Source organism: Falco biarmicus, chromosome 2 (genome assembly GCF_023638135.1).
Source record: "Falco biarmicus isolate bFalBia1 chromosome 2, bFalBia1.pri, whole genome shotgun sequence".
Classification (NCBI taxonomy): domain Eukaryota; kingdom Metazoa; phylum Chordata; class Aves; order Falconiformes; family Falconidae; genus Falco; species Falco biarmicus.
The window spans coordinates 29,643,188-29,765,324 of record NC_079289.1 but is presented as its reverse complement, the minus strand read 5'-3'; the positions used below and the strand labels follow the sequence as shown (position 1 = coordinate 29,765,324).

Sequence of the window (122,137 nt, the reverse complement as noted above, 5' to 3'; positions counted from 1 at the left end):
TTGCATAAGTCCTGGAGGGTCATTTGGAGTTTTTAAGTTTTGTTGCCAGTAAATCACTCATAATGGTAGAATCGGTCATAAAGCAGCATGAATTCTGAACCAACTTGGAAAACTGCAAGCTGAAGGCATGCAGGCATTTTCTTACCAACCTTAGAGGAAGGTGGGACCGAAGTAGCTTGGCACACTCTACCCCTATTCTTCTCAGCCTTTGTGATTATCACTGATAGAAGAATGCCACAGACAAAACTTATACACAGTTCCAGAGGGATTTATACAAGCAAAACCACTTTACTGTACTTTTCTGTATGTACTTGCTTTTTGCTGTTATCTTTGAAGCCATTCGGAACATTCAGTTCTTCCCGCTCCTGTGCATCTTCTATTAGATCCCCTATAGGGCAGAATCAAGGCTGGATGTGTGTTGTCTGTGGTAGGCATTAGTACTTTTCTCCTGGGAGTGGGCCAATTTTATTAATATTGAGAAAGATTCTTTCAAAGATAGATAATCAACCTAAGCCTTAAGTGTGTATCAGCCTCTTGATGTAAGAGTTCTAATGGCTAGTACTGCCATCAGAGTCACATTTATAAATCTGGATAGGAGCTTTGCTAAGAAGGAACAAAACCCAGTGATACTAGTGCTTATGCTCATTACTGGTAGAGCTGACACAGAGGAGCAGGGAGAGAGCTTGAGGCTGTCACTTTGATGCATCTTTGGTTTCAGCTTTTTTACATGGTGGGCAAAGTTATACCCCATGTGAGGTCTAAATGAGCTAGTTCTACCTTTTCTCCTAAATGTAGATGAATTATTTCAGCATGGTTCTGTCTGGAGGAATGCTCTTGCTGTTCTGATGATGCAAAAGATTCCAGCTACTTTCATACGTTTTTTTGTTTGTTATCTGCTGTGCATCCATGAGGAAGCATGGATGTATGTGTATGCCTAAAGGTACTGATTTTCTGGTCTTTAGAATGAGTGTTGTTCAGTTGGGGACAAATAAGATGATATTAAAAATGCAAGTTCCAATTTAAATTTGTATGCTAAGTCAATAAATCGTAACTCAAATATAAGTATGAAAATATACCTCAAAAAACATCATATCAAAAAAATTGAAGAGCATTTTTGGCATCATTTGCTTTTACTGTGTTTTTTTTCCCTGAACAGCTTCTTTTCCCTGTCAATTTTGTGATATTTTTGTTGTGTTATCACACAGTGTTAGCCTTATTTTGTCCTAAACTGCAAGCTTGAATGAAAGATGTTATGCTAAAGACCTTCAAGCAGGTCTGAGATCTAAAATTGACAGTATAACTTTTTTTTTTTTAATTGGCTTTCTCCTCAATAAAGAATTGTTTCACAAAGAATATGTCAAGATCTCGGTCAGCCCGGGTTTTAATGACAAAGGTAAAATTTTCAGAGCTTCCTTTAGAATACCATTCTGTAGCCTTGTAGATTGTGACCGTTAAACTTTTTTCCCCTGTTTAAGTCTTATATTTTCCATTGGCTAATTTTATGTTACTGCTTATCGTTAAATATATATCTTTGTACACCATTGAGTTTCAATTTATTACCTTTTCATACTCATGTCCTATTCGTTTTAGTCTTCCTTTAGCCAAGACCTGTGCATTCAACTTACTTGCTTTTTTTATAAATAAAATTTTATTTTTCACTTGTCTTGCATACACGGCTGCTTTTATTGTTGATTTTTTTGGTTGTTTTTACTTGTTTCAATTCAGTAGGCCTTGACCCTACTTTTTTTCTCTTCCTGAAATTATTACCAAAGATAAATTGATAAAATCTTATAATTCAGATAGCTTAGGTAAACATATAAAACTCATCCTAGACTGAGTAATTACTGAGAATGCTGGGGTCAAATAAGATGTAACCCCAAATTCTTTTCAGAAAAGTCACATTAAGGTAACTGCATCTCAGTTTTTAATGTATATTCTAGGACTTGGACTGAGGGTGCCTATTTTTCTAAAATTTGTACAGGCAGCTGCCTGCCTTTGAAACTGTCTAGCACCTTTTAGAAGTCTGTACTTTGGCTTCCCCAGCACCAGAACACAGTGAAACTACATGCCTTTGCAGAACGATGACCTCTTAAAGAAGTTGCATTCTGGCTTCTTTTGGCCCATCTTCAAAGACGGCCTCCTCTTCATTGTCCGTCTATCGGGAAGCCCAGAGGATAGCCTTTGAAGCTTCCTAGGGGTTTTTGTATTCCCCACCACCCTTCCAGTCCTCCAAATCCCTTGCTGTTTCCTGGCTCAGGAGTTGGAACTGCAGCGAGCAGCAGTGTATCATCCAGGGGAAGAATAGTTGATGTGGAAATGCAAGGAAATAGGTATTATAGTAGTTTGATACAGTTTGTTTTCTAACTGTACAGACTGTGGGTACTGGGAGACTAAGTTCATGAATATTTGTGAGGTACTTGGGTTCTTCCAAAGAAAGTTATGATAGAAGTGCACAATAAAATTATTTGCAGAGGAAAAACTAATCTCTTCAAGGACCATCTGTGCTGTGACAGCAGAAGTCAGTCAGTTAATGATGGAGAGGCTGCAAGGCACCTGGGTAGAGGATAAGGAGGCTTTTGTCATTATACATGCTTTTCCTTTGATATTACTGGCCTTAGGTTGAAAGGTCTTCTAGGCTTTGATTTGTCTTCGTATGTATTTAACCATGTTTAACGGAGCAGGACCTATTTGGTACTGGTGGGAATATTAAATCTAACATGGAGAAAGCTGCTTAAAACAAACATTTCAAAATTACAATTGTAATAAGGTAGCATATAAGATAAATAGATATACAGTTCTTACATATCCTTCCTGATGTGTTACATTGCTCCTTTCACTTAAGGTTGGATTCTGGTCAAGAACAAAAACCTGTCTCAGCTCTGGGCCTTTAAATTTATTCTGTCTCTTGGGTATCTCAGCTGGCACGTCAAGACCCAAAGAGAATAGAAAACACCCTCTAGCATACAAAAGCTAAGATACTTTACCTGTCTCTTTTTATTATTTATTTCTTCTTGAACTTGTTTTCCATCCTTGAGGTAGCAGCAGGCAGCAGCAGTCCACTTGATTCCTGATAACGCCAGAGGGCCCAGGGAAATACTGGTACAGACTTCTCAGCTCCCCTCCAGTGCCCCAGGGCATGAAGGCGGGAGAAGTCTTCTGCATTTGCTAAAACAACAGGTATGAGGAGACCTTAGCTTATTATGCCAGGAGGAAAAAGAAAGAAGGCCAGAGATAATAGTTGTATCTATCAGATAGTTAGAGATCATTTGTAGCAGCCCACCCTGGTTTTGTTTAGCTTTCTCTTCTTGTAGCCCTGATTAGAAGGTCCTGCATGTGTGATAAGGGGTTAATGCAGTCCTCCACACAAATACCTGTAACACACAATGTTGCCATGCAGGCTCTCCTCAGGATGATAGGACCAGAACCAAGATATTCTTTCACCACAACACCACTTTTAAGCCATCTTTCATATGGTTCTTACATCCCTCCCAGGGAAGCTTTCCTGGGACATCAGTACCCTGCCTGTACCCACCGACCTGAGTGATCTCCTGTCACCATTCCAGCAACTGCTTTTGTTCGTTCCTCCAAGCATTCCTTCTTGTCTACACTACCAAGACTCAGTAGCCCTGGAAATCATCCCCTCGTTGAAGTGCTGAACCCTTCCGCCCATTTCATAGCATAGCAACGTAACTCCATTACCATGGATCCCAGACGCAGGCGTGCAGAATTTATCTAACTAATCGAGTGGCTAAGGGACACCAATTCCAGCCACAGTCAACTTAAGAGTATAAAGCGGTTACAGCTAAAAGATAGTCTACGAGCGCTTCCCAGGGAGGCAAAAAAATGAGGTGGATTTGTCTTGTTTTCTTCCCCCCCCATTTTTTAATGGCCAATGTAATGGGTATAGTCTTGGTAAACAAGAGGACAGAATTATTCATTCATCCCTAAATTGCTTCCCACTGAGATACCACACCTGCATGTGGTATTTGAGAGCTGAGAGCTCTTCCTTTAAAATATTGCCACACTGTAGAAGTTTATTATCCAGCTTTTACTCTAAGTGTGATTATTATGCATTGCCATCTTATGCCCAAAATCAAAACACACTCTAAAAGATGCACTTGGTTGCTCTCTGGAAAGCAGCAGGCGTGACTGGTGTCAAATGGAACATAGACCAACCACTTGATCTGTCTTTTGCCACTTGGCAGTTAATGAAAACTTAGCAAATCTCAGCTAGTAGCTAATTGGAAATTCCCACAAAAGCCATCTATAAAGCAAAGATATAGGTCTTCTAGACTAAAACAAACCTGATAAAGCCTCTTTCATCCAGGGAAGAAATCTGTTCATCTTTATTCCCTGACTTGAAGCACCTTTGGCAAAGTGTTTGGGATTGTTTGCTGAGCATGTTATTCAAAAGATACAGTTAAAATTAAGTCAGAGGGATTTTTTTCTACTTTTATGCACACATTGAAGCCCTGATGTAAGGCGTATTTGTTACAGAAAATTTGAATGGATGCTACGGTGGGCAAATCTGTCTTGCACCAACTTGCAGAAAAATATGTCTTGTTTTAGAAATATTTCAAATGGGAAGGAAGGATGCTTAAGACATGGCTTTGAAAAGCACAAAAGGATAATTCTTACCAAGCTGAGAATACAAAAGCATTTCTTATTAGGAAAATTTTAGAACTGACTTGAGTCCAGCTTATAACAAACATTGAATTACAAGTGTAACCTTTTTTCATAACAACAGTCTTCACCAAGCAGTGCTGTTTTCATCAAAAATGAGTTCTATTTTTGTTGGGGATGGCTTTCAATTTCATGATGTTGCAATCAGAAAGCCTTGAACGTTTCGGGATCAGTTCTAATATTTTCCTGTTGGAAAACCATTTTTAAGGCAATATATGGTTTATCGTTGTTTTCTAAACATGGGTCCAAGAAAAAAGTCCAAGAAAGCCCATCCCATAATTCAGGCTGACACTAAGTGTATGCTTCCCCAGGTTTGGCAGAGTGTGTTGTGTACACTGGTTGTGTGATATATGTAACATAGTCTCTGAGATTCTCCTGCTCCTCCCCTCCTTTGAGGCATTTCTATTTTCTGTTGTTTCCGTTTTCCTAGGGCCTCGACACTGTTATATGCATTCATGGCTGGTTTATGTGAGTTGTGAATACACAGCTGATTTATATAACTGGGGACTTGAAGGAAGATGAAACTTAATAATGCAAAGGAAACAAAAATATCAGACTTTTAACTATTACATCCATTCCATTTACTTCCAAGTTATTGCAGGGGTTTTTTATTATTTTATTTGCTTTGATCAATTCTTATTTTTCTTCATGTCTCCCATTTCACGTCCTCTTTATCTTGTCTTTTCCTTCAGAAAAAGTTACAATATGTTTTCCTTGACATTTCTACTTAGGTATTCAGTGTGGCTCTCAGCTGGCTGAGGGAAAAAAGCCAAAACTACTCATTTGCCTTGACAAGTGTTTTCAGTGTCTGTGTTTTCGATGATTGGTTGTTCTGTGTGCTTGACTTCTGCAGCAGCTAATAAGTAACTCCTGAATCCAGAGTAACTCCTGATTCCAAAGGTTGACAGATATCACTTGAGCTCTCATTTCAGAGGTGACAGCCTTTTAACCCAATTATAGTCCAGTGCAGCATGGTGGGACTCACTTGTGATCCCCTACCAGCCAGCTACTACAGCTAACTTATGGGGAATGGCACAGTATTCCTTTTTCAAGGGGAATTAGGGTCTGTTATGTTTTAATTTATACATTCTTTGGAGTGGTGGAGTGCCCTCCACCATATCGCCAATTTTTCCATTGCTGCCTCTGCTCATTGTTTCCTAACTCCCTTTTCCTAACTCCCTTTTTTGTACTGAAATCTATTACTCATGTGTTAACATGGTTTACAGTAGTTTTCACTGAGACATTTGGAGCTTTTACTTTTGTCTAGTTAGCTGGACACTTTTGTCACAGTGTCCCTCTAATTAAATATGGCCAATTTTGCTATAATGTGGGTTACTTTGTGGAGTATGTAACTGTAATTGTGACCATCATTTAAATCTGTTCCTTATGGCACTGGTAACAATCCAGCAGACCACTGCCACTAGCACCAAACTTTCCTGTAATTCTGACATCGTAGTGAATTCCTCCCCAACTGGCAGTAAGAAGGTCTTACACGGCTTTTTCTCTGCTTGAATTCTCTGTTTTCTGGATTGTGAAATTATCCTCTGCATAATTCAAGAACTGTTTCATGATCTATGTTTAGCAGAATTTGTTACCCAACAGATGTCTGGACAGTTAATGACCTCTGTAAGTACAGCCCTGTGATTTCTTGCTAATGATGGTCCAAGAATTTTTAATCTCTTCTGCTACGAGTCAGCACTAGGGCAGCATGTCACCTCTTATTAAAAAACAAAAGCATAAAATGTGTATAAGTCTTCCCTTCACAATTGTTATGTCTAGTCAGAAGTGGTATTTATCCCTCATTCTCTTTTGCATCTTTATGTTCATGAATGTGTGCACACAGAAATGCGAATAGTTCCATATTTTTCTGGCCAAAAACAAAGGAAATGAATAAAACCCCCTGAAAGTAATCAGAATCTAATTTCAAAGAAAAAGTACTTCCAGAAAAACAAGTCAGAACTGACACTTGCCAGCCTTAAACTTGAGGCAAGGGTAGATGCCTAGAAAAGTCCACGGTAGCAAAGCCTCTTCAGCTGTCACTTTTACACATATGGCAAATGTAGTCTTACAAGAGGATTTGGAGGCACTGGAGCCAGATCATTACCCCTGGCCAGTGATGTGTTCACAGTATGAAATCATGCTGCAGCTGCACAACTATTCCTTCTTTCCTCCTCACCATTCAGATCAGGCTCGAGCCCATCCCTGCATAGGAAAGTTGTCCTATTTTTCCGGGTTTTTTTTCTCTCTTTTCGGTTATTGGCACTTGGGAGAGCAGAACTATTGGGAAGAGTTGTATCAAAGAGGAGGTAACAGAATCACTAACGTCTGGCACTCCTCTTGCAGGGAAGGGAGTCAAGGAATCGAATGCTGATACAGGTCTGGTCAGACATCCCTATGGAGGAATTCTGCAAGGCAGATGCTGAAGTCCCTAGAACATAAATCTGCACAGTGAAGTGCTTGAGAGGATGGCTCATACTCCTCTGTGTGCCACTGTGAAGGAGAGAAACTGTCTGCACACAAGTGCTCCTCGGTAGCAGCTGGGCTCCTGGCAACTACCTGGGACTCGCACTGTGTAGCTCCTGAATGCCAGGAAGTTTGCTAGGTGTCTTGTTGGTACCTGCTTGTACAGCAGAAGGGTCATTGTGGACAATTCTGGATTGGAAGGTACCAAAACCCTGGAGAAAGATTAATCAGCTGGATCTACACTGGTAAGGTTCAGAGGCCAGTTCTCTGGCACTGCTACGCAGAGCTCTTACAATTGAATTGTAAGCACATTAGCTGGCAGTTTTTGCACATGACTCTTGGCAGCCTCTCAGATGGTACCTGAACGTGGCTTGGAGGACAGCATGGAACAGGGACCATTTCCCAATGCCAGTTTTACATCATCACTCCTTCTTGGGGGGAAAAAGAAAATGTAGTTCTGTGATGCAAGCTGGGACACTGGCCTCAGAACCCAAAGAACAATCTCTGGCCTTTTTTATAAGCTAATATTGCTGGACACATCCTGGAGCAGGTACCAGAGTCTTCATACGCTTTTGGGCTTTGGCTCTCCTGCTTTAGGAAAAGGTTTCTTTTTTCGTTTTGTTTTGTAGGGTTTCGGGTTTTTTTTTTTTAATGAGTTTAAGTATATGCGTATATGCATACCTACCCATGTGGCTTTTCAGATGGAGAAACATATTTCCAACACTCATTCATTACAATTTGAGGGTCTTACATGTTCTTAATTACTAACTGTTCCTTTTCCAGTGTCTTCTCACTTGAATACTTTGGGAGCACTAACACGGCCAATTCTTACAGTGTTTCTTGTGGTTCAGTGAAAAATAACTGTTACCCTAATCCCCTGCTATTACTGGGAGATGATTTACCACATTATACAAGCTCTTTTGACTTCAGGAACATCACTTGGCCTCATACGGAGGCTTTTGAGCACCTTTATTTTTGACACTGATACCTGATTTAGAGCCTCTGTGTGAAAATTGTCCTGTGTTCATTTTAAGTGCACAATACAGAGGCTATTCTGGGGCCAGTTAGCCTGAACAACAGGAGTAGATCAAAACTACCGAGAATGTCAGACTTTTTTTTTTTTTTAAAGTCAACCCATATGGGTTTTCTTTGTTTTCCCAGTTGGAGTTTCCTCATCTACTTTCAGAGGTACAAGGTGTACATTCACCAGTTCCTCAGTCTTCACAGAGGTATTTCTACTACCTTGTCAGATGATATTTTTACACAAGGAGGTCACCATGTTACATGAGAACATACTGAATAATTGGGTTTCACCCTCAAACCCATGTGGCCTCTTGTCTCTAGAGCACTTACTGTTTTACAAATAAAGAGTATTTCTCCCACTTTCATGAATTTTCTCATTTGGTAGCTGTCCTGGAATGGGCCAGCGCTTCCACACCCACTCTTGTCCTAAAGGATGTCTCCCCAAAGCAGCTAAACCTGACTCAGATATGGTTCTCTCTTCAAACTCCAAGGGCACGCTGTAGATTCTGACTATAGACATATGGGCCTACTACTGTGCAAGATGTTCCAAGCAATCAGACATTCTGGCTATAATCTAGAATAAAAATTATGCTTATCAGGAATAGCCATGAGGTAATCAGGGAACCAAACGCTCCACACTATCCACGAAAGTGCCCATCTAAGCGTGGCATCACTGGGATGTATATATGTGCTCAAAGGCTGAGGAACGCCTTCCTGCAGTGATGGCCAGAAATGCTGACTTACCTGCTACAGTGAAGGTGACTCATAACATTTGCATAGAATAAGACATAAAAAAATTTGATCAAGACAGTCTAGGATTCGTTTTTAAACTCCTTGAACACCCCTATTGTACTGAGTCATAAGTCCATGTATACACTGAAATTTCTGCTATTTTGCTCTCAAGCTGCTTCTCAGGACTTCTTTGCAGGAATCACTTTCCACAGAAAGGATGAGCTCAGTCACCCTGCTTCAGGAACCACAAGCTTTTAAAGCAATCTTTTGTTATAGGTCTGCATTGAGAAAAATTGGCAGCTTTAGTGAGGGCCTACCTATTTTCTTAAAGATCCAGATACTTGTTTTGTACAATGTGGAGATTTCCATGTAATTGCAAGTAAGGGCTAATCTACAAAATGGCTTGACTAAGAAAACTGCCCAGCTCCAGAAACTTTCTATTGAAAAATGCATATTATGATGATGCTAGAACTTTGTTAGCAGTAGCGCTGGTAGGATCTTTTTGGCCATAAGTTGTATCAGACTTTTTTTATTATTATTTAAATAGTCTTTTGTTCCTGTTTCTAAGGTACTTTCAGTATTAGTAAGCAAAACGCAGTGTTTAATCATGGAGTCACAGAATGGTTTGGATTGGAAGGAACCTTAAAGATCAACTAGTTCCAACCCCCTGCCATGGGCAGGGACACCTTCCACCAGACCAGGCTGCTCAAAGCCCCATCCAGCCTGGCCTTGAGCACTGCCAGGGATGGGGCATCTACAGCTTCTCTGGGCAACCTGTGCCAGTGCCTCACCACCCTCCTCATAAAAAAATTTCCTTCTTATGTCCAGTCTCAACCTACAGTCTTTCAGTTTCAAACCATTTCCACTTGTCCTGTCACTACAGGCCTTGGTAAGAAGTCTGTCTCTTTCTTATAAGTCCCCTTTACATATTGAAAGGCTGCTATAAGGTCTCCCTTATAGCTTTATCTTCTCCAAGCTAAACAACCCCAGCTCTCTCAGGCTTTCTTCACACGAAAGATGTTCCAGCCCTCTGACTGGTTTTGTGGCCCTTCTCTGGACCCACTGCAACAGGTCCATGTCTTTACTGTGCTAGGCACCCAGGAGCTGGACTCAGTACTTCAGGTGAGGTCTCACCAAAACAGAGGGGGAGAATCACCTCCCTTGACCTGCTGGCCACACTTCTTTTGATGCAGCCCAGGATTCAGTTGGCTTTCTGGGCTGCAAGCACACATTATCAGCTCATGTCCAATTTTTTGCCTACCAGTACCCCCAAGTCCTTCTCTGCAGGGCTGCTCTCCATCCACTCATTCCCCAGCCTGTATTGATATGGAGGACTGCCCTGACCCAGGTGCAGGACCTTGCACCTACCCTTGTTGAACTTCACGAGGTTTCAGATGGTTGAAAGCAATTTGTCAGCCTAACAGCATCTATTGTAGGCCCATGTGTAGTAAAGGTGAGAAAATAATAATAATAAAAAAAGCTGAAAGACAAAAGTTGTTGCAAGAAAATGTTCCTTGATATTCCCTGGACATGTTCTTAACTGCACACTTTAGATGAAAGAAGAGGAAATACTTCAAAGCTTTCATATAGTTCGTGCACTATGTAAGAGAAATTTATTTATCTTTCAAGCAGGTTATATAGGTGATTTTAATGCATTTTCCAAATAGAAAATGTATTTATTGATGATACTCCGTGATTCTTCAATATCATGGAGGGAAAGAAGATTTAGGAAAAAAGAAAGTTTTGAAGTTCTGAGACCTAGAAAAATAAAAGAATAATGAGCTTAGAAGAATTAGTGGTCAGAAAGTTCCACCCAAAAGACAGTGAATTAAATTACAGAGGTTTTTTACAGCAAGTTGGGAGCCCAAAATGTGAGTAATACTATAGCAGGATCAATGAGGACAAAGGAAACGGCAATAAGACTGCATACAATGCCAGAACTGCTTATGGGGCAAAATCTATGAGCCAGGAGTTCTCATTTGCAGCCCACACACTGACACAGCATCACTTTTTTTGTTCTCACATGTTCACAGTCAGTTACAAAGCCAACAGCACTTGCATGGCAGCTAAAAATGAGTGTATTTCTTCTCGATAAGGTGCTGCATAGTGATAGTGCCATGCATATTTTTTAAAGCTATCTTTTTTCTCCGTAACTTTGACCTAGAGCAGATTCAAGCATGTTTCTGGTAGGTCATAATTTTCTGAATGCCTGCATAAAACAAAACTAATGAAACATAGAAGAAAACTGTCATAATGAGCATGTAGGGCTTATTAATAGAAATGTGATAGGCAGTACTGTTCATTGTGTGACTGATAAATACCTAGAGGAAAATAAGGAGCAATATCTACATTTGAGGGTGCATTTTTATAACAGCTTTTGTATTTTTAAGCAAGATGGACAAGCGGATTTTCCACAGAACATTTTTGCTCTGTGAAGTCTGCCTTTCTATATAAAGAGCTCATCTATATTTTTTTCCCACATGGTTCGAGGAATGATGTAGCATCTCAAATTAAAAATATTTTTTCGGTAACTATCTTATGAAGGCTATCACTGCTGACAAAACAGAAGAAGGAGAGAATTCTAAGTATGCGTTTTTGCATGGCATAGAAGTGCAAGTTTTGAAGAAATTGTAAATCCTGTATACTGTAAAGCTGGAAAACATTTAGTTTGCAAACAGGCAGAGAAGAAAAGCATGGGAGAGAATAAAACACTTGCACATTCAACAGCTATTGAGAGGCTCTACCTGTTGCAAAGTGATTTTAGCTTTTTTATGTGGTTATCTTTTGTGTATATAAGTGCTTTGGTTTTGCACAGGCAATGGAGGAAGAGGCCCCAGAAGCCGTAATCTGGCTTGCTGTCAGTGGAGCAGTTTTAAATTTAAGCATTGAATCAGTCGAAGTGCAGTTTCGCTCCCACACTAGTTCCCCTCTTGCAGACTGACAGCAACTGGAATCAGATTACTTAATGGCTCAGAAAGGCACGTGTTGTATAGTTTGGGCCTAAATTTTAATTGCAATAAAATATTTTTTCTTTATAAAAGGCCTGTTCTTGGGATTGTTAATAGTACTCTTCATGTCGTTGGGCACTTTATAAAAGGCCTGTTTTTCTTAGTATTCACAAGGAGGCTACCCTGTTTATTAAATTGTCCTACACCCACTCAGTGGCCGCAACGCTTACCAGTTTTAGCTGAAAGGTATCCAAGTATGTCACTATGTTGTCAGATCATGTAATTATGATAATATTGCAGAACAGTTTCAATGATGCTAGAACAGAATGTATCGTGCTGTTTGACTAAGGGATTTCCCCTCCTCTTTTAACAGAAGTAACAACTTTGCAGACAGCAGTATCTAAACAAAGGGCTGACAGCAGAGCTGGAGACCCTCCAGCTCCGTCCTCTCTGGATCACGCTGTTCACCTGCAGGTTGGGATTCTCTCCTGCTTGTCTGAACTGTCACAAAAGGCATGATTACCTACGTTTTTAAACAAATTTCGTTTGTAAGACTCAGAAGAATCTCATCCTGATATGCCAAAATAAATATTTTTTTTAGAATCAATGCCCCAAACCAATCAACCAACAAAACAGAAGATGGAGCCAGAGAGCAGCGTTTAAAGCAAATTGCCAGAGAAGATTGGGAATTCTAAGCTTCAAACAAGACTGCAGATGAGGAATTGGAGAAAGTCCTCCAAGGCTCCGGTGCGGTACGAGGGCATGGAAGGTGGCTGCACTGTGTGTAAACACATCGGTTCAAACCAGCACTGCTTCTTCCCAGTGGTCTTCTGTTGTCACCCTGTACATGAATGCATGAGCCACTGTTAATTGCTCATAGGCAGACAGCCTAATTCTGCTCTATCCATATCAAAAGAGTGAAAGTCAACCCGCATCAAGAAAATAAAGACCAAAACTAACAGAGGGAAGGATGTTTGATTTACCATGGTGGCATAGCAAAACGCAGAGCAAGAGAAATGATGCTATGAAACAAGGATGAGGTAATAATAATTTGATATAAAGTAAGCTGTATTTTTCAGCTTGTTTTTCACTCTGATGGATATACTCTTCCAAGAAAGTTCAAATAATCCACACGAGTAACCACACTTTCTACAAATTCAGAATTTATGTTAAGAAGAAAAAGAACCTTTAAATGATGTCATCATATAAATTTCCTTACATGTAATTTTTGTGATTTCCTGCAAAAAGCACATACCAGAGGAGCATCATATAATTCTTAACCCTACAATTTTTTTAAATGTAGAAAAAGAACTGAATTATCTTGCTTTTTTTGGCATCAAATTCAATTACTAAATTGTCTTGCTTTTGGTCCTAGCAATGTTTTTAATCCACACAATTTAACCTAAAAGATATGACAAGAAATGGAAAACAATCTGCTAGGAAGTATTTATAAGATTTATTTTCTTGATATTTTTTTTCAATTATGTGGGGAAACACTTTTCTAAAGTACTCTAATTTTGCTTCTATGGGTACTCATTAAACTTGATGTCTACAGTGATTCTAACTTGAAGTCTTTTTGTCCATTAGTTTTTGTCACTATGGGAAAATTGTTTTTTTAAAAGTTTTTGTTGAACTGTGTGTGACAGTAGATCTGTGAGAACACTCAGGTTTTGTTGTTAATTTCAATGCCTTTTCCTACCATTACGATAATATTCTTTTAGCTTGTCGGGTGGAATGCAGGAGGAAGCTCCAGGTTCCCATCTCACTTTGAAATCTTTCTTTCTTCTCTGTTTCCCTCCCTCCTTTTCTCAGGTTTCCATGCATTACTTTTTCTTCCCTCAGTCATAGCAAAACTGCTTTGGTGTGCAATAATTTCCCACCCATATTTCCCATATAAGAGAGAGTAGAGCATTGACCTCAGGTTTGCATACCTGGTGACTTCAGGATACCTTTCTATTATTCACACACCTTCCTGGTCTTGCAGAGGAAGTCATTACAGACAAGCTTTAGAACATGCCCTTAAGATTTTTATCATGGCAGCTGGAGCCTCTCTTGCATTGTGTTGTCTTTTTTTGTTGTTGTTGGGTGTGGGGTTTTTTTTCTTTTCCCCAGTGGGTAACTTACTTCCAAAGATCAAACCTTTATAAAAAAATCCGTATTTTATTTCAGCATATTATTTGGCTTTGGTTCAAAATGCATGCCCACCTTTCAGCATTTTCCTCCAAACAGTGTCTCAAACCTTGAAGGAGTAGTGTTGGACCTGAAACTGTTTAAGGATATAGGAGAGACAAATAGGGAAATGTAATATGTCTCCATATGCAATTGAAAAAAATCCAGCTAATCTGGGGGATACAAAGGACCTACTTCCAGTCCCGTGAACCATGGCTGTTTATTAAGATACTAATTTTCCCCATTACCTGCTTCCTTAAAGGCCTGTTTGGCAAAAAGTATTCTGGGTCTCTGAAGAGCCTGCAGTCTGTTGTCTCCAGCATACTCTCAGCCCCCATTTATCTGTCAGCAGTGCACAGTGCCCAGTCTTGAATGCAACCAACTGCAAAGAGAGCGGACCTTGCCAGTTCTAAAACCCATTTAGACACATGTCCATTCTGAAAACTATCAAGTATATACACATCTTCAAAGAATATCACGTCTCATCAAGTTGCAAGTTGTGCATTTCTATCTGTAGGTCTAGCCTATGACCACAGGTTCATCCGTAGTGGTACAAGGATTGGTCTTTGCTTCTTTAGTATTAGTTCCTGTCTAAGAACTGCAAGAAAGAGATATTATCTAGTGCAATCACATATCCTCTGGGAAATACTTTGAGACTGCAGATTCATGTCCTATAAGCCATTTTACAGCCACTAGCTGTTTCTGTCTGGACCTTACCCTCCACAGGATGCTCTGACGATTGAGCAGAGTATAGCTTAAATGTTGTGCTGTTCTCCTGCAGATACTGCCTGTTTGTTTAGTGTATCAGAGATGACTAAACATTGTGAAAATTTAGTTTCTGCCCCCAAAAATTTACTATATTTTTCCTCTGTTGCCTATTAGTACATAGGCAACATCACCAACCAACTGGGCAAGGAGGGCCTGTTCTGTTGCTGACGCTGTTGTATGTTACTCCCAGAGGAAAAAAGAAACTCCTGATCTCCAAGTTTTTCATATCTGATTTTTTTCATGAAGAACTGCTACTCATTGGCTTAGTGTGGGTAAATTTAAAGTTACAACTGAAGTAACGCTTCCCAATCGGCTGACTAGTTCTGTGATGCAGGATTACAGTTTCAGACACCGAGCATGATTTTCCAGAATCTTTTTGAGACAGATTATGAAAGTTTGGCGTATACCTCCTGGAGGTGCTTTTCACAGGCGTTAGCACAGAGCTTTGGCCAAGTGATTTGATCTGCTTGGATCTCGATGAATCCATCGGGAAAGGCAGGTGAGCAGTAGCATCTTGCGGAAAACGAGCTGCTGGAAGCCTGCTGCCTTCCCCTCAGGAACAAGCTCTCCAGGCGTGAATCCCTGTGGCCAGTCCCCACCAGCCCAGCTGCCCCCGTGCTTTATTTCACCCATATTCCACACTGAATACTGAAATTCACGTAGAAATCGTTATGTAAACGTTGTGTAATGCAGAAAATACTAGAGAGATGTGAATACAACAAGGTCCTGCTGTCCGATGTAGCAGCAGAAATCTCGTCTTTACCTCACCTGCTGACCTCCAGCCCCAAGGTAAACGCAGAAAGGAAAAAGTAATGTAAACACAGGGAAGCAGCCGCCCCCTTTCATCTCTACTCCCTTTTCTTTCGCAAAAGGGTTCACCGCAGCGTGACGACGGGGCGGCAGCAAAGCAGCCTAACCGTGCCGACCGAGCAGCCCCAGGCGTTTGTCAGGAGAGGGACAGGATTACCTAGCTGCCCCTAAGAAGCACCAGCGCTCGGCCCGGGCAGCCCACGCCCCCGGGACGGCGGCTATTGAAGCAGACGTGCGTTTAAAACGCTGCCTGCCCGGCGGGTTTCCCCTCACGAAGGCGCAGCGCAGCAGCCCCGCACCGCGAGATGGCGGCGGGCGGCCGCCATTTTCCCCGCCTCAGACCACCGCGCCCCGCCCCGCCCGGCCCGGCCCAGCCCGGCTCGGGGGCGGTGCCGCCGCCGCCGCGTTGGTTCCTGCTTCCCAGCGAGCCCGCGGCGGCGCCGGGCTCCGGCAAGTCCCTCCTCCGCCTCGGCAGTGCGGGCCGCCTCCCCCGGCCGCAGCCTCCCCTGGCCGCAGCGGTGGAGCCCGGCGGCCCCACGGCGCCCATGGCGGCGGAGCCGCAGCCCAAGGCGCTGACCCGCAAGCCCCTCCTGCTCAACAAGGTGGAGGGCTCGCAGGAGGTGGTGAACATGGCAGCGATAGTGCCCAAGGAGGATGGAGTCATCAGCGTCTCCGAGGACAGGTACCGGGGAGCGGGCGTCCACGGGACCCGCCGGGGCCGTGGCGGTTGTCCGTCACCTCCCACCATCGCTCCTCCGTGGCGGTCGACCACCGCTGTCACCGACAGGTGATGGTGGGAGGTGACAGGTCCCGCGGTGGTGGTCCACCACGGTCACCGGCGAGTGGCAGTGCTGACAGACCGCCACCGATGTGACTGTGGACGCCCCGGCTGGAGTCTCGGGCGGCGCCAGGGTCGCGGCGGCCCCGCACGGGGACATTGCTATAGGCAGCCGCGTCCGGCCCTGGGTGGGAAGGAGCCTGGGGCAGGGGTTTCCAGCCTGGTGTCCATCTCCTCCTCCGCTGCCGTGTGGGTCAGAGCCGGGAGCTGGCGAGGCGCGGCTGGAGCTGGCGGGACGGGAGTGACTCCCCTCAGCGTGGGTACAACGGGGTCTGAGATGGCCTTCATCGCAGGCGGTGCCGGGGAGGCTGTGGAGATCTTTGACCGTGCCTGAGGACGGTGGTGGCATTGGCTACAACAGCAGTTTTGGTTCCCGTTTCCCCTCTCCAGGCGTTTCTCGGTAATTGTTTAAAAACACCGTGTACCGGCGGTACGATCGGGGAGTGGCGTCCCGTGCTGTAAAGCTGCCGAAGAGCAGGATGCGTCCCGGCCGTCAGCTGGGCTGCGCGGGCTCGGAGGCTGCCCAGAGGCAGCTCAGTCTCTGCTGAAAGAGCTCAAACTTCATTCAGCCCTGTGGCCGGAGCTTCAAAACTCTGTGCTGAAGGTGCCTTCCTTTAAAGTAAGAGCTTCTTTTCCTTGCAGAGCCCATAAATAACTGTTTTAAGCAGAGTTTCTTTGTAACTCAGATGCGTGGTGTAACCCGTGTCCCCAGCTTGAAAGACAAACGTTGACCAGTGTGTGAAGATGTTTTGGTTCTCAAGGGTTTTTGGCAGACTGCTTCTCTGGGGTGCCACTTACCCTGTTGAGTGTCTGCTTTTATGTCTCTGCTAGCTTTCCAGAAAAGTGTCAGTATTTCTGTCATCTTGTCTTTGTCCTGCCTGTGAGTTAGTTTTCAGTCAGTTGTCAAATATGAGCAAGTTTAAGATCATTTTTCATCTAAGCTGTGGTCTCCAAGTGACCTCTCGTGCCTCACAACAAGAGTAACTGAGCTACTTAAAATTACACTGTCAAAGGGACTTCAAGCAGAGTATTATATTGCCATGTGCTTGCAATTTTGTCTTCACATTTTTATGTGTTTGTTGTGGAGCTGAATAAAGCTTGAGTGTGTTTTTGCTCATTGTAGGTTGTTAGGCTCACTCAGCCAATTCTTTTTATCTGTAAGAAAGTATTCCTAAAATTAATTTGCTGTGGTATCGTGCTGTCTCTCTCAATCTCTGCCTCTCCCCCCACCTCAGAAAAAAAATAAGTAGCTTCTGCTGGTTTAGCACGTATGAGTTGTCAAGAATATTGATGCTCCAAGTTGATATTTCTATGTAGAAAAAGGGAATTATCAGATAACTTTGTTTCGCTAATAACTGATATGTCGGGTTCAAGAAACAAGTGGTGAAGCAGAAACCAGGGGTTTCACATCAGGAAACTCACTAGTTAGCGAGCGCCACCCTCTCCCTTCCCATCCCAGGGCAAACACCTGGTGTAGCTCAGTTAGGTCCTGCTTGCTGATTAAACTGGGTAAAGAAATCTGCTGATAGATGTCCAGAATTTTGCTGGTGATGCAGAATAGCTCTATGGACAGTAAGTCTGGAGGTTCCCAGGCTATTTTCTGTTTAAAGGCACTAACCAGGTAGTTTGCCTGCTTGTGGGGCTGCTTTGCAGTGTCTTTGAAAAGCTATAAGCTATGATTGTGCCTCTTATTTTTTTTACACATGAAAATGTTGATTGATAGGTCTTTCTTTCATTTTCCACCTGCATGAGCATTTTTATTGTAATTAAAAAGTTCAGAGTCTAAAACTCATTTGGCAGGAACAGCAGGGTGGGAGTTGAACTTGGAGGTCTCCGGGATACCTGGGGTGGAAGCATAGTTTAACAGACATTCAATACGTGCGGCTTATGATTAGGCTTGTGCAGCTCCTTATGGTACCTTTGCCTGTTTGGTCCTGCCTTCTAGTGTTAGTGTTGCGGTGGTTGTTTAACGGCCTTAATGGAATGTGGAGGGCTTGTAGTGATTCCTGGAAACTCTAAAGTTATGGTTATGGAGATGTTATCTGTCTCTCTACTTGTTTGACAAATAAATGAGTTTTGGCCAAGTTTCTCAGCCTGTGATACGTACTGCTCATATGAGAGACATGTTCTGAAACTTTTGCAGAGGACTTCAGCTGAACCAACTTGCCATCTCCAGCACTCTCTTCATGCTGGGGAGGATGAGTCTTCTGGAGATGAAAGGGAGGGAGTTCTCGGCTGGACTGCTGGCTCATGGCTGAATATACCATTGTTGAAGTTGTTAGTAGTTTTAACACGCACAAGAACTAGGTACAGCTTTAAAGGTTTTCTTTAGTGCATGGTGTGGCTCTAAATCCGTCAACCCTTCAAAGCAGGAGCTCGGTGTCTAGTCTTTATTTTGTATGGTACCAGTGGTTTTATCTGGCTTGAAAAGCCACGGAAGTGGTTTCAGCTATAGCTTGCAGACATAGTCATGCATTATATAGCTCTGAATTGTTATATTTGTAGCATATACATGCATATGTTTTTAAGAAATAAAATGAAAACTAAGTAATGATAGAGAGTGTGGTAATTCCTCATAAAGAATGGCATAGAGGGGGAAAGAAGGAGTCTCAGGGGGGCTTTGTATATAAACTAGATTAACCTTGCAGATTATGTAAAGTTTAGATAGAATTTCTTTTCACTGTGCATCACCTGTATGATCTACATATTTTTCTCTTCTGAATCCTAGTCAGTCATGTTAGTTGAACAATGTGCATTTTGTCAAATCTTAGTTGTTTTGTCTGATTCCTTATTAGGGCAAAATAGACTGAGCCTGTTACCTCTTTACAAGTACAGCTGGCGTGCATTGGGAGGGATAAAATGTAATTTTATTTTGTGTTTTTCTTCTAAGGAAAAGGGATGCACCTGTCTAGGCAGGTGAGAGTTAAAGGAGTGGCAACATTTTTTATCCAAGAAGGTATAAATCTGATACAGGAGGGCTACAAGAAAGAAATTATTAGCTTTCATCCATGCTCTTTCACCTGCCAGCAAATGAGTGGAATTAACAGACACATATATCCAAACGTGTGGAGTCTTGAGTGATCTATAGCGTTGAATGCCCTAGGTGCTACACATGAAGCTAAAGTGGGATTTTCCTAATGTGCACAGCTGGCTCTAAGCTGTCATCAGCTTCCTGTGTGCTAAAAGCATGTGCTACCATTTCAAAATTGCTGAGCATCCTTGTCTTCTGTTGCCTTTAGAGGGAGATGTGGGTGTTGGGCATGTCTGAAAAGTAGGTCAGTGGCATGTCAAGTTCAGACATATCTAACTTCATGCTCCAGAGAAGGTTTAGTGTCGTTAATCTTACCTGAGCACAGGGATACGGTGGGAGAAGTGCCCTGACTCACTCAGCTTTTAGCGCAAGCAGTTCTGCTTGGTGTTGGCACACTTCTGTGTTTCCCAGGAGTCTGCCAGTGATGTGAGTGCTAATGCAGCTGGGTGTCTGATGTGCTGATCATGTATCGCTGTGCAAGACTGGCAGGAGGGGGCTAGGTGTCATCATGGTAAACCTGCACTTCACCACTAGCCATCTTTTTTTTCACTAGCTATGTTGTAGGTGAGGAAATCTTGGACATGTGCTGGTGTAGGCAGCTGTCCTGGTAATTATGAATTCCAGTCTGTGCCCTCTTTTGGGTGAGAGTTCTGTGCTCACTTCCATGCTACAGACCTTGGAAATGTAGGTGTTGGTGTTGCAGTCAAGAACTCTGTTGTCCTTAAAGTACTCACAGGAAAGAGGTAAAAGCTTTCATAATCAACTGAAAATTGTCAAGATCCATTCTTTTTTAAAACAGGCATTCTAGTCCTCTAGGCAGTGACAAAACCTAGAAGAAAAATATTTATGCCATAGGGTGGGGTTTTGTATTGTTGTGTTTTTTTAAATAGGGGAACAGAGGCCTTTGGCTTCTCCACTACCTTGTATCACCTTACTTCATCTTGAACTGAAACGTCTCAGTTTCTTTGTATGGATCACTATATAAACAGTGAGCCCAGACTGTCATGTACATTCATATTAGTGTCTTCATCTCACATAGGGAAAACTGCAGAGCTTGTATTGCTAGGTTTGGTTTACAGTTTGAGGTTTTTAAATGTAGATGTGCACTTAAGCTGTGGTCCAAGGCTTGTCTTCTGGGTATGCTAAGTAGTAGGTTCTTTAGGGCGTACGAAAAAATGTACGACTGTCTTGTGTAGATGAGATCTTGACTTTGGTAAACTAATGGTGAGCTAGGAGTGGGAATCCACATATGTGACAAGAAATGTCAGAGTTGTCTTTGGCGTCCTGCTGACATGCCTTCTAGCATGGAGAAGTATGATCTTTCCACCCCTAAACATCAAAAGCAATCTTTTTGCTCCTTATGGTTTTCTTGTCCAGATCCAGAACATAAAACATACATCATTATAGTTCATCCCTGTGCAATAGCTATAGTGGAAAGGTAGGATTCTTCACTCAGTGTTGCAACCAGGCAGCGTGCGAGGAACCGCAGACCCTTGGTAAACTCTCTGTGTTTCCTTTCTCCTGTGGTGGGGTGGTAGAAAGTGATTGATTTGCCCAGCAGTATGGTTGCAATCCAGGTCTGCAGTTCTCATCTAAGCACAGGGATATGTTGCTGACGGCCACTCTGCCTTGTGTGTGGCTGTTGGTTTGCAGCAGAAATGCAGGTGGTTTGAGAACAGATTTTGATGCTATCCATTTATATATATAATTCTAAACCTGTAGGTTTCACACCCAGGTTATTGCAGCGTGAGCAGTAGTTTAAGCAGTCAGGTGTGGATGCGCTTCACAGGTGTACAAAGACTTATTCCTGCCTGGAAGTTCTTTAAATTCTGGTAAAAACATCAGTCACTGATAAGAGTTTCTTCATTTCCTTTCAACAATTTTAACAGCGCAAAGGTTCGTAAGAGACATAGTGCTGTAGATACAACTTGTTTGCTCTGAATTTTTTTAAACTAATTGGATGTGTTGCAACTGGATGACTATGTTTGGAATAAAGCTCAGGGCGGAGGTTAGTGCTGGCTGTTCAAGTGAAAGAAGTGGATGCTGGCAAGAGGTTTAAGGACAGACAGGAGGTCCAAAGCTCTTGGAATAAGAAACTGTTGCAAATGTTGAAAAGTAACTGTTCCTGATTTGACTAACATGTATCCTGTTGAGATGCCAAAATTCTGGGACTAGCACTTAAAAACATTTTGCTGAGTGTTTGTTGGGGTTGATTAACTTGTGGGAGACCTTGCAATGTATTATTTTTTTTTAGCCTTCTGTGGTGCTTTGCCACCAGCAGGTGACTTGAAGTTTGCCAGAGCTTGTATATCCCTTCCCTTAAGATGCTCTCCCCTGAGTACTTAATGTCAGGTAAAGGTTTAAAGCACAAGCATTTAGTCTTGTCTTTCTGATTCGAGCTATCCTGCAACTGCTAGCTCATGTAGGTCAGTGCACAGATTGATGCAACTCCTGCAGTTGTATTAAGTTCATGTCTTAACTGCAATGTGGCAGCTGCAATAATGTGGTATGACGTGGCTTGGACCGTGACTTGTGCAGACCCAGTTTCAGCAGTGCAGTTACTGCTGCAGGCATCAAAATAGAGTGGAACATGAGGCACTTAAGCATTTAGTCAGAAATGCAGTGGTTTTTACTCACCTCTCTGTTTTAGAGATCATTCTTTATATAAAAGGTGTAGATGCATGTATCTTATCTTACAAGCTTTATTTGGAATAAGAAGAGCTATGTAATACACCTTCCATTTGCCTTATGGTAGCCTCTCTGCCAGCTGCTGAACAATGCTCTTGAGTTGCAGCAAGTTTTGGGGTGGTGCATCTGTCTCCCATATTAACCAGTTCTTGTTTTTCTTCTTGTCTTCCCTGACCCTGTCTTAATTTCACTGGCATCTGTTTACACAGAGACTGGATCTCTCATCAGCGTGTCTCATGTCTGTCAGGCTTGGTGACCTTCCTCTGCAGTCTCTCCAGTTCTGGAGCTGAACAAGCTCCTTGCTGAGAGGGGACTGCACAATGACACCTCTGTGTGTGCCCTGCAGCCCCTGGAAGAAAAGCAAATGCCTATTATGGAGTATGTGCAGTGCAAAGCAGGCATATAACTGAAAACGTGCTGTTGTGGGAAACTTGCTGGTTTTTCTCCTCAAGTTGAAGATGGCTAGAAGCGGCAGTAATGCTGCAGCATTAAAAAGCTGCAATACAACTTAATGTAACTAAATTATTTTATTTATTTAATGTATATGTCAAAACCGATTCAGTTTCATTTAAAAGAAAGGGGTTGCAACAATTTTGAAGCTACCAGGCAGGCTCAGTAAGGCTGGCCTTTCACTGAAGGTCCCTTAGCGGACTGAAGGTCTCTAACAGCGTAGAATCATAGAATCATTTAGATTTGAAAAGACTTTTGAGATCATCAGGTCCAAACGTTAACCCAGGACTGCCAGATCCATCATGAAACCATGTCTCTAAGCACTGCATCTATATGTTTTTTTTAACACCTCCAGAAATGGTGATTCCACCTACCTTATAGGATTTTGATTGCTGAGGCAAACTTTTTTTCTTTCCCTCTCTTCAGCTGCACTGGTTCCTGCATGGCATCTGCTGACGGTGATCTGTGCACAGGTTTCCCAGTAAGATCTTTCAGCTGTGTGATAACACAGGAAAGAGCACTGCTCAAAAGTAGCACAAGTTTTGTAGAATGTTGTTTGTAACAGTCTTAAGAGGTCAGAATACAGTTGGCAGTTCAAAGAACAAGGGAGAAGGAGACAATAGCAGGCTGTAATGCAGACACGTGTGTGCTCCTGTGCTCAGCTCTAAAAGCTTTGTAAATGATGCACAATGCCCTAAGGAGAACAACTGGCTTTTGCACAAGTATCTTCTGTGCATCACTTGTGTTCTGTGTCCCATAACCTCTCAGATGTTGGAAGACCATTTGAATAAAAGCAACTCAGAAGCCATGTTTAATTGCCTTGAATATGGTGCTTTTGTCATTCACCTGTCAAATACAAGTGGTTTTATGTTGAACTCTGCCAGTATCTGCCCGTATTTGCCCAGGGATTTGATGGGCATTACAGTAGTCCTTAGCATAGTCTGTTGCAAAGACAAGAGCAAGAAAAACCATAGTGGTTTTCCTTCTGCATATGGTGTGAGGAAGTGATGGATGCAGCCGTGGCTCTGCAGGATGTGGCAGGCTGCGATAGGGCACCATGGGAGGGGATGGGAGCCATGGCCATGGGGTGCTGAGAATAGCCACACACAGCAGGACACATCCTGTTCAGCAGAGCCTTGTCCTGCATGGGTCATGTTAGGAAAGAGAAAATAAAAACTTCCTTCTTTATGCTTTCATGAGGTGAAGTATGAAATGAAGTAAATGGGAAAACTTTAAAACAAACATCCGCACAGGAACAGCAAGTACCCCAGCAAGCAGGTTGGGTGAGTGGCTGGAGCAAGCCCGGAGAAGGAAAAGGACAATTTCATAAAAGGAGAAGCAGGAGAGGACAAGTTTACCAGGCAGCCCTCCAGGGAAGGAGCTCTACATAATCACAAACCCATATGCATCTCTCGGGGTTCTTTATATGTCACAGTCTGTGTGCCTGATGGCTTGAAACTGCACATAAATAATGGTCAAAATGATATTTGGCTATCAGAAAGCAGGTCATATATTTTGCAAATTAGACTGTGCTGAAATTTTAGATGGACAAAATGCAGCCTTCATCCTCATGAGTGGGAGAACAGTTGTGAAGGCTGGGTTAAAAAAAAAGTGGTGTTTTAATTTTTCTCTTATCCAGGCTGCAGGAAAAAGCATTGTGTAACTAACCTTGGCCAGACTTTGAGCATATGGGCTTTGCTTATCGTACCATGTGCATTCACCACTTAATTTAAGATTTTTCAGGGAACTCTTAAGGTTTTGAGCACTGAATCAAAGGCGATGCCAAAGCACAGTTCTGGGTAGAAAAGCACTGCTGTTCTGCTGCCAAGTTTACCAAGAAGTTTGATCTAATGTTGTCTTTTATTCTTCACATCCTGTACCATTCCCTCTTAGTGTGAGGTAAAAGATCGATGTTCTTAGCAGGTTTTTGAAATAATGGTAGCGATTGATCAGCCCCAGAAGGCAATGCTTTTGACCTTTACAAGTCTGTAATCACGGTTTCCTTAGGAGTTGAGTCCCATGGAGACAAATCTGGGAAAAGGCTGTCCTAATGTGAATTGGCTTATTTTGCCACCAGATTGAATTATCTTGATTAGAATTATCTGGATTCAGGTGATAGAGCAAATATAGTGCCCTGTTTTGAACAGATATGGAGAGAAGATCCTTGACTATGTTTACAACATGACAGATAATGAGATTTTGCACCTCCAGCAGTGAATGCAAATTTGATAAATTTACCCTCAGATTCAAATTCACTTATAATAGCAAATAAAGGCTTAATTGTATTCTTAAGCAAGTGCTGCATCTACCTTGTGGAGTAATTTAGGGTCTTAAAGTAAACAGGTTTGCTTTTTTTAGAAGTTGCTGTAAGTCTAATAATGAGTTGGTACTAAAGCTTTTACTTTAGTTTAAAAGGTAATACGGTACAGCAAAAAATTGCGTTTATGCAAGCTAAGGTATGGTAGAAGAAGGGACATGAGAGAGAGTTATAGTGTTGATTTAGAGCAGTGGTACTTCTCCTCCTGGTACAATCGTTTCAAGATTTAGATAGAGCCTGTTGGTACCTATATGACTTCCACACTATTTAGCTTATCTGTGGCTTGGAATAAAAAACAGACAGTGACTGAAAGAGGAAATTCAGTAGGTTTACTGTGATGCAAGATAAGATGAAGCAGGAGAGCACTGAAAATTAGTCTGTTCTGATGCTTTCCTTCTTGTTGCTGTTTAGCCTTTCTGAAGCAGTACAGCAAAGCTTATCTTATAGATGTCTCCTCAGATTTGGATGCTTCTCTGAGAACATCTACACTGGGGTTTCTTTCCTTGCAGATGTCAGCTGACAACTGCAAGGTCAAGTGTTGAACCCTATTCTCCAAGGTATTTGTTTATATGCATGTTTCTAGGCCAGTTTATTACACAAAGATCCAGAAGGGTTTGCCTTTTCATTTAATACAATTGTCCCTTATCTCAGAAAACCATGTAATGTAATCACTTTTAAGAGACAGGTCCTCATTATTTTGCTTCCTTTATGTTTGTTGGACACTTCAGGTGTCTGTGCTGTGGAACTGGAAACAATGGCTTGCATTTTATTTGTAACTAGCTTGCACTCATTTGGCTTATGTGCCGATTTATCCTTTACATATTTTCTTCTTGATCCTCAGTGTTATTAAGCTGTATCTTCTCGTTCCCCTACTCTACTCCTGTTCAATCCTGAGAAATTCTGTTCCCCCTCTGAGCTCTGTGTTTTGCCAGAGCAGCTGTGGGCTATGGAGTCATCCAAGGAGTGGTTCAAATTGGCATTGTGAAGGCCTCCTGTTTTGCAGCACCATGTGCATGGGATAGAATGAATGTAGATTTCCAAGGAGATGCTTTCTGCTTTGATGGTAAGGACATAGCCTGTGGTCCAGCCTAGGTCCCACTGCATGCAGGGATGACCTAAGGCAGCTGCAGTGTTCTGGTGCCAGGGCAGATCCTCTACATGGTGTCTTGGCTGGACTTATGAATCATGCCTTTGTCACTGGCCATTTCGGCAACTCCACCAGCAATAAGCTGTTGTCAAAGGCTGATTGCACTTGGGTAGTTACTGGAAGTCCAATAGCAAAGCTCATGCCTGTGCTGTTCTCCAATGTCAGGCACACAGCTCTTGTGCCTGCTCTTGTCCTGTTGGTCCCATTGCCTCAAACTCGTGAGGCAGCAGCCTTCGTGTAGCCTGCTTTCTGCCAGCCAGAAGCTTGAGAGCAGATGAAAGGGCTTTCGCTGAAAAGCCCTGCATTTGCCTTCTAGACATGAATGATCTCTATGCTTTTAATATGCCATGGTAACAGTTTACACACACAGACAGGAGCAGACACTGATAAAAAACAGAGATTAAAGTAGGGCAGTGCAGTAGTACTAACATGGGGAAGAGAAGATGCAAGCTGGCTCAACATTTATTGTGATGAGGGAGGAAAGTGAGAAGGTAACGTACCTGCCAAGTCAAAATCAACACCTTTGGTCTTTTTGTACCCTAGGCCTGGACTAAAGTTATTCAATTACTGCAATTAAGAAGTTGATACTTCTTGCTGCAGTGAAATGATGCATTTTATTGTCTTCTGCTGAGCCCTTTTTTATGTCCCATTCAGTCAGAATAACTGTAATTAAGTTCCAAAAGTGCCTGTCAGGTCTACCAGAGCCTTACCTCGACTGTTTTGTGTGCTGCTTTGGCAGCAGAGGCTTTTAGTGCTGTTTGACAAGCAAAAGCCTGTCTAATATTACCTCATGTTTTCTACGTTGTATTGCATCTGATGTCAAGAGTAATAGAAGTTCCTGAGACTACAATAGCTGCCATTGCTGGCTAAGAGTGGATGTATGCTGGATTTCTTCAGGCAGGGGAAGCAGCTAGCTTAAGTGTATCGGCTGCAATGGGTGGTAGACCACTGTGCTTGACACTGCGTAATGTAGCTGGGGCTGGTCATACAACATATAGGCACTACTCCATTTCTGAAGAGGAGTGCAGTCTCCTCCCTTCAGGAAATGAATCAGACTTCGTAATCAAAACTCTTCTTGCTAACCTCTGCAACTGCCAGTAAATGAATGGGAATAGAGGAATCCATCATTGTGCTTTCAAAATATGAACTGGTAAATGATCTTGCTGGACGTCCAGCAGGGACATCAGCTCAGAGCCATACAAACACTGAATTTCCAGGTTCACATTCTGATACCTGTTGTTGCTAGGGTTTTTTTTGTAGCCTAAAAGCAAAAGCACATAAAATTCTGGAAAGCTTGCTGCGGTGCTTGGAGTCCCATGGCAGCCTGGGCTGCAAAGCACTGGCAGATGAGGAGCCCTATTGAGTGTGACAGGCTGTTGTAGAGACATGCTCTCAGCCTTGCTGCAGGCAGGGTTTCTGTGGGCTGCACAGCTGTGGACTTTGCTCTGGAGGACGTTTGGGACCTCTGTTGTTTGAAATCTCACCTTCCCTTTTGTGTGCTCTTTATGGCTGCTAGTATGGTTTGGAGCACATGACCAGCGGGAAGGTAGGAAATCCTACAGTAGCTTGTACCACTAATTCAGTTCCAAAGTGGTGGTTTTGGAGCAGAAGACTAAAAGCAAAGGTAGGGATTTTTGTTAAACAAGAAATGCTATAAATGCTGGTGGTCATGGTCATTAAGTTTCTAGCAGTTAACTTTTCCTCAGGTACTGTGGCTAACCCATGTTAGATACTAGAGGAAGGTAGCAGGGAAAGGGAGTTATGAATGTACTGATTGTGTTAAAAAAATTTGCATGCTGTAGTACCTGAATATGCATGAACTTTATCTCAATTCTAAAAGCTTCTCTGTGATTTAGGGTCCCTTTACTCCTTCTTTCTCTCCTCCCCAGTAAGTTCTTTGGTAGGTAAGAGATAAGGTTGGTGAGGATTTCCTTAATAAATTTTCATTGACAAGAAACCAAGTGAAGAAGTCTCCATCCCCAACTAGTGTCATCCATAGCATCTGTTTGGTCACAGCTTATATTTATCCTCCTAAAAACATGCTAACTTAAAAACTTTTTTGAGGAATCAGGAATTAACATTGTTGTCTGCTTTTTGCAAGGTGTCAACAGGTCCGAATAAATGGCCCAAGGACTGAAAATGTTGAGGTCACCACCAGGAAGCCTGGGTAAACCTAACAAACAGCTTGGTCTGCTTCGGTCGGTGTCTCCTGTACTTTTTTCCTTTGCTCTAAAACTGAGCTTGTGTGCATGTGCACTTTTTGACATGAACAGACATTTTTACATGGATTGGAGCCAGATTCTTCTAGAAACAGGTGTAATTGGTATTCAGCTCTTCATCACAAAACCTGGACTGTTCACTATGTAGGCAAGTGTTTTGTATACAAAGTGGTATGGGAGAAGTTGATAACCATTTTGAAAAATTTTGGATGCGGAAAAAGCAAATGACATGGGTAATTGCTTAGTGATCTGTGTTTGAGCGTTTTGCATGTGGATTAAAAAGTGCAGATGGTGGTTTCAAAAAGTGGTGTGTGTGCATGTATTGACACACCAGGCCCAATGGTATTTTTCCAGAAATAAAGGATACTGCCTGTGTTTTGCAGGCAGGCTCCTAATTTGCAAGCCAGCCATTGTGATAGTCTGAAGCATTATCCTGGCGAATGGTCATCTTTTTGTTTTGAGCTTGATTTCCCTTTATTGCTGTGTGTGATGACTCTAAGCCAGAAATTGCTGTTTAGTCAGTTATTGGCCAATGCCTTTACACTGGCCTCAGACTAATAAAGATGAAGGAGAGAAAGTGGGAAAATATTGACCACCTTGAGATATTACGGCAGTTTACAATGTAGCAAGAAAGGGGAGCTCTTGTGAGCAGACAGCAAACCCATTGCTGTTCTGATTTTCCATTTCTTCTAAAGAAGCTCAGTATTGCAGAGGGTGGTGTATGTAAGGCAGACTTCACTGGGATCAATATTGTTTCCTCTTTTCTATGACTGCATGAACCAGCTGAGAGAAACTGGCAGCTGAGCCCAGGGCCAGTTGCTATAATGACTGTATTTCTAACAAATTAAATAGCATGAGGGTATGTTTTCAAGCACAGAGACCTGGCTGGCTGTACTGTATGTGTGTTTGTACCAGGCATTGTTCTTGCCATGAGCCAATTCACACAGCATCAAACAGTCCCCAGACACAGTTTGGGAGTCACTTGGACCAGGGACCGTTCCCAGTACACAGCCTGGATGCAGCTGCTGGTTCCTATGACACGTGGCCTTGCTGCCAGATACTGGCCCCAGGCTCATGTCATTTACTAATCTTGGTGTGTTTCACATCTCCTGGGCACCCAGATCATATGGCTGTCCCTGCTGGTGGGGTGGCAGATTGCCTACGGGAAAATTGGTTCTGTGATTTTTGAAAAGCCTCACCAAATAGGCAACAAACTAAGCTGCTGGTTTAAACAAGACACATCCCTTAAAACTGGTCTGCCTGTAAACATTTCTACTGGTTTAAGATCTGTAACAACGGGTTTTAAAAGCCTGAATTTGAGACCAAAAATAGTTTGAGATTCTTAAGACTAACTTCAACCAGATGTCTGGGGGAGGACAGGTCTCCTGGGGCTGCAACACTGAGCAGAAGTGTGCATGCTGCCAAATTCCTGTGTGCGACATTGGCTAGCAACCCAGGCTGCAGCCAGGGCTGGAACCCAGCTGGAGCACTGAGGTGGCACTTATGGCCTCTGTGGCCAAGTCCTCCAGTCAGACCCCTGTGTTCACTTGCTGCACCACCAGAGGCCCAAACACTGGACCTGTAACCTGTGTGAGTACATCTCACATGCCTCAACAGTCGTCAAGACCGTTTGTCTCCATGAGCCTTTGCTTCTGACACCCAGGGAAGTATCTTTGACTGATTTGAGCAGAGTATTGCTTCATTATGTCCTGTAGGTTTGGGAGACAGGACTTGAATGCTTCTTTACATGCCTCCATCCTGGGGTGGCATCCCCTTACAGCGGACTTGGTGTCATTGCAGCCACACTGGTACAGCTCTGTGGGCTGCCAGTAGAAGAGCCCAGGCTTCGGTTCTGAGAAGCATGACAGTACCTCCACTTTTCAGGTCAAGTCAAAGCTTTGGTCCTGTATTTTTGAAGTCATAGAACAGTGCTAAGCTGTAGTAATGATCAGTTTTGAAATATAAGCTACTAAACACTACCCCTTTGAAGCATGTATACAATTGGGTGTTATGTGCTGAAGAGGGAATTCTTCATCGGGATGATCCAAATGTAGAGCAAAGCTTGGAGAAGATCAGGAAGTCCAGAGACCCTATACAGAGAGGCTTTAAGCTTTTAATCTTTGAAAAGACCTTTGGTTGTAAAAATGACATTTCTGCTCCTTTCAGGCCCTAAAATACTTGAAATAAGTTAGGCACACAGTTACCACAGACCTTACTGCAAGCATTGTTTTCCACCCATACATCTTTTCTTGTAACCAAGGCTTCCATAAGATCTTTGGTGTTGCTGTCAAATAACTACAGAAAACTCTAACATAATATGTAGGTTGTATGAAAACTTCAAGGTGGACAGAAGATAAGAAACTTTCATTTCCTAGTAAAGTTGGTGATGCCACAAAGGAACCAAGAAGAGGAAGCGTGCTACTTCAGTAGCTTGTGAACTTCTCTACCTGAGAAAAGCACAGGAAACTTCAGGTACAAAAATTAATCTTCAAAGCACATTTGCAATAGAAAGCACTGTACAATTAGAGATGTTTGTTCTGTAACTATTGCGTAGATCTTTCTGCCTTGTCCAGTTTGCCTGCCACTGATAATGTAATAGAAGTTACACATGTCATTGGGGCAAAGGCTTGTGGAGAGAAAGTCTCTCTTCTGTAGTCTTACATAGCTTATTTTTGTACAAACTGTTCCCATTTGGGTATATGGATGAGGATTCACACTATTTATTTCAGTCTTCTCCCCCCACCCCCCCTTCTCCCGTCCTCTTTACTAGCTGATGTGCCTCCTGTTGGGAAGAAGTAGGAATTCACTTTCGCTTTAATATATGAACAAACACTAAAATTATCATGGTTGGTTTCATCTTGCTCTAGTGTCTTTTCAAAGTTTTGCTGATGACCTCATTGTGAGCAGCATCAGAGGAGTGCTTCAGAACTGCAGCTGATACTTGCATTACTGGAGGAGTGCATCTACAGCTGCAGTGGTAGGCAGGAGGATGACGGGTGTCCCTTAGCTGTCACTGCCACAGGAATTGCGATGGGGCAGCAGTAGAGTCAGAAAATAACATGCTGGATGTAGCATCATTCTTTGGACACTCTTTGACATGGTGCTGCCCCGTGGCAGTTGCATTCTCCTGTTGCTCCTGAGCCTGGCCCAAGCTGCGAAGCTGGGTTTCGTGTCTTGGAGCCAGGCTTTCCTGTGGCAAGTAGTGTTGGGCTTTCCTCATCTTTCATGGCACATTATTGTTCCCTCCTGGATTGTGAGGGAATTTAGATATATTCGAGTTTGGGTTTCTTGTGTGGAGTATCTTGTTGTAGGAGCCTTTTTTTTGTTTATTCCCTTTACTATGGAAGCTTCTTGTTTAGTTTTGAATACCACTTTAACTGTTCTCAGGTTGGTTGGTCTGAAATTGTTCTCTGGTACAGTTCCAATACTGAGGAAATTGTGTCAGATTATTTTAGCTCAGCTTTTAGCCCAGATGTTTATAAGATTATGATTGCCTTTTTAAAGTCCAAGATCAGAGGATCAAGAAAGCAACAAAATTTCCTTAGAATTGTATGACCCTTGAATACCCAGAACATAAGGGTTTTAAAGCAGTCTTTAGTATTTTTCTATAAAATCTGCTGCTTTTGCTGTACCACGAGATTGCATTTTCTTACTCTGGAAACCAACAGAAATTTTTCTTGGCCTCCATTGCATAAAAACTTGTGGAAAAAAACAATTTTAACCAGATACTAAGAAAGAAGCAGATTTGGAATCAAATAAAATTAAATTATGAATAGCTATCAATTATGCAGAAGTAACATTAAAAACAAACAGAACAAGATGTCTAACTTGGCTCTCCTTCCTCCTACGTAACTGAATTGATATTGTTTCTGGAAATCACAGATTGGAGTGACACTGGTGTTGCCAGTGTCACATTTGGCAATGTGTTATGGTTATGTATTATCTGAAAAAATTAGGCAATTGGGGGGAAATATGTCAGCTGCTGAAGCTGAAAGTTGAAATGGACAGCTCATTTGTAGAGGGAAAGACTGGGAAGAATGTGTGATTATCATCCTGCCTTGCAGAGAAGTTTAATTCTTGTTCAATTGGTGTGTATCCAGGCTTGATGCTCTGTAAAAACTTAACTGTTACATCTTTGGTAAGTTTGTATAGTGGTGAGTTGCTGTTGTAAGAACTTAGCAGGTACAGGTGGCTTCTGAATCTCATGGGGAGAAAATGGCCAGGCTAATGTCCATCCTACCAGGGGACTTAATTAAACAAACAGTTGATGCTATCTTCTTCCCACCAGACTAATGTTTCAGATGAGTTTCTGGGGAGGGTGGGGTCTGTCCCCACATGCTGAGGAGTTCATGTAGCTTGCCTTGTCCTCCTAGTTGAGTCCTTTTGCAGCTAAGCTGTTATGGGGTAAAAACGGGTGTCATGAAACAAGAGTTTGGGATGCAGGCGCTTCCATAGTCCATGATAGGATTGCAGGAGACTGTCAGGGACTGAGGCAGGTACAGGATTTCACACATCTTTTGGGCATTTTGTGTTGATTGGCTTGAATTGCCATGTTTAATGAGAGTCCCATTTTTCAGCACCTGCCTTGTTAATGGGAGCAGTACTTCCAGACCTGTGCGCTTACCTTAGATCTACTGGCATTTGGTGTCACTGTCCTTAAGTTCTCCTTTGGAGCTGGGTCGTGGTGCTGCTTTGTCTACCTGTCCAGGATTGATTTAGAAGCATCTCAAACACATAGCTTTTATTTTTGACTAATATTCATATTTTGTAAATATTTCCTGAACAGGACCAAGTTTGATTCTGTGTGTTTAGTCAAAAGCTAAGCTGCTTTGAACAGAAAAGATGTTTTATTCTTGAGACCCGGTAGTAACTTGACTCAAGTAGGGGGAAAAAAAATGAGAGTAGGAATTTAGGATTATGTAGTTGGGAAAAGACCACTTGAAATTGAATTCAGATAGTCTGTGTTGGTCATGACTTCCTTTTTCAAACTATTGTTTTCCTCTATGCTTAGTTTGCAATGATAGATAATGAACATCTGTTTGTCTTAAATGCCAAAAAAACAAACAAAACAAAAAAAATCTGGTGTCTCTTAAGAGAGAAAACTGATACAGCCTAGTGGATTTAGTGTCCTAAGTGGCAGAGCAAGAACTTTGTATCTGTGAGGTACTGAGACAAATGCAAATGCACTGTCTGGAGAAGCCTTAATGTGGGAAATACTTTCCGCGTTACATATTTGGAGGCTGCATGCAGGGAAATGCTTAGCTGTTGAGTGCAGCTGGAAGAGTTTGCATTACCGTGTCTGTCACCAGCAGGCTGCTTCATAAATGCAAAATGTGGAGCTGGACTTCTCCCTTCCTTTTGGTAACCTCATGCACAAAGCTGCTTTGATACAAGAGGAACTGGGGTGCAGGAAGGGTCTTGAGGTTTGAAAGGCTTGTCTTCAGCCTGTTGCCTCCGGTTGGATAGATCTGTTATTACCAAAACACAACGCTGTTTCAGTTTTCTTGTCTGGCTGTTACTGAACCAGATGCTTGCTGCCATCCTTACTGCAGGCTTGGTGTTGGTTGTACATTATAACCTGTTCCCTGCTGCTTATTCTTCCCATTCATGTTTTATCTCTCACAGCTCCTCTCAACTGACTCTCTCCTTTCCTCACCTTCCTGTTTATTAATTATTTCAGTGACCTCCTCTTATCAATTTGGAATTCAAAAAAGGCAGGCTGTCTCCTTCGTGCTTGAACTCAGAGCAGCTGCACATCCTTGCTAATGCTGAATGCAGTTAAATACCAATATCCAGCAGTCATCTGAGTTGAAAGTGAAATGGGGCAGCTTGGATTGGGAAAAACACTGGCACCGGAGATCTGGTTAAAAGCACCTTGTGTGTTGGTGAGGTGAAAGGTGTTTGGTGTGTTTAGCTGTTTTTGTCTGCCAGATGTTGCCTTCTGAAAACGTTAAGTAGCTGCTGTATCCTTCTGTGTTCCAGTAGCAGTCCATAGTAATTCCCAGTTTATTACTGGATTTTTTTTTTTTAACCTGTTTAAGTATTATTTAAATGCATTCACTTGTTTTGAATAATAGAGAAATGGTGAATGTGTGATACCTCTCAGGCAATGGGGAGTGGGCTGGGATGCTACGTGCAGTAGAGAAATGGGAAGAGATTCTTTCCTTTGCAGTGAGGTGGATGGAATGGCAATATTTGCCTTTGCCTTATTGCTCCAAAGCCACAAGTGACTTGGTGAGGAAGGGGACAACAGCTGCTTGAGCAGGTATGTGGACTACCTCTGCAGTTGCTTCGGGGTGCACAAATGCTGAAGGCTTGCTACTGTCAAGGAGAAGTGACCTTGGTAGTCTGGTACCTACTGGTTAATGGATGTCTCCACATACAAGAGGACTGGGATGCGGAGGGAATACCTTTACCTTTCTTACAGATACATACACATCTGAAGCTTATGTTCTTGATGGTATTTTTAAAAGGCCAAGTCTAGCAGGACTTGTAAATCACTGTCAGCTCTTGCTGGAGCCAAAACTCTGGGGAGAGAAATAGCATGGTTGAAATGTGCATAAAAATGAAGGGTGCCAGCAGAGCAGACAGTGTGGGATGACTGGGAGAACTGATGAGAGTACAGAAAAGTGTATTTAAGATTTTAAGTGCATGATTTGGAACTGTTGTCTTTGGTTCCTGTGTCTTAAGTAGGGGTTACTTGATCACTGGGAAAGCTAGGATGTAGATCCTGGGCATTCCGTGGCTTCTAATTAGCATGTAGCTGCCACACCATGAACTTTTGTTTCCTTCTACAGAAATACTTTCCTTTCAAAAACTGATTAAACAAAACCATTCGGTCCTCTGGCCAAAAAAAAAAAAAAAAAAAAAAGCGAGTGGGAAAAGCAAAGATAAACCTTGATCTTTCAGACTTGTGTGAGTGAAGCAAGAATTTTAAAGGTGCAGTGTCAGCAGGAAAAAGATGCATTTGTGAAATTATCTGATTGTTGCATTTCTAAGAACACTTGCTAGTTTGCATTTATTTCTACGGTACAGTGCAGATGATAAAAATTCGTGTGTGTTTTCAAAGCAACCCATTTGTTCACTGCTGTATTCAAGGTTGTAACTGTGTCAGGTCTTCCTTGTGAATTTGCTGTTCCTGTTTATTATTTAGGGCAATCTGTCCAGCTGATCTGTTTTAGGGGCCAGATCCTGTTCACAGGATAGGGCAGCTCTGTCTAATCTCTTCTCCATCCTCCCCTCCAACTGAAATAAAAATCTATTATAAAAATTGTTACCTGCCACTGGCCTCTGAGTAAATTATTAAAATACTGCCCTCCATGTGCACTGCCTTCCTCAGGATGCTCAGTACTTGGGACATGTTTGCTTAAGTAAACTGCTTAACTTGCTGCAGATTGTTAATGATTTACATTTCTTTACAAATTGCACATATCCCTCCAAAGCTTACTCTGTGTGTTTGATAAGAAGACACAATTCACTTGTATTAGATAATCTGACATGTGGAAGAGACTTACTGGACTGCCAGGTCATGCCACCTGGATGTTTTCAGCATGTCTCAAGATACCAGAACAGGAGAGTGGGAGGAGGAACCGCTTGACACAGCAGCACATGCATGGATTTTGAAACCAAAAAAGTGGGGTTTAGTTTGTGGGAAGCATATCTCATGGCTTGAGGTAACTGGATGTATCGTCTCAGCATATACTTTTTGCATAGTAGCTTAACTGTCTGCAAGGAAAGCTGTTCCTCCACTCCCTGCCCTCTGTGTAAGAAGCAATCCTGTCTGACCTGTGAATAGCTGAGCCAGAATTACAAACCTGATTTAACTTTTCAGACAGTGCTGAGCCTGCAAGGCAGCAGGATTAAAGAGGACCCTTCCCTTATTTACTACTTTTACCCCATCTTAACTCATCTTTTTCCCTGGCAGATGCTGTGAGCTGATTTTACGCTTTAACTAATAGCACAAGGATTTACTTGCCCAATGGGTGGTCTCTAGCTGTATTCTACCTTGTATAACCATTTAAAATCTGGTGTCCTCTGCCAAGGTCAGTGATAGATCTAGTCTGCTTCAATCTGCTGTCATCCGCTGCTTCCATTGGTCCTCAAACAGCCCAAAGTCATTATTTCAGACACCTTTGTTTGCACTGTCCATTCTTATGCTAATTAATAGTACCCTGTTGGAAGGCAACATCATGAAAGTACACAAAGTATGTGGAAGTACACCACATGAAGTGGTGTATAAGCTGTGTTCATGTGCGTGCAACTCCTCTGCAGGTAACTTCAGGCCACTGTGAAAATATTACTTGACTCAAAGCTTGGTGATAAGTAGTTGTCTGGGTTCACACCAAGTTACCCTTTCCTAAAAAGAAATCATCCTCTTGTTATTAGCTTAGTCTCTCTATGTCTTTACTCTCCAGATCTTTACTGTTCTTTAAAGAGGATTGCCTGATTTATTTATAGTGCTAACAGGCATAGCACGATCCTGACCGTGATAGGGATGGGGTGGTACAGCACCTGCAGCATACGCTGATGGTGTAGCATAGTGGGCAATGTGTTCTTCATACCTGCACATGTTCTGGGCTGCTGTTGTAGGCTGGCTCTGTGGTAAGTGTTATAAATACTTCACATCTGTTGTAATCTCCATACCTGTCAGCTGTCAGTGTTCTTTTATATGAATTCAAGAATCCTCACCTGTCTGAATTTGGGCAGGCTGGTGTGGGAGCTTACTGAAAGGAGGGTCCCTAGTAAGGAGCCTTGTCTTTATTCAGGATGGGGCAAGGTGATCAGCTTTTTCCAGTGATCGTGTACAACTGATCAGTAGTTAAATCAGCAATGACATTGAAAGTCCTTGCTTTGAAAGAACTCTGTCTCGAATCCCTGACTTTTGTGAATATAAATACTGACACCTCTATATATAAATACTGTGATCACCATGTCCAATAGCATGACCTAGTAAGAACTTAATATTTTTGAACTTCAGGATGTTGCCTTTTGTATTAGCTTGGAATAAGATTTAAATGTGAGGGGCTGCAAAGCAGAGGAGCAGATCTTTAGAGCTGATTTTATTTCACAACCTGAATTCTGTTTCTTTCAAAATAATACTGGTAATTCCCCTATGAATGGCAGCAGTAAAGATCGGGAGAATGCAAGCTGAGACAGCATCTGGACAGGAATTGCAAAGGACTCTTCTTGTAAGCCTCTAGAGAAAAATAAGGCACCAAAGTAAGCTAGTAACAAGGTGCCAGCAGAGAGGTTTTAATAATGTTTGATGCTTTTGCCATGAACTGGAAGCTTTCCCTTATTGCGAAGTAGAAATTACCTATAAGGCAATGACTAGGTAAATGAACTGAAGCTGCTGCAAGCTTTATTTGTTTGATGGATGGGTAGCAGTCGTCTTTACAAAGCTGCATTGTAATATACTGCATGGTTTCACATATTTGAATGTTGTATTTTTCCATACCTGAGGAAAGAGTTGTCTTGTGTCCTCCTACACTTATATAATAGATGTAGCTTTCCTGTCCTATCTTCACAAGGAGAAAGCGTGATGTATACTGTCAAGGTTTTTCCCTGGCATGTGACTGCTTCTGCCCATTACTCTCTATCATTTTCTTTCCACCTCTCTTGCCAGGTAGACATGGTTCTGGGACTGCCCCTAGGAGCTGAGCCTGAATCCTCTGTTCCCTCCCCTACCAGTGCAGTCTGAGCCAGTTGTCTACCTCAAATTAGCAGATAAGCTGATTGGGTCTAGAAAGATGTGAACAACTGCAGAACATAATAAATGGATAGCAGTGTATTGCAGAGAGACTCTAATATTGATAAATATACATTTTCCTGCCATCCATCGTTTGTAAGTTTCTAAATCATGCCAGTGTGAATAAAAATTGTGTACAACTGCTGCCAAATAAGCAAATGCTGCTAGGATACATACAGGGAGAAGAAGAGTGATAATGCTCTTATAATTCAGCAGGTTTGTCTGTGTCTGGATTGCTGCGTTTAGTACAGAAGACGCCAGTTCAACCAGGATATTGCCTCACTAGAGGGATTGAAAGTCAGGTAAGGAGAACAGGGCACAAGAACAGCTTTCCCAAGAGATTGGAAAGATTGATTATCTTAAAGAGGAAGAAGGAAGAAATGCTAGGAGTATACATAGCAACTAATCAGTGGGAAAAGTACAGACAACAGAAAATTCTAATCTCGTACCACAGGAGCAAGACAATGTTAATTGAAATTCACAGTTAGCTACCTTAAAGATGATAAAATAAAATCAGCACAGTATGAAGTTGAATGCTGAAGAATGGGAAAGCTGTAACAAGGTGATGTGAAGAGGCACTGTATGTTTGAGGTGGATTTTTTTTAATAATAAAATTTAAAGTTTAGGATATGATGTTCAGTCTTGCAATACAGGTTTGAAGACAGTTTCTATTCACTTGTGTTGATTTCCATCTCCTTAGGCAATTCCCCACTGGAATGCAGAGGTGACAAACTGTCTTGTAAGCCCTTGAAATGCCAGATCACCTCTAAATTACAGAGTCAGAGGTTTGGGCTTTGCTGGCACCTCACTAGGCACTCCTCAGTATGTGTGATAAGAAGAAATCTGAGAAACCCTGGCAAGGCCCTTCAGGGCTGCAGTCCTTTGCAGCTGAAGAACAAACCTTTCAGGATGGTGTTAGGTTTGCATTGCTTTGCCCTGCTTTCTCCATCCCATTTTGCGGGCACTAAAGCTGCTGGGCTTGCTGCTTTCCTTCCCAGAGAGAGTACTGTGACACCCCAGCCAAAGTTGCCCTTCTGGGTCAGAGCAACAGAGCCCCTTGCCTCCTCTAGCAGAGCAAAACGGGTAGGAGTTGGGTTTGTGCAAGAACAGTGAAAATATCTCTGAGTCAGGCTGCCCTGAGAGGAAAACAACAATGAGCAGAAAAGCTGAGGGGAACGTTTTATCACCCGTGAATCACTGTTCAAGTTCACTGGTAAACTGGAGTAACTGGAAATGGGACTTCTCTGCAGAAGGCGCTTGATGCCTCAAGGAGATCATTTCCAGAGGCATCTTGGTGTGGTGCAGAGCATGCTAATATATTCCAAGTAGATGTGTTTGCCATCTCTGGAAAAACAGTGTTCATCAGTATTTGAAAAACAAAAGCCTATCTGTTCTTAGAGTGGGTGTTCCAGTAAGCCTTCAGCATCTGCAGCTGCATGTGGCCAGCTGATTGTCGTATTTATTGGCTAAGGAACTTAACTATACCATACAGGTATGAGGGCTGGGGTTTGGCTTGAGTTTGGGTTTTTTGGTTTTGTGGGTTTTTTTCTCAAAGAATAAAACCAGACAGAGAAACAATTAATAAAGTGAAATCTCATATAGTGACACAAATGTGCAATTTGTTATGTCTCAGCTTTATGGGAACTGTATGGATGTTAGGACATAACAGCTGTTTGCTTGGAAAGGCATTCATTTGCATCAGGACATGATTGATGCTCTTCTCAAAATCCAAGAAACACAAGTTTTCCCATACATCTTTGTGTAGTATGAATTAAACGTTAAGTGCTTTCTGACTGAATGTGATAAAATACACTGTCAGGGGAAAATAACACTTTTACAGGTTGTGTGTGCTCTTGTCTTTTCACAGCTAGGACCCTATTTTCCTTACAGTAGGATTCTCAAGTATCTGCAATAAATACTCTAATACATCAAATCGCCTCCAAGAAGCAGTGAAGTAGTTAATGATTTAATTTAGTCTTTTGTGATGGATAATGCAGATGACTTGCATCCAGAAATTAAAATGCTGAGAGAGAGCATCATCCTATGGATGTGGAAATGTAGGTTCCTTCCCCCACAGTAAAGGCATAATTTACTAGATACTGCACTGTATAGTTAACCAAGGAAAACATTTATATGAAAAATAGAGGCCTAAGGGTATTACTGTTTGAGACAGGATCTCTCGTCTTCCTCCATATTCCTTTATTGCTTGCAAACCTTTTCCTTCTGCATTCATTCCTCTGCCCAAGTGCTGTGCTGTTTTCTTACTGATGCTGTGGTATCATTTTGGAGCAGAATGAGAAAGAAGAGTAAAAGTGAGGAAGTTCTTTCTACTCCAGCATACTAAAACTTGTATTTGTTGTAAATTCCAGCTAGGGGCTTAATTTAGTGCTTGGGATCAAGTATCAATCTTTTCCTGTAAATTAACCTATATATCAATATAATTTCTTAGAAATGTCATGCTGGTGGTATGTGTATTGAAAATGCATATGTCCAGCATTCACTTCATTGATTCAAAAGCATAAGCTTACTGTTTTTCTGTTGTGTAATCATTTTTATGCAGTGAAGTATGTGTAACTTAACAGTGACCACTAATTTAATTGATAGCTCATAGCAGCTTGGGAAAAAGAAAAAGAAGTGTTCTGCTGGACAGATGTTCCTGCTGGGCAGCTGGAAGTGGGCTGGTGAGAGCTGCTGCTTTCTCGTTCTTTGCCTTTGCTACACGGACAACTTAGAGGGGAGCAGGTTGCTTTCTTGCAAATCATGTATCTGCTAGGTATTTTTAGAGTGGTTCAACTGAGTCACTTATTGCATAGCAGGCCTGTGCTTTAATCTAATGAGGATCTTTCTAATAACTTCTATTCCCGAAACGTTTGAATGTGGGAAGGAGGTGAAAGTAATTGGATTGCAATAATTAAATCATCCAATGTGATTACCTTCAAAAGGTTGAGTGTTTATGCTTCCTGAATGCAAATGGGAATCGATCAGTACAAGAAGCACTGAAACAGCATCTGTTCTGGAAGGGAAGTAGTTTTGTAGGGTGCAGATGGGGGAAGGGCTGTGGGTAAGAGGGAGAGATAAAGATCTTTTTGTTACCCCAAAGCTCTGTAAGGAAGATCGATGCACAGATTTTAATGAGGAAGTTAGTTTTGAAACTTTGCTTGAAGAAAATTCTGGTGTGATATAACACTTGTTGTTTAATAATTTCTAAAGCTGTAGGCTGGTGCTCACTGAGAACTCCAGCTCTGCATTTGCCTCCATTTGTAGATATTAGCTTCCTGACAGCACTTATGTTGGAATATGGTGTAGTCGCTGCACTACTTCATATGACACATGGTGCTTTTGTGGAGCTGCTGAAGACCTGAGGCAACTCAGCTCTCTGAACCTTGTACTAGTAGCCTCAAGGTAACAATATTTTTCTGTGGCTGTGACTTCTCGTTCAGGTTTTTTTGGATCTTTCTTTACTTGCCTGAAGTTTCTGCAGTGGAAACTGGTCAGAAACTGATTTTGTTTCAGTGCATCAACAGCAGAGCGTACACTGCTTCCAGGCATATGTGCTTGGGTAACTGGAAAAATCACTGAACTGCATTGCTCATTGTCCAGAAGACTGAAAAATGGGTGGAAACTGTTTCACAGCTGAGTAGTAAAACTGTCGTGTTGCTATCAATGTTTTTTGAGTCATAAAAATCGGTTTCTCCCAAGATTGTCTCCTGTGAATCTTTGTTTTCTAGTCACTTCCCCTGAAATACCCCAAAAGCCTCCTATGTAAACCAAAACTGTGTTAAATGAAGTGGTGTCCCTTTCTCTTAGGTCTAAGTGCTATTGATGGTTATAACAGTTTTTCAATGACAAACCCATGCAATTCTATAGCTGCATATAACCTACTAAACTTTGACATTTTCCTTGTTATGCAATATGCATTTGCATTTAGTTTACAATGGGATGAGTTAAATGTGGAAATATAAAGCATGGTTTGAGTTAGGCTGTTGTCTAAGCTTTGTGTGAAAAAATTCCTGCCTTTCAGTCTGCCTGCCTGCTTGGCATACGGTTTTGTGCAATGTTTTTTATGAAGATAGGTGGCAAGTGTACTGTACTTCAAGTCTTCAGTTTCTTCCGCATGGACCTTCGCACTAGCTTCATTCCAAGACTTTTCCACCACCTTCCTCCTAAGCAGAAAGTAACTAGTAAAGTGCTCTGTGAGACCATTAACCTCTGAGCTTGGTTTGCACAGCACTTCAGTAGCTCATTCCCTCTTTCTCCGGAGATGTTGGGTCAAAATATAAGATTATTCATGATCAAAATATATTATATATATACTTTAATTTTTGTAGGATCCAGGGTCTTGCTGGGGTCCATGGCAAGTGACTATAGTAGTGACCCTTGAGAGTGGATGGGGCAAGAGACATTCACAGGGGAGGATTATTAAAGAGAGCAAATAAGACTTTAGATTTCATAAGGAAGAACATTAAAGATAGCAGAAGGCAGATTCATTGCCACCAGCTAATGGTCAAAAAAGTCCATGTGTGAAGCCCCTTGTGCATTTCTCCCCTACTCTCCTCTTTACACCAGACTGCAGAGTTGCTCCTGAGGTCCTTGTTCAGCATCAGGTGCGTGCCTGCATTGTAAATTCTGCATCTGGCATCACTGTTGTGTGGCAGAAGTAGAAATGAGATGTCCTGGACTTCTGTCAGTCATGGGTTGATAAAAGCGCTGTGTAGATCATTATCATGGAGATTGCTGTAGTGGTGAACTTCACCTAAAGCATTCTCTGCTAGCCCGGACATGTATAAAATCAAAGCAGTGGTGGTTTATATCACTTGGATTGACAAGTGCATATAAATGCCACTAGGGTGGGACTGACAGTGCACTTGAGCGTTCAAGGACTCATCAGACTCCTTTCCCCTACACGGTTGGTGCCCGAGGTACTGCTGCCAGATCCAGCTGCCTCCACATAGATTTCGGTGCACTCCCTGTGCTGTACACGTCTAGGGCTGCATGCAGCCGTTACTTGGTTCATCTCCCTTGCAATGATCATGTTTCCCTGGTGCTTCTGAGCTTTGTGCATGAAGGTTGCCGGACTGACAGCAATGGTAGCAGTGTTTCGGGTACAGCAGTAGAATATCAAAGGTGTTGGCTGTTGGGAGGTTGCCCAGCTTCCTCTTGAAGTCAGACCTTACTGCTTCTATGGCTTTGTCACAGGGCTTGAGGCACACAGAATGAAGTGCAATTATTGATTAAAAGGCTTTTATTTTATAGGAAGCCCAATGCTTGAGTTGCAGACCGAAGTTACAATGAATATACTGTATCATCTACAAATGTAACCAATACTAGGAGAGAATCTCTGTAAAACTGCTCTGAAGAAAAGCCTGTTCTTCAAAACCCCTTAATCTGTTCCCCACGCATTGTCCCCCTTTCCTGAACTAGCAGCTTTTGCGCTTCATTTCAGAAATAGAACCTGCCCTTTTGTAATATAAAAGAACTTAGAAGAGATCTACAGCGATATATAGCTGTACACTGTCTCATAGTCTTGGAAAGGCTCCAGTGAGTGAGCCTTTGAATAGTTTGGTTTAAAAAGTACATTCGTTCATCAAAACCAGTGAAAATGAGGTAGAACCTGGCATGTGCCCCAAAATCGTAGGGTTTATGCAGAACCCTCTTGTCAGAATTTGTGACGAATCTTGTGGGGACTAGTGTGGGTGAGCCTGAGAGACACAATCATGCACTTCCCTGGGTCTTTGGGGTTGGGTTTGGGGGGAGGTGGTGTAGAAGTGTCGGGGGTTTGGGTTGGGTTGGTTTTTGGTTTGTTTTGTTTTTCAGGAGGATATAGGATGAGAACCTGTTAGATGAAGTCTTCTTGGTGCCTGAGCTTTTGCCACTCTGCGATTCAACTTCTTTTTGTTTTCCCTGAAACACAGTCTGGCTCAGAAATCACTTTTGGTTTTGACTTTTGCTTTCATATATTTTCTTTCCAAATTTATCAAAGAAATGAAACTCCTCATCGCTGATTCCAGTACACTGGCAGTGGTTCATGAGCTGACACTAAACATGAAAGATCTTTTATTCTTTCAGAAAATCCCAGTAGCAGCTCATGTCATTAATTGGTGGGAGCTGGAATCTCTTCACATCTCTTGCCCACAGAAGTCCCTGGAGAAGTTGGAGGGTTTATAGTACTGTAATATCTTTAATGCAGCTGTTAAATAGTTTTCCTTATCCTACTTCTAATGACAATGTCTCTCTGTTAGAGACAGTGGAACCCTCAGTGCTGTACTTGGACTTAAAATACTGCTATTGTCATGTTTATTAATGACAGAAAATAAAGCTTTTGCTGTTTTCAATGCAGATATTTAGTTTCCAGAGATACATGGCTTTTGAATACTTCTAAGTTGTCTATTATTGGGTATTTAGGAAGTCGTGGAGTTTTAAATTTTTTTTGTTTCAACACTAAAGGGGACTTCAGTATATTCATGGTGAGAATATGTGCTAATTCTCCATTAGGTATGCTTGAAACCTCACAAGTTGCACTGACCCTGGATGTAGTAGTATCCTAATCTCTCTTCCTTTCTTCTGTCAATTAAATAGCTAGATGAGCATTTTAAAGACTTTTCCAGAATAGTTTAGTTTCTTCCTTTTGGGATTTGCAAACTGTTCTGTAACTGTGTTAAATCAGTTCTGTGGTTAGAACAGCTGCCAGTACATGGTTAAATGGTTAAAAAGAAAAACATCCCCTAATGTCATTTGCATTGATAACCTGTCTCCCTTTTGCAAGGAGCATTAATGTGCACAGGGCAGGTGTTGATGTCTGGATGAGCCTTATATGACTTTAGAAAGTGACAGATGGAAATTTATGTATTGGATGCTCACTACAAATAGGAAAAAAAAAACTTCGCACCTTGTACTGGGTTTGGTGCTTACCCCTCATGGTCCCTCAGCAAGGCAGGAGTTCAAAAACACCCACAATATATGGTCCAAGGTATAAAAAATAATTAAAAGTATGTTAAAATTCCATTTAACAATCTTCTGAAGCTCAAGAATACTGACAAAATATTGTAGTCGACTGTGTGTGTTGAGGGTTACCTCTGCTCTGTTACACAGCTTGCATGATATGTATGCCTGGGGCATGAAGGCGATAGTGTGTTACACAAGTGCGTCTCAGCAAAGAGAAATGTTAAAGGCAGGAGTGAGGAAGGAAAACATTCACAAACAGGAGAGGAGGGATCTGTTATGGGAAACTGATATAGCTGATTTCTTCACTCAAACTGTACAACCAGAACTGATGGTTTTATGGATATTCTGGAGAAGTGGAGTGGAATAGGGATAACTTGTTTCTCAGGGTAATGATGGTGTTGGATCTCCCTACAACAGAGTTCATGGTATTGCAACATGCAAGCATCTTGGGACAGTGCTTAGATATGTCTAATATGCCTGTCCTGTATGCAACACCAGTATTTACCTTTTACCTTAATTTCATGCAAGGCACCAAGGAGAAAAGTCAAGAGCCCCTGCCTATGAGTCAGTCACAGAGACTCAACTCCACAACTCCAAGTGATGCTGAGTTTTCCTGCAGTGAGATGGCTACTCAGGCCAGACTAGGGATTTGAGTAGAGAAGCTTGCATCCAGCCCCGCAGCATGGTGCAGACTTTCATGGAGCACACTGCAACCTAAATGCATAAGCTAGGATTTGTATGAGCAAAACAGCTTTATCAGAAAGAAAATACCATGGCATGTACCACTGATTGAATACGTTTCTATAGAGGATGAAGTGCAGAGCTGCCATCCTGGGGTGGATGTGCTACCGTTTACAGCTCCGTGAGCAGTAATGCTCAGATCCTGCATACATGCACAGCACAGCAGTACGTTTGAGACCTGCTGGTACAACCAGAGCTGTCATATACTCTTGAGCATAACAGAGAGAACCAATTTTTATTTTAAAATATGGGGTTTATATGAATATATTTTATTATATATGAAGATACAGCCTGCCTGTTGTATGGCAGAACTATTTCTCTATAGCCTGTCTCATTTAAAAATAAATCATCTCTGTTATGAAAAGACTAGAAGAGTATCCATTGATTTGACAGATTCTAAAAATCTTTCCAAGGCGATTCACTGGTAACGAAATGAAGGGACAACTCATTTCCATGGTGATGCCAACTGAATCACTCTAGAGCAGTTGAAGAATGGATCCTGCCCTGGGTGGGTGCTGTGTTTAAGTCCAGTAACCATGCAACCAGCAAATACTCATTGTGCTATATATCCTTAAAAAGCTTATTTTCATTCATGCTTGGTTTTTTTCTTTGCATTCTTTAAAAGCTTCAGAAGCTCTGGGTTTCACGTCTAGTGGGTAGTATTGTGTTAAGAAGTATACAAGAATGTGCAGAACTGCAGCTGGAAAAAAAGACACTTTTCCAAGAACGTTTGGCTTCTCCCAGGTTCAGTTGGTGCAGTTTGTTGTTTAGCCCGAATCTACTTTGAGAAAAAGTTAACCAGAAAAGTGTAATGAACTGAGGTCAGTTTTTCTTCTTTCAATAAAATGCCTTATCTAATCCAGTGATCTTAAAAAAAAGAAAATCACAAGGCATCATTTTCTGATACAAGGAAGAATTTTTACTCTTTTACATCAGCTTATACATAGATACTGGAATTCCATTATAATGCTTAACAAAACTTTTAAATGCTTCTTTTAAAGATATGCATAATAATTGTCCTTAATTTTAAAATAAATTGTCTACAAGATCTTTTGTTTTGCTTTATTTAAAATGATTTACTGGGGAGATAAGTGTTTTTGTAATGAGTTACATGAACTGACTTGCTGGTTATGTTCCCTTTTGCACATCTTAAGAGTTAGATAACATCTTTTCATAGTCTTTTCATTCTTGGAATGCTTTGTTTCTCATTTTGCATGAATTAGTCATTGAATGGGAATATATTTGACTATGTAAAGAAATGAGCATACTATGTATGTACAGAAGGGGCCTATGCTAGTAGAAGTAGTTTCATTCTTAACTAGGAACTTCTACCAGTTTTTTGGTGGATTTTGGTTTTGTGTGTGTGGTTGGTTGTTTGGTTGGGTTTTTTTTATAAGCTTCAGCAGAAAATATTTTTTGCTTCAATATCATTCATCTAACAGTCTTAACATTGACTTAATTATCAAATTCATTAGTAAGCTCACAGTGGTTACAGTTAAAAAAAACAGCAACAGAAAAAACCCAAGGCATCCAAATTATTGCCATTTTTGCAAATAAATTGATTATTATTTCTTCCAGCTTTAGAAAGATCTTTTTTTGTATATAGTCCTTTTTTTAACAAGCTGAACTATCTGTAAGATGTTGTGCTGGAGGTATTATTTAGCAGAGCCTTAAAGTGGAGAAAAGAGACAATCTTGTTGAAGCCTGGGAGTTTTGAAACCAGTAACGCTGAATGTATAGATTGGGGTGGTCAAGAAAGAAGAGTCTCTCACAGGATATTGGTGTATCTCCTCAGAGTTGTTCCATATTATTTCAGCTCCCTGTGATTAATCCCATTATTTTTTTGTGCACATTCATTCATTCCCATGATAACTTCACTTGTTAAGGATAAACAGTTGCCTGTTTGGGAAACAGAGTGGCTGATCTGCTTCCAGAATTACAGTGGCAACCTTCTCAGCAAAGGTGGACCCAAAACCTTTGGACCCTGTTCCAAACCTGGCGTACAGCCCCGTGGCTGTGGACATCTTCCCAGACTTGTGATGTGGTCCACACACAGAGTGCTGCTCTGACAATAGTTATGGTTGGCTGTAATGAGAAATGACAGAAAGGTTTTGCCTTCTTGCTATGAAAAATACAGTAGTGTTATTACCAGCTGATGAATTATCCCTTATAAATTATCAGTGATTTTGCTTCAGATCTGCGAAAGAGCTGCTGATGTTGCAGAAAGGCCATTAGACTTAGGAGGTAATTAATACTGAATTTTGTCACTTGAATAATTTGTGGGAGCTTTCTAACTGTGGGACTTGTTGACCTAGTGAAATGTTAGTTCTCAGAGCAACTTGCTGTGTCAAATTATACACATGAGACATTGCTAAAATGCAGGTTGTGTAGTGCCCAGATATGCAGGTCTCCAAACTATTTGTTGAAAAATGAGTTCGGATGAAGGGCAGGATGAGTAGAAACCTGATTTTAGATATATGCAATTCAGGAACACATAGCGGTGCAGCCCTTAGCTTGAAGTTTGAGGACAGATTTGAGTTGCTTTATTGTATTGCATGGCATCTCTGTTCAGACTCTATTTGTGTATGTAGTATCTTAGATCAATTTATATTCCATTTTATTATCAATTTGTCCTAAACTTTTACTGGCTGAAATCTGCTTTTCCCTGACAATGAGGTAATGGAAGGAATGTCCATGTAGTCTTCTCATCAAGCTATATTTCCACATGTTTCATGAACTGGAATGAGACATTCTCGCTTGGTTTTTTTTTCCTTAATATTCTCATGTACAAAATATAGATTTGCTACAGGAAAATAAGGGTTATGTTTAACAATAGTTTTTTTGGATCCCTCTTGTATCTACTATTGCATACTAACATGGGTGGAAAAGACTAAATCAGGTGGGTGATGGGTTAAAATCTGTTGTGCTACACTAATACAATGCTATTTTGGATAACTAAATTTTCTAGAGAAGGTTAATGCAATTGGTGCAAATCAGTAAAGCATGAGATATGCTATTATATGGAGAGTTTACTAGTTAAAACTGGGGGTGGTAAGGATTTGAGGAACAATAAGGCAGGTACAAATTGGCTGTAAGTGAGAGGATAGTGGGCTATGCAGGAACAAGCAGGAGATTACTGGTTGCCCGCTGCTTTAACTGATGACACTGTTACTAGGCATGCCTTAATGAAATTGCCCGAAGAACTAAAGAGGGAGCTTCAGTTAGAAAGAGGCTTCAGATATTGGATCAAAACAAGCGAATGGCAATGAGGACTGAAATAATAAATATTTAATGACCCAGATGGTACATCAGTCCGGAGCCTCTGCTCAGGAAACATGCAACCAAGCGTCTCAAGTGTGTGAAGAGCATGGACTGAGTGACAGGATGCTGCCAGTATGATGTGGTTGTGAGGAGCACTGTGTGGTTCTACATGCCTTCTATTTGAGGATGAGGAACTCTAAACGGATGGGCAGAGGAGGACTGAAAGGCTGTCTGTTGCCTTGATCATGCCCTTCAGAGAAGGATAAGAATTTGACTTCTTCAGCCTGCTGCTCAATGGGCACTGAGCCCACTATGAAAGCACTGAGGAGTGGGAAGGTCCTGAAGCTGAACAGCTCATTGTTGGCACAAATTGACGTAATCTTAGTAAACAGAAGCTGAACATCTCAGAACTTCATTCCTTTGCTTAGAGCTTTTCCTGAAGCAGAACAATGAAAACAACACGCAGCAGATAGACCAAGGCCTGCCCTGACAGCAGGGGAACTGGGTGGGCTGGTACAGGAGTGCTTTCCTGGGTTACTTAGTGTCCCAAATCCTCATGTGAGGTGTTGAATGAACAGTCATGTTCCAGTCCTTGGGAAAGCAAAGAACAAAAAGCCATAGCAGTTTCCAAATACTGTTGTGATGTGTTCAGCCAAGGTGTTGAGTACTGCATGGAACCAAGGAATGGGCTACCCTCATCGCCTTACAGAGGTTAATCTGAGGTTGATATATAAGGTTGCTGTAGGAGTTTGCATCTCTATTTTCCCTCTCAGCAAAATAATTTAATTTTGAAGGTCTTGTGCATTCATCGTTACCGCTTTGTTTTCATTCATGGGTACTTTTTCATTCTTTCTCACGTGTGTGTTGTATTTTGTCTTTTGTAGAACAGTTCGTGTCTGGCTGAAGAGAGACAGTGGTCAGTACTGGCCCAGCATATACCATGCAATGCCATGTAAGTATAAGGAGATGTTTGCTATCTGCTCTGCATTTGCTGTATGGCTTTTTCTGGTTTTGATGCAAATGGTCATAAACATGAAGCTTCAAGCTTACCATTCCATATTAAATATTCTTGAACAATCCTCTTGGTCTGTGCAAAGCTTTACCAAGTTGCATGCTAGTGCTTCTGAGAGCCATCAGGGATTACGGCAGCAAAAGGATGCAGATATGCTAGTAAGGGATGAGCATTTAATGCAAACATAGATTAAGAAATGTGGGAGCTCAAAATGTAGTCTTGCATTCTGCCAACAATGGAGTCCATAAAGCTTTGTAAGTCTCCAGTATAAATCACTCTGCCCTTCTTACTGCATGTGCTCCGTCCATTAGAGTGCAATGGTAAATGTTTTTATTTGGTGAGAACCTAATATCCTGCGGCAGCTAATATGATAGAAAGGACACTAAACGGGAAAGGCAGCTCCTCCAGTGAAAAAGCAGAATCATTTTACCTGTGCAATTAAATGTGGAAAACCAAATCTCCCTGATGGATCCCTCCAGAATGATCTGCTGTATGTCTCCTCTCCCAAAAAGAGTGATTGTGCTTTAAAAGAAACGGCAGATCAATGTCCATTTTTTCAAGAGGCAATTGAAGAAATCACGGGCCCTAGCTGTTTGTTGTAACTCCTGCGTTGAGCGCAGGAGTATAACTGTGCAGGTCACCAGCAGCAGGGGTACGCTGATGCTCCCCTATCAGTTTCAGATGTGCTGGGTTAGCTTGTCTTTGGAAAACTTATGAAGCTGACCTTGAACCCACAGACTGGGGGGCATTTATCAAGTCCCATCAAGGTATTCATAACTGCCTGGAGAAAAAAATTATTTTAAGCTAAGATAACTAGATTTGGAAGGGACATCTGTCTCCATTATATGTAAAATTTAATAGATATTAGTTTTAGTACCACAACACCACCAGCTTGGGACCCTAGAATGGCCGTGGTGTTTGCCCGCTTTAAGAAAGCGTTCATTTGGTAGAGAGGAGGATCTCTCTTCTTTGTTTGGTGGTGGACTAGCTCATAAGAATATGTCAAGCCTCAAAGGTACTTTCTGCTAAAGATTTTGCACAGAAAGTTATTGGAAACTAGCTGATGATGTGGCAGTCTGTGGAGCTCTGTCATGATCACTAGCAGTAGTCTGAGTTCCCTTGACTTGTCCTAAAAGGTTTGCTTTCCCCAGTTAAACTGTTATGAAATAGCTATTTTAGCAGTTTGGTATTGATGCGTTTCTTTTTCATATGGTGTTTTTGCATAGATTTGCATCTTAAAATCTTGTTAGGTCCTCCTCTGGTCTTAACAAGGCTGCATTAATGCCAGTACTAACAGCTTCACTGGAAATCATGGAGTAGATCCAGATCCACTCAAAGGGGACTATTTTAAAGCTTCTTTATAAATTTGAACACCTGACGCTGCTCCTTCACTTGGAAGGCTGGTAAGCTTTTGAGCCATGAGATATTAAAATTATGCTGTGTTATTCACCAGCTTCAAGGACGATCAGGTATAATGACTGGAGCAATGCCAGTTATCTTGTTATCAGCCGTGGTTTTAAGCTTGGAAATCACAGGAAAGGCTCAGAGTCAGCCTCTGCACGAGTCTGTACCTGACTGGAAATGACTGTTTTGTCTGTTTCTGTGTGGATCACCTTTTGATGGTACTCTGCTTCAGATTCGTATTGGTTTTTGTTGTTTAGAGAACAAGGACTGCCCAGAGGTTCTCTGTGTAAAAATGTAGTAGGCACAGTGGTGCCTTCTTTGTGCTTCTTAGCAACCTGTGAGTGGCAGTCCCACCTACAGATACCCCATTAGCATTACCTGACTTTGGTTACAGTGGTGCGTGACCTACACTGTTTTATGATTTGATATCAGGTAGCCATAATAACTGAGTTTGCATCCTGGGTACTCTGGGAGATGAGGAGGTTGAGGAGTTGGGCTGAGTCAGCTATGTGCTTTGGTCAAGCTTCGCACCTAAGTGGGGCCATCGGTGCGTTCTGAGCACAAAACCTATTAAATACCTGGAAAAAAGATAAAGATTGTAGATCTCTTCCACATAGAGACACTTGTTGCTGTTTAGAGGTGAATTTTCCCCAGTTACAAAGTTTTGTGCCTGCCTATGGTGTTTCTGTGGTTGGAAAATTCTGGACAACATGGTGGCCACATTTTTTACCATTTCCTCTAGCCCATAAGAAAGAAAGAGCTGTGGGTGTTATACACATTGCTATATCATCAGTAAGGCAAATTAGGTAAGCTGGAAGCCTGGCTAATGTGTCTCCTTCACACCAGCATTGTCTCAACTGTGTTAACAATGACCTCTGACAAGCATGTTAACCCTCCTCATGGTTAGATGTGTACCCTTGGTTACACATATGTAACACAGATTATAGATGAGTAACCATGGTTAGATGTGTGACTTTTGGGCAATGTCTGTACAGGAGAAAAAAAACCAACTTAGTAGACTCAAATTTATGAAAAGGTAAGGAATTGTAGCCAAAGAAGTAAGCTTTGCCAACAACAACAAAAAAAAAGCCACCCAGAAAGACCCAAACCCAAGCAAACAAAACCCCCTTGCAGATGTGGGAGTAAAGGATTTATTGTAGTGAGGAACAGTGGAGTATCCAGTCTCTGAGGCAGATAATACGTTGTCTGTCTTATGATGGTTTTCATAGCTAACACTTTGCTTTGAACAGGAGGCTAAAAAAACTGCAAAGCAAAACTTGCTCCTTCGGTCTTAAACTATGCCACTTTTAGGAACTTCAAAGGGGGGTCCCTGAAACTGCAGATAAAAAGTTTGTATTTCTTTTCTACTTCTGTCGGCCTCTAAATAGAGGTGACCCACTGTTAAGAGCATGAAGTATGTAATTGGGCTTTTCCTTCATAATTCATTTTCCGAAGGCTAAAATCAGTGTGTATTTGCCCTGTATTTAAGATGAAGACTACAGCCAGACTTCTGTATCAGAAATACCCTGCCTGTCCTCTGTAGTAGCTCAGATCAATCTTTTTCCCAATTTTGAAATCCAAATCATAGCTAGGTACTGGAGCAGAGGGCTCTCAGAGTGCTGTTATTTTTCCTGGCTATTATTTTAAAAGGATCTTAAACATCTCAGAAGCTTAGGAGTTGGGGGTTTTGTTTTTGTTTCGTTTTTCTTCCCCTCTTCTTAATGAGCTGAAGTGCTTAAATATCTGAATGTCATCTTATTTTCACTACAATGTAAGCTGCTACAGTCTTGTTACAACTGGCATCACTTTAACTACATTAGCGTAGCTAGTGTGGATGTAATTTTAGTGCTGACATAATGGTTTTTCCAAAAGCACATGCTACTGAAGAATTCCATTAGGAAAATGATTACGGCAAAATCAGTGTCTTTACACTGCTATGACTGTGTATACACAGGTCTGGAATTTAGAAGTGACTTTTTATAATCAGCCCATGTCAAGCAGTTTCTTGCACCTTTTGTGTCTGAAGTGTTACATGCTATTTGGGAAAAGCATACCTGAGGCTTCTTTTTTTTTCTCTGCAAGCTGTTTATTGCCTTCAGAGTTACGCGTAGCTCTTTCAACGCATGCACAGTATCTAGCATTTGAAAGCAGATACATAGAATATGCCCATTCTGGCATTAAGTGCCTTTAAAAGGTTTTGGTGTTTATTCTGCTTAGAATTGCTTTTTCCTGTCTGTTTTTCCTGCAACTGTCTCATTCTGCTACAACCCTAGTAGAAGCCTCAATGTAATAGTAACACACCACCACCCGAAGGGATGATTCCAGTTTACCTTTTCTGAGGCAGAGGTATGGGAAAGAACAATTTTGTCACTGTTAATAGTAATGTGTTTCCTTTCTGGCACTCTCCTTGAACCGAAACCTTTTCTTTGATTTAATTCAGTCAGCCCTTCCAGGAAAGAAGTAAGTCAAGGTGCCTGCCTGGATGTGGATCTGGTAGGCTTTCTACTGGCCGTTGGTTGTCCTTTAGGAAGTGTTTCAAGGGGGAGTCCATACTGAAGGTAGAACAAGTTTTGTTAAGCAGTCAGCATAGACTTTCCTCTTCTTCACATAGCCTTGCTGCCAGCTAAACTATTGAGGAAGATTTGCTGAGCTATGGACTGTTTAACCTGAGGTAAGGCATTACACAAATTGAGAATATACCAGATATACAGTACTGCACATGAGAGAACTCCGAGCTTGTTAGTAACAAAACCACTGTGAGTAATCACAGTGGAGAGTAAAAATCAAGAGGGGGAAAAAAGCAGATCTAAAAGCACATCTGACTTTATTCTATACTTATTGCAAGAATATGGTTTAAAAACCATTTATGACTACTGAAGGAGCAAGAATGCCTGTCCCCAGCTGTGGTTGGCAATTGCTGCTGAAAAATAATTCCTGAAGGTTTCTGTTGGGACAGCAGGACTCCCAGCTGCATGCTGCTGTGTTGAGCAGTAAAAACAGTCCCTGCCTTCTGGATGCAACTTCACAATTTCCTAATTAAACCAAGCATAGCTCTTGAATTCTTGCAAGAAGATTCTGGGTTTACCTTTGATACGGACACTGCCAGATCCTCGAAGGAGCATAGTATGACTGACAGTGTGTGCAATTTAAGAGTATGTCCTGGTGTTTATTAGAGTAATATTGATATAATAGAACAGCTGCTAATTTTTGATAAAATATTTTATTCTGGCCATAGTATGTGATACTGTCAGTGTTGTCTGCTGTGAAACTGGAGTAGTGGGCAGTGGAACTTACAGTCCTTAATATTGGCTGATATGTTGATTCCTACAGGTTAACTTTCTTACTGCGGGTGTAGGGTGTGTATGCATATATGCCTCTGACATAATATAGTGTTTTATTGTCAGTAAAGTTCAGGCACATGAAAAAGCTAAATTGTTCAGCTAAGTAATCTCTCAGATCTATACTGAAATGTCAGGTGCCTCTTGTATCAAAGCATCACAACTCTTCTTGTATGACATGTCTGTTTTCAGATAACTAGTAAGAAAAAATGAAGGAGCTGAAGCAAGAAATAGCCGTTGTTCCATGTCCTAATAGGATAAGGTTGAATGAATTGCAAGAGCACTTCTTTCTTTTAATGCTTGCTATTGGAAGGGACAAAATGCTGAATAGCATCATAAAGCATGTTAACTAGTTTTAGGCTTTCCAGAACTTCAAGAAAATGAGAATCGCAGTTTTGTTAACTTCATCAACATGTTCATTTTTTTCAGCTCCATGTTCATGCATGTCTTTTAACCCGGAAACCAGAAGGCTGTCCATAGGTCTAGACAATGGTACAATCTCAGTAAGTACATCCAAAGATTTCTAGTTGAAATGCTTCCCTTTTGAGAAGTATATGTGTGATGTGGTGAAGGTATTTTTCTAGTGTTTGGGAGATAGACTTTTTACTGCTAGTGGAACTGAAACTGTAGCGTAGACAATGGGATGAAATTCATAATAATCTGCCAACTGCCACAAAGGGATGGAATGGGGTTTACAGTATTTATTAGGCATCTCAACAAACTGTCTTAATTTGCGTATCTCTTAAAAATAACAATGCCAAAAAACAGCTGTTGTTTTATTAAATTTGAGTGCCTTGTTAATCGTACCATACTAAAGTTTTCTGAAAGCAGTCACTAAGAGGAAAAAATCATCTTCTGGGTGGCAGAAGGTGGATTTCTGCTCCATATCTAGCTGCTTTTCCAAACTTCAGGGTTCAGATTTTGTTTTCCTCTCACCTCCATCTGAGGAGTTGCTCCTAACTGGCAGTGCTGTTGCTGAAAGATTTGATTCATGAATATCTGAGAGATATGTGTGTGGAAAGAGGAAGCAGGGTATTAAAACAAGAGTCTGTCTTAGATCTGGGACAGAGGGTAGCATTTGACCTTATTCATTGGATTTTTCTTGTGGGACGATGAGTAAAGAGCCATATCACTTTGTGGAAGGGTCATGGGTCAAGAGAGCTATTTTTCATCTATGCTTCATCAATAGACTCCTCTTCCAGTTTAAGATCATATTGCCATCATTTCGGATTTTTACTGCTGTTGTCTCTGCCTTACATGCTTTATAACCGAATGCACGTTTGCAGCTTTACATAAGGGCAGCTGCCTGCACTAAAGCCAAGATAGCAAAGGGTGCGTGACCCTTTTAGTTGTTGCCCATAAGCTGTATCAAAGATGTGAAGGTTTTAACCTATAAAGCTATTAATTGCTAGTAGCAGAGATATTTTTTGTGCCTGTAGGGGATTTCTCCTCTTGTGTCTAGGAGATGGGACAGCTGCCAGAGAATTCTCTGCACCTTTGAAATTCCCTCCTTCCCACTCTCTGAAATAGCTGTAATTTGCCAGTCCTACTAGGCACTTTTGTTTTCACTAGGCCTTTGAGGCATGTGAAGGCGACTGTGAATAAGGTATTTAAATACTCTGGCAGGACGGAAGGGATGTGTCCTTTGTCTTCAGGGAATTTTGCCTTGAAGAGTCAGAGGGTACTTGAGCCTGAATGGAGTCAAGTATTTTCCATTCTGAAGTTAAAGAAGGTAAATGAGATATGCAGGTGGTAAACCGACATGTGACTTTGGGTACTTACAGGTAGATATTGGCATGTCTAAAGTGGATTGTTTGTTGCTAAGCTGGGCTTTGCTTTTCACAGTTTTCTGGATACAAGTACATGGGAGAGGGGAAGGTCTTGTCTCTGTTGCTTAATTTAGTCCCTGTAGCTGCAGACAGTTGTGTGGTAGAGGATGGTGCAGAAAATATGCTCCACAAACTTCCAGAAGTTGGATGAAATGTTTCCTTCTGTGGCAAAACTAAGGCTTGTAAGAGAAGCCATAATTGTCATGTACTACAAGAAGTGGTGGAGGTGGGAACCAGAAGAGCAAGAGTAGCCCCTTATTCAAATCTCAGCAATATTGGGCTATTAAGAGAAAATCCCCTGGTACTTCAAAGTGGGTTACAACTACCCTCTGGAGGAAAGAATAAATTTTCCTTCCTGGGCACAGCTATGATGATTAGTTTAGCAGAGGAATATACAAGCAGGGCACGCTGGCTACAGAATAAGGGAACTTACCGCAGCAAGGTGACCTTAGTGCCCTGATTTTTAATTGTGTGGCCCTCAAAGGGAAAGTACACGCAATTTACTTGAGTAGCTTGAAATATTTGGGAATTAGTCAGCTGTTCCATGTTAGCACTTCTGGTAATGCCCAGCACCCTTGCGTAGACTGAGTGCAGGGCCAAAAAAATGCTGAAAATCATTCTGCCTCTTCACTTTGACTGTGTAGAAGAAAAAGAATCCTGGCAAGAGCTGTAAGGTGATACAATACTTGTGGGAGTGCCACATAATCTCAAACTAATCTTTTTGCAGTACAAGGGAGTACTGCTTTTGCTTGCAGATGTAAATGGGGATAAGAAAGTAGAACTGCCTTTTCTTTTACATGAAATGTTTATAAACTCTATGGATTTTGGTTATAAGCCTGGCACCTTGGAAATCGTGTATGGTGCATTTTGAGGATGGCAGCAATGCTATTGTCACAGATGTTCCTGCAAAACCACCATGAGGTGAGCTTGTATGGCCACCTTTCCTTGTGAAATAGGTTGACAGTTTTTGCTTCTATAGAGAGGAAGAGATTTTCAACCTTTTGTAACTCGTCAACATGAGGGCTGCACAAATATTTGTGCAGCACAGTAGACCATTCTCTTAAGCAAAACACTGTATAGCATTTTGCTTGAAAAGCAGGAAAAAAAAGCTTCTATGATTTTTTTTTTTTCCACTTTGAAACTTTTTTGAGAAGAAATGGCATTTCTGTTACTTCATGTCTAAAAGACTGCCTGAGGTCCCTTTTGGATGCCAAAAGACTTTATCATGGTCACAAATTCCTTGCTGTGAAGTGGTGAAAAGCATGCTTTAATGGGTGCAGGCCTCTCAAGATACCACAAGAAGAAACAGAGGAAAAATCCATTACTTGCAAAAGATAGGAGACTTTCACAGACAAGACTCCTCACCTAATTTCATCCATCTGGATGTTAGCTTCCTAGATAAAGTTAATCATTAGGTTCTGGAGCCAGTAGAGGAGAGATTAATCTCCTTTGGAGACACCAATGTTACTTACCCTAGAAACTCTTTTAGAATTGCAGATGTCTCTCTCCCCTTTTCTGGGGTCATTTAAATGAAGAATTTAATTTTTAGGTAGCTGAAGCTGAATTAAATTGACCTTTTTCGCTGACCGTGCTTGTGTCTAGAAGCTGTTACATGCTTCAGGCAGGGCCAGAAGAACAACAGGGCACCAGAATAATCCCTTCAGAATTCTTCCTCAGGGATGGTACTTATTAAGAGGAATTTATCTTCCACATCATCTGATATTGCAGGTGTCTACAGGTTTGACCATAAACAATACTTTGAATACCTGAGTCTGAGTCAGGCTCTACCTGCTGATGTATGCCTCTACCACTGTGGGAAACTTATTATTTTTTCCTTCAAGAAAATTACATGATGGTGTCGGTCATCTCTCATTTTTTTTACTTTATAAAGTGAAAACACTGTAATAATTTTCTAGAGCTTTCTTTGCAACAGACATGGATGTAGGGTCTAACAGTAGATTTAAAAGTCTTCATTCTCTTGCATTTCTGAAGTGAGTTTGTCCTCTGGAAGGCCTGAGAGTGCTGTTGGTCACTTGTGTTAACAGGATGAAGTCAAGTCTTTAAGGAGACCTGCAGCATGCTGTCAAAGTGGCATCATCTATCAGAGTACAGAGTGTAAATTCCCTGGGTGGGAACTAGGTTGTGAATGGGTAGTATATAAAGATGATTAACTCTCAGAAATTGATTCAGTTGCCAAAGCAGAGGTCTCTCGTGCTATTTTGGAATACATCATTTGGCATCCACCTGCAGCTCTGGAAAGGCATGTGTCTTCCTTAGACCTTGAGCCACCTCAGCTATCCCCATGGCCAAGGGCTCTGAAATGGCACACACTTGAGTATGGGTTTTGTTTGCCCTAACAAGAGCAACTTGAAACAAGATGCTGATAGTATTTCCAGGATGGTTTACAGAGGTCTTGGGCTCAAGAGAAGTTTGTGGGGGTGTGTGTATGTTTCAGAGTGAAGGAGATGTGCTCTGTGAAGGTGCAGCTGAGTCTTTGTGCAATAGTGGGTACTAGATTGGACAGTCTTTTCAGATGCTTAAGATGCTTTGTGAAGGCTTTCATGGTACCAAGCCACTGTTGTAATAATAAGCTTACCTGAAACAGTCAGGACTAATCACTTAACGTTTTCAGTATGGTAGAAAAGGTAGCAAGTAGCTCCAAAAGAACCTCTGAAGAGCAGAGCCAGAAAAAATGGTTTTAATCCCTGCAAGGAGGGATTTTGGTTTTGCCAATCTTAGCACTCTGTTAGATCCCAGCCCCTCCTATGCAAAAGGGCTCATACAGGACTCTGAAATCTTTCTGTGTTCTGTTAATAAGCACCAACTGAGCTGGGTGGGTGACCTCAGACTTCCTAGCTCATTAACAAGAGCCAAAAAGCTGCCTAATGAGAACTGGGCACCAGCAGCTTTGAGAGGAGCAAAACATCTACGTATGGAAGAATAAAAAAAAAAACAAACCAAAAACAAAAAAAAAACCCAAACAACAGTGTCTGCTGGTACAATGTTAAGGAGATGTAGTCGGTGGTTTTGTAGTGCAGATGACACAATGTATGTGCAGCAGGGCATGAATTTCTTGAGCAAGGTGCCCTGTGCTAAAATACCTGTCTATTGACGCAACTAATACATTTGGCCTTGAGAAGATGAGTGCAATGGAAGAACACGTGACAGTGTAAAGGTAAGCAGGGAGTAAAAGACCTAGAGAAAGATCAGAAAATGCGAAACAAGAAAATGCATCACAGATTATATGCTTTCAAAGAAGAAAATGAGAAGCAAGAAGACTTGGGGGGGGGGGGGGGGGGTGGCGAGGGGGAGGTAAGGGAAGAAAAAATTATATCCGGGATTCACATTAATTGGAGCTGTGTTTATTTTGTCCTGTATTTGTTTATCTCCTTGGATGGAGTGGTGTATTTATAGTGCATAGCTGTAGTTCGTACTAAAGCATACAGAGCTAATCAATACTTGGGTAAACCTTATGAACTGCAGTTCTGTTTGATTCACTGTATTATAACGAAGAGACTCAAAAGCCTTTTCAGACTTCCACCGAAACTGTGGGACTGTTCGTATCGTGGAACAGAATGGCCATGTCAAATTTATCAAGGATAAAATGCAAAGAAAAATGAGAATACAAGCCACGCTCTTCGTCCCACCTGAAGTCACCAGCATCTGTGTGCCACCACAGGCAAACTTGGGGACAATCAAACTGGTGGGAAAGGCAGACATATTCTCCCACCATGTGTCACAGCAATTGAGGCCCTTTCTCTTTAACAGCAGAAAGTTAGCATTCATAGCAAAGGGTCTTGCTTCAAGTAGGCTTTGTAGCAAAGCATTGCATGTGGTGGTTTAGTATTCTTCAGGCAGTGGGTAATGAAAACCACTTCCCTGTAAGTAGCTAGGGAGGTATAGCAGCTTTTTAATGTTCTGTGGTTTGTAGAATTAAGGTGACCCTAGCATAGAAATCCAGCTGACTTAATTGATTTGTTACTGCTGTTTAAATAACACTCCCTGCTGTAGTCCTTAGCTGCTGGGGAAAGCTAATGGGAGGTAGAGCAGATTAAGGAAAGGAAGATGAGCAATTCAAGAAAACTTAGTTATAACTAAGTTATGAACAGAAACCTAGAAACAGCAAAATATATAGCTGTGTCAAATCACTCACAGTTGTTTTCTTGGAAGCTGAGATCTCTGGATGTTCCACAGATGGGTCTTGTAGCCTCCCCATTTTGGTGCCAAGCAGTAGCAATGATGTGTTAGGGTAATCCTGGTGCTGGAAAGCCATGCAGATTACCCACAGTGATGACACAGAAAATGCAGAGTGACTTTTTTTAAAATTCCAGGTGGGAAACTGGGGGTAAATACTGGCTTTTCACTGATTAGAATGTCTTCTCATGCTCTTGCATTAAACATTTGGTTTGCCTTAAATGTAGGCTGTAAGGGTGCTCAAGTCCAGTCTTCTCTACTGTTGCCCAATGTGTTTGGCAGTGTTTATACATGAACATTTTGCAACTCTGTGCTTTACAATTTTACTTACCTTGTGTTTGTAGTGTTTCTTTTATTTTTTTTCACTCTATTTCCGATCAAATGAGTTAAGTTTTACTACTTCTATCCCCTAGGTATACTAGCTCAGGGAATTTCTGTGTATTTTGCTATAAATTATTAATGTGATGTGTTTTTACACTCCTCAGTTTTCCTTTGTGTTGCTCTAAGTATGTGGTGTACACATGTAGAAACCTGACAGCAGTTTGAAAGCTAATTCATGCGGTGGTGCCACAGAGCCTACCCTTTGCCTGAGTGTATCCTCGAGAGAGATGTTGGAGGAGTTTTGTTGCGGCCATTCTGTTTCCCCAGCTTTGAGCTATTCTTCTTTTCAAAATGAGTGGCAGGGACATCCAGGTGCTGTCAATTTAATGACAGGGATTTTTTTCCAAGAGCTGAGGCTCCGGTGCAGACTTTTAGCTGCTCTTTTCATCATTTCCTCATGCAAAAGCCATATCGGTGGTTGAACAGTAGCACCAAAGCAGCAGGAGTGCAGCACCAGGCCCCCCCATAAGTGTGCTCTTCCCTTGCAGAAGCAAGCCAGGTTGGTCACACCACACATCTCTCCCCAGGCAGCCACAGCCTATGCTAAGCCACTCTCCATCCCACGCACAACTGCTTGTTAGCCACAACGAAGCAGTAGCAAAGGAAGAACGTCTGCTTCTGAGACACCAAATTAAGTATTAACCAATAGTGGAATAAAATCAAGTGGGGAAAAAGTCAGAGCTCCTGTTTGTCTGAAGCACTGAGAGACTTCTCAACAGAAACCTGAAATGTGTTCCCATCATGGGTTATTGGTACCTAGTTTGGACTAAGCAACTTCAAGGGGCTCCTTTTTATTGAGTTTTCTGAGTGTTCAGGTTGGGGTGTGGTGTATAAACATGCATGGCTACATGTGTATACACACGTGCATGCTTCTGCACACATAGCTGTGTACACATGCAGGTGTCTGCGCAGTCAGTCCCAAGCAATAGGTGTTTGCTATGAGCCAGACCTGAGGTCTCTCATTTTCTGGTACCTCAGCTCATAGCCAGTCATTTCTGTCAGCTTTTTTGACCTCTTTTTTTAATAGTTCCTCTTTTATCTCCACCATTCTGTTCAGAAGCACTAGTGATGTTGTTTCTTAGGAAGCTTTAAAAAATGAAATACTTTAGTTTTTTAGATGAAGGTACTCAAAATTAGCAAAAATTAGACGGGACTGTGGTTGCGAAGAAGAAGGGAGAGTTTACCTTGGTAATGAATTAAAATGAAAACACTCCAAAACACTTTCTACCTCTAAGCACTGTTTCTTTTGTTTTTTCTTTCCTTACCCTCAGGAATTCATTTTATCAGAAGATTACAACAAGATGACATTAGTGAAAAGTTACCAGGGTAAGAACCATGATCAATTTTAATTGGTTTGTGTTGTCATTAATTTTTGTTAATGTTCTCTTAAGGAGTGTGAATGGAGAGAAGTCTCCTTTACAGTGATTGACTTTTTTTTTTTTTTTTAACTAATGTAAATGCTGGTTTTATCAATAGATCAATAATGTGCTTTGTTCTGAGATTACAAGACTTTTAAAAAGCTGGTTCATGTTCTGTTTTCCTTTTAAATGCTCCTTTGGAATATGGTTCTTGAGCAAACTGTCCAAAATCCAGACTGTGTTTGGGGAAAATAAGTATTAATCTTTAGTCATCCAGGGTATTTAACAAAACAACTTAGGAAATTAACCCATCTTTGAGGGTGAAACATTTAGGACTGTAGCTTTTGGGGTTAGTCTGGTTATATTTTGATAACTGTCAGCTTCAGTAATCTCAAGATTATCAGTGGATACCTGTCATGGTAAAAAGGTCAAGAAATGCTAATCCATATCTCTTCTAATACATTCTGGTATTGACTAATGTAATATTTTAAGAAACCTAGCTATTTATACTTCTCAAACCTCTAAAGGACACACTGCTTGGGACAGGTATTCTTACAAAAGTAACAAATACATGCAAATATTTATTCTTCTAGCTCTAAGATAAGATAATTTCTTATCTCTAAGATAATTTATTCTTATATCTCTAAGACGTAGTATGATGTTATATGGTATAATATATGCGAAGCATTATGTTTCTGTATAGAAGCCTCTAATATGTTGGCTTGAGATTTCCCACGTACATTTTAAAATATGTATTCACTCATATATTTTGAATTTTATACCTTGAAATGTTGAGAGGATAATTTAAATCTCTAAATGGAGGCTCTGGGGATCACTTTGTAACATTTAAATGTTAAGGTATGACAAGAATCTTGATTTTTGCAGAGCACAGCTAACATGCATCAGCTTTTGAGCGTTTTACTTCAGCTGTTTCATGAATGCCTGGTGTGTTGTAAAATCAAGCTAGAATGCCTGCATTTTTTCTTAGCTGTAAAAACTGGAGAAAAATATCCAATGATGATAAAATGTGTATGTGAATCTTAAATAAGAGTTCTGCAGTCTGACTGTACCAGTCTTTGTTATCCGAATTTGTGATTGCTCCACAATCCCTAAAGTTTGACGCACCTAGGTTTCATTTTTAAGGGTTGTTGCACTGGTTAAGTCCTACTGACTGTTCTGTAGCCCCTCTCTCTTATTAGCTCATCCATTTGCATGCTTGGATTCAGTCTTGCAGGCTACTTGCAGCCCAGGAAGGGTGAGCTGAAGTCTTTTCTTCTTTGTATGCAGAACAATGTGTGCATGAGACCATCTTTCTTGCTGAGCTCTTCTGGGAAAAGGCTGAAAATTTTGGAAGGAGGGAACATACATCTTGGCAGTATGGCAGAATAGGAAGTTGACTGTGGCAGCCCACCCAAGGCTTGGGGAGCACCCCTCATAAAATTAGAAAAAATGAATGAAAATAAAGGCTGTTTTCACGGCCGTTTGCTGCAGCCTACCAGATGTGCTGCTACTGCAGAGCTTTGGAGGGGGCCCTTGGATAGGAAGATGCCATGGAGAACCTCCACAGGTTGTCTTGTGCATGAATCCCAGGAGTCCAGGTGGCATCCCCCAAACATTGGACAACAGAAGACTCTAATAAGAATCCATTAACACCAGTAGAGAGGTGGTAGAACTGACCAGAGTCCCAGCTGGAGTCACCTTCCTAGACTGCCTGTCTCAGTGTGGGAAGGTTTTTGATCAGTTTGGATCACTTTGTGCCAGGATTCTTAGATGTGTTGGAAGATTTTATCTGAAAGCTGTGGACTTATTTTAGGGCAAGAGAAGCAATACTTGTGCCCAGAATAGGCATAATTTCAGTTCTAGTCCAAACCACAGTGTTCGCTGGTAGCAGACGGTGTCTGCTTTCAGACACTTAAGCCAGTGTGAGCGACACTCGCTGCTGCTGTGTCCCTCACATTTTCCTCTCTTGCTTCTGGGGTTTGATGTTTGGTCTTTTCCTTGTTTAAGCTGATAAAAACTCTATTCCCCTAGCTTAAAAAAATAGTGGCAGTGTGCAAGTGACCTAGTTTGGGGAGCGGAAAAAAAATCATGTAGGTGTGGGTGTCTGTATAGTAATCCCCTCTGTGCAAGGGTTAAAGAAGCATTAGGGCTGGTGTTCTGCACATTGCCAGTCATGGGGGCAAAAGTTTGGTTTTGGAACAATATGCCCTCCGATGTTGTTGGAGATGCTGTTTTATCTTTTTTTTTCTCCCCCTGCTGCTGGCTAGGAAAGCAGATTGCTGTTAGTGCTGCAAATGGAGATGGCAACCAGACAGGGGGAAAGATGGGTTTCAATTCATTGCAACAGGAGGGACAAGATTCAGTAGGAAACTTTCCCCCTGGAACAGTGGTCAACAGCTGCCATAATGCAGCTAGGCAGGACACAGGGATGGAGGAGAGCTGCTGCATGAAGACATGCTCTGCCCAGCTTACCAGCAGTGCTACACATGCTGACTACAGAAACCCCTCTGGGCTGCTCCTCTGTCTGGACCAGAAATGACATGGCACAGAGTAAGTTACAGCAACCCAGGAACAATCTTGGGTTGCCTCAGCTCCACTGGAAAGTGTCACCCAAAGTCCCGAGGGGCAGTTGAGCAGGCAGGTATTTGACCGTGCAAGGGAGGAAAACAAAGCAGAGATTCCCCACTGTTTGCAGTACACTGATAACCTGAGGCTGCCTGCTGCTCTGCAGCACAGTGCCTCCTGTCAGCCCATCCCATCCATAGAGACATGCTCTCTGATTCTCTGCTCTTCATACCACATGTTGGTGGGGGAGCACAGCACAGCTGGACCTGTACTGGAGGTCTGGGGTGCTGGGGAAATGCTGTGAAAGTCAGATCTCTGGGAGCTGTTGTCAGTCATGAGTTCCCGTGGTTCCATCGGATCACGCAGTGGTAGGCACTTCCATGCTACTCTTGCTACAGTTGCCTCCATCCAGGACACTGGATCTGGGCTTACTGGGGCCAGAGTCCAGCAGTGCTGCTGGGACAGGGCAAGGAGGAGAGAGCCCCATGTCCACCGAACTCCCTTGGAGAATATGCTTGGAGGGCCACATAGTCCTTTGGGTAGGCATGTCATGATCAAATGTATGAACCTTCTTCACCTGGTCCAGGAGGACTACTGTGGACAATCCCATCGCCTTTCTCATATAGCTGTATTGAGGTATAGGGATTGGCATAAGCGTCCTGGCAAAGCGCTGGGGCAGGGAAAAACATAATTTAAAAGGAACACGTAGTTTTGTTGGGTATGCTGGCCTTCTAGTGGTTCATTTGTTAAAAACCTCACTTCTAAAACCTGTTGGTTTTGTTTAAAGTTTTCAAGTAAGGCCTCTTTTAAAAAATATTTTAGGGGAGTAAATAATTTTATTTAGCCTACAAGGGGGCTTTAGCTTAGCTGTGCTGGCTGGTTTTGTGTGTGCTAGCTTTGCAAATGTTCAAGAGTGCTGTTAAAAGTAGCATCTTGCCCAGTGACTGGTGGGCTATCGATAATCTCCCACAAGGTATTATAATAAGTAGCTGAAGCTGCTGTAGCTATTAAAGAACATTAATTGTGTCTTGAAAAGCCATGAATATGTCTGTGAAATCTGCTAGTAACAGAGAGTGACAGCAAAGTACAGCCTATGCACATGGTCTTGGCAGGAGTCTGCGGCCAGATCCGGTGTTGTACGGTGGCCCAGTACCACCAGCACATGTGGCTGGACATGCCCCGTGCAGGTTTTGCTGCGACACTGTGTCTGGAGTTCTGAAATCTCCTGTTTCTTGAAAGGGGCCAAAACATCAAGATTGGGGATGTGACACAGTGTTAGTGAGGAGTCAGTGGGTCATGGGGCATTGGCCTCCCTTGCGTGAGGAGGGGTAGTGCAAGCATTTGAACGGTGCTGTTTGGGACGCTCTGGGAGATTAAACTTCATTCTGTGTCAGTCTTGCATAACTGTCATCATCCCCTCTTCTTCAGCTATAGCACCAGCTGCAGGCACGGTCAACCTCCGCTCACAGCAACTTCTTTCCCCGGGCAGCTCCTCTCACATTCCTGCAAGACTACAGGTGCTGAAGAAACCCTCCCCTTCCCTCAGCAGCCTCAGCTTCTAGCCCCTGCCAGCCACCTCAAGCTGCTCACAAGCTGGTCCTGCCGCTTCTAGCCCCTGCCAGCCACCTCAAGCAGCTCATAAGCTGGTCCTGCCGTATGGCTGTTGCCGCTTCCCACTGTGTGCAGCCTTTTCCACCCAGCTCCTTGCAACTGCACCTTCTTGCCAGGGGCCACATTTCCAGTCCATGCCCCCTCTGGATGATGTAACACTTCCTGCTTTTTTAATTTTATTTAAAAAAAAAAAAAACAAACAACTATTTAACATGTGCTTTTTCTACCAAGCAGGATTTGTAGACCGGCTTCTGCCCTATGCTTTCTGCAGGTTGCCCATTTTGAGGGTGTCCCCCTGCCTCCTTGCTTTCAGGTCAGCTCACACAGTACCCTTACTTCTGCTTTCCCTTATGCACAGCCTCTTCTCTTGTGCTTTTCTTGCACATGCTAAGTTTTTCTTTCTTACTGCTAGCTTCTACCTCTCTTAGTGTTTGCTGCTGCTTTTCACTGTTGTAACCCTCCCTTTCACCCATCACAGCTTCTTGCCCTGCACTGTGCATAGCCACGCACTGGCTGTGCTTTCCAGACCTAGCCTCCTTTCCCCTGCGCTCTGGCTGCTGACATCTCAGCATGCACCTCCTGGCTGCAGCTTCTTTTCTCTAGGCACAGCCCTTCTATTCTCTCTCCAGCTTGCTCTTTGCACAGTGCTTGCTGCTGCTTTCTCATAGCAGGAGTGCAGCCCCCCTGCTCCCTCCCACCATCCAGCTGCAGGTGGACCTGCTCACTTCTCCTGTCTGCTGCTTCTCTACCCTCTGTACAGCATAATCTTCCCCTGCACATGGGCTTTCTTCTCATGGTGGCTGGCACAGCTTTGCTTGTTGTGGCTTTTTCTGTACTGTGACCACATTCACCCTTCATCCTCCCTTCTCCATGTCACTGCTGTTGCAGTGAGCAGCTTTGGAAGCACTTGTTCCAGTAGTTTTTTTGCACACAAATGGTGATCAAACCTTCCATGGATGAAGGAGCTGGGTTTTTGTTTGCTGTTTCACAGCCCTGAACCTGTGTCAATCCTAGGGCCCAGACCTCTTCCTTGTTCCCCTATCAACTTCCAGTCTTCTGACATTTTGCTTCTTTAATCCTTACATGGGTCAAATTCCCTCTAAATGACAAGGACTTTTTATTTACATTTGTCTTCTCTTTCTTCCCTTACTTAGATGACCTCCACTGTGCCCTTTCACTTGGTTCAGATATTTCTGCCATCAGCATGTGTGTGGGGGCACCAGCTAATATGCGCAGCACTTGCAGGTGGACAGCAGAGTGCTGAATTGAAAGTTCTTTTTGGGGAGGGAGGATAAGCAAAGCTATCACGTACACCCCTTCCACCTCTTGGCACGTACATATTTCTTCAAAGCCTACTCCTTACCTGCCAGAGAGAGCTGCTTCACCATCCACAGGCAGTACTTCTGGCAAAAGGTACAAGCCCTGCCTTTTGGGAGATTTAGGAGGGTCGGGTGGTGCCGGTTATCCCCAGAGCCAGTTCAAAACACAGGAAGCTGGCACTAGCAGTAGTAGTTGCCACATGCTAAGAAAATGTTCCAGGGCAGGCCCCTTGAACAGCCTGATCTCAGCCAGCTTTGCACATCCTGTGGAAGTGCATGGGTCTCTCTACAGCGCTGCTGGTGCACACAAGCCCCTGGGACATGTATATGAGCCCATCAGGTGCTTGTAGCAGCAGGTGTCCTGTTGTGGCCCTTTCTGCAGTGCACCACTCCTCCAGCTAGTGCAGGTGCTCCTGATGAGACCAAGTGGTAGGTAAAGACAAGCATTAGTCACCCACCGGATCACTGAATTTCTTCCTGGAGAAATCCAAAGGGTGAAGGAGAGAGAGGATCTGATTAAAAGAGCTCAAGTGACTCCTGGGTGGTCCCCATCCTTCTGCCTTGATTACAAATGTGGAGTTAAAAAGTGTGTGGAAAAAAGCACCAAAATCTGAGCTTTTCTATGGGCAAGGGTGAAAGCAACTGGACGCAGTTCACATCTGACACTATAAAATGGTCTAGCTGTGTGTCACAGTTACGGCAACTTGTGTCAAAGCACCTGTTGACTTTTCTCCTTGAGGAATCTGGGTCTAAAAAGCAGTGTGGGTCAGGGGCAGATGTCAGCTCGTGCAAGCCTCCTATTCTTTGCTACAACTAGCTCCCCCATATAGGGTTTGAATACAGCTCTCATCTGGGCTGTGTGCTTGTACAGGGCCGGCAGCAATCTTCCCATGCTGTTCTGAGGAATCTCTGCATTTCAAACAGAGATCTCGGGCTGATTTTTAAGCTTCCAAAGATGTTTAATCTTTCCAGTGTGTCAGCTTTTACACAAACAAATACAAGCAGCCTGCTTTGTGCAACACATGTTGCCATGTCTCACAACAGTAATAAACCAGTAGGCCTGTAGATTGAGGAGTATGGCATTTGCTACTAAGTTACGGCTGGGAATAATTCTGCGTGGCTTTCCAGCCACTTGTTTTATTAAAAAATTGGCTTGATTACAACCAAACCCACCGGTCATTCATACAAAAAACATCTGTACAAGCCTGGGTTCCCTTGTTTTAATGAAAAGCTTTTGATGGCTTTTAGGTAGCAGTAGAAATTTATTCCTTCCGCTGTTTTATTCATCTTGCCCAGCTGTGATATTTTTCAGGTTTATTTTTAGTTTATTTTGGTTTATTCCAGTTTTCTTTTTAGCTGGTTTGCATGCAATGCTAAAATTTCCCTTTGGTGCAGCATTGTGCCTGTGCTGTAACTCGTCGTTCTGCTGGCATGCCACCATCCACAGCCCAGATCCACCAGGCCTCACAGCGGGAGGAGTGGCAGCGTAGGCGTCTGTACTGCTGTCATAAAACCAGCTCAGAAGGGGTTGAAGTAGAGCCCAGAGTCCTTTCCACAATGGCAGCTTTGTTGGTGATGATACAGGGATGGAAGGAAGACTTGTGCTACTGTAGAACATAAATGACTGCAATAGGCACAGAAGGAATCAAGTTTTATTTCTACCCTTTCTTGCACAAATGCTGAACGGGGACCTTACGAGCTTGCTTGGTAGCTTGTGTCGATAGGATTATTAAACACCAGCCTCTTCTGTAAGGACAGGGGAGCAGGTGAATAGGGAGTGGAGGAGTTGGGTGCAGTTGGTACTTGCAGTAGTCTTCTGCCCCCGTGTCCTTCTCTACAATGTGATTATATGTCTGCTTAATTTTCAGCTCATCAAAGCAGAGTCATGATGATTCTGTTTGTCCTGGAGATGGAGTGGGTGTTAAGCACCGGACAAGACAAACACTTCACGTGGCACTGTTCGGAGAGCGGCCAGCGGCTGGGAGGGTACCGCACCAGCGCAGGTGCCTGTGGCCTGCAGTATCCTTTGCTGAGCTCTCTGTTTTATTTCTTATCTCTGGCACTCAAATAGCCCTTTTAGTTTCTTTTTCTAGTTGTCCTCCAAATTTTGTGCCCCGTATAGGTTCAGTGCTTTGTGAGAGAAAATTATTTAAAGCCAATTTAAAAAAATGTCTGTTCTCCTTGCTCTGGCTCCTTAATGCACGGTGACATATTTAGGTCTAAGCATTTCCAGCAAAACAATGGCCGATCTGCAATCTATTGTGGCCTGCTATTGTAATAAATATGGACAGGGCCTTCATTTAAGCACACAGCACATGCTTTCTTCTAAGAATTGATGGTAGCAAAGTAGGTCAGTGATCAGGTCAGTGTGCTTGTGTGCATGCATGGTAAAAATTAAAAAGCTTTAATATAAAATAATGAGCACATGTCCTTCAGTCTGAAACTGCCCACTACGTATTGGGAATTTGGGTTAACTAAAGAGTAAATGATTCAAAAAATGGCACTCAAGTGGCTTATTCACCCAGAGCTGCCCCAGCTGCCTGACAATAAAATAAAAATTAATTCAGCTTTATTGCAAATGAAAAGGGAAGTGTAAAAATATGAGCTCTTAGTTTGAAACCAGGGATTAGCATAAACAGACTTTTTAGTGCCCCGTAAGGTATGTGGTATAGATGTGTGTTTTTCTAGTTCATGGGAAGTAAGATGACTTAAAATGACTGTCTGAATATGGACTTGCTTTATATCATCTGGTCATTCAGCCAATCTAAATGGCATAGAGACTGAACTTAATTTTTAATTAAATAATAAATAGTTTTGAAAGTGTGATCAGGAATTTGTCCTGTATTTCCTAAATCTCTCTAGAGAATGGACTGTTTTGAGTAATTCAGACTTTTGGAGGATGCTTTAATCTGGGTCATCAGATCATGCTGGTGGAGGGCAGGGGGAAGGAGAACCATTGACAAATATTGAAAAAAAACTTGGCAGAACCAGGAACATGGATTTTTATTTCCGCCCCCCCCCCCCCCCCCCCCCAGAGTCCTGTATGCATAAAATCAGTGCCACGCAATTGCTCCTTAAATATCCACTATGGACTCTGAATCTGGAATTAAATTGAAGAGCTCCAGAACCTGTCCAGTCAGGTGGTTCCAGCATGTGGTTGAATGGGTCAAGATTTTATTCAGTTTAGAATATGATGTGTGATGCACCTGATGTAGCTGACACTTCCCCAAATACGACATAAAAACCTTTTTGTATTTGTAAACAAATCTGAGTAGGATAATGAAAAATAAAACCAAATTTTAAAAAAACACCTTCCCCCCACCCCTCTCTTCTTCCCCAGCTTAACTTTACTCCCAATTTTCTCTACCTCCTCCCCTGCAGCAGCACAGAGGGATGGGGAATGGGGGCTGCCATCAGTTCATCATGCTTTGTCTCTGCCGCTCCTTCCCCTCAGGGGCGGCTCCTCACACCCCTCCCCTGCCCCAGCCGGGTCCCCCCACGGGTGCCGTCCCTCAGGCACAGCCGGCTCCAGCCTGGGTCCCCCCGGGGTCCCCAGCCCCACCAGCAAACCTGCCCCAGCCCGGGCTCCTCTCCCCGCGGGGCCACAGGCCCTGCCAGGAGCTGCTCCAGCGTGGGCTGCCCACGGGTCACAGCCTCCCGCGGGCACCCACCTGCTCCGGCGTGGGGCCTCCAGGGGCTGCCGGTGGGGATCTGCTCCTCCGTGGGCCTCCCCGGGCTGAGGGGGACAGCCTGCCTCAGCGTGGGCTTCACCGCGGGCTGGGGGGAACCTCTGCTCCGGGCCTGGAGCCCCCTGCCCCTCCTGCCTGCCATGGCGGCTGCAGGGATGTGCCTCTCGTGTGTTCTCGCTCTTCTCTGGCTGAAGTTGTTGGGGGTTTCCCCCCTTTTCCTAAATACGCTATCCCAGAGGTGCTACCACCATCGCTGATGGGCTCGGCCTTGGCCAGCGGTGGGTCCCTCTGGGAGCCGGCTGGCACTGGCTCTGTGGGACAAGGTAGAAGTTTCTAACAGCTTCTCACAGAAGCCCCCCCTGTAGCCCCCCCCCCCCCCCCCCAAAAAAAAAAAAAAAAACCCCACAAACAAAACCAGCAACCAACTAAACAAAAAAACAACCTTGCCATGCAAATCCAATACAAGCAGAAAACTAGTAATAGTTATTTTATACAATTTTGTGAAGGGGAAGAGAGAGTGGACACCATCCAACTCTAGCACCTAAGTTAGAGAGCCTGTGGGAATGACTCCTCTGTTTATGGCAAAGGGCTACTTTAAAGGTGTTTCATAACAAAAAAGAAATTGTGTTTTCTTCCTCACTCTATGAACTTGGTGCCTAAAAGTACACTCTGAATACTTCCTTGAGACCTGGAGCACTATTCACGAGGTTGCAGTATACTCGTGTTAAATTAACAAGTCATGAAAGGAATGCAGAGCTTGTGTAAGCAATATATTTTCCTCAGCATTTATCCATCAGATTTGACGTGGAAACTCGGCATGTGTTTGTTGGTGATCACTCTGGGCAAGTGACCATACTCAAACTAGAGCAAGAGTCCTGCAGCCTTGTTACAACATTTAAGGGACACACAGGTAAGGCCTCAGGAGGAGACTGAATTTTGTTCTTCATCTGTGCTCCGTGTTGCGGTGGTTTGACTCTGCTGTGAAACCCTAGGGTGGCTTCTGTCAATGCATAGCATGAAAGGGAAATAGACCTTAAACTGTCACTGCAGCTCGGGGAAGCTTATTCTTTATTGGTAAAAACCAGAGTGATAGACTTCTGATCAGAAAACTTCTATGGCAGAAAAACACCACCATCAGTAGCTGCTACTTAAAGCAGCGTGAGACTAGAACAAGTAGTGGTAATTCCGGGGGGAACAGGACGTTCCATAAAGACCCATACTGGTAGGCATTTTTGCCCAAGTGGAGTAGGCACATCTTGGAGGCACTAACTGCTTGTTTCACTGCTGGGACTCGTGCCCCATCACACTTTAAAAACAGCAGTCCTGGGATGTGATCCTGCCATCTACCAGAAGAAATGATGGTCATTTCTCAGCATTTTCTCTTCATATCCCTCCTCTCTGACCACTGACGGCTCAATCACAAGGCAGCACAAGGTAGTTCAGTCCTCTCACTAGGATACTGTAAAGATGCCCATAGTATTCCACACTTGCTTCTCTCTTGTGATGTCCTGGGAATGATGGAGGGGAAAAGCTGTGTAGTCACACAGTGACCAACCTTCTACTATGCTTTACTGCTCAGTGGATTCATCCATGTGAGTGGCAGCGTAGCCTTCTGCTTGCGGAAGAGCAGGGTGGGGCTTCAATAGGCTTTCCAGGCTGTTAGTTTTCAGCTGGCAAGCACAGTGGCTGCATGGCCTTTGCTGGATGGAGTGCTGTCTTTTAATCACTGCATCTCCATATTTTTTGTTGTATCTTATATATATATATAGCTACAATCCTGCCTTCCACTTCCTGTAATGAAATGACTGTTGTGTGCATCTCCTGTTTCAGGTGGTGTCACTGCTCTCTGTTGGGACCCGATACAGCGAGTTTTATTCTCGGGCAGTTCTGATCATTCCATTATAATGTGGGATATTGGAGGAAGAAAAGGAACAGCCATCGAGCTGCAAGGACATAAGTAGGTTCAAAGCCCTTCCCCCTGTTTTTATGGGAGAAAAGCTAAAGGCAGAAGCCACATGTGGAAACAAACAGCCCAAAGGTTACAGTCTTCATAAAGCCTCAAGCTTGTATGTGTGACTCCCTGTGGTCCTTATACAACAGGAATAAGTTGCTGATAGTAAGTTTTTCAGCACTGGGCCCACAGGCTGGTTTGAGAGTCTGCAAAGGGTGGTGGAGGAAAGCACAGTATCTGTGGTCCCGAAGGTGTTATGTCAGAGCCTGCACCTTTGTTGCAAAGAGGAGGGTCCTCAAGTGGGAACAGCTGCAGGGAAATTCTCTCGCTTTTAGGTGTCAAGATCTTTTCTTCCCCTAGAGGGCGCATCAGGCTTGGACAATTGGTCCCTTTTTCCTCCGCGCTAGCTTGTTTCCATGCCACTTTACCTGCAGCCTGAATTCGAGTTAACGTGCTTCACCTATAGGGGCCTTCACCATCCCCTCAATGCAAAGAGACTTCATCTTTGCATGTACAGACCTCAAATTTGCTTACCCTAGTAAATGTCTTTGAAAAAGATTAAGTGCGTGCTAGGCTTTGAGTAGAGATCAGCATGGCTCTAGTTGCAGTGACCTCCCAGCCTTGTGTACCAGGGTTGGGTCTGGAGAGGCAAAATTCCATGGTGTTTTTGGTCTAACAGTTTCTTACATACTCATAAGTTTATTTTGAGTGATGCTGTGCTCTGCAGAGAGATTTGGATGCTGCTTGGATTTCAGAGCACTGCAGAGCTTTTGCTGAAATTCCCGGATCACCCTTGTACCCTACCCAGTGGTGCTTGCCAATGCACCACTGCTAGATTTATTGCTGTGGAAATTAGTTCTCCTAATATGAGGTTAGCCTCTGGATCCTAATCTGTAGCATGGCTGTTGGCTGGCACTGTACAGGAGCTGTGGGAGCAGCTCCTAAGGACAACAGGGACTAAGAAGTGTTTCAGCTGATGGTGCCACTGGTGTTGGCAGGCAGGTGCTGTGAAGGCAGGCTGTGTGGTACCAAACTGTCCCATAAATGTGTTCCCATCTGGAGGAGCAGCCATGTGCATAAGCAAATGCGTTAGTGTGGAAGCCCTTTAGGTAGACAAGACCAGTGATGGCAGCAAAGAAAATCAAATGTTGTGGGTTGTTTCCAGCCTCTATGCTCAGTTACTCTCACTTTGTAACTTCGTTTTTTCCATAATAGCGTTACATGGTCTTTGTTTACCAGGTTGTAAATAGCTTGGGATGTGGCCTGATTTTCTTTCTTTTATGAGGAACTGAGCCCACCTTTGGGGCTTTAAACTGAATAATTTCCCCCATGTTGCTTTTTCCTTAGAAGAAGCAGAAGCACCTAAATCTTCAACATTACCTTGAGAAGGCTTAGCGACAATTTAGTGATTCCTATATAGTTTTTTCAACTCTCTATGCTTGTTAGTACTAACAAAATCTTCAGTGGTTTCTCAGTGCTTCATTCCTAGATGTTGCAGAGATTTATGAAAACAAAGTTGTTACTGGCTTTCTGACAAGAAGGTACCTTACCAGACCTGCGTTTATGCATCCAGATGTGCCTTCAGACAGATCCAGAGCTGCAGGTCTGTTTAGATTTCCTGGTGCAGCTGGGACCTCCCATCTCAGGAACAGCAAAAACAGTTATCAGAACAGGTCTTTGGCTTTGTGGATGCTGCCCAGATGAGCAACACTTTGGTTCTGGTCCAAGTTGGATAGCAAAGCCTGATCTGCATCCAATGGATGCTGTGTACGGTGAGGAGAGGAGGGAAACATATAGCCAAACAAATGGCTTTGTACTGCCTTATTGTATATTCTACGCTTACTTGTGTACTAGCTATAGATGGTTGATTCGTAACTGTTTTGTTTCTTTTTCAGTGATAAAGTCCAGTCTCTCTCCTATGCTCACCACACTCGGCAGCTCATCTCCTGTGGTGCAGATGGGGGAATCGTCGTTTGGAACATGGACGTCGAGAGGCAGGAGGTAGATCCTCGGTTATTGTCAGTTTGATCTGAAACAGTCTTGGGAAGAAGAAGCTTTCCAAAATGTGTAACTTTTAACCTGTACAAGATCATTCCAGGCTTTAAAAATGTTTTTTGGACATGCTCCAGTTGTTATACAGCAATTATGCTGCTCCTTTCATAATATGGTACAGGGGAGATTGGCAGAAAATGTGTATTAAGTAGGCTGCTAAATGGCTCTTACCCCTCACATTGCTGCTCTGAAAGACATCTTCTAAGGAGGTTATTGTGAAATTCTCTGCTTTGTTTTTCTGTACATCATGAGAAATATTATCAGTACAGAGGGTAAATGGACGGGTGGATAATTATTAAGGGTTTTTAAGAAAACAAAACAAGAAAGCTCTTTGTCACCTCTGGAAACCTGCAACCCCTTTTTTTTTTTTCCTGTTCTTGCTAAAAAGACATTTAACTAGGGCTTCAATCTCACCTGCTACTTGGTCTTGCTTCCCTCTGGTGTAACCACATAGAAGTGGTATAAATGATGACTTTGCTGATCCAGACAGCAAGATTTCACCCACATGCTCCTAATGGCTTTTGTGCTGCACAGCCAACAAATGTAAGTGGGTTCAAAAGCACACCCCAGGTCTCTGGCGCTGTGGGAGCAGCCTCCGCTCGGCAATTTCTGAGACCTGACTCAGAGAGGGGGAGCGAGCACTTTGCTGAGTGAGTCAGGCATCAGCCCTGCTCGGCAGCATGGCAAATCCTGGTAACGTGAGTCATGGCAAGCCTCTGCCCTGTTCCTGCAGGAGGTAGGAAAGCATCCCGAGGCCCCACGGTGGGTATGGTCTGAGCAAGGCTTTTGGCAGTGTGGGCTTTCACCAGGTTTTCTGGTTCTTACGGGTTTTGGCCTCCCTGGGTCATGTGTGTCTCCCTTGAGCAAGGGGGAAAGCTAAGTAGAAAAGTGGATTTAAGAGAACTACTGAAATAGGCATAGGCAGGAACTGAGCTGCCTTTTTTATGGGAATTAGCATTCCGGTTGGCTCCCTTTTAATTGCTAATCTAATGGTCAATTATGTCATCAGCTCCAAAAGTGAAAGGAAAGCAGAGCAGCTTCCTCCTTCCCAACTGATGTTTCCTTTTTGCTGCAACTCAAATAACCTGAAATGAAACTCTTTTATTTGCTGCCTTTGAAGGGCTACAGTAAGAGTTAAGACTGGCTTGTTGCAAAATGGGCGGCAATGCTGTGAGAAGGCTGGTTTAAAAAGTGGAAGAGAAATATAATTAGCTAAAGGAGGGCTTAGCAGCAGGTGTGAACGGGTGCGCTGCTTTCTCTGACTATGGCTATGTGGGCTTGTTCATGTTATCAGTAATGCAATAGGGTGTTCGTGGTGCTAAACCATCTTCAAAATGTGAACCTTTTGAGATTTTAATACCAAACTGTGGTTTGGAGTCCTAGAGTATTTTCTTCTGGATTTTGGCTTTAGTATTTTGCCTGTATTGAAGGGTTTTCTCCATGTGATGTGTGCTCAGTACTCACTTTGATGCTGTCAGATTGAGGTTGCATTAGAGTGAATTATGCCATTTTAGCCCTTGATTCTTTATTTTCATCTCTGTTTTTAAAAAGCTGTAAGAAAACAAGATCTGAAAGATGCTAGAAGCTGTGTTTCTATTTGACTACAAAGCGGTTACTTGCCACAAGCAAAATGTCGTCTTCATCTATAGTGTTCAGATGCTTATGAGATAAAAACTTAGACACTCAGATGTAAATCTGTAGGCATTAAACAGAAAGATTGTTGTGGGTAGAAAAGACAAGGATTTTCTCCAGCAGAATTAATTACCTTCAGAATAACTGGCAGGAGAAGCTGAAGCAGGCAGTTGCTTTATTACTGGGGGTCAAAGCTATCCTGGGAGCTGAGAGTTTCCATCAGCCTTACCTTATCTTTGCCATTGTATTTTTGGCTTTTGTATTATTTTGATTTCTTAATCTTAGCTGTGTTTCTTGCCACTTTAAATTGCAGCATGTGAGAAGCCAATGGCTCTGATAAGATAACTGTAGTTTGCTAATAGCACCTCTTCACAAAATATTAAACATTATTTAGTATTTATTTAATCTCATGGTGGGGTTGGGTGGGTGTAGTGGTTTGACCCTGGCTGAATGATGGGTACCCACCAAAACTGCTCTATAACTTCCCTTCTCAAGAAGACAAGGGAGAGAAAATATAGCAAAACGCTCATGGGTCAGGATAAGGACAGGGGGAGATCCCTGTGGTGTCAAGGTAGTGCTGGCAGGGCTGCCATGGTCTGACTGGGGCTGCCCCGCTGTGGGGACAGGATGGACCCGCTTGCCAGCACCGGCTTTGGGCTGAACTCTTGTCCTGGTGGGGTGGATAAAGGAGCAGAAGTCTTCTGCTGGGAAGAAGTGTTGTTCTTGCTAGGCCAGGTTAGACAGACTGACAGCCAGCTGGAGATGGGTCAAGAACCAAGATTCTTCCTCGTATCCACCGGATGGTTTCCTAAACATTGTGGGAAGGTGCACTGGGTGTCCCCCAGCAGCTCAGTGCAAGACAAGTGTTGGGGAGCCAAATGTATGTGAGGAGATCGACTGCCCCCTCCACGTGCCATTCTGCCGTTTCAGGCATCTTCTGAGCTCTTTCAGGATGTGGCAAGACTTGCTTCCCTACAGGACATCTGGTCCATGCTAGTCTGCACAGCAAAACCTGGTCACAGGAGAAAGTTTTGGGTTGTGTTCGTTTTTGTTTTTCTTTAAATCTTCTTGCCCACTTCATCCACAGCATGAGTACAAAGCTACATACCATGTTAGGAAATAGAAGACCTTCCTTCTATCATCTTTGTGTAAAAGCAGGGAAGAGGGCTGCTCTGGGTTTTAGGCTTGTTCAGGTGAATCTCATGTTTCTCCCTGTTATGTATGATTTGTAGCCCAGATAACCTCTGACAGCAGGAATGGTCCTTAAAGTATTAAAGAAAGAAAGAAATAATAAAAAAAAACCCCAACCACATCAGCATTTCTGATATCTTCCCCTTCCCTCCTCATTAGAAGCTTGGCTATTGGAAGTACTAATTGCCCCCCGGTCTCACCAGAGGCAACAGCAGATTGTAAATGCTGTCCAGACAGGACAGAGTATTTTTTATATGCTTAATTCCTGACTTGGAGAGGTGGGGGAGGCTTATTTGTTCCTGGGTTACGTTTATGGTCTTATAATCAAACTGTGCTTCATGATTTGGGTGAGAAGTGGTCCTCCCGTATCCTTCAAGGCTCAGAGCTGAGCCAAAAAAGACATCCCAGGGAACAGTCAAAATAGCATCTTGTGAAAATGAGGGTTTTTTCACTCGCGTTTAGTTGGCCACATTACTGCACCACAATACATCTTTGTTGTCCTGTCTCTAGTCTCCACTGGAAGCTGTTCTGGTTGCTGCTCACTCCCACTTTGTGTTTGTGTGTGTGTGTTGCAGACCCCTGAATGGCTGGATAGTGACTCCTGTCAAAAATGTGACCAGCCGTTCTTCTGGAACTTCAAGCAAATGTGGGACAGTAAGAAAATAGGCCTCAGGCAGGTTTGTATGCATTCTTTGGTGTGTTAACATGATGCAGTTAGGTTTTTCTCTCGTAATAGATCATGGTAACCTTTTTTCCCCTGAAGATGTGAGAACTTGCACTTTGTTCTTCCACTTGAGTGGGACAGTGTGCTCCCCTCTGATAAGGGTTGATTTTGTGATCAGAAGGAGCATGCTTCTATTTTCTTCCTTCCTTCCCTCCTTTTCTTTTTCTCCCCCCCCCCCCCCCCCCTTTTTTTTTTATAGCAAATGCATTTAATAGGTCTTGGGCTGACTAAATTGTTTTTGGGCCTTCCATGGCTTTACCCATGTGTGATTTTGCTCATTGTTAGTTGAATGTGATGTAGACAGAAGTTTTCAGCTGATTTTTGGAGACTGTGCTGGAACCAAAGCTGTTTTCCATGAGGTTGAGTAAACATCTGTAACTGCTCAGGCTGTGTTGGAAAAGGCTTACTGGGCTGCTTGGAACACACTGCTGCATTTTCTTGCCCAGCAGGAGTGGGCTGTGAATTGCATACTTTTGAGAGAAGGGCATAAAAATGCTGAAAGGGATGCTCTCGTGGAGCTTAGAGAAGTCAGGTGTCTGGGGGAGAGCCCAGCAGCATCTTCTCTTTAGGTAATGTTCGTCACCACAGAGCCTGGCTGTCCTGTGGCTAGTGAGGCAGCCTTGTGGTCCTACACAGCCAGTGGATGAGAAAACACAAGGCGGGTCAAAATGCAGAAAGACTCTTGTGTCTGGGGCTGAAAATGACAAAGGAGATGTCCAAGATGATTAGATGGTAGATGTTTATACTTAGAGGCTGGGATGGGGTTCCAGAAGGACACTGTGCTAGTGTAACCCTCTACTAGCTTGACCTGGAGATGTTTTAATGTATCACGTGCTGTTGAGTAGTGGTGTCATCCCCTACACCCCTAAAGTGATATTCCCAGGGACAGGGGTAATTATAGCTCCCAGCCCTGTGGCAAATGCCCAGCTGGCTGGGACAGGTCTCCTGGGTGCGTGGTGGGGCTCTTTGGCCTGTTCTCCCATCTCTAGACGCACTAATGAAAAGCGGACAGCTTAGACTTCCTTCTGCCTTCTACCCTGTTGAAAACCCCTTGTAACACAGGTCACACACAGAAGCCCTGACTCACAGCTGCATCCACAGATGCCAAGTGGTGGAGGCAGTGATCGTTTTCTGGGTGGGGTATGGTGTCATCCTGGAGCTTGGGAGGGAGGTAGAGTCCACCTAGCCTGGGTAGAGCTTTATCTGCCACTTCCCAGTGTCCATGCTAGTAATCAGCTGCTGCTTGCCCCAGGTAGTGAAGGAGGGGGGAGAAAAGTAAGATTTTCCCACCAAACACTCCATTTATTCTGAAGTCCTTGCCTGTTCTCCTTCATCTTCCCTGGAAGTCACTTTCTTGTTTGCTGCGGCCTCAGTTGAGTCTTGCTGGAGTGAGATGGTAGAGCCAGTGGGACCTGAGCGGTGATCTGGGTTTGTGGCTGAAGATGTCTTTCCGCATGTTGTCTCCTACAGCATCACTGCCGGAAGTGTGGGAAAGCTGTGTGCGGCAAATGCAGCTCCAAGCGCTCCTCCATCCCGCTGATGGGGTTCGAGTTCGAAGTGCGGGTCTGTGATAGCTGTCACGACTCCATAACGGATGAAGAGTAAGTGTGGGCACTGAGCCGCCTTGCACTGGAGTGGGGCAAAACTCCTGCATCTCGAAGGGCCTGGGCAGATGCGAGGCTCCGGAGGGGAGCAACACAGTAGGGTGGCCCCCCCCGGCTCTTTCAGTAAGATAAGCCTCTGTAGTGACTACCAAAGTGAGAGGGATGGAGAGCCCTCCACCCCTGCTCCTCTCATGCCAGAAAGGTCTTGAAGTGGAGTTTACAGAGAGGCTGCTGAATTAATGACTTATATCAGCATTCAAATACTTATTTCCTCAATATAGAACATTTTTGGGGAAAATCCTGCAGTCACAGTCTTTGCTGATTTTTGTATTTCTTTCTTCAGGCGGGCGCCCACAGCTACTTTCCATGACAGTAAGCACAACATCGTTCATGTACACTTTGATGCCACCAGGGGATGGCTGTTGACCTCGGGGACAGACAAGGTTATCAAGGTAGGAGCTAGGAGATTGCTCTAGCTCCTCTATCTCATTTCCCCTTCCTCGCGCACGTGTCTGCAGGTATGTCCTACCTGCCTTCTTCTACCCAGAGACCTCTCACTGATGTACTTCTGCCCAATAACGACCAAGGAGGTCTTAATCTATGAAGTTATTGCCTGAAGGGGCTGGGACAGGGGCTCACTGTAGCTTTTCCTCTGGGAAGACACTCTATTTCAACATGGCAAATTTCAGTTTGTGTGGCCAGACAAAAAAATAGCTAAAATAACAATTAAGTTTATAACAAAGCTTGAATATTTTAAAAAAATAATCCCTCACAATGTCTTATGAGTATGCTAATCATTCAAGTTAGCAATATAGTGTGGGGGGTTTTGTTTCTTTTGAGGTTAGCTCTGAACCTGGCTCATAAGGGTAAAGCATAGTGACATACAGAATGTCATCTGGTCAACCTCCACCGGTCTGACATGAGTACTAGAAAACAAGCTCAAACGTCTTCAGCATTGCTGCATCCACCTCTAACCATATAGCCTCTCTTAAGCAAAATATAAGGTGCAAATTATGTAAATCTGACTTTTATACTGTATTTCATTAACTTTTACCCATTATTCACTATGCTGTTGTATTTTATTGTATTAACAGTTGTGGGATATGACACCGGTAGTGTCCTGATGGTACATCAGTGAAACTTGAAAGGTGGTATTTACAGAAGAAACCCATTTCCCAACCCTAATGATACTGCAGAAGATAGGTAACGCTTACGGGCGCATACGGCAGATGAGAAATGAACTAATGCGTTTACAACAATTTTATGTCCTCTGCTTGATCAAGGCTGAACATTTGCACGAAGACTCTTTCCACTTATTCTCAGAATATACAAGAAGGTATTTTTTTAACTAATGGTTTGTACGATCTGACTTCGGTTGTCTTGAGTTTGTTTGGAAAATCCGTGTGCAGTGCAATTTTTAGTTTTTATATTTCACTATGTCGAGATACTTGCTGCTTTGTACAGAAGGTTCTTGGGTTGTGTCTTACCATGTGAAGTTTTGGTATCAACATACTGTATAAGGCAATCGGCTCTCCCCACAGTGAGTATGTATTGATTTGGGATGTCTCTGCTGACCATGCCCTCTCCAGTGGAGGAACTCAAGGCACAGCGTTGCACGTTCTCTGGGTGCATCACCGAGGAGCTGATGGACTATTGCAATTCCTAAAAGGGCTCTATCATCTACTTGTCCTAGCAGGCATCATCCAGAGAGCGTTTTATTGGTTTGTAGTAGCTAAAATCCAGCTTCCTGCCTCTTTCCTTGCTGCACAAGCCACAAAACCAGGGGGCAGGTTGCTTAGCAACTAATTCTTACAAAAACTGAAATAGTTTTCCAGCTCAGAGCATTACAAGGAGCACACCGACCTGTTTGAGGTTGATGAGACTGACAGGCCGATTCAAATTAAATTATTGGCAACAAGAACTTTTGGGAGTGTGTGCGTGGAGGGGGGCAGATCTGAAACTGGTTTAGGTCTGGAAAGTCTGGTTTACCTCTACCTCTACCTTGCGCAGCAACATTTCAGCATTTACAACTGTCTATGTTGTTGAAGATGAATTTGATTCCTGTTTTCCATATGGTTAGTCATATTTATTTTTTGAAATGCTGATGGTTTTTATTAATTTCCTCTAAAGACCGGAAACTGATACTGCTAAATGATGCCCTTTGTCCTGTTGTCATATTTTACATTTTCTTTTAAAAATAAAAAGTATTTAAAAACTGGGATTGACCAAAATTACCTTTTTAGAAGGATATTGGCAAGGTCAACAAACAAAAAAAAACCAAAACCAAAAAAATGCCCCTTTTTCCAAAGGGATCTTCCCTGAAAAGTCAACTCTGTTCCTTTAATCCATTTCTCTTTTTAGCACACTATTGCTGATGTGCTTCGAAGAAACTGGTGCAGAGAATACAGCTGCAGACCAGACCTGGCAGGGGCTTTCCTGTATGTCCTGTTTAAGCAGGCCTTGTGGTCTGTAGCTGCTGTGGCACAGCATGTCAGCTCAGTCTTGCCCCATTTTGGACTTCACTTTTCTCCTCTAAAGTGTGGAGGCCATGATGTTTACCACTACACAGCATACTGCTACCTAAAGAAGCCTTGTGTCGTCCCTTGAGTGGTAACACCAAAAGAAAATAAAGCTTCTCCTTTGTTTGCCTGGCAGTAATCCACTTCTGAGGAAACAAAAAAGGTTAACGCAACCCATGGCATTAATTCTAGACTAGTGAGCTACTGCAGTAAAGGATGACTGGAGTTTCATGTGCATGTTGCAGGACTGCTAACGTATTTTCAGGGAAAATTCTCTTTAAATATCCTGTAAGCTGTGCTTAAGCATTTTGCAGTCGTGTTCTCTGGCATGATGCCACCTTGGCTTTCCTGGTCATACAGCCTGTTGTTGGTTCCCCTCTAGGTAGCATATTTTAAAGCATATTTTCAAACATAATTCACACAGCACTAAAAAGTTTCTTTTTCCAGCTTGAATGTTAATTGATTTTGAAGTCCTCCCACTTTCTCTCCTGGAAGCTAGATGCTTGTTTCCTCTTGGAAGGCTTTTCATTACACCTTGTGCGTATTTTCTGATGACTGCAATGTTCTTGGCTGATGAAGCTGTGCAAGATGAGCAAGTTGTCATATTTCGTTCCAGCTGGAGAAGGTGTATGAAACTTTGTTGGACTATGCTGTTCTATGTTACCTTGAGCTCAGGGCCTTTTGGCCTGACTTGCTTTGCTGTACAGACAGTATCCCTCATGGCGGCAGAAACGTGGGAGCACTGAAGTGAATTTACATTGCCGTTCAGCATTTTGTTCCTGAGGAGACGTAGTGGTTGCAACAAGCCTGGGACACCGGCATAAATTGGGCTTCCACTGGTGGAGTGGTGGAGCCAGCAAGCTGAGGATCTGCCCCTGGGTCAACGCCTAGTCCTTTTGAACATATGACTTTCAAACAAAGGTGAGGAACTGACTCCAAAGGAGACTAAATTTGGGAGCGAGGTGTGTTTGGACTGCTCTGCAGTAAACTCTTGGCCATTCCCCCATTGTCTTCCAAGGAGCTGTCATTTCAGCGTTGCTTATGGGTGGATGTTGGGTATACAAATCCATTTTGCAAAATTTCCCTTGCTGTTCTTTCTGACTAAACTACCTGCAGGGTTATCTGAATTTAAGCTGAACATTCCCTTGTCTTGCAGTCTCAGGACAAACTGGTCTTGGCTTAGAAAATTATATAAGCTGAAAGTGAAGGTAAGGGTGAAAGGGAAGTTTGTCCCTTTGCTATGACCCTAAGACCTATAATGTAGAGATATGAAGGGAAAATAGGTGTCTCTGATTCAAACAATAAGTCCTTTACCTCCCAAAGGAAACAAGAAACATTTGATGTTGGGAGAGTTAAAATGCCTGCCTTCCTGTTCTGCCGTGTTAGGGTAACAATCTCAGTTTCTTCTGTCTTCCAGAGCTGCACAAAAAAGGGATCCCTGTTGCCTGGTCCTTTTTTTCCTTTTTAGTTGCTGAATAATAATAACTTTCAGCTATTTTTATGAATTGCATTATTGGAGGGGGGGAAGGTGCCTTTTGGTACAGATGTAAACCATGCAGCAGCTCCCACATACTCAAACGAAGCCAAGTCCCCTTTCCCCAGGGCTGCTGAAGTGCAGCAGCAGGCTTTGAGTGATAATCTCCTGCTGCGCCAAGGGGCGTACAAACAATGCTGGCCTTCCTCTGCTCTTCACTTCAGAAAAATTGATTTTCGTTTCTCTCTTAGCTGGTGTTTCCTTGGGGGAAGAAGCAGAGTTCAGAGCATGTACCTGCCATTTTTGGCTTTAAAATGAACAATATCTGTAGGTCTTGCACAGGTGATGGGGCAGGCTCTGTCATATATACAATGCCTGAGCAGCTGACTTGAGACACTTGTGTTCCAGGTGGCTGAAGGAAGATCAACCTGGGCCCTAAATGTCAGTCTTTTAAAGCTAAAAATACCTAAGTCAGGGAAGAGTATGTGGGCAACCGATTGCAATGATAGCACTGATGGTCCTGTCTGCAGGAGACTAATGCCATGGTTAGCCATGGTTGAAATTGGGTAGTTGTCCTGGTTTCAGCTGGGACAGAGTGAATTTTCTTGGTGGCTAGTGCAGGGCTGTGTTTTGGATTTGGTGGGGGAACAGTGTGGTTGGGGACTTTATGGTGGGATGGCTGGGGGGGGGTGGGGTGGTGGTGGGGGGCGCGGGGTGGAACAGCCACATCAGCTGACCTGAACCAGCCCCAAAGAGGTATTCCATACCATGGGACATCATGCCCAGTATATAAATGGGGGGGGGGGGTTGGCTGGGGCTGCTGATCACTGCTCCGGGGGCTGGCTGGGCATCGGTCAGCAGGGGGTGAGCAGCTGTGTTGTGTGTCATTTGTTTTCTTTTCTCCCTTCCCTTTGGATTTCATTCCTCTCCCCTCCCCCCTCCTTCCCCCTCCTTTTCATTAGAACTGTTATCATTACTATTGTTCCTTTTTTGAAAATGTTATTTCAATTAGTAAATGTTCTTATCTAACCCTCCAGTTTCACATTCCTTTCCAGTTCTCCTCCCCACCCCTCTGGGTGAGGGGGCAGTGAGTGAGTGGCTGTGTGGCACTGAATTGTTAGCTGGGGTTAAGCCATGACAGCAGTGTGTAGGGCTAAAAGTCAGCCAATGTGACAGAGAATAATCCCAAATGGTGACATTAAAGTGCTCAGCTGTTAGGACTCTTATCTACAGCTGCTCTCTACAGTGAAGCCCAGGTGACCTCCCACCTCATCCTCTTGAGCTTGAGACCACCACCTGAATGCCAGCATATTGACTGCTAATGCACCAAAAGTGGTAACTCTGCTTTGCCTGAGGGTGACATGAGTATCTCCAGTGCTGGGAGAAGGAGGGGTCTGTTCCCTCTGAGTGGGGTTGGTTGCTGATAAGGTGGATGGTTGGATGCACAAAAAGGATTGTATGTGATCCAAAAAAGGTGTAGGGGGGGGGGGGGGAAGTTTGCTTTATACCTGCTGGGGAAGTCACTGTTAGAGAGGAATATGCAACTTTTTTCCCTAACTGTGTCTAAATCTGGGCTCCCTAGTACAAAAGTGAGATGAAGCTACTGGATAGAGCCCAGCAAAGGGCCACTGAGATGATGAAGGTACTGGAGCATCTCTGGGAGACCTCAGACTGTTCAGCTTAGAGAAGGCTCAGGGTGAATCTCATTAATGTGTATAAACACCTGAAGGGAGCGTGCAAAGAGGATGGAGCCAGGCTCTTTTCAGTGGTGTGCATTGTTAGGACCAGAGGCAATGGGCACAAACTGAAACACTGGAAGTTCCCTCTGAACATCAGGAAACACTTTTTCACTGTGAGGGTGATTTAGGCACTGGCACAGGTTGCCAGAGTTTGTGGAGTCTCCATCTTTGGAGATATTCAAAAGCTGTCTGGACGTGGTCCTGGGCAACTGGCTGTAGGTGGCCCTGATGACCTTCGGAGGTCCCTTCCCACCTCAACCATTCTGTGAATCAAAATCCACTTAGAGTCTGTATCTACCACATGGCTTAGGGGGGGGGAGTGTGTGTGGAATATCTTATTTAATATAAAATACTAGGGCTACTAACAAATTAGCAAATGCTACATGTGTCTGTCCTTGCTGTTCCTAACAGGATTTGGGTAACAACAACCAAAATTATTTTGTAGCATGTAGGAAACAGGTCTGCCATGTGTGGTTTTATAGGGGATATTTTCAATTAGGATTCACTAGACTTTGTTTCTATATGTGACAATAGTATGCAACAGTAGCAACAAACTATCCTTTTTTCAAGATGGATTCATGTGCGAAGTCCCTTCAGCATTTACCTTTTGTGTAATACTGAGGAAGAAACAGATTTTTTTTTCTCTTCAAAATTGCATATGAAATTCGGCAGGAAGTCTTTGCTCCTCAGAAGAAAGAAGTGGTCCCTAGTCTGACAGAACCTGAAGTTCTGGAATTTGCTTGAAATTAATTCTCTGTGGTCACACGTGGCTTTCCATTGCATTCATTTTTTCATTGCATTCTCCTAGTTTGGGGGATTTTCCCTTGTGACCAGTTTTTGGTCGTCTCTGAAACTTTGTTTGCTGCAGGACAACATTGTGCTGCTAAGAACAGAAAGAGGTTGAGTTCAGAGCATTGAAACTGGTGCCACGTGGGGACATTGAACTCCAAACAATGAAAACAAGTGTATAGTCTTTGCAAAGAAGAGATGCTGAAAGAGAATGTTACCAGCATACAAAAAAAGCCAGCAGTATAGAAATGAATGTCCATCAGAACTGTACAAAGCCAAACCTTCCCTGTCCCAGCACTGTAAGCTGACAGCAGATCCAGAAGCCATGAGGAATGTCAAGCTGTTCTAGTGATGGGGTGGTAGATGGAGTCTATGAAGGTCTGGCTTCAATGTCTTGTTCTTTGGGTTAATTGTCCGATAGCATTTATCTATCTCAAGTAGTGCTGTGAGAAATGCATTAAATTCTTAAACACTTTGACATTAAAATGGTGGGGAAGAGATACATCGCAATTGAGATGGTGCAGATAAGGTGTCAGGCCTTATGAAGACAGAGGTTTTGCCTCTCTCTGGTTACTTGTTCCCTAGACATTAAATAATCTGAATTTATAAAGGATTTATCACCTTTGTACTTTCCAGGCTTCTTCACACAATTTTTTCATCCCTGTTCACTGAATTCAGCACCTTTGCAGATACTAACCAAATACAAACATTTTATATCGGGTCAGGGTGTCCTTTAGACGTGAAAATTACCCATCATTAACACCTCTGCTTCGTCCTCTCCCAAGAACATTCTGTAGGGCTGCCATCATCAAGTAATCAAGAAAGTTTCAGAAAAAAATGAATACATGAACTTGCTTGATTCATCTTTGTCATTACCACTAGTTTCAGGTGTGGTTTGGTTTTCCGAAGGCTGAACACTGCTTCTGACACTCTGCTTGGCGAGTTAAGTTGACCATACCAACCAATATCTTGCAGGCTTCGTTGTACTTAGAATAGAGGGATTTTACATGGAAAGATCTTACTGGCTTTTGTTCAGGTCTGTGTTTTCTAGGAATAGTACTCAGCAATTTGACCATCTTTTCTGCTAATTATATTGTAATGCTTTCCAGTTCTGTTCCATTATGTAAATAAGTGTCTCCAACTGTAACTGAGTGAATTGTGCTAGTTTAACCCCACTAAATTAATTTCTATCAGCTTCTGGCTATTACTTTTTCCTTCTCGATGTGTGTGTTGATTTGTAAAGAGGAATTTCAGTTATGGGGTTTTGACTGGACCCATTCACCTACCTGTTCTGTGAGTTGTCATAAAACTGACTGTTACATGGGCAAGCAGCATCCTCCTTTTGCCACAATGAATTCCTGCTCTGACCGCCCGGCAGTGGGAGAGCAGCCAAAGGAAGCCGGGTGTTTGGGCAGTCAAGGAATTGCACAATTTCCTGCGTTGCCCCAAGGCTCCCTGTGGATTGCAGAGTCTCAGCTGGAAAATAAAGGGAGCTCAGGGAGATGATTTTTAGCCATCAAGGAAACCACCACTTCCTGGGAGCTCCCCCCCCCCCCCCCCGCCCCTGCCCCGTGAAGTTTGCACCAGTGTAGGTTTTACCATTCTGCCTTGGTTCTGACAATGCCTTTATCCATGAATAACACCGGCACTGCTGGCACGGCAAAGGTTTGAGTTGTTTCTCATGGCAGCAGGCTGAAAACCCGGCCTGCTGAAGACCTTTGGCCAGCCTGACGCTGTGTCTCTTTGTAAGGCTGTGCATTAGCTTTTGTCTTGAGAGAGAACAAGTTTCCGTCACAGGAATACATCTTTTTTTCCTACCGTTTATCTGATGGCTCCCTCTAGAGAGAGGAACATAAATACTGACCTACTTCACAAATTGAAGTTCTTTGATTTGGTTGCTTTACTCCCCAAAGTGTTTTTGTTACACTTGCTGCCCATCAGACTCCCAGCCTCTACAATGCCTTCTTTTCTCTCATTGCCTAGATCAGTGCTGTTAGGATGACTGCAGGAACAGAGTTTTCAAGTCAACTTATTTGCATTTCAAAATTATCTCCTGTCATCAGTCACCGGGTCTGCCCAAATGCACCCAGAATTACCTCTCAGCAAAACAAAAGATGTAAGCCTTAGGGTGGGCAAACAGGGAAATATTCTCCTGGCTCAGCTCAGAGATCTGAAGCTTCCTGCTGCCATCCAAGTGATAACAGCTTCTTTAAAAAGACAGTGGGTGGATGCTGACCAGCACTAATTTTAGATAAGTAGGATCTGGTGTCATGAGAAGGGGTGCTTTATTTTTCCAGGGTGTGTGAGACAGCAATACACACAGGGAGTAGAAGAAGGGCATGGGCAAAAGGGATTGAAAGATTGAACTGGTTTATAGCTACCCTTTTCCACTGGAGTCAATGACTACCGGGTTGTTCTCTGAAATAATAGAATGAATCATAGAACAGTTTGGGTTGGAAGGGACCTTAAAGACCATTAGTTCCAGCCCCCCTGCCGTGGGCAGGGACACCTTCCACCAGACCAGGTTGCTCAAAGCCCCATCCAGCCTGGCCTTGAGCACTGCCAGGGATGGGGCAGCCACAGCTGCTCTGGGCAGCCTGTGCCAGTGCCTCACCACCCTCACAGGAAGAAATTCTTCACTAATATCTAGTCTAAATCTACCCTCTTTTAATTTAAAACCCTTACCCCTTGTCCTATTGCTACAAGCCCTAAAAAGCTTGTCCCCATCTTTCTCATAAGCCCCTTTTAAGTATTGAAAGTACTGAATACATGTTCACTCTGCTCACTTGAGTTAAACATTGGTTAATGAAAACTAGTACTGCTGCTACTGCTGTGGCTTTAAAAAATGCTCTGGCATTCCAAAAATACAATTAGTAATTGAATTGAAAATTGAGATGTCTGGCTGAAGACTGTGTCCCACCAAATAAATTGTTTACATTGCGTTTTTCAGCACTGACTTAAGGCTGTCTACGCTGAAGTCTATAGCAAAACTCCCCTCTTTGAGGCCAGGCAGGGCATGTTCAAACAGCCCACCTGAGTCTTGTTGAACAGGAAGGGGCGTCCCTGCCTGCAACTTGTTCCCAGGGAGTGGAACAGTGTAAGCCGGGGGGGGGGAGTCAGGACAGCACAGAAGCTGGAGAGTGTTGGTATTTACAAGCAATTGGTATTTACAGTTTACTTCAAAATAATGAGGTATATGTGGGAATGCCCTGCTATTCAGAGGCAGGCAACAGACAATTGTATATACCTTTAATCAATCGCAAGTTGTTTTATTTTGGTTTTTTTTACGAAGAGTAAACACAGCCCAGAAATGGAACTTGGGAGAAGAGGAAAGGCAGTTGACAAAATTGCCTGCTTTCTATTACACTGACCTCCTAACATTTTCACCCAAGACTGAGAAACGTTTCAGCAGCCCCTGCATCACTGCAGCCAGTGCCCACTGCACTGTTGCTGGGCCCTGTCTTTCCCTCAGGCCGTGGGGACATGACTTTATATGTGGTCTGTGACGCTACATGCCTCTTTCTTTGTGCAAAATCCCCAAGAGCAAAAACCTTCCAACTAGGTGACTTCAAAAAATGAAGAAAAATGCAAAAGCCTTCAGAATGTGAATAATTAAACAACTGAGGTCAGAGTCATATAAGCCTGAAAGCTGACACAAGTGTTGGGCTGAGTATGGAAAGTGAGGGGCAGCAAGAACAGCTGCTGTGCGTGTTGCTTGGCTCCTAGACACCAGATGTGTACTGAAGTCCTCAGTATGCACTGCTGAGCAAGAACTTGTGCCACCTTCTATTTCTGGTCATCTGTCACTAAACGCCATTGTTCTCTTGCCCCTAAAATTTCATAGGTGGCACTAAAAGAACGTGCTTACATGCAGGTACAAGTCATTCTAAACTGCATTAACACAAAGCACCTCACTGGCTTTACAGCTACATGCTGCGTTTGCTCTTGTGGGAAATAAATTTCTTGCTGAAATAAAGCATCATTGGGACCGCAATACCAAAGTGTGGGAGGTTCTGGGTTTTGTTTCTAGTTGCTGTTCTGTGTTTTAATTATTTTTAAATCACAAGTGCTCTTAAACCATAGTATCTGGCTCTTTTACACTGTGACCAAACTTTGATTAAAGCAGTTTTCATACCTTTGACTCTGTTTTTAAGCTGTGACTAAAAAGATAATAGCCTATTCAAATACATCAATATAGAATGTGGACTAAAATGTTTTATATATATAATGTGTGCACTATTGGTTATTTTTATGAACTATTTAAATACCAGTCATTAAACTTCTCTTCTATACTGCAGAGCTGAGAAGCAACTTGACTTAAATAATAATGCAAATGTTTTTATTAGTCCTTGGGGCTACTGGATTGAGAAGTGTAGTTACTATATATGCTTCCAGCCACATTCTTGTTTTCAGCAACTGTATTTAACAGTTTGAACCATACGAAATGTTAACACCGGACTTCTAGGAAATAAACATCTGTCCAAGCCTTGCTGTTGTTTTCTTTTACTGCAGCGTGAGGAGTTAAGTTTCTAAAATGAAGCAATCATTGGAATGCTGATCCAGCCTCTTCAGGAAGAGCTGTGACAGCCGACTTGTCTCAGCACTGCTTATCATGGGAAAACTTATTTCAGGGCCTCTCTGACAGTAAAGCCGCTATTTCCAAGGAGACTGATAATAGGCTGGAAAAAAAAGTTTTTTTCTAAACTGATGCTTAATAGTATGTCTTTGTATAATGAGTAAATGCTGCCAGCCAGTAGGATAACTTTGGGGAAACTAAAATATGTAAAGCAGACGTAACAGTTCTCTTCTGCCCATCAGCAGGGCCTTTAGCTACCAGTCACTGCAGAGGGCTCAAGAATGCCTGTGTTACGTTTGTGTCTAAGGTCTGCAGCCTTGTGTAAAACAACAGTGCAGCTTGGTGGGTTCTGTATGCAGTTTGCTAGCAAACACACTCAGTTCAGGAGAAAACGTGTTATCACTATTTTTGTTGATAGCCTTGGCTTTGCAGTAAACATGAAATATGTAACACAAAATAAATCCCGCCTGAATGTCTTGGTCTGAGCTGACTGTCTTCACCATCAGTAGAAAGATGCACGAATGTAGGCGTTGTTTCTTAAACTAGATCCAGTAAATTACTGTGAAAAAGCCAGTTTTCTCTCTACTGATTTAGTAAGAATCCCAATGAGTAATTCAAATGTCCACAGGTCAGGTAAGACAAATCCCATCTTCTGTGTCTGGAAAGGAACAGCTCCAGACAAAATACAGCCCTCCTGTCAGGAGGTGGACTCCTCTAGAACCTGTGCCCCACACTGTTCCCTTCTTCCTCTTAATCCATTCAGAATGATAAAGCAATTCCCTTTGGCCTTTCACAGAAGTGGTCAGCACATACAGCTTAGTGTGTTACTTCGTTTCATGCCTGGAATCATGGAGCCATTTCTCCACTGGATCCAGCCATGCCTGGGTGTGGGATATGTTGAAACATCCTACTTCATGGGGTCTTGACATAAATGGGATAATATTCGGCCTGGCTTCATAATGTGGAAAGCATTTGGCAGCGTTCCTAAATTCTTTCTGTTTAAACATGAGGAAGCAGATCACTTCTGCATACCAGCATTGATTTATAAAACTGAAGGCCATGAGGAGTCCTTCCATTTAAATTAAGCAGGCAATACAAGAGTTCCTGCCTTCCCAGTTACAAGTTAGAGCCCAGTCACCCCCACACAGTGAAGGAAGCCACCAACCTGTGAACAGAGTGGTTAAACATTGTTTAAAACATCTACTACTACTTTCGTGAAGTCCTTCACAAGGGCTACTGAAGGTACACTCCTCTATTTCTCTGTGGTGTTTTAAATGATTACGGGTAACTTCAGAAAGCCTTAGAGTTTATTTTAATGCCTTCCAATTTTTCTTCCAAATCAAAGAACACAACCTTACTGTGTCTTGACACAGCATATGCATATTCACAATGGGAGAGAATCTCCACAGCAGAAGAAAAAATGGCACAGACACCGCTCTCCCCCATGATGTGAAAACCTGAACCTAATTTATTTTAGGCCTATGACATCCTGCTTCCCCTCTGCGCTACAGTACTGTTACTGTGTGAGCTTTACTGTATCAGCAGTGACACTAAGTTCCTGAAGAAGTAGATTTAAACTTCTGGGAGAGCTCTTCCAGCACCTCCATTAGCTTCTCCTCATCCTCAGGTGGACTGTGGGTGCTTGCCAGGGGTAAGTGCGTAGCGACTGGTTGCCTGTCTGGAAGACCAAAACAACAACAAAAAATCCTTATGGTGACATTTAACTACCTCTTCTGGAGATTTTTCTGCAAGGCCTTATAGGGCCAAAACATACCTGATGGTCTGCAAGCCATGAAATGTACCTTCTAGGTATCTGTAAACAATGTTAGTTAAGTATATCTTCTAAACCAGAAATGAAACTAATTTCATTTGTCTCCTGGAACTAAAATGATTGTCCTTTAGACAAACATGACTTAGACTGGGGAGCAAGACCTCATTTGCAGCTAAGGGCAGTATAGATGAAGGAAGGACTGGTTGCGGTGTTACACATGCTCTGTCACTAGTCCAACTCCTGTAGACAAAGGCCAAGAAGTTGAGATTGCTGTTGCAGGCAGAGGATGCTTTGGCAGCAAGTTTTTCCTTGCCTCCTAGGTAAAGTTTCTGGTGCTACACAAATTCTCCAGCTGGGACTTTGTAGTCTGGATTATTTTCAATCTTAAAATACTTACTTTCATCCTTAAAAATAACAGCTAAATTCTAAATGCTAAAGAACTTCAGCTAATTGCTCAATTGCCTGAAGTAACATGTATCCAATAGAAAGATGTGTGACCAAATTTGCTCCATTTGATGCTTTGCTTGGTTTTCCAAATCTCATACTCCTCAGTCTGTGTAAATATAGCTGTATCACCATCCATTCAAAGGGATTTTTCTCTGAAAAACCTGGTATCTAGAGCCCGGGAACATTAGAACAGTGCTCTCAGATGTCTATGAAACAACAGTCAGAGCACTCGTGCAGCACTGTTAGTCTATTAAATAAGCCCAACTTCTGCAGTAGCCAGCTGAGACTAAAAGAACAAGCGGTTGCAACATTGGGCAGCAGATTTCTCTGAAAACAGATCGGGCTTCCCAGGGGAGCAAAGCTGTTTGCTCTCTTAAGAGTAAATGTTGTAACTGGCTGCACAAGCCATGAAACCTCTGCTCATGGAAAACTGAGGAGAGGGAAACACTCAGAGGAATGTTCCCTTCTCTGTCACACAGAATATAAACTGCTTCCTACCTGCTTCCAGTAGCTCGTGCTAAAGTTTGGGAGCTATGTGTGAAAGCCAAGTTCAGAATCACAGAGAAGATGCTTCTAGTCTTTGGAAAGCAGAACTCTGTCAAACATTTTTTATTTATTTTGGCAGATGCAGAGAATTCTGGTTGTACGAGTCATGTTCTCACTTCCTTTTTTTCTTCCTCAGGAAAAAAAAATTGCTGGCTTTGGTTTGCACTTAAAGGGAACAGAATAAAAGAATGGAGGAAATGGAGGGAAGGTGTGACTGATTCAGGAAATGGCTGTCAAGGACCAGAAGAGCAGACTCTGTGGTAAAGTGCTCCTGCTCACAAAGTCCTTTACTGAGCCTGAAGGCAGCCCATAGTAAGCTGTGGCTTCCAAAGGGCAGTAGGAGAGAGAAATAACTGACTTCCTCACTCTTTGAGAAGCACAGGACATAGGCACAGGACTTCTCTTGCAGCCTCAAGAGCAGTCATGCCAAGGCCAAAGCTCTCAAGAGTCAATAGCTATAGCTGAAGAGCCAAGGCACGTTCCCTGTTTACTGAAGCTGGGGGTAGACAAAGACCAAAAGCAAGAGCCTGGTGGAATTATGACCTAGAGAGACAGCAACTGAGCAGGAGCATTAGGACCAGAAGAAGGTGATAGGAGTTTGAAAAAGGCAAAGCCTGGTTCTACAAAGAAGACTGACTAGCTGGGATGTGGGTTTTCTGCATGCACCGCATGATGACATGAAAGAGGTCTGGTTAAATATCTGTCAAACAACACTGTGACTACCTGGGAGGGGGCAGATGGGACAAAGTCAAACCAACTCTGGAACCAGGGTCTGAGCTTCCTGCATGCTCCGCCTAGAAATTCAGTGAATCAGGATTTGAGTGCCACATCCAACAAAAGTACTGGGCTTCTGTAAGCAATTAACCCGCGCTTTCTTTTCTCCTTCTGGACTGACCTGCGTGACCATTAAGACATCTATGCCTACAGCTGCTTCTACTAAGATGTCTGTCATCTGCCTGGGAGAAAAGAAAGGCTCTGCCCTATTTTTTCCATTCCCTAAGCTTAGAGTGCCAGAAATGCCACTGTGCTCAAGTCCCTGCCCAGGACCGGAGAAAGGGGGAACTGGCAGTTTTAACTAGCATGAAACAGTAGGAAGAAGAGCCTGTCAAAGCAAAGCCAACCCCCAGTGCTCTGTGAGAAGGATGCTAGTTTCCCAGCATCATAAAAGATGCTGTTTGACTGCTGTGATTCACTTTACCTTGGCACAGACCTGTGTACAGCCATTTTCATTTAAAAAATCCCAACCCTCCCTAAAGAAATGCTTTAAGTCTCTATCAGCTACTTCAGAGGACAAAACCAGGAACATAACACAGCTGTTCTCTGGTTACACAATGCTCACTTAAACCTTTAGTCTTGGAACGATTTGAAGAAATGCTTTATCCTTTGAACAATGGTTGCCTGGTTGACCTTTCATCACCTTCCAACAGGGATCCTACAGTTCAGGCAGCTTAGGGATCTCCGCTGCTTCGCAATGTAAAACAATGCCGACTTACCTTGGAAGAATAAGCCACTCGGTAACTTTGTTGCTTCAGATGCTACTGCCAACCATACAACAGTATCAGCTCCCTGGGCCTCTGTGCGCAGGGTATTCTTCATCTTCTGGTAGAAATCTGGCATTGATGATCTCACAGCTAGAAGAAATAACACCAGAATGGTGGTATGCCATGCAAGACTTGATTTTTTTAATTTTTTTTTTAAAGCAGCTTAAAATTGAAATTGTGAATGTAGGAGAAAGAGAAGGCATCTCAGGAGTTTATGAAAGAAAAAAAGTATTTCCCCATAGCTAGGGCTACAATGACTTGTGGTGGAATAGTGCTAAACTGCCAGATGATCCACCAGTTGTTTGTTTGGGTCAAATTGCAGGGATAAAACTAGCAGGAGCTGAGAATAAGATCAGTGAGAGGTTTCTGAGCCTATTCCATTCTAAACTGCAAAGATGTAAGATGTGGGAGAAACAGAAATACCAAAAAAACGAGTATTCTAACAGGATTTTTAGCCCATATTTCCTCAACAGTTTTAGGAAACCAGTTGCAGCATTATATTTAAAACCTGTATGGTGAACAGTACCTAAACCAACTACATAATTCATGTTTAAACCCTGGTTTCTTTTTATTTTGTCCAACAGGTGATGATTGAAAGCCCATCCCCTGAGCTGTTTATTTTTGGAGGTTGGAGAGTCCTTGAACTTTAAGGTGGAATACCTTTACGGTTCATTAGGTTTGAAATTCACAGAGGATCTGATCTGCAAAAATAAATATATTTCAAAGAAAGATAAATACTAGGTTATTTAGTTGGAAAGGGCAGTTTTCAAGTATAAAGTAGACAGGGAAAATATTTCTGCCATCAGAAGCAAATCTGGGGAACTGCATCCCTAGAAAAGACCTAGAGATCAGACTGCTGGTCTGCATCCAAAGCTAGGGTGTTAGGGGCTGGTAACACATTGCAGAATGCACCCCGCATACTGGATAACTGATGCTGGCCTTCCTGCTGAGACACAGTCACTGAAGAACAGCTGCAGCTCAGACAGAGGACTGTCTGGCCAAACACTGCTTCTTGATGGCAGTAAATGTTCAGAGGAAAAGGAGAGGAACAGGGCTTGCACAGTGGTGCATACTCCATTTTCCTCTATGCCCTTGCAAATTCCCAATGTCTGCACGTTGGTACTTACAAAAGCAGAAGCTCTGTGTGTTTAACAGTCCCACTACAAATGTAACTTAGAGGTTAGCTTAAAGCACTATGGCTCTGCTGTGCATTTGTGCGGGGCTGGAACCATTCGTTACCCATTATTATTCTCTGGATATAGACAGATAGCAGACACTGTACAGAACAGAGCTACCAAGGGGGTACAAAATTACTTCAGACACCAGTCGGGAGCCAAGACATCACTGCACCTCTTGGAGAAATCTACCAGAAAATTTCTTTTCTCTTTGCTTTTAGACTAATCCAGAAACTAAAAAGAATTATAGCGTCAAGCGGATGTTACCTGGAGTGTCTGCCCAGCCAGGATGCATAACAGAGAAATGGATGTTTCTGTGAGCTTTTGCCCATTGTTCTGTCAAGACAACTTGCTGTCTCTAGGACAGAGCAGAAAGAGCCAGACTAGTATCAAGTTCAATAGCCTGCCCACCAAGTTAGTTCCCAGGGAGATAAGCTACAACCAATGTGCTGTAAATACCAGGATGTTTGTATAGAGCAGAAAATATACCCTTGCTCATCCTGATTGAATTTATTGGATAATTTTTTCAGAGACCACCACGGTCATTGCAATCCATATCCTGGCCACAAGCTTACTTTTTAAAGTGGTTACACTGCTTTTACTGACCACGTCTACTTGCTGCAGAGTGTCGGTAAGAACTAAGAAGGCAGGAAGTGTTTGTCAGCACGAGACAGTTTTCCCCCTTGAGACTTATATCAAATCAAATTCAAGTCTAGCCATGTTCTCTGTGCAAGATGGTATGCACTCACAGGTGCATGCCATCATACTCCTGAATATTATTGCTGGTGCATCTCTGCACGAATTGGATGCAATGGGAAAGCAACAGTGAATGTCAGGCTTTTTGCAAAGCAGATGGTATAAGCTGCCTAGCAAACAAGTGCTGGGCTTTGTTTTCAAAACCATGGACCGTACCTTGTTTTGTGCATACACCATAGTTCCATCAAATGTCCCGTTTTCTGACTGCAAGTCAGATACGTTTAATTTTTGAACTAGCATGCCCCCAGAAGAGACAGTTATCTGTAATCAAATGAATGAAAAGCAAATGAATGAAAAGCAAAACCAGGAACTCCCCACAATTTTGCTCATGCATGCAATGTTATCTTCAGGCCATATTTGGAAGTCCCTAGGGAGCAGGATTCTTCTGCACGCTCTTAGCACTATGCTTGTGCTCATGTGTGGAACATACCTGGAAATGAGGTGGAAGAAAAAATATTTTTAGAAAGTGATTTTCATTCAAAGTGGTGTTGACTCCTCCAGGGAACTTTGTGCTCCTTCCTTTTGAAAAGTAATCAGGAGAAAAAATAGCAGGATAGCACTATTTGTAGTTTATATGTTTAGCATTTATCAAATTATTAAAATTATTATATATTTTTATTATCGAATTATATAATTAGGAAACAAGAGATTGTACAAAAACTTCGAAAATTTCATTTAAAAAAGAAGTATCCACTGTCCTACTTTATGCCAAGACCTGTGAGGTTCTTTTAAGCCTGTACTCCTATTACAGGCATTTTGCACTACACTGCAGGAGATGCCTTGCCCCAGGGAAAGTAAAAGGGGAAGTTTCCAAAGGAAGCGTTTTGTACTCTGATTTGCAATGAGGGGTGGAGGGTTGTGGGCAGGAGTTTTACCTTGGAGAAGGAGGTTGTTAGCAAAATCCCAGAGGATTCTCAAGATGCTTACAGCATTATAACTAATCCTGTATTGCTAGCACAGTCAAAGAAATGCTGTCACAAACCAGAAAGTAAGAACAGTAAAACACTGCTTTTCAACAGCATAGCAGACTCACCACTCTGGCATCAGCTTCTTTTTCCAGGAGAGGCAGCAGGGCAGTTGTCAGAATGTATGTTCCTAAAAGACAGAGAAGCACCAACATCAACTTTTCTTTCTAAAAAAGCTTTCTTCTCTCCCAGCCCTTCCCATCACAACCCAAAACCCAAAGTCTACTTCTAAAAATTGACCTGAATTTAATGAAGATACCTTTCTTTTTCCCCCCCGCTGTTTTACCTGCAATATGCCAACTCAACCTGTAGTGGCCCTCGTTGCTGCACACTTACCAAAGGCACATCGGTTATTTTATAGACTTTTATGTTTATTGTACCCATAAAGCAAACTGCTCACTACATTCAGCCGTGACTCTGAAGGCAAAATAGATCAGATAAGAATTTCCTTGGGGGGGGTGGGGTGGGGGGTGGGGGTGATGCCAATGAAGAAACAGGGAATGCATTTCCCCTCCACGTGTGGTAAATATACATGTATCTATGCTGGGTCATGAACAAGAGAAGAAAACTGTGCTTCACGCTTGTGTTTCTTAGAGCCTTGCGTATGCACTTGAGGCTTGCCCATTTTTGCCTTCACACTGTGAAATCACTTAGAGTACACTGACACTTTTGATTTGTGTTGCACACAAAAACTGTCTCTTAAATCCCCAGCATGACTATTACAGAAGATAAGGAATCCTTAGGGGGAAAAATATTAATGTTGCATGCCCAAGGCTGAGCTAAGATTACTTGCAGAAACTTAACTGTGTCCTTCCTCACTTTGATCGTGTTCATTTAGCATAGATTCGCACACACCACACAAATATATTCCATTACAGCTGTTACCATGACCAGCAAAGTTTGTTATTCAAAACATTGTTCAACGCTAGTATATTTGATTCAGACACACCTCGTGAGGTTTCACCCGCCCAAGTGCAACAACAGGGATTTGGGTTTGGTTTTGTCTCTTCAGAAATGTTTAATTTTTTTCCCTTTAAACCGTATTTTAAAAATTGCTTCATTCAAAGTGAATCTAGCCCCATTTAGTCTAGTGTTTCTGCATCAAGTGTAATACTTCTCTCTTATCTCTTCACAAATGGCTCTAGTTCAACAGTTCTATGTCAGCGATAAACTTTTTCCATGAGCTACTGAGGCCATGTTTTTCACTAGACATGAGGACTTCAGCATGTGTCTTTATAACCTTACTTCCACAGAGGCAACAAGATCACCCAGTTAAAATACAGCATGTTTATAAATATGCTACCAAAATGAAACATGTTACATGCTTGGTGAACAAACCATTCAGTTCCCCCATCAGCCACAGCAGTCTTCATTTTCTCTATATAATCAGAGGAACATCCATATGCACACAATATATGTAAAACCCTGGCAAATCAAACAAAGCAAATGCACAGCAGATGAGTAAACACAGCCTGTCTTCAGCAGAAAACGCAAGCAAAGGCAGTTGCCAGTGAATAATAATCTCCCCTGGTAGAGGCGGGAAGACTGAACGATGACATCATTAGGACAAGAACTACTGCTGATTGTCACGGGAGACTGCTGCGATGCAATAAAAAAATATATAAAAAAAAAATCACTTCAGTACAAGCTGAGAGCCTGGATTAAATTTTGATTTGTCATTGACCCTTCAAATGCAAAGTAACATCATGTTTTGGTTAAATAAGCTGCATCTCCTAAAGGCAGAGCTGCAATGCACCAGCTATGGCGATGCTTCATTTTACTGTCCTGCAGATTAATTTACGCTTTTAAAGGGCTTCATGTTGATTTGTTAGTTCTAAAGGGATGCAAAGATGAATGCATTAACATTGCCTCACTAACAACTGACTTTTGTTTTGTTTTCCAGCTGGATGAGAGAAATACTCAGTGCCAAAAATCCTGCTTATAGCAGCTACAGCTTGTCAGAAGTTTATGTGCTTATTTAAAACCACAGAGTAACTGCAAAGCCAGCATCTCCCCTCTTTCTCAAGTTCATTAAGAATTCAGTAAATCCCACAGAGCCAGAGCACTCCATCTTTTTGCCCCACAAAACCACTTGCAAATTTGCTTTGAGGCAGAGCACAAAAAGACCAGTTTTGATCTCAGCTTCCTATGCTAAGCACTAGTATCTCAAAACACACACAGATGTGATGCATCAGGCATTAAAACTGAAACATTTAATTTCTCCAGCTACTAAATACTTCACCAACTATTGTCCCCATTTGAAGTGTTCAAACACAAACTCCTTAGTACTTTAACAAATATACTTAGATATTATATGTCCTTGTTTGCATGGGCTGGTCTGTCAGGCAGAACAGCCTGGACAAGAAATTTAGTATAATAATAGTAGAATAAGTATACCTTATTAATAAGGTATATTTCTAGTTGAAATACATCATCATCAATTGAAAACTCCACATTTTTATTCATGCAAAAGCTGGCACACAGTTTGATAGTTACATTTAAACAAACAGGAAGAATGCTAAGTGCAGCAGTGTAGAGGCCTGGCACAGCCACGTACCTCATGGCATGTATTTTGCCAAGCACAGCTGTATTGCAGCACACAGTAATATAGAAATGAATTTCTAAGTAAAAGAAGAAGCTGCAGATTAATGTGTTGCCTGCCACAGTCCTTATAAAAACATGAACTGCATTACCAGTAAAAAAAAAAAAGCAAAAAAGGAAAATTTTAGTATTTTTAGTTAAAAAAAAGAAAAAAAATTGCAAGGAAAACCAAGGCTGATATGGTAGAAGAAACTATATTTCCCTCTTCCCTGACTCAAGGAAATCAAGACAACATCCAAATTGTATATCCTTTTGCTAATAACTGATAATTAATATCAGTGTACTGGACATCTGCCTTTCCAAAATCAAGACTTCAGCGTTCTAGTATGCTTCCTTGACACAAAAATAATTTTTGCCTGTTAAAGGAGAGACTTCCTCCCACAGAGCTTAGTTAAAAATGGTAAAGCCTATAAAATGTGATTACTTCTTAATTATCACTGTGTTTAAACCATACAGGAATTTTTGAGTTTTCCTTTGGTTTTGGTTTTCTAAATTGTTTAAAAAGACCAAAAGTGAACACAAAGGTGCATGGAGGAAAAGGTGATGATCAACAGCGATGTGCCTTGCAATGAAAGCATTAAGCATTGAGTATCTTGATGATCATGCCCCTCCTCTGAGAGGACCTTCAGGATTCTACCAGAAACAAAGACCTTTTTTCCCCACAAAACAAGAACTGCCACTACTCCAGGGGGATTCTGCAAAAAGTGTGTCCTTGCCTCAAGCAGATACTCTGTAAACAGAGATGCTCAGCCTTGAGGCCACCACGTTTCCTAGTGCCTGTTCCTCAGCAGCTGTATCCACCACGGAGGAGGAACTGAGAGCCCTCTAGGACACACAGCAACTGGGAGCAGGATGTTTCTGTCTGAACAGTTCTCCTGGACTATGGCCCACTTCTTGCACAGGTCTGAGTGCCTGTGGAAAACAGCAGGCTACTTTGAATTACTCACATGACAGAAACTCAAGCCGCAGCCATTCTCTCACACACACCTCAGATCAGATGAGCTACGAGTCTGCAGGGAGCTGTGAGTACACCTACAAGGCAGTGCTGGACATACAGCTGTACTACCTGCGTCTATGACTGTGTGACGGGGGCCAGACTCTTATATATCACTTTTTTTCTACCATCAGAATGTATATTCTCTACACGGCCTGAAATTTTGACTCCCACTGGTGAAATGGTGGGAGGAAAAAAAATAAATTTGCAGTGAAACAGTTTACAACACTTCCCCTTGAAAAGGAGTATTTGCTGTGCCACAAAGGAGACCAGCAAGATGAATTTGGGAGCTTGCTCAGAAGCAGCAGGAATGCAGAAAAGGGTGAGTAACCACCCAGTCCATCACCCCCACATCCAGGATTTCATCTTGCCCTCACTGAACTCTGCTGAGGTGAAGAGTTGACTAGAAAAACCTCACGGAGAAGCTACAGCCCTGTTCTGTGTAATGAGTTTTGACACAGTACTTGCTGGCCATATTTTCTCCAGTTAAAGAGGCTCCTGGGATTGATGCACAATTTCTTTAAAGATAAACATCCTCTCAACATTTGCTTTTCTTTGGAAAAATTCCTGTAGGTTTTATGTCTTGAAGCTGAGCTCACATAATAGGAAATCTTGTACAATACAGTGTAATTAAAACCTTCCTATAAGGATACAGCAACTCAACCATTACACACCATTCAACCGACTCTATCATATGGTAGATTAGACAGCGTGGGTTGTCAGTCTGTGCATTACACATGGCAATTCCAGTAAAAGCAATAAGCACAGCACTTAACGAGAACACAGTTTGTTCATACATACTCCCTCCCAAGTGCTGATCACATTAATATGTTTCATGTTTACTTGCTAAAAAAAAACCACAACAAACCAATAAATTGAATCACCATGCATTCCCTTGTGGCCCATTTTGTAATTGCTTCACTTGCATTGAGATCTTCTCAACTTAGTTGAGTAATCCAATATTGTGCTTTAATTAGCAGCTCCCATTTTTAACTCTGTACAGTGAACTCCCCTGTCAACCTGTATGACCAGTAATTCAGTGGTTTCACAATCACAGAGTGAAATTTTAATGATGTGAGTATAGAAAATGAGCTGCTATGGAGATAAACATTCAATTTGTACATTACGTTATTTAAAAAAAAAAAAACCAAACCACAAACTAAAAAAAAAAATAAAAATCAGCCTGTCTGCTTCACAAACTCCTAAATAAAATTACGCTACCTTTCACATGACCTGAAGTAGAAGCTGAAGGGACTCTGTGGAAAACACTGTTGTTAGGTCTTGTGGGAAGGTCACTCTGCATGTTCTTGTGAGACTTGGTTCACTGAGCATCTCACCATCTCCACCAGGGCCCAACGAAAGTGAAAGCTATTCCCGAGAAGGGGGCAGAAGTCTACAGTGTATCAGACACTAGTCTGCCCCACAGAAGGCTACAAACCTTTCTGTACTAGAACATGAAACTAAGCAGAACACAGAATAGCCCTAAGGGCAAATATAAACAAAGACCAAAGGCAGATTTCTCAAATGCTGCTGTTTTAACTCAAGATTTAGCCTGTTAAGACCTGGAAGAATCCTTCGAATTCATACATTTCAGACTTGGAAATCAACCGGGTATCACATATAATAGTAGAACACATACTCCTATCTGCTTTACAGATTTAAAGTGACCCCAAAACCTGTACTTTAAGATTGATTTATAAAGAAGATTATGGTTCCAGCAGAAGTAATATTGTAAAGCCACTACCTGTTTATAACATCAAATTAATTGACGATACAATTACTGCTGACCCTAGTGTCTTGGTGGATTCTAGAATAGTTTTTGCTTGATGTTCTATTTGGCAATTAGTGGTAAATTGTTGGTGAGGTTTTTAATCTGCTAACATTCAGATAAGGGCAGGCAGCCAGCACTACACTCAGTGAAGTTTTCCATCTGCCTGAGCTTTGCAGTATTATTAGGAACACTGTTATTTCAACTGTGAAAAAAGGGGAACAAAAAAAGCCCCTGAAAAAACCTTTTACTGTACAGATTTCAATAGCTCATTCATCTGGTAAAAATCGGTTAAATTGGCTTGCTTTTCTTATGTTCAAGTCTTAAAAAAACCACCCACCCCACCTCCCCCCCAAAAAACCAACAACACACAAGCAAAACCCACCACCACCAAAAAAACCAAAACCCAGAACAAGCTGACATTCTTCCTTGACCTGGTTATCTTTCCAAGCCTTCAGTTTCTGCAGTTGCAAGTAAGAGACCTCCCTGAGTCTGTTTCCTTAGTGCAAGATCAGGAATGAAGATTTTAGTGTACTGTCTCTGAGGGCCAATTCCACCACACTAGTAATAACCGAGAGTGTATAGGAAGAGCTAATGAACATGAAGACAAAATAAAGGTTTACATTTCCCTTGAATTACAAAGCTCAGCTCATAAGGGTTCCTCTGTGTGCTGGGAACCTAGGTTTCAGTACAGACAGTGGATGTGCAATTATATTCAACCTTATCCTTTCATGTAGTACCTCTCATCCATAAGTCTCAAAGCTCTTTAGAAAGAAAATTGGTATCATAGTCTTTTCACAGGTGAGGCTGTCTTGCCAAAGATCAGGCGCTGACCTCATGGCAGATTGACAGCTGGTATCCAAGTTGCCTGACTTCCGAGTAGTTCGGAACACAGTCCATCATGCCACACTGGCTTGTGCGAAGCACCAGTTAGATACACAGGGAAGAGGCTGACAAATAACCATACAGGTTAGGCAGTTTGCCGTGGATGGGCTGTACTGCTACAGTAGTAGAAAAACATCTTATTTCCTCTGGCCCTACCCCTTCTTGCACAGAGTAAGTTTATATGGCTATATTACTAAAACATGAGAGTGTGTTAGCCTGAAGAAAAGATGCATACTGGGAGCATCATTTATTTATCTCTGAGTGTGTTTCAGCATCCCCTTGGCTAGTAAGTAGCAATAAAAATGTAACATATATGCCATTTTTCCATGTCAAGCAAGAAGATGTGTTGAGTAAAAGTAAAGTGAGGCAGGCTATGAAATAGAGGAACCAGGATCATTTCAGCTAACTGTCTAATGCTTCAATAAGAACATGCTGCTGCTGCCTCCACTTGCCTACCAATGCTGACAGTTTTTTTCCCAAATGACTGAATACTGCCAGTTTCAATAGTCTTTGTTGGGAGTTTTACTAAAACAAGTAAAATAAAATAAATTTAAAAAGAAGGTGTTGACTCAGAAGTCTGCAAGTCTCATCAGAAGAAATGACTGCTTGTCACTGCCCACCTCCTGTGTAGATACAACCCTGAGTACAAGGCCTGCCCGCAGGAGGAAACGTAAGGGCAATAACACACAAACTAAAGGATACACAAATAAAATATGCCCATCAGGATTGGCAGCTTCCCAGGAAATCTGCCCACATTACCCCAAGCCAGTTGCTCAGTTTCATAGTGAAGGTGTGATTCAACCAGCAATGCGCCATTTCAGACTCATGTCTGGCTATTGCTCCCACATTACAGTCTAAGTGCTCCAACAGCTATTCTGCTCTCTGTACCTTCACTGAGCTCCAGCAATCAGAGCAACAGTTCTTGGGGATCTAGCAGGGAAAAAAGGTAAGATATTTCATGTGACAGTAACAATAGAAACACGAGCAACCACACGGCATTTGTGCCTGAGCCTCATTTTAAGGATGCTAGGCACCAGCACAGATACAGCTGCCACTGCCTGCTCAAAGCAGTTTAGTTTGATCTTGAATGTCAGACAAACTACACAAAACCTGAACTACCAACCTGCATTTTGCATTTTCACAACCGTCACCCACCTGCTTATTCCAACACCACTAGAGAGGACTCTGCACCTCCTGTTTAAGTGAGCCATCCTCAACTACCCAGCCATGGGCATTTCACATTAAGGGAAGTTTACTTTATATTCTAACTAGGATTATTTTCTTACATATTCATCTTACCCACCAGAGGCCTTATGCATTCATCTGTGTCCCTTTATGTCTAAGAAAAGATTTGGATATAAAGTATGTTTCACAAGACAGATAGATCAATTAGAACTGAACTCTAACACCCATTATACTCGAAAACAGACTAACAAGTCAGTCAAGAGGAAAATATTCCTAGACTGGATTTAGAAGTGCCACAGCATTTCAGACACCTAAATGAGCAATTCTACAGCTTATATAAATGTTAATCAGATATCAGATACAGAATTCAAAGACTCTGCCCTGCATTTAAAGCATGTTATATTTCAGAGTCTTGCATTCTTAGATAGTTACAACCTACACACTCCTTTGCTAGACCAGAGCTAAGATCCAAGGGTAGAAACAGACAGTGGAAGAAAGATGGAAGGAACACCCTGTATGTGAAGATCTGAAAAAAGCATTAAGATTATTCCACCTTATTTCTGCAGAAATCAGGCAGTCATGAGTTACTGCTTCCATGCTGCTGCCAAGGCAGACAACTGCAGATTTTCAAAAAAGGGGTCTGGGTCTCGAGCCCATGTCACCCTTCAGGCATTACCTTTTCTGGGGAAAGAGGCAGAGAGGGGAATTTAGTTTGTTCTCTCAGACCACATTCTAGTTTACAGCCAGCCTATGTACCAGCCATATCTAATTTAGCCAAGTTTTTCTCTGGGAACCTATAACCTATAACTGATACAGAAATAACTTCTTCAAAGCGAAGCACACCCAAAGGTACCTAGTGCTTAGGGAAATTGCTTAACACAGGATCTACTCTGACAGGCCTTTCTCCATACAGCTTTCTCCTACTATAACTCCAGCAGATGTGATTTATTACCCCATCTCTGACTTTGACGAAAAACTCTTGCAATTTGTTGATAGCATTGGTCCTTCACGTGTGTCTGACCTGCAAGCACAGAAACTTTTCCCTGCAGACAGGCCCTTCCCACTCAACCAAGTTCTAAAAGCTTCAAAATTTAATCCTTATTGTTGCCTAGACACAACCTGTCTCCGCAAACAACCTGGGCCTTGTCTGAACTCTGCAGAAAAGTTGGACAATAGAGGATGACTTACCTGTCTCACCTTATCTGCTCAAATGTGCAATTACCTCCTCGACCTTTCTATACATTCATGCAGCAAGTGATATACAGATGAATAAAGGAGATCTATATGTAACATTCCTAAAAGATAATACAGGCATTTTCCTAGTTCACTACAATCGTAATTCTGCTTCCTCTGTGCAGCTGTATATCTGTTATGAGGCTGATTTACAGCTGGGAAAGCAGAACTTGCTGCTTCTACTTGTGTTATAAAATCTAATTCAAGTGATGCACAGTTCCTCAGAAATTAATTTCCTTAACGTTTAAAACTAAACCAAAACTTGCTTTCATGTTCATACTGTTGCCTTTGTTTGACTCTGCTTCTCTCTGGAAGAACTGCACCTTCGCACATCACTAGATTTTTGTTTGAAAGACCACAGGGGGGTTAAACTAACTTAAGGTGAATAAATCTCTCAAGGCAGAAGTGCTCGCACTTCTAGCTAGGGGAAATATGATGGCAAAATAAAATTAATTTTGAATGTTGTCCATAAGAAACAGAAGAATGTTAGCAGAAGATTAACTTGAAGAAAATGAATCTGTGCCTTTATACTTGAATTAATTGTCAGTTTAATGTAGTTAGACGTGCAGAAAAAATAAGCTGTATGCACCATATCAGTTAAGCACAATACATTTATACATAAAAATGTTAGTTTTCAGAAGTAAATAGGAGTTAAGGAAGCAACACAGGAAAAAGGCTAAGAATAAAACCCAGCAGTGGTTTCCAGGCTATATTAGTTCTATAAATGCCTGATCTTTATAGCCTAAGCTTCCCCCTTCCTCATCCCAAATACTGATGAACAGGAGGAAGATACAGAAACAAAATTCCGCCTTAATGTGTCACTTCTAAATATATAAAAGACAGTCTTTTGAGAAAGCCACCTACCCTGCATGGAGGCAGAGGGGGGAAAAGAGAGTGTCAGGACTGTCAGCTGATGCAAGTACCACAACTCTCTTTGCAAGAGGTGCAGCTTTCAGCTCTACAGATATTAGTGGTAGCAGACGGCTCTTCCCACTGCTGGCTGGCTGTTTGCTCACATCTTTTCCACAGCTTTTGTGGGGGAACGTTTCACTTTGCTCATTGTCTTCCCTGCTCATCCACATCTCTCCCTTCCCATTTGCTTCCCTCATTTTGTCCATGTTATACCTTCACCACAGAGTTCATGGGGTATTCCCATTATATGTGGAGTGCCTAAGACTTACCCAGTACTGCTCAATCATTTGACTAGGTGTTGCATCTGTTTGAGAGTATCCAGGGCACTATATAAGGCACAGCCTTCCTACACAGTGCCTCTGTCACATCAAACAGGGCTGATCAAGCCTACTGAAACATTTGAATGTCTTTTTAAACATCTGAACATGCTCCAAGCTCTATCCAAGCCATAGAAGAACACTTATTAAAAAGAGAGCATCATTAGCAGCACTGCTTGGAACAAAGTTCCCTAGCAAATTTCAGAATCAATTTAAGTAAATTTATCTGCATTTGTCCACTGCTATGCTAAATAAAGTCACTGATATGAGAACAAGTGAAAGAAATGGAGAAATTAACAGAACTAAAACGAAAAAAGACACTCCAAACTAGCTGTAATATTTCTTTTCCTTTCCTGCTTCTTCCCTGTCATAGCAATGGTATGGTCCCTCTTTGAGCAGGAATACATAACTCATGAACCCAGATGTAAAAAACCATACTTGCATAATCAAATTAAGTATATTTCAGAACTAAGCCTTCAATACTCACCCAAAGTGTTTGTTGCAAAGTTTTTTTCAAGTCCATCTTCAGTTAATTCTCTGTTATTCACCATACAACCTGCATTGTTGACCTGTAAGACAACTCTTGTAAACAAAAATGTATCTACACAAATATCTACAAACAAATTCACACATACAAGCAGACCATGTTAGTTTGCAACATAAAGCTACAAACTGTTTTAATAAATCTTGCTACTCCAAATCACACTACTCTGTTGATGACCATAAAGGTTCTTTACAAAAAGAAGGATCTTCAGAGAAATGGCTCACCACACATGGTAGTAAACAAAGAGCCAAGTCCTCTTCACGCCTTACTCCATGTTTTTAAACTTCTCTCACAGAAAGTAATATGCAAGTTTTAGAGCAAATATTAGAACGTAAATAAGCAGTGTAGTTTTAGTCTCATCTAAGAGACAGCACTGACCCCACATCACCCACACTAATGGTCATGTATTCTCCATTAAGGGAAAATTCACTGTGGGAAGCTGTGCAACGTGCAGTAGAATGGCTCACAGGAACTCCCATCCTCAGCAAATTAAAATAATTAGCTCCAAACTTGGCAGATTAGCCAGGCCAGCAGGCTGCTGCATCCTAGTTAGCCCTGAGAAGGGCACAGCTAACCAGCAGAGGTGCTTCACATTGACTTTGTGCCCTGGTTGTAGGGACCCCAGTTTTTCTGTCTGCCTGGCAATCCTGAAGATACCCCGTCTGACTCACACGTTGCTAAAACAGCACTGCACCACACAGCTGGATGCATTGTAAGGTAAAACTTCATGAACAGCCAGAAGTTTGCAAGCTATGTGTAGCTAGCACATTCTCAGACACAATTCTTTCTTTGCTCCAACATCCAGAGGAACCTCAAGCTTTACCTTCCCACCTCAAAAAAAGAAATACACATCATTCACTGCCACTCCTCAAAAGCTGTTTTCCCATTTCCATCAGAATTTCCTCATCTAGCAAGCACCAAAACAACTGCTCCAGATGCCTCAGTTTTAGTACAGCACCCAGAGCAAATTTTCACTGGTAAATAAAGGGGAAAGTGTACTGAGCCCTTACCAGCCATGATGCTTAACTGTTTGCTCTCTCCCTGGCTCTGTTTTAGACTGGTCTAACTTGACTTTCTATAAAAGTTTAATGTTTAAGAAAGACTAGCTTTAAGAGGGACAAAGTTATTAGTAATGAAAGTCAAACAGAAAACATATGGTAAGAACCTCAAAAGATGCAGCTAAAAAATTACTGCTTGTCTCTTTTTTTGTAGCATATCTCTGTATGTGAGCTAAGAACGGACAAGAGCAAACAGACCATGGAGACTACTGCAAACGCATTTAGAGAAAACCAAGCAGAGAATTTTGAGCCAAGTTGTGAAATCTACACTACCAGTTGGACAAATTCATAGGCTACACACACCAAAGACAGACACATGATTTAAGTATGCAAACTTACCAACACATTTAATTTATGTTCATTTTTGAATTTTTCAGCAAACTTCCAGATTTCTTTGGGATTAGATAGATCCACAATATGGAAGAAGATATTCTAAAGGAAAAAAAAAAAAAAAAAAAGTAAGTTACAATCAACAGGGACAGTGAAGAGACCCTGCTCACTGTTAAGGCCTGCCTAGGTGAAAAAGTATCTAAGCAGTATGAAAAAATCTCTCTAGAACACAACTAAAACACTGAGGTTAACATGCACAACTAGGAAATCTAATTCTAGCCCTTAAAACATGTTTAGTGACTTGGTTCAGTTGCTTCTGAGCCATAGCTTTAATGCTGAATTTATTAAGAGAGCCCTACTTAGATAAATGTATGTGACAGTCAGGCATAGCAGAGAACCAGAAAAATATTGCAAAGCTTGCAAAATTTCTGTTTTAACAAGTCATACAGCAACTTTCTCTTCAGCTGAAAGCAACTTTCCAAAGAAATGCTCAAGGTCACAGGATCAGAGAATAATTTAGGTTGAGAGGGGTCCTCTGGAGGCTGCTTGGTCCCGCTGCCAACTCAAGGCAGGTAACTAAGATCAGGTTGTCCAGAAAAGTTTTATTTCCAAAGATGGAGATTCACCAGCCTCTCTGAGCACCATGCTCCAGTCTTTGACCACCCTCATGGTAAAAAAAAATCTGCCCTACTATCTAGTCAGAATTTTGCCCTGTTACAACGTGTGTCTGCTACCTCTTGTCCTTTGACTGCAGACCTCCAAAAGAAGCATGGCACTGCCTTCCCTACACCCTCCCATCACGGGGCTGTACACTACAGTGTGTACCCATCTCAACCTTCTCAACACTGAATGAGCCAGTCCTCTTAGCCTCTCCTTATACATCACACGTCCCATCTCCCTAGTCACCTTGGCAGCCATCTGCTTGACTTGCTCCAGGACATTGATGACTTCCTTGTCCTGGGGAGCTCAAAACTGAGCACGGAACTCCTCCTGTGGTCTCACAGTCTTAATGGAGAGGAAAATGCACTTCTTTCAGCCTGCTGGCTACACTCACATTCATGCAGCCTGGGGTGTGGCTGGCCATCCTTGCCCCAGGGCACACTGCTCACTCAGGGACAACTTGAAACTCTCAGGTCCTTTTCTGCAAAGCTGCTTTCCAGCCAGCTAGTCCCAACCTGTACTACTCCATGGGGTTGCTCCATCCCACGGCAGGATTGTGCACCTGCTCCTGGTGAACTTCATGAGGTTCATGTCAGCCTATTTCGTCACCTGTTAAATCCCTCTGAATAGCAGCCCTGCCCCCCAGCTCCCTCTCCTCATTTAAGACCTGCAATCCGATAAAGATTGCACTTCACTCCGTCCAAGTTGTTAAAAGAGATGCTAAACAGGTTTTGCCCCTGTACTGACTTGTGGGGGATGTCACTAAAAAATTTTAACAGATCAGCTTTTCACTGTTGATTGTCATTTTTGAGCCAAATGTTCCACTTTTCCCCCCAGCTTGTTATCCACCAGTTCAAACAACATGTCTCCAAACTGGCTACAAGGATACTAGACCACGTAAAAAGCAAAGTTAAGGAAAGAGGCAAGCACTGCTCTCCTCTTGCCCACAGGCAGAGTCATCTCACCAAAGGCAGCAATCAGGACAGTCAGGCCAGGTTCGCCCTTTACATGCTGTTTTTTCCACAACTACCTTTCTGTCTTTCATGGCTTCCACAAGGATTTGCTCCATAGTTTTCCCAGGGACCAAGGTGAGGCTGACCAGCCTGTAGTTCCCCAAATCCTGCTTGCCTTTTTTGAAGGCGAGTGGTTTGTCTTTTTTCCAGTTAACGGGAAGCATCTCCCACTTTGAGGAGGTTTCCCATGAAGATCAACCATCTTTCTCAGTGCCTTTTGCTCCTCATGGCTGCCTCCCATGGGATCCTGCCAACCAGGTCCATTAAAAGACAAAATCTGCTTTTCTAAAACCAAAGATTGTAATTCTACTCATTCTTCTCACCTGTCTCAATCTTATATTCCAGTCTCATGGCCACTTCCACCAAGACAGCAATTCAAGACTACTATTTATAGCAGGTCCAGCAGAGATCACCCGTAGCTGGCTTGTCCAACACTCATAAAAAAATTGTCCTCATTGCTCTCCAGAAATCTCCTGGACTGTATCAGGGTGGTTCAAGTGCTCCATGGCTACCATGACCTGTGATGATGGGGCTTCCCTAGCCTTCTAAAAAACCACTCTGTCTACTTCCTCTACTTCATCAGGCAATCCGTAGTAGACAGCAACCACAATGTTATCAACATCGATTCTGACCTACGTGCCTTACCCATAAGCTCTCAACTGGCTTATTACCCATTTCAGAGCAAAGCTCCATGCATTCAAGCCATTTCTTTGCGCAGAGCACAAATCCTCCACCTTGTCTTCCCAGCTTGCCTTTCTAAAAGGGCCTGTATACAACCCATTCCAGCACTCTAGTCATGTCAGCCATATCTCTCTAATCCCAGTGAGATCACAGCTCTGCAACTGTGCATGGATTCCTGTGTTTCCTATGCCAGAAGCATTCATGTACAGGCATCTGAAATGGGCTCGTAGTCACGCTGCTTTCATACAAAAACTAAGATTCTCCTCCATGTTCTGTCCCCTAGACACATAACCACTGTCGCCATGACTCCACTGGGCTTGGTCACTATCCCCCAGTGAAACCACTCCCTCCTCACTAGCTTAGCACACCTGTTGGCAAAGATACTCTTGCTCCACTTTGCCATTCCTGCTCAGCAACGCTCAAGAGGTCATAAAGGCCAAAACCAAAGTGACACCAGCTGCACCTTCAGGGTGTCTGTGCTCCTGCACAAGCCCTTTGCTTTCACTGGAAGGATTTAGGAGAGCATTACTTGAGCCCCCATGCCCTTTATCCTCTATAAGGCACTCTTGATTAACTCAGGGTCACCCCTCACAATGTCATGGGTGCCCATGTGGTTGGGCAACAAGAGATACTGGCCAGAGGTCCAAATGAGCCTCAGCAGCCTCTCCACAACACCATGGATGTGAGTCCCTAGCAAGTGACAAACCTCTCCAGACATCGAGCCAAGACTGCAGATGGGTGCCTCCAACCCCCCCAGGGAGGGAGCCTCCAACCATTATCACCCACCACTTCCTCCCAGTGCTGACAACAGTTCAGGCTCATCTGTCTCCACACTTCCCCTGACAGAGCTTGTTCTTCCTTATCTGTTACCATGGCACTATACCTATAAATGCACATCTGCTGGCAGATAACAAGCCTGCCTTGTGTTGCCAGCAGTCACAAGCTTCCATTCCTCCCCATCTTGGGAGTCTCTATCCACTGCTTATTCAAGCACAGTTTCTATCTGTCCCTTCTGTGCAATGTTGGGGTTTGTGCTCTTCCACCCTCTGCAAAGACCTTGTCAATATCCTGTTTCTGTTCGCTATGGGTATGCAGCCTGCTCATCTCCTGCCGTTGCTTCACCCAGAAGCCCAGCACCTCAACAGCAGAACCCAACCGATAAGGCCACCGTCATGCTCCACCCCAGGCTCAGGGAGAAGTACCAGTGACTCCCTGCAGCCCAATATCTGCCACATCATTCCTCTGGAGCTCTGTCTGGGCCAGCCTCCCATGTGCCAGGCACAGCTGCTCCAACCAGGGCAGGAGAGCACACTTCCAGGTGCATCACTGCACCCACTCCAGCTGTCTCAGTGTTGGGTACCTTCTGCAACCCCTTCCGTGCTAACTGCTGCATTAACTGCTAAGTCCTTGTTAGCCACCCCATGTCACAACAGTCTTGCAATGTTTTGACATACTTATGACCAGGAATGTGGATACAATAGAACAAAAAAAGGAAAAGCTTGACATAGAGCAAATTTATAATTTTCTAAACCACTAAAGCTAGAAATATCGCCTCTCTCCAAAACATCACAAACCTTTTACTGTTTGTTACAAGCAATTCTCTTGCTTTTTGCAGATTTGTGTTCTACCTACCTAGTACAAGCACAGTGGCATTTATCATAGGCATACAAAAGGCATGTCAACTCCTACTCTTCTCCTAGATAGCACTTAGTCTCAAAGACATACCACAGATAGTCTTATGAAGTAACCCAGGAAAAGGCAGCTTTAAAATAATTATGCAGAGGAAATGTTCTCATGCAAAACAACAAATAATCATTAAAGGGCCTCCACTCTTTCCAAGTTGTTTCTTTAAATACTCATCATACAAGCAAATAAGATGAGCAAAGAAGCTGAGAAAATTATAAGACATTATTCCCTGCGTATAATTCTGCTTCCCTGAAGATAAGAAACGCATGACTCTTCCTCTCTAACCATTGGATTTCAGCTTCTTAGTTGAGTTACGTCAGAATTTTCTCATGGTAATGTTAATTTCTGACCAAAAACCTAACACTGCTCTACTGTTTCTAACTGGATACCTCTCTTAAAGCTTTCTACTTTTAAAGCTACTACCACTATGTAGTAGTACAGAAGAACTGAACTTTTTGGGACAGATGTTCAATATTACAAGTGATTTCAGAGACTGAAAAACACCTAAATCAATAATTGTCTGCTGAAGACTGTCACATTGGCTCAGAAAAAGGATGCACAGGCCTGTTCCCTATAAAAGTCCTTAAGGTAGCAAAGCCATTTTCAAAGTGAGACCTAATCTCTGTGATTAGATCTACTTTAACAGGTTAGGGGAACTTCCCGGTTCCCAGGTCTAGGTGCACCTGCCTGCCAAATAACAACTCCGTTTCAGCACCAAACTCCAGCTGGTGTTGCTGTGGAAGATGGAAAAAATCTTTGGTATATGCTACAACAGGATCTCTGTCCAGATGATCAAGTTAACAGCTCAAGGAGGAGGAAGTTAAGTCTGGATAGAGCTTGTCAAGTTGCAGATATGGTACTTTATTATCTCCCTGGATTGCTTCTGAATGAGTATTTATAAAGAGGGATGTTCTAGTGGACTCCTTATCAAAATGACTCTTCCCAATACAGTCGCATGTCCCACAGGGTCTCTTTTACAGCTTGTCTAACACTTCACCGAACGCTGCTTTTTGTACAAGTACCCTGTCCCCAGGGTCTCACACAAGTTCTGCAGTGCTCTCAAACTCTTCCAAGACTAGAGAAACTACAGATTTGCAGCATACCAAGAGTGGGAATGCAGTAATTGTGCTGCTTTTAGAGGAAGAACATTATTTGCCTCAAGTTTTGTTTCACCAAATGACAAAAAATAGAACATGAAGGAACCTTCAGAGGTCATCAAACTTACCCTTCTTCCCAGGCTGTCTGTCTGCAGTTAGAAAAGACAGTAACACAGATAATCACCAGTCTTACTATAGCCATGGGATTACACAGTTACAGACAGCTGGAAAGTATTATTTTCTACATAAGGACTGATCTAATTCACCTCCATTAAAGAACTGAAGTGTAATGCTGGTTGTGTCACACTAGGGAGCTGAAACCAAAGAGCAGAAATTTAGTCAATATGGTATCTCTAACCATTAAAAGCCTTCAGAAATTTTGATTCACATTAAAAACTATTACTGGAATCAAACCACTGTGTTCGAGAGCCAAGTCACTATTTAAAATTAAGACAGATCTCCATCCAAGTGTTGTGAGTTAACCTCAGTAGGCAGCTAAGCCCCACACAACTGCTCGCTCACTTCCCTCCCAATGAGATGGGGGAGAGAACTGAAAGGATAAAACTGAAAAAAATTGTGGGTTAAGTAAAGATAGGTTAATAAGTGAAGTACAGCTGTGTGTGCAAACAAAGCAAAATAAAAAAGAAAAATCCTTAGTTTTGTTTGCCTGACTTTTCATTGTCAGGCAAGTGTTTAGCAATCCCCAGGAAAGCAGGCCTTCATGACATGCAACAGTGATTTGGAAAGTCAAACAGCGTAATAGCAAATGTCCCCCCCTTCCTCCAGCTTTTATTGCTGAGCATGACATCATATGGTATAGGATATCCCTTTGGGCAGTTGGGGTCAGTTGTCCCAGTATGTCCCTTCCCAACTTTTTGTGCATCCCCAGCTACTCGCTGGTGGGGCAGCATGAGAACCAGAAAAGGTACTGATGCTGGGCGAGCACTGTTCAGCAACTAAAACACAGGTTTTGGTCACAAATCCAAAACATACCACTATAGGAGCTGCCATGAAAAAAATTAACTCTATCCTAGCCAAAACACAAAGATAGAAAGATAATGACTGCACTCCTCCATAAGCACACCCTCCTGAACAATTAGTAAAAGCAACAGTGCCAGCTACAGGGGGATACTGTACAGTGATATATGCAGAAGCAAAAAGAATATGTAACAGAAGGGAAGAGGTAAGGAAGAGAAATTACAAAAAAAAAAAAAAAAAAAAAAAGAGATGGGAAAGTATGTAAAGCATGGAACTAGGACCACACACAGAACTTCACAGAGCAGCCAACCTTAGCAAATCAAGAGTGTGTTATTCAAACACATAAAACCTTCAACTCCAGTGCTGAGACTCATAAATGTTGTTGTTAAGAGTGTTGCAGTGCATTAACTTTTCAAAGCCTCAGCCACATAGTTAGGAATAGTAAGTAGGACATCACAAAACATATCAGCAACAAACATTAAGTAAAACAGCGTGCTGCTGGTGATGTTATTAATCATAGAAAACATCACCTAGTGAAATTAAATCACTTGAAACCAAGTGCGTGATAAGCTACTAGACATTTCCATGTCCGTATGAAACTACTATTGAAAACACAACAGCAAAATGACAGAACAGACTAAGTATCTCAAGGCCTCTGAGGTCTTTAATATTAATCTTCCTAAGAGTAAACAAAAGACTGAAAAAAAACTCACGTGATTGCCGGTTTCTGTCACTATTTCTCCTTTGGCAACCTCTGCCCGTTCTTTATTTCGGCAAACCAGATGAACCGTGCCACCTGGTGGATTTCGACAAGAAACACATTTTATAATTTATTACTATGTTTGGGGGAGGCATCAACAAAGAAGGAAGGCCGGGAAGCAATGTGCAATTTGCAGCTCTTGTTTGGGGTTAGTTTCTGATACAATCCAAATGAAACAAAAAACCTCTTGTGATTGCACACCAGTTTGCAGGAAATGGCCACAAACTGCAGCTTAGGTATCAAGAAAAAAAAAAGATGCAGAATTTCCATCCTTGCAGGTTTCAAGATCCAGCAAGACAAAGCAATGGCTGGTTTGATCTAGTGTTAGCAACAGTCTTGCTTCAGGTGAGATGCTGGACAAGATGACCTCTAGAGGTCCCTTCTAACCATCTTTTCTATGAAAGGAACATGCCGGGCAAGGCTCCTCTCAAAGGCCTGGATACTTATCATGACCTTATAACTTAGCTACCTTAAAGACACCCTTCAAGAAGGGGACCAACGTACAGGTAGGCATAATTCTTTTTAATTTTTATGCTTTGTATTCTCTGATCATCACAAGCAATATGTTACTCTCAGTCACAGGAATACCCGCACTCTACTTTTACCCATTTTTAAGGGTGTTTTAGGGGTTGCTAGCAATGCATCACTAGAAGGCTCAAGCAATATAATCCCAAAGGATTGATAATAGAAACAATGGTGCTGGGTCACTCTTCTAACACCTGGAACCCAAATGCAAGACACTAAGTCTACCTTCGGAATAGAGCAGTCACACTGCACAGCCCAGAGTGGGGTCTGATAATGAAATTTTCTGTCTACAAGAGAGGTTTTTCCACTGAGGACCACCATTGCAAGTATATTTGGCATGCAGCTAATGCAGCCAACAAGTTTCAAGGTTCTTTTGAAATTTTCTAACAGGGTCTGACTCCTCCACTGCACTGCCAGAGTTGACCGAGTTACTTTTACCAAGTTCATAACCGCAGGCAGCAGGGGGAAACTCCCGAATCTGGGATAATCATACAAATGACACTAACCAACAATTAATACAGTTTTGTCTTCATTTTGTGTTACACATGTACCATACATGGAAGGAACCATGCACAGACAGCCACCGAGTATTTCCAGATCAGAATGAAAGTTTTTGACCCAGGGAGAACAGATTTCATAAGCAAGACAAAAGGCAATCAAAAGGGGCAGCATCCAATGCTTGCTTCTTTGGCCATTCTCACAGTGACTGCAGGCTTCAGTGCAAAGGAGGGCTTTAGTTACAGATCTTAAGGCAGTTAAGGATGTACACTTGCAGATGTTTAAGGAGCTCTTCCCAAGACACAGGGTACAGCACAAGTAACGTGTACAAATTAGACACATGGAAGAAGTAGCTGGCCTTCAAGCTGATCAGGAACATTCTCATAGTCTACACTGAAAAATCTTCAGGGGAAATATTTGGGTTCTAAGGGCTCTGAATATGAACATTTTTCTTGATGTTAAGGAGAGGGGGAAATTTTGGTGTGACCTATAGGCTAGGAAAGGGATTTGAATATATTTTCCGTAGTAAAGATTGATGTTATTTGAACTTAAACAACACGTGGGAATTGTCAGAGTGGCTGGGAGAAGACTGTGTCAAACTGGAAATGCAGTTCAGAAGACACATGGGAAAGCCCAAATCTGTAATAGCCATAAGACACCAATACAGAGAGAAGCTGAACTCAGGCTAAAGAAGTTATCATCATTATTTACAAAAATATGAAGTGCTTGAAGGTAAAGCCAACATAGCTTTGTTATTCTTTTTGCCAAGTCTGAATTCCTTATTTCTTGTCATAGTGTACTTGAAGAGACTCAACTAGAAACTAGGGCCCCAACAACTGACATTGTGTTTCAGAGCGACAAGTTCAAGGACAGGATCAGTATCACTCTTTTAGGTCATTTTAACTTCATATACACAGCAACACAAACACAAGGTTCAGCCAAGCAGTCTGAACCCAAGGTTGTTCTTTGGGCTTCAAATACCAGACATGGTGACCAAATCCTATGCAGATCCAGTCATCTTGACAGCTTTCAAAACCTGGCAGTCACATCTGTTTATGAGCAAAACAGTCTCCAGACAAAGCACTATTTAGATAAGGCTATTATACATAATGGCAGTGGTGGGAACCTGAAATCAATCATATACTGGCTACTAGCACTGATGGGGATCTTTAACTCAAAGGCTCTTTCATGCTAATAATTTTGAATCAGTTTAACTGAGTCACCACTTCATAAGATAGTTATGAAACCTAGGCAGGCAAAGAGAGCAAAGAGCTGCAAGCTCCTCCCTTCCATTCTACGTGCCAAAACTCCTATCACAAGAAGTATTATTGTGTCAACTCTGAAAGGGGTTAGGTTTATCCTTCAACAGCAGCTAGTTCCAGTTCATACCATCTCCTTGCTTACAGAAAGCAACAGAAAAAAATGGTTGCTTGTAATCAGTTAAAGGGCACAAACTCCAGGTTATTATCACTCGGATCAAGTGCAGCTTCTTTTATACCCGCCCATCTCAGCTTAGCAAAGCCAATTGTTTTCTTTCATCATATGATACATTTGTAACTTCTTCAAAACTGTTCAAATTTAGCCAGGCTGCTACTTGTACCACGTAAGTCCTAAAAGCCTATAAGCCACAAACAGACCTCCATCCACCAGCACCACCACAAGGGCCAGATAGTTTCAGTAAACCTGCACTTAAGAAACACTTTGCAGATTGTCTCCACTAACGTGGTTTCATCACTCCAGTTTTCACAGCACTGATCATGCTTAAATCTCTAACCCCCACAGACTCCCTTGATAAATAACACGCCTGACCGCTCATCCCCAGGAGCTGCATTGTTGCACTTGTGCTGGAAGGGCAGGCCTGATCCCTTCCATCTTCTCCGTATGGACCCCTCAGGGCTCCTCATGCCTGCCCGGCTCACCTCTCCTCGCTATCTCTTTGGCTGTGGCCTTGCCAATGCCACTGTTGGCACCAGTGACCAGAAAGGATCTTCCAGCCACGTCCACCTCCACATCAGCTGGATTGAAGTGCTTGGAAGCAGACTCATAGCCGGTCCTGAATAAATCAGAGACACCTGTGAGAAACTAGAAGAGAGTACTTCCAAAAAACACAGGGGGCAGTTGAGAAGCGCTCTTCCCTCACAGCTCCGCGTGGGCTAAACACCCCCTCCTCCCCGTTATCCTCCGTGCTGGAGGGAGAGGCCAGGTATAGCACCAGTGACACTGCAGCGAGTGACATAGCGACAGCTGAAAGACTTTGCTCGCCGCAGGCCACACGGGCCAAGCCCTGAGAGGCGGGAGCCGGCCCGGCTGCAGTCCCGGGGCAGGTGCCTGAGCGGGCAGCTCCCACAGGGAAGGTGCTGACATCGGTCCGCTCAGGCGGAGCGGGGGAGGCTGCCATTAAAAATACACAGAAACCGAACCCCCAGAAACGGCCCCAGCCTGTCCGCAGCGCCCGCCCCGCCGCCTGTACCTCGTGTATTCCCGCAGCCCCTTCACGAACCACACGGCGTTGCGGTACCAGGACATGGCGCCGCTGCCGCCCACAGCAACGCCGCCCCGCCCCTGCCCTTACATAAGGCGCCCGGCCCGGCCCGGCCCTGCCCGCCGTTAGGTAACGGCCCGGGGCGGCCCAGCCCTGCCCGCCCGCCCGCTGTTAGGTAACGGCCCGGGGCGGCCCTGCCCGCGGTGGCCGCCGTCGTTATAGGCTGCCCGCCCGCCTGAGGGGCGAGGGCTAGGGCGGGTAGTGCATGCCTGTGGAGGGAAGTTGTACCCCCCTTCCTCCCCCGCAGCAGTTTGCGGGTTGTTTTTTTCTTATCCTTTCCGTTCCCCCCCTCCCTCGTCAGGCGGTGAGGGAAGGGGGCCGCTTCCAGCCGCCGGCCTGGGTGCCTCCGGCCAGCCCTGGGGTGCTTCGGCGGGTGCCGCAGTCCCCGGCCGCGGCGCCCGGTGGCGGCGGTGGCAGAGGGGAGGAGGAGAGTTTCCCTGGGCACCTGCCGGCCACAGGTGCCAGTGCCAGCCACAGCGACAGTGCTAGCCGAGCCGAGGCTGGAAATGGGGTGTCATTTTGGGAATGGGGAGCGCTTTGCAGGACCTGAGCCTGCATCCCCTGCTCTGGAAAGCTGTCCCAGGGATGCTCCTGCAGAAACAGCGACAGCTGTGTTGTGCCACACCAAGTAGCAGTTTATGTAAGAAAGAAACCTGTGAAATTCCCGGCTCCTGTTGATGGGTTATGGGATGCCTGTACACAAGCGGCTATTGCAGTAGGGGTAGTGAAACTGAAAATGT

General features: G+C 42.8%; 2 protein-coding genes and 1 long non-coding RNA gene across 5 annotated transcripts; 1 reads left to right on the top strand and 2 right to left on the bottom strand.

Moving 5' to 3' along the window:
- Window positions 1-16,016: 16,016 nt before the first annotated feature.
- Window positions 16,017-84,352, top strand: WDFY2 (WD repeat and FYVE domain containing 2). The gene is made up of 12 exons (XM_056327585.1): window positions 16,017-16,278; window positions 49,863-49,930; window positions 55,162-55,235; window positions 62,408-62,462; window positions 69,858-70,008; window positions 72,476-72,588; window positions 73,509-73,635; window positions 75,525-75,630; window positions 79,080-79,181; window positions 80,699-80,829; window positions 81,176-81,284; window positions 81,927-84,352. Exons 1-12 carry the CDS (start codon window positions 16,142-16,144, stop codon window positions 81,954-81,956), a joined length of 1,203 nt encoding a protein of 400 aa, XP_056183560.1. The 5' UTR covers window positions 16,017-16,141; the 3' UTR covers window positions 81,957-84,352.
- On the bottom strand, window positions 22,106-61,018 carry LOC130144227 (uncharacterized). Its single transcript, XR_008820057.1, has 3 exons — window positions 60,715-61,018; window positions 22,978-23,123; window positions 22,106-22,502 (listed from the first exon to the last, which is right to left on the bottom strand). It is a non-coding gene; the product is annotated as an uncharacterized LOC130144227 (long non-coding RNA).
- Window positions 84,353-93,218: 8,866 nt separating the features above from the next.
- On the bottom strand, window positions 93,219-121,440 carry DHRS12 (dehydrogenase/reductase 12). 3 transcript variants are annotated; one of them, XM_056327587.1, is made up of 10 exons: window positions 121,326-121,440; window positions 120,775-120,908; window positions 117,786-117,868; window positions 110,967-111,059; window positions 109,513-109,594; window positions 99,199-99,260; window positions 98,322-98,426; window positions 97,677-97,767; window positions 96,187-96,324; window positions 93,219-93,607 (listed from the first exon to the last, which is right to left on the bottom strand). In XM_056327587.1, exons 1-10 carry the CDS (start codon window positions 121,379-121,381, stop codon window positions 93,480-93,482), a joined length of 972 nt encoding a protein of 323 aa, XP_056183562.1. In that variant the 5' UTR covers window positions 121,382-121,440; the 3' UTR covers window positions 93,219-93,479. The 3 variants fall into 3 exon arrangements, with proteins under 3 accessions (XP_056183562.1, XP_056183564.1, XP_056183563.1); XM_056327589.1 differs by lacking the exon at window positions 120,775-120,908 and having other exon boundaries at window positions 121,326-121,409; XM_056327588.1 differs by lacking the exons at window positions 93,219-93,607; window positions 97,677-97,767 and having other exon boundaries at window positions 96,189-96,324.
- Between the last annotated feature and the right edge of the window lie 697 nt (window positions 121,441-122,137).

What these genes read in the sequence shown, in the direction of transcription:
- WDFY2 (XM_056327585.1), top strand. Translation starts at nt 16,142, where the DNA reads ATGGCGGCGGAGCCGCAGCCCAAGGCGCTGACCCGCAAGCCCCTCCTG. An exon ending in AACATTTAAGGGACACACAG is followed by an intron (nt 72,589 to 73,508) that starts GTAAGGCCTCAG and finishes CTCCTGTTTCAG; the next exon opens with GTGGTGTCACTGCTCTCTGT. An exon ending in AGAAAATAGGCCTCAGGCAG is followed by an intron (nt 79,182 to 80,698) that starts GTTTGTATGCAT and finishes TGTCTCCTACAG; the next exon opens with CATCACTGCCGGAAGTGTGG.
- DHRS12 (XM_056327587.1), bottom strand. Translation starts at nt 121,381, where the DNA reads ATGTCCTGGTACCGCAACGCCGTGTGGTTCGTGAAGGGGCTGCGGGAA. An exon ending in TGACAGAAACCGGCAATCAC is followed by an intron (nt 111,060 to 117,785) that starts GTGAGTTTTTTT and finishes TTTTTCCTTTAG; the next exon opens with AATATCTTCTTCCATATTGT. An exon ending in AAGAAGCTGATGCCAGAGTG is followed by an intron (nt 98,427 to 99,198) that starts GTGAGTCTGCTA and finishes ATTTGATTACAG; the next exon opens with ATAACTGTCTCTTCTGGGGG.